The sequence below is a fragment of the Neolamprologus brichardi genome, chromosome 6 (assembly GCF_056152115.1).
Source record: "Neolamprologus brichardi isolate AB-2024 chromosome 6, ASM5615211v1, whole genome shotgun sequence".
Classification (NCBI taxonomy): domain Eukaryota; kingdom Metazoa; phylum Chordata; class Actinopteri; order Cichliformes; family Cichlidae; genus Neolamprologus; species Neolamprologus brichardi.
In genome coordinates, this window is record NC_142109.1 from 22,748,152 (window position 1) to 22,875,510 (window position 127,359).

The following is a 127,359-nucleotide window of genomic DNA, read 5'->3' on the forward strand; positions in this document are numbered from 1 at the left end:
AGTTTGTAATATAATTTCACTTACACTGCCATTTGGAGATTATTTCCTAATTCATTTGTCATTACGACTAGCGTGAAAATCATACATATTTTCAGTATTTACATAATTTGACACAGAGCTTTGTATTAACTCCAAAATAAAATAAAACATCCACAGAACTTTCTGTGGGAAATCTCATATTTACAAAAACAAAAGCATATATTTGCTAACAACTCTAATAGAGTAATTGAGATTTGGTGCCACATTGTCATACATAAGACTGTTGAGTGTTAATTAATTTTATAATCATCCATCAGATTGTTTTGCTCTTTTATCTGTGCTCGTCAGATTCTCTGATTTGTTTTGTATGATTTATTCACATTTAGATAAGACAAGTTGTGAAAGTCATGCTTAGGATAATCCCATTAACTGTGGAATTCCTGAACTATCACATATGACACGATTATCAGTACCAATCTACCACTGCAGACATTCCTCTCTGATTTGAAAAATACCGTACGAGCATGATGCTGCTATATACATTAGGTACACCATGCTAATACCTCCTTGGACTCCATTTCCTTTCAAAACTGCCTTTCTTTCATGTGGCGCAGATTTAAAAAGCTCCTGGAAACATTCCTTTTTTGATCCATAACACAAATGTCTTGTTTCCCCATATCCCAAAGGTGCTTGCTGGATTGAGATCTGAGGCTTCTTGAGTACACTGAATTCTTTGTAATGTTTGGGAAACCAGTTTGTGCTTTTCTGTGTTATCCTACTGGAAACAGCTGTCACTCCAGTCATAAATGCATAGACATGGTCAGCAATAATATTCAGGTAGGCTCAGTTAGGACAGGATAGATATGTGGTTTACACCATTAATACACCAAACTCTGGCTCCACCATCTAAATGTTGCAGTAGAAATTTAGAGTCATTGGACCAGGCAACATTTTTCCGGTCTTCTGTTGTTGTATTTTCTTTAGTCCCTGTTGTTGATAGGAAGGACGCCGGGTGTGCTCTTCTGCTGCTGTAGCCCACCTCCTACATGGCATGATGTGTTCTGCATTCAGAGATACTCATCTGCATAATTTGGTTGTTGGTGGTTATTTGAGTTACTTTTGCCTTCCTATCAACTAAAAACAGTCTGGACATTCTCCTCTGACTCCCACTCACTGGAGATTTTCTCTTCTTTGGATGATGCTCTGTAAACCCTAGAGACGGTTGTGATGGAAAATCCCAGTAGTTTAGCAGTTTCTGAAACACCATGCCAAATTCAAATGAATTAAATCACCTCTCTTTCACTCTCTTTCATGTTCTGATGCTCAGTTTGATCTCCAACAGGTGGTCTCAGATGCCTCTACATGCCTAAATGCGTTGAGTTGCTCTTTGTTTTAAGGACTAGTTGAAAACTCATACCTAGTATAGTGGTCAGTAGACAACAAGGTAGTCGAATCAGCTCAGTGATCATGTTCTGAAGAAGACCAGTAAACAAAATTTTACAGCTCTGCTATATCAGCCAGCATCTATTAAAACATCTTATTGGATCCTTTGTTCAATTGTTGGTGGTGGTTTTAGATTTGAAATGGGTAATGTTTAGAAAAAATATGTTATCTACATCATATATTCCCTTAAACAAGACAATATATTAAAATCCAGTCTGACTAAAATGTTAATCCCTCAACTCTGATGTGCTGAAATGATCTTTTTAGATTATTTTTTTAAACATTTTTGTGTATGCTGTGTATAGTGACCGGTAACAAACACAGACAATGGGAGATTTACAGTGTTATTCTCAAAGTCATTGCTCCCCCTTGCTAAGAGAGTTGGTTGAGGCAGAAATCTGATAACAACTTTGTGGGGAAGATGAAAGATGTTCGTGTGAAACAGCTGAAACAAATGCCCCAGTATGCTCTCCTCTCTTTGTCCCTGTCTGCTGATAGATGGAAAGTGTTCCCCTTCCAGTTTAGTCATCCCTCTCACAAGAAAATGTGTTAAGCATACCATATGTAACAAATGCTCTCTCTTCATCTTTATTTCATGCACTCTGTTCCTGTTTTTGAGTGTGTTTGTGTGTTAGGGTCCTGCAACTCCCTTTAAATTCTGCAAAAGTTATTATTTATATTCAGCTTATGCTATGAAGCACTGTGCAGATTTCTATGTATTCTCACACATGTGTTTCTACTTTAATTACACACTTTTTTTTACATTATTTTTCATTTGTTACAATTTTTATTAGGTGACTTTTGCAGTGATTTAACTAGAGTACGCTGTGCTAATGCACTGGAGCAGACTAAATATAGTTAAGGGTGTTTTTAAATCCCCAATGTCGTCAGTGAGCTGGGTCTAATTCATAAACCATAAACAAGAAAAAGGAAATACAGAAAGAAAGTCCACAGTACCAAGACTGTGTAGAAAACATGGGATAATAAACTCACTAAACATCAGGACTATCTTCTGTTTTCATTACTAATTGCCAGCTTCTTCTGCAGCTACTGTAGCTTTACATCTACACCTGGTTTTATCTGTGTCAGGCGATGTTCTGTTTCAAGGTAGAAAACTCATTAATACTAGTGATAAGTACTACTGGAGGGAGTTAAAGTGCAGCTATTAAATGTTTAATATTTTCTGTGTCATATATTTAAATCAATATTCTGATTTTCTTTTTCTTTCCTTTTTTTACATGAACACTTTTTTGTAATTTTTCTTTATGACACCACCACAATTCGATGTGTATAATCAAGGCTTAACTGCAGTGCAGCTTTAAGCTAACAAACTAACATCATTTTACATACAAGGGTTGTTTTTAATACATGAATGAAAATGCATTGCAGTTAATGAAGTCTAGAATCCATGACCATCACCAAATACTGTTTCTTTCCTTGCGATGCTCTGTCAGGCCTTTACTGCAGCTACCTTCAGTTTCTGCTTCTTTGTTTGATCGTAGTAGAGATTCAAACACTTCAGAGTTCATCCTGATACTTCTATTAGCAGTCACATCATCAGTAAACAAAAATGGCCTGTCCATCTCATAATGCTGCCTCTGATGCGTTATGTTTCATATCATTAGGAGCTTCTTTCCTTCTCCATACTGTTTTCTTCCCAACACGCTGGTTGTAACTTGCTGTAAACACTCTATGCTTACATTCATTGTAGACTTTGACAATGGCGTGCCTACCTCCTCCTGTTGTTGAATTGGATAGATGTTGTGAAGTTGTTTTTCTTAACCACAGAAATACTTCTGTTATTCATGACTTCTCCTGTGTTTCAGGTCTTTTGGTGTCAGTGAATCAATCAATATTCTGACCAGAATGTATCAGATTTGTGTCACTTTCAAAAACGTATGGGTCTCACTGCATACACCTTTAGAAGGTGACGCTAATTTTAAACATAACATTTGAAATAATGAGGTAAGCGTACGTACAAGTAATCCCTGTGAGCCCAAGGTTCAGACTTTAGGCTGCTCTAAACACCAGGTTTCTGACAAGTTTTATAACTCTTAAATCTGCGTTATGTAAAAAAAAAAAAATGTTTTTTTATGACCATGAACAGCCAAAAGGCAGCATGTTTGTTTGTTCAGACCACTTCCCAGGGGACTCTTGTGAATAGAACCTATGTGAAGCTAGATGTTCAACCAACCTAATGCTAAGAGAAAGCTACTTTATAAAGAGAGATGTGGAGAAGTCAGACCCACAAGCTGTAAACATATCACTGAAATACTTTTCTGGTAGGGAAAACTGGACAGCGTGAATTGTGACTGCAGCTTTAGTTAAGACCATGGGCATGATTATAATGTAGCCGAGCTGCTCTTTGTAATTCTTCTATCACTTGCTAGCTTTGTGTATAACAAATGATAGCCCAGAGAGATAATATACAGACACTTAGAATCAGCAGAATAACATTTTGCTACTTAAACTGTGGTATTTCCACAGAGCCAACATTTTCATATGAAAAGGGAGTTAGGGTAATTCCCTCACATCACCTCACCTATTACCAGGGACATGAGTATTTAGACACTGTTTGATACAGCTTGGTACTGAAGAATTAAGTCTACTGTTATATCCCAGGGTGTGCAGGTATTCAGTGTAATATTTCCACTGCTGTAATCTTTGCTCCTGTAAAAGGTGCCACATTTATATTCAAGTTTGGGAAGTACTAGAACTAGCAGTAGAACTAAATGACAGTAGCTGTGTCAAGGCTAAGTACCAGAACATTTGGGGGTACTTTTTTAACCATGCAAAGCTACCCTAGTAGAGTCCAAGAAAAAAAAGACGCTGAAAATTAGCTCCTCTTTAACCAAGTGGTGGAAAATATGAGGGTACTACCAAAAATGCATTATTATAGCTGTGAAAGAGTCTGTGACATTTCTACTAATATAGAATTTGACCTAATACCTCTTTTGTCCTTCCACTGAAACAATTCTGTTTACCGCTGCAGGGGGTAGAGTTTGCCATTTTAAATGCATCTATCTCACTGATGATGCAACATTTTCTGAATGATTCCTTAAAAGTGGGCCAGTGTTAATGTCTACATTTGGTTTGTAAGAGTCTGAATTGAGGCGGTGTGCCATGCCTTTGGGTATTTTTCTGAGTCTCGCAGACTGCTTTTTAAACATCAGTGATTTCTACTGTAGTGTGTGCATGTGCATGATTGTACCTAATTGTGTGTGTGTCTGTATTATGCATTTGTGCAGAATAAAATGAATGTATCCACACCCACAGACACACAAACAAAAGGTGCAAGAATTCCATGTTTTCCCAGTGGATTCCTGTTGATAGAGCAGCACTATTCCCACAACCCACAGAGAGGGACAGCTAATGTGGGTGGTGGGCTGTCAGTCAAATCCTTATGTACAAGCGCAAGTGATCCATGAAGGGAGTTTGAGATTTCACTGTCATCCTCAGACTGGTCCACTGCAGATCCCCCCACCGCACCCCACCTTCTGACTCTGTTTCTGCGCCACCGGCCACCAAGGCTGCATACTTTGTGCATGTGGCTAGAGCTGACTGCAAATCATTGAGGTGAACAAATAAGGTAGCCTCAAGATAGCCAGTGTCCCTCCCTATTTGTTGAAGCTAATTCTGCACAGTGCCATAAGGTGTGTGTTGAGTGGGTGTTACCCGCTTTACTACATTGGGGTGGAGGGTGTTGTTTTATTTGTTATTGTACTGAATCCCAGCACACCGTGTAAATGTGGTAATAGGTAATGTAAAGCATAACATTAGATTACTACCACCTGGTGCTACTGATGCTGCGTCTGCTCCTGCTGCAGTACCGCTACCTGCCGCTGGATGCCACCGATGCATCCTGAGCACATTCAGCGCTCTCCATGGTGCTGAAACAATTACCAGAGCAAATCCTCAAATGCGCAATCTAAAGCTTAATGTGCAAAAAGTGTGCTTAAATAAATTTAACCCAGCCTACATTGTAATTATAACGCGCTGTAATCACGGGCATTAAATCATGTGTCAAAACAGCTGCCGTCGCTCATTTCACCAATGGGTAGAGAAATACTGATGACCCTTTCAAATCCACCTGTGGGCCTGAGTCACAAGAGGGGTTTTGATTAACTGCGTGGGAGAAAGGTGTGCAACAGTTAACTGTACATACTTTGCACAAACTGAAGGAAAAAGACAGTGAAGCACGGAGCGATGTTTCAGTGCTCCTCATGGGAGAGTTGTGGGATGGCGCCATGCAGAGGTGAGCGCGACGCGGAGGGTCTCGACCATCCAGACCTGTCCATCGCTCCAGTGTCGAGGGACCAGCATCAAGTCAGTCACCGGTAGCTACAATGATACAGGAAATAAAATAAATTACCTCACAAATAAAAGAAGTACGTGTGTTTGTTAAAGAGCTTTTCAACTTATATGCTCGACAGAAAATTGGCTAATGAGATTGTCAGAAAAAAAACTTCATCTGGGACACAGCCCGAATTCTCCCGCGTGTATTGTACAGCCAAATGAATAAGGAGCGAAAATTTCAGAGAAGGGAAAAAAAAAACACCTCACGTTTTTCCAAATCCAAAGGAAAATAAATAAATTCTTTTTTTCTTCTATATTTACTTACATTTATACTTCTAGTTAATAGTTTCTTTGTGTTTGTAGACCCTTTCAGAATATAATTAGGCAACATTAGTGTCTGTTTGTGAAGGACTGTGATTGTAAGTAATTTGCAATTTGGATGTTTGACATTCGCGTTTGGATTTTTCTTCTTTTAGTGTTTGTTCCCAGTGTTAGAATCGGTTGCTCGTTAGCGGGGCTATTATTTTGAAAGGATTAGCCGGACGTTCAGCACTTCACCTGAGCCAGCTCGCCTCGTGAGAACTGAACGCTAAGACCGGCTGGCTGGTTGGCCACACTCGCGCTGGGTGCGCTGTGAAGTTAAATCGACTACGAAGCTGTCTCTCCTCTTTTAAAACCAAGAGAGCAAGCGAATATACCGACCGACAAACAAACATCTTCCCTCACATGTTTTATCAAACGCCATTTTTTGTGCGTTTTTTCTTTTCTTTTTTTTCTTTTTCGGTGAAGGACTCCAGAGCTTCGGCGACTTCTCCTTCACCGTGCTCGCCTGGAGACGGAATATAACGCTTTAATGACATTTTCACTCCCGGATAAAGAAGCTCGCTGAATGAAACTTTATACTTTTTCTTCTGGATAGGTGAAGAAGCTCCGCTGTTTATTTTTCTATCTGTAGAAAAGGCGTGTTGACTGACGCTGTGGACCGCTGTATGGGACGCACTTAAAATGGTCGGTCACCTCAAGTTCCAGGTCGGGAGGTTAACAACGATGTCAGGACTCGCTGGTTTTGGAAAATGATTGCTGGCAGCACCGACGCTAAAATAATGGTCAGAAGATGTCTAGTAACGTTCAAACCGTTCAGGTAAGAACAAAGAGCTGACACAGTTTTCTTATAGCCTCCAGCATCGTGTGCATCCCCCCTCGCTGCGTTTATGTTTAGCATGCAGTTTTATTTTTTGCTTGTTTTGTTTTTTGTTTTGTTTTTCTGACTGACCCAACTTCTGGCTGCACAGAGTTGCAAAGCCCTGAAAAATACAGTAATTCGGCAATGTGCACATGGAGGGCAGGGAAGGAGTGCATACATGTGTTGTCACTCATCAAAACACCCACACACCAGATGTCCCTCCTATCAATTTCACCTAAATCCATATGGATAAAGACGCAATACGCGACTGTAAATGTTGATAGAGCGGCTCTAAGTCTGCACTATTTGCAAACCGTGCTCTAACTTGCTGTAGTTTCATATTGCGTGGATCGCTGATCTACACCTGTGTGGCTCTGTTGCATTGGAGAGGATTCCTTACATATGAATAAAAGAGTTTATACTTAACTGAGCCGATCTCTGACAGCCCTTCCTATTAAATCTTCTCTGATAGTGGCAGATTTTAAATCCTTAAGGTAATCTGTCTCCCAAGGACCCCCCCCCTTCCCCACAATTTGCCTTTTACCCAGTTTCCGTTGCTGAAAGTGTTACATGTATGTAGTAGGGTAAGGGAGCAAAGCTGTGCAATCTTTGAGAAAAAAAAAAGGTGGGGGTAGTAGGATGGGGGTGGGGTGATGGTTACACTCATGTTGCATGGAATTACTTCACCTGCCATCTACTCCGTAGATCAAGCATTAACTCAGAAACACATTCAGCTAAGCAGCTTTGTGATAAAGCCACACTAACCTCGACAGCACAGACAATGAGCGCTTGTTGCAGATTTGTGTAGTATCGCATTTGAAATGAAGCCAGATTTTAGACCTTGTATTTCATTATGTTTTTCCCTTAATTGAGGAAAAAAAAGCAGGTTGGTGAGATGAAGGTTCCCAGGCTCAATGCACAGATCCCTGAAAAAGCACAATATGCGGTACATTAACCTTAAGTGATACTCCCAGGCTCAAGCCAAAAAAAGTGCCAAAATGATACATGTGGAAACATAACCTCCAGTGAATTTTTATATGGTTCCGTTTCTGTGTATTAACTCCACAAAATAAGAGTCATTATGAGAATTTAGGCTCATTTAGGTGCCAGGAAAAGTTTCTTGGAAAACGCCACAACTAACACCTACTCCCTACCATGCCTGGTAGAAATTCTCTCCCTTCAAAATCATCTACCTAGAGGCAAAATCTGATAAGTATATTTGTGAGGAAGCCAGTTAACTGATAGCACATCTCTCTCTCTGATCCAATTATAAGGAGCAGAACATTCACTTTAAGCCTGTTAATTAAAGCCTCGTCAGGCAGGACCGGGGCATAATCCTCTCATATCACCCACCTAACGCCACTTCGGAAAAACGGCTAAACGATAAGTGAGGAAACGTTTGCCCTAGGACAGCATTAGACCAGCCTCTGCACTCCCGCACGAGCTGAAAATCTCTTTTTCCCTTTCCATTAGCCTGTTTCTTACAAACATCGCTGCCTTTGCCTCATCCTCTGCACACTCACACACACAAAATATCCCTGCATCTAGGATAAATTATAAAGAAAAGATAAAGTGGATTTAAAAAAAAAACAACCTTTGTGTTTAGCTATAAAAAAAAAAATCTTTCTGTGAGTAACCCCTTTATCTTTTCCAAACTGTCACTGCCCCCCCCTGCCCCCCCTTTTTATAGCAATATTACAAAGCACTGACAAAAACAATGATTTCCAAATAACAGGCCATCTTCAGTAAAGGCCTGTACCAGATCGGGTTGACTTTTCTGCTTTCCTCACTGGTTTTCTGAGCAGATGTTTGTAGAGTAAGTGCATAATCCATGCAGGTGTAAGTATCTTCGGATCACGGCCGCACAGCGATGTCAAATAATCTCTTGATCACAATGACTGTATGGGTTTAAAGTCACATCGCATACTGAAGTGTTGCAGTCTGTTCCTCTGACAGTGATCAAGCTGTTCTAATACATTCCATAATATGCATGGAACAGATGGGGTGGGGGGGGGTTTAGTATTTCTTAATATTGCAGTTTCCTGGGAGAGACAAACAGCTAAATGATAAAGCAGAACAAATGAGAGCGTGCAGCAATGGTTAGATACTGAGACTTTGAAATAGCAACTGTGATTATGTTCTGTAAATCAATAAAGAAATTCTACACGCACAAAAAGTCTGTTAACATGCTGACATTTTATTTATTCAAGCCACTCGCTGTAATCTTGACGGGCACGGTGATAATCACTTTAAAGTCTTGTTGAATAACCTGCTTTTGGCACCAGAAAATAACGCTGAGAAGGAGGATTGGGAAGGCTCACGTCAAAATGTACTTGTGCACAAATTACTGTGTGTGTCCTGCACTGTAAATAATTGAATTCAACCGTATAGCAGCTTGTATTTGGTGCAACCCATTAAATTCAAGCTATGATCAATGTGACTTTTTCAGTTTTAGTGTGTTCTTGTGTTCAAGAAGGATGGAAAAAAAAAAAGTTTCTCAAAGAAGAGAAGCTTTGCTGGATTATACCTGATTGCATTTTCTATGACTCAGGACAGGACACACTGGCTCTATCTTGAAGTCAGAGTCGCTCCAGTGGCTTGCCAAACCGCCAAGCTGTACACTTAACAAATTATTCGACATCATCTCTATCCCACTTGGTTAGATCAGCTCAGCAAATGTTCTTTTAAGTGGTCGTTCCTCCTCAGTGTTGATAGTAATTTGTTTCCTCAATATTAAGAGGTTTAATTCAGAAACTGGTGTGGCAGGAGCTGCTTACCATTTCAAGAAGTGCTGTCAGATTTTATAGTGGGCCAGGCATTCATGTAAACAACTCATGCCTGGCTCTGGAGGAAAGGCAAATATAAATTATTCATATATTTGTTTTCTTAAAATTCATGTGTTCAACTTCTACCACTTTAAGTTGTGTCCAAAAATTTTATTTGTGTGAATTGCCATTGTGATATTACAAAATCATGCTGTTTAAGATGGGTATAATTTGTATGGTTAAAGAATTTACCCCCCAAAATATACATGATTTAGAAATATGGCTTAAGTTGCTGAATTAACTGCTGTTTATTTTACTGCTGTTTATTGTCACTTAACCCAGTTTTTAGGAGGGGGGGGAGGGGGTCCCATTTGTGGATGTTATCAGTGGAGCAACAAACATTTTAAAAGTAGGGCTCGGCTTGTTAGGCACAGAGGCTGACTGTTATTTTGTCCAGTGAATCAAAATCATGACGGCCTTTCCTCGCTTCTTCCCCCAAAGACTCTCAGCATAATGAGATAACCTCTGATCCATATACACTTAAGAGAGTAACTTAACTAGGACAAGAATTATACAGACACCAAAGACCTGATTTTTAAACTCTTTTAAGCCAGCGATTGCATTCTCTCATGGTCGTCTAACCAGGCAGAACCGACACAGACCCTCATTTTCTTTTCCCCTCTGTTTTATGGTGACATTTTAAACATCTGATATTTGCCACAAAACAGGGTAAAAATTCAGTTTGTGCCATGAAGCTAACCTGTCTTTTAGATCAAAATAAAACTAATATAACCAGGAGTTTAAGTGCTACCATTAACGTTTTATGACAGAGGGCTGGCTGATGCCACTTCTTGTTTCAAAGACTTTAGTTAGCATTACACTTTCTTATCCGTTTTTAGCAACGTAATGCTTTTGGCTCCATTCTTCCTTCTTGATGCCTTTTTGCCCTCTTTCCCTGTGCACACCTTTCACATTGCATTAATAATCACTTGCTTTTTTTTTTCTTTTCTTTTTTTGCCCGCACTTAGCAACACATTATTTTGGCAGTTGTTCTTGATGTGTGCCGAGCAGTAATGTCACAACACTAGTTTGTTTCAAGTGCCCTTTGGCTTTGAGAGTCTTCTCTTCTATGTGCGATCACTGCTCCGTTTGTGCTCTGCCTTCTGGAATTTCTTCCTGCTTTTTTTTTTTTGACTCTGTTCATGTCTCTTCTCCACATTTTCTCCCATCCTCTCATCTTTTTATTTTCCCCTCCCTCCTTTTTTTGCTGTCAATCATTTTATTCAACTAAAACGTGTCTTCTGTAATTGTTGGCATTTTCATCTGTGTGCAAGCCTACTTTTTCTTTTCATGCTTTACACCTTTCATCACTTTTCCATTGTGTGGCTTAAAAATCTCCCTCTCTTATTTCTCTTTCTATTATTATATTATTATTATATTATTATAATATTATATTCCACCTACTTTCCCACAATATCAATTTACCTGCCCATCTTGATAAATATGCTTTTCCTGTCTTAACTCCCCTTTTATCCTTTCCTCTCTCCTCTCACTGTGTTGCAGGATATTCGTGGTGGGAATAGGCTTCTTCAGCCTGTGTTTTCTAATGACCTCTCTGGGGGGGCAGTTCTCAGCAAAGAGACTGGGGGACTCCCCCTTTACCATCCGCACAGAAGGTAATGACATGTTTTGTGTGTGACAATGAGAGCCCGCTTGCAAGTATATGTGTGTAAAAGCTCTTCCTCTGAATTAAAATGTTTCATGTTTTAAAATTGGTATACTGCATAGAAATCATGAGGAGAAATTCAAATACCTCTGCACAACCAGTGAAATTGTGAAATCTTACACCAGTGTGACCTTTAGTGGGAAAGCTGCTGCTTTTTTACTTTAAAGACTGCAGTGGTTGGATTAAGATTTTTATTTCAAAAACTAGAAGAACAACCTTGGTGTCTCCACACCTTTGCACACAACAGTACACTTGAAATGAATCCTAATCCAATTAAAACACATATAATATGTACAGTGGCAGAAACAATAGAATAGAATTAGCATCATTTTAATGTCTCCATGGGACATTTTGCTTTACAGGTTATATGCCAATACAGTATATACATGGATCCATGTTTGCACACATGCATATGGTAAAACCCAACACTGGATCTAAATGCACACAAACTGTAAGGGAGAGGATTGAAAAACAACAGCAGGACAAATGACTCTCTGAATCTGTTAAATCAGGAACTATATGTGTAAAGACTGCTGAGTGTCTGAAAGACTGGTTTGTGCCGTTGACAGGACCATCATTTCTACTTTACCGTTTGTTTATATGAAGAATATCAAACCAGCAAAATATAGAAAATTAACTTGAAAAATAATAAAACATCTTCATCAATGCATGCCTGTATTAAAACTTCTTCATATAAACTGGATATTTTACCCCTCTGAGGCCGACCACACCACCCTGTCATCTGTTCCAAGTTCCTGGACACCAGAGCAGCAGCTATTACCCCACACAACACCTCACCTCTACTCTCATCCCATCCTCAGCATGTCTTTCTGCCTACTTCATAAATGCCGCAGTGCAGCCTTTCATCCTTCTCTCCACTGGATGTTTTTCATGTTACTGAGCTGGTTTGTAGAGCTAAGGACTTCATCTGTCTCCTGGACACTATGCCAAAAACCTTGGCCAAGATATCAACAAGTCTTTAGAAATTAGACTGGTACCCTCAGCTCTCAAATAGCTGCTGTTTGCTCCATTGTTAAAAAACCTTGAACCCTGATAACCAAAGTCAAACCTTCCGTTCATGAGTAAAATCCTGGAAAGAGAAGCTGCTTCCCAACTCCACAAACTCTTTGAATCCTTGGAACCTGACACACAGCACTAAGACTGCTCTCGTCAAGATTACAAATCACATCCTCTTTGCTGCAGACCCACATCAGCATCCTAATTCTCCTGGACTTTTCAGCAGCTTTTGGCAGTCTCTTATTCCATCCTCCTTGACTCTGTCCAACTATGTTCACCTCACAGATGTAGCGCTCTCCTGATTTCAGTCATATCTTGCTGATAGGACAGATCATGTCACCTGGATCCTCCTTCTCTAGTACAGTCAGGTAATGTCTCCCAAGAATCTGTGCTGTGACCTCTTCTTTTCATCAGTTACCGCCACCATCCACTATTTTGAGCTGAGGTTCCACTACTATGCTGATGATACACAGTTAAATCTCAGCATTAAACACTCCAGTCAGCACCTTCCTCTGATCCTTATCATCTTCTGGGAAACATCAAAATCTGAATGTCAACCAACTTTGTCAAGTTGAACAACAATAAAATCGAACTGTCGGTTGTTGTTTCTAAGCCATCATCCTGAAAGTGGCTGATCTTTGCCTTAATGTGAATATATTCTTCATTTCACCATCTCCAGATGTTTGCAACCTGGATGTTGTTCTGGACTCCACTCTCTAATTCTCATCACATATCAAATCTGTCTCTAAATCCACCTTCGACCATCTGAAAAACATCTCCAAACTTTGGCCTTGACTCCCAGACACAGCAGCTGAAACCCTAATTTATGCCTTGTTCACTGGAAAATCTGTAGAGTGTTTAGAACTAAGGTCCCAGAGTTTTCATCCAGACTAACTCACTGGCCCAGTCAAGTCCCATATTTTCTTTAAAATCATTCTCATCACCGAAAAATCCCTTCATGTCCATGCTCCACAAAATCTACTGGACCTTCTGTTCCCCTAAACCCCATCTCAGACTCTGTGTTCACATGTTAAAGTCCTTCTCTCCATTCCCTCACACCAGGCTGTGGTCCTTTGGGACAGAGCCTCCAGCACTGTTGCTCCCACTCTCTGCAACATGTTCCTCCCTGAGTTCTGCAACACACTCAAAAAGCATTTGAAATGTCACCTACTGACTAAAGCCTTTGGCTTTTGACTCTTTAAAAAAAAAAATTGGTCTAATGTAACCTTGGATTTCTTGAAATGCGCTATATAAATCTAAGTTATTATCATTATTACTGTTACGAGTTAAATCCTTAAATTTGACTCCACACATCACTTTGGCTGCTTCACTTACACTGCGTAGACACCAAGCTGTTGTCCAGCAAAGCCAAAACTCAACAATGAAATGTCTCAAATAAGCCTGCCAGCAATATCACATGAACAGGAGCGTAGGTTGACCACCACTGGCAAAGCAGAAAAAGAGATTGCCATTGTAATCTCCTGCTGTCCAAGGTGTGAAGATAGAAAGTCAAAGTTCATTTTCTGGAGGCCAGCTACTTCCCACTACTGCTAGAGTTAAAATAAGAAACGCTGTGTCCTGAGGACATTTCCACATGTGTGTAGCATGTGTGTATGCTGTGCAGTAGTCAAAGCTTGCCGTGTGTCAGTTTGCGTGGGTGTGAGAGCAAGTTAAAGACGAAGCAAGAGTGTTCCTGTAAGTGTGAATCACTCAGGTGTCGGTGCGTGTGAGTGTGCAGTCTGCCAGAGAGAAAGATGAAGCAGTGAAAATGGAAACAGAAAATAGTGAGTTTAAATGAATGCAGAGAAACTGAAGCGTATTAAAGCTCAGGAGCACAGTGTGTGAGAGAGATAATGGGACAGAGGGAAAGGGGTCATTTGGGATTACTTTGCTTGTGATAAATTGAGATTACTTTGTTTGTGTGATAAATTGGGATTAATGCGTTTGTGTCAGTGTTTCTTAGCAAAATGTACTTGATTACTCAACCGCTCATGCACTGCAGCCTGCAAAGACATCTGGACCAAGCTCATTAAAAACTTGGTGTCCAGCTGCACTTACCCATAGCAGTTAACATTGTCTGTGTTTGATGGCATGGTTAAATGTATTTGTTTGTACCCACTGTGTACTTTAAATGTCTTTTTGTTTGCCTATGCACAAAAAATGTCCCTATCTCTGTTATCCACTTTGCTCGGCAACATTTGTTTGTGTGTATGCCTTACTGTTTCACCTTCACTTCTGCCTTTTTGTGTGTCTCTGTGGTCTGTTACCTCACACTGTTTTTGCTGATTTTCCGCTTTCTGTGTATTTGTGTGTGTTTGTGATGAGCCGGCAGGAAATTGGCTGTTAAATGGGGCGACAGTAGCAGTGTGGGACAAAATTGAAACCAGAGAGACTGAGAGCCCAATCCATCTGCTCTCTGTGAAATCAACCCCCTTAAAACAACTGGCCCTTTCATTAAGCCTCTACTCACCACCTGCAGAGCAGTAGACACATGCACACACACACACACACACACACACACACACACACACAAACACAGAGTTGCACTCTTCTCCCAGTTCGTACATGTAACAACCTGCAGTGTGACCAAATGAAAAATTATCTTCTTTTGCGGTGGAGGAACACCAAAGCAATTGCTTACAAAGCTTCAACATCTTTAAGAGTTCTGAGCAAATGTTTGTTCTCCTCCAGAACATCTTATGTACGCAAACGCGTGTTCCAACTTCTTATCTGGTGCGCGTCTTTTATTTTGACAGCGAATGCGCACCTGCAGACCACTTATGTGCAGCCCTGCTTATAAGGCTTTGTGTAGACTTCTGCAGGGAATCTTTGTAAAGGCTACAAAGATACCTGTAGAGCCTGATGGCGTTGCCTGGGTTCATGGTTGTGCTGGTGCATTTGGTGTTAATTATTGTGTATTTATCCCTCAAACTTTGCCACTTCTTTGTGCTTTTCCTCACATCCATTCCGGTTTTGGCAATCTTCCTCCAGGAATTTGCTCCTTATATTGAAGCTATGATTATTATTCCTTATTCCATACTGAGACAATGATTGTCATTCTCTCAATGACAAATTCCAAAACTGTGACAACAAAGTAGCTGCAATGTGCAGGAGGAATCGGCACTACTAAGCACTCCCATCACAATAGCTGCGTCGACCTGTAGTTACATTTCTAGGGAGACTCATGTCAGATTATGGAGTAGGGTTTCAAAGAAATTTGTGGTAACGACGCAGCTATGGCACAGATCTCCCAACTGAAGCACAAATCCCCAGTAAACTGTCAACAGATGATTGAGTTGTCATCTAAAAGGACATCTCTCCATAGAAAATTTATTTAGCTGTAGAAAATGAATGCTAGTCCTGTGAGATCACAGAACAGGATATTCGTAGGCCAAATGCTTCTATGCTTCTTGTTTTTTCCTCCATATTAATGTTAAAGTGGCCACTGCACACAGTTAAGGAGGAGAATAATTTTTGGAATAGAAAAGTACATTTTTACAATTAGCATAATATTGCTTTTAAAAGCTTTGAATTGAGCATTCCAAAAACAAAGGTTTGGGCAGTTTGTCCTTTCATTTTGTGAAGCAAATGCTATCATTCGCTTAAGTGCTATTTTGTAGAGTTATAATCAGCAGCAGTAGCCCATAGAAACATAATTAGCTTTGTTTTTTATTTAGATGCTTTTTTATTTTTACTATAGTACTTGATAATAATAAAGCAATTTTACAGCTTGACAATAATACAGCTGAGATACAAGTTATAGGTTTAAAATTTCAGAGAGAAAAAGAGAAACTGGCCACAAAATGAAGTGTGTTTTAGTTTTCTTTATAATTTTTCCTCAATCGAGGGCTCAATTCTCGCAGCAGAAAAGTCACTCTCACCACTCTTTATGAACTTCTCAAAACAGTTAAGGTGTTTTTCATAACACAGACTCACCTGTGCAAAAGGCACTCAAACAATCAAAAACCTTTTTTCACATTTGTCAAAACATGAATAGTCAGTCAGTCCAACTCTGCGATAAATGAAAAGAAACCTTTCACCACCCTTAAAAGACTGAACCATCAAAATGTTTCGTTTTTTAAAAATCCAAAAGAGTTCTTTAAAAAATGTGGGTTTCAGAAGTATTTCAGAAGCAAAATGAAATGTAAAGGAATTTTTTTTAAATATTTAAAGTGGTTAATTTGTGAACGTCTTAATGACCTCTTCTGTCCTGTGCCAGGAATAAGAAAAGGTTTTGGTGATGACCCTTATCCCTGTACTCCAAGCCTACTAAGTTTAAAGTTAAAGTTGTACCTTATTATGTTTTTAAATGCACAAATGCAAAATACTTAATCTAATCTCTTAAATAATTATAACAACAATGGCAATAATAATAATAATAGTAATAATAATAATTAATTTTCTTTTTTATTATTTTATAAATGTTTAATTTTTTTTATAAATTAATCTTCAACATAAGTTTCTTTATTCACAAGTCACAAAGACAGTGGTGGCAGATTATTTAAAATTATATTTTGTTGACATGACAACAGGACACAGATGGCTGCTGGATGGTTGCTGAGTTGCCTACTAACTATCACATGTAGCGTTACTTCCATTATGTTAGCTTTAAGTGTTTATATAACATTAGCAGTTGCAAACATTTTAGCCTTTGGAACGCAGCTGATTTAATAACGGTGATGCACGTCCTGTTTTGCTGTGGTGGCGTCTTTATTAATTTTTCCAGTATATGGTGTACTGGTACACAGAAGGAACAGGGTCAACAGAGGCTGGTTACAGGTGTTGTTACCAGGAAAAACAGTATGTTAAAGGCAAAAGATTTGGAGAATAGTTAGTCTGTCTCAATACTGTTGATCAATGGTATTGCCAGGTGTCTCAAATAAAATTGTAACAGGTATTTCAGGATAACAGAGCAAAGTCCTTCCAGAAGTCTTACTGCAGATACAATAGTCATCCTCTTCTACATGTAGGTTGTTGTTTTTCCTGGCATGTTTAGCTTCTGCTTGTAGGTGAATGTGGCTTCTGTCAGTTCTGGAAAAATTGATAGGGTGTCTATGGTACTAAATAAAAATGATTACTGCTTTGTTTCAGAATTTTTGTTGGTATTGTAAGTATCAGTTCTGCAGATATTCCTATGTCAAACACACACATACACATGTCTGAAAAGAATTACTTTACTTCATCAAGGGCAAGAGGTTTGTTTCTTTTAAAGGTCATGATTGGAACCTCATACGCAGGTGACAGTGTGTGCTAAAAAAGACTAGAATGTGGAAAAAACTAATGTCCTTCAGAGCTCACAGCAATAGTTAAGTTGTTTCTTTTGCCTCAGTATTCATATATTCCACTTTAACTGTCATTGTGTATAAGCCTCTTTTCTTTCAGTGTTTGGGATGTCTGAGTCAGGTGCTGTCATCTCATTTTAATAGTCAACCATGATGTGATGACTACGTTCCATCAGAAGTATACAAGGGGCTTTTCTTCATATAAATCAAATTTATAGGATTTCATATCACACTGTGGCATAGTCATTTTTACAGAGATTTCAGTTTGCTGTTTATACACAATAACAGACAAATTTGTATAAGGCTTTGTCACCTTAGTGGGAGCTACGCTGATAGCTATTGTTTGGGTATTAGCTGCATTTCTTTGCCACCTCTATCTTCTGTGGATTATCGGCTTCCACTGGATGTTCAGAGCACAGGGTTTTCGCTCAAATCCCCATTTCTCCTCAATGACTCATCAAGAGCTGCGAGCCGGATATTTAGAGGTAGGGGGCTCAATAGTGAAAATGCGGAGGATGAGGGAGGTGTCAGAGGAATAGATACTGCACGTGCTTGAGTCTCTGATATGGCAAAAGAATTCGATCTTTCAAGGTTACATTGCTCACCAAAGAGAACGATAAGGAAAAACAGGGTGAAAAGGGTACGTAAACACATGCTTGGTTGCAATCACTAGACACGGGGAACATTTAGCTTTATCATAGTCCCTCCCTGTGGAGTTTGTTCATACAGTACATTACAAAAAGGACCCATGACAGTCTCCTTACCCTGAGTATGTTTTTGGATACAATGTTTCCACACTGTTTAGATGAGACCCTAATGGAACAGATAATATAACGGTAGATTTTCTGCCTTGGTTTTACATTTTGTGGCTTTACCATCTGCCTGTTTGAAACTGTTATCATTCAAATACCAGAAATTATAGGCTGTATGGAATAGAACAGTTATTGACGAGAGCAGAAGGCTCTGTTTGGAAATGATGCTGTGCTTAGACCCAAGCAGCGGCCGAGACTAATGGTTGCTTGAATCGCATTAAATTGTATTTTGTGATGTTCGTCTCAAACTTTCCATGCCATCAGCTATAAGGACTCATGCTAGTGTGACACATGCTCAGAAAATATTTTTATTTGTGCCCTAAAAGAATTGTAGTGTCAAATTTACACTAAAAGCAACTGCAACGTGCATGCATATACACTTTGATGATTATGAAGTGTATTATGTAATGTATACATATATTTCAGTAAATCAGCATGCAGTATAGTAGGTACCAGTTAAGCATATCACCCCCCCCCCCCCCCCCCCACCCCTTCATGTAATTTTTTTTCCCACACTGGATGTTCATCTCTATCAAACGCTCCCTGCAGTTATGTTTCCTTCTCATCGCTTCATGTCGAACAAATCTGGCATGACAATCTTTCGCATGTCGCTGGTGCTAGGTGCAGCGGAGGAGTCACTTGGGGAGTACACTTTATCAGTGCACACATAGCCTGTGGTGTTTGAATGGACTGTGGGAGTGTGTGGGTTTAGGGTTTGTGAATCTGCAGTGTTGGGAAGGTTACTTTTAAAATGTATTCCATTACAGAATACAGAATACATGCCCCAAAATGTATTCTGTAACGTATTCCGTTATGTTACTCAATGAGAGTAACGTATTCTGAACACTTTGGATTACTTAATATATTATCATGCTGTTTACAACTACGTGAAGGTACTATTGCTGTAATTTATTACTGTTACTGAAGGTCCACGGCTCCGAACTGTAGTAAAGGGACCTCTGGCTAATACGTCGGGTTCCATGTCGGGCTCGTAGCCGAAAACTAGCTTTACTTTGTTGTCTGGGTCAACTTTGCTAGCGAGAGACAGAGAGAGGCATCGAAAGGCTGCTCCAGCGGAACTTATTGTTTCGGAGGAAAACACGAACACGGTGTACAGTCGAGTCTTAATAGCTTACTTACAACTGGGCTCGTCAGGCACTCTTCTTGGCTGCAGTGGTTATTATTATATTTACATGCTTCCAGCTCCCGTTTTTGTTCGATGACAACTCGTACTTTTCCTTTTTCTCCGTCCCTCGCTCACAGACACATAACGGGTATGGCAGTCAATTCTCCCTGCAGCACAGACTACACTGCCTATGATGCTACATTCTTTAGAGCTATGCCTGTAGCATTCTGCCTATTAGCTTAGCACAACAACAACAAAAAGCCGCTCTCTCACCCAGGAAACACACAGAGAGAGAGAGAGCGTCACCCTGTAACCATGGCAACCGTAACGCTGCCGCCTGGAACAGCAGAACATAGCTGTCAAACAAAACCCAAACAGGCCTGACCCGCCACAATATGAAACAGGGAAGTACCGCCGTGTAATCCATTTATTTCAACAAAGTAACTGTATTCTAAATACCACATTTTTAAACGGTAACTGTAACGGAATACAGTTACTCATATTTTGTATTTTAAATACGTAACGGCGGTACATGTATTCCGTTACTCCCCAACACTGTGAATCTGTCTCGGTAACACCATCCATGTAGGTACAAAGTCCTAAAAAATAAAATGATCTGGAAGTGAATAAATGTTTAAGGTAATAATAATAATGATAATATAATATATTTAACAATATGTTAATTGTAGTAGCACTTTAAAATAATGTTATACTTTTAAGCATTAGTAAGTGCTTAATTCGTCATTTATATATCATTCGTCCTCCTTAGTTTGTCATTTGTCATACAGATACATTTATTCATCTGTTACTGTTACACCATGTACTGCTATCACTGCTACTACATCACTGCTAGTAATAATAATCATAATCACAGTCATGATATATTTGTATTTATAAATGGCATACTAAGAATGAGTAATGTTATATAAATGATGAATTAGGCACTATGTTACTAACTATTAATAATGCTTAATAGTGTGACATTATTGTAAAGCGCTACCCTAAAGTCCAAAAATAGACAACTTTCCCTTTACCATTGCCTTTGTCCATTAAATTCAAACTCATCATTTATTTATATCAAATACATACAAATACATAAATTATAACTTAAAAACGAATTAATGACAGCCATTGGAGATTTTGGTGTACTTGAGCATTGAAGAGATTTTTTTAACCATCATCTATAAAAGCTAAGAAAAGTTGTTTATTCCTTAAGTCTGTGCCACAGAGGCTGGAAGTGCAAAATTGTTTTTCCCAATATTTATGGGAAACATGCCAAGACATTAATGTAAAGTAATAGTCAAATACATCTTTTCAGCTCGACCTTTAAGTACAGTATGTTGGTAATTGGGCAGCGCTATTTAGATTCTAAATACCATCTGCATTCATAACTGTCCTTACCAACTTTGTTTCCCCTTTCTACAAACTTCAGGTCATTCACAGTGGTAGTTCTTTTTTAGCCCATTCCTAACACCAATACATATTAATGGAAACCCTTATCCAATTTCCAAGTAAAGAGGGCCATTGTTCTGATCTAAGTGCTATTACCCTGCTATAAATGAGAAATTTCTCCAAAGCACATTATATTATGGTTATGTCCCAGGGAAGGTTACTCTGCAGCAATATGCTGGTTCAATTACCCAGGATGCATCAAGCTTTGTCTACAGGCCGCTAGCTCATCATTTCCTCTGCCATAAGCCGGTTATTTTCCCCAGGTCCTGATAGTGTCATACTCAAGTGTGCTCATGCTTTCTTTCCTCAGATACACAGAGATGGTGCAAAGCAACAGGCCCTGTCGCCTGACAGTTTGGGAAAGCTACTGATTGTATTATGTCTGTGTTGACAAAAAGGCAGCTGTGTTTGTCTGGTGTCTTCACTGGTCTTGGCTGATAAAGCTTTGAAAGCATACCAAGCATGACTTGAGATTACTCTTACCTCAAGCCACCCATTTTTTCCATTTCACTTTTCTCACCTCATGTCATATTTTGCCGTCAGACGTGACTATATTAAGCATCCAGTCTGAGACTGAATAATAGCCAGATGTCACTTTTTTTGTTTCTTCAGCTTGCTTCTGCATGTTCCTTTGCCTGCTTTTTCAATAATGGTAGTAAATTAAAATTGACATCTTTCTTTGCAGAGCTTCTCAAAATCTGCTAGAAAAAAATGTGAATGCATAGCCAGTCAGAACACAAGCCCTGCAACATTTTCATCATGTACAGTACCCCCAGCCTCCTCTGTTGTCATTGTACATGTTGAAATCAATTTCCCTGACATGTTGGAAACAGTACCCAAATAAGAACTTTAATAAACTCCCTAAATATTGTCCTTTCTACAAAGCTATGCCCATACATCCAGTTGTTCCTCCAGAGTTTGCTCTAAAATGGGATTACATGCCATACTACAATTGTATTTACAAAAATACAGAAAAATAAAAATGTCCTGGTGAAATTAGATGGAAAGCAAAACTAAACTACTGTGAGAAATGCATGCATAAGCGGCCATAAATAAATTATGTTGCCAACTCTGATTTTAGAATTGTGACACAGTAAATCACGTATACTGTACTGTAGCTAAAGTGCCTTGTTGGATACATTGCTTATGTGGCATTTCAACGCCTATGAGGGCACTGGTGCTATTTCAGGAATAGCTGGAAGGAGGAAGTGACACATCTCTTAGGGCAGCAAAGATGCAGTATAGATAGGCAGATGAGGAGAAAACAAAAGATGAAAGAGGTAGGTCTAGTAACGGTTAACTCTGCTTGGCTCTGCTTGTTTGTTTTACTGTGTGCCATATGCCTGTTTGATTTGCATCATTTGCTGCATTCACAGTGCAGCTTTGTTTCATCTTTGTCTCTCTATCCTTTTCTTCCTAGAACTCCTGTTGTGTTTTTAGTTATTTGTGCTGACACATAGTTTGCCGCATGTATTGTCAGTGTAAGAATTCATTTTTTAAATTCGACATAATGTAATTTCAAACTCAGCATACACAGTATGTATACTGTGGTTTGTTTATGTTCATGTAGTTTCGTTGCTTGTTTCTTAAACCACTTTCACTGACCCATGAAGCATTCAACATTCATCAGCCTCTTTATTAGTTACACCCTTCTAGTACTGGGTTCAGCCACCATTTGTTTTCAGAACGACCTTAATTCTTCGTGGCATACGGTAGATTCATAAAGCTGCTTAAAGATTTGCTGCACATTTATCAACTCATTCATGTTGTGAGGTTCCCATTCCACCTGATGCTTTACCTAATTATTGGATTAAATGGCATCCGGTGTGCTCTTCTGCTGCTATAACAAGTCTCCTTTCATGTTTGACATGTTGTACATTGAAAGATGCTCTTCTGCTGGATGTTAAGAGTGCTTTCCCTTCAGCTATGGTTGTTTTCCTATCAGCTCAAAGCAGTCTGAACATTCTCCTCTGACTTCCAGCATCAACAACGCATTTTGCCCAGAGAGCTGTCACTCACTGGATATTTTCTCTTTTTTGATTATTCTCTGCAAACCCTAAAAATGGTTGTGCTGACAAATCCTAGTAGATCAACTCAAATACTCCGAGCAGCCCATCTAGCACAAACAACAATGGCACACTCAACATCACTTTTATCACTTTTCTTTCCCACAATGTTCGGTTTTGACTTGGTTTGGGTGCGTCATCTTGATCATGTCTACATGCCTAATTGCACTGATATGTTGCCACATAACTCACTGTTCACTTGGTCAGCTGTTTATTATTACATGAATAAACAGCTGACCAAGTCTAACTTACATATTGTAGTTTTATCGTTGTTGTTAAAAAGCACAATAGACAAACCATCACTTTAAATAAATTTCCATCTGTTTCTTAGCTCTAAATGTAAATGAATAAATTATGTTTCCAGTGCATGTGCGTACTAATTCACTCCATATTACTTTGTATGAGATGTATTTAATAAATTTGTTGTGTATTTATTTTTGTTCCTGTATATACTTTATTCATTTAATCCTATAATATAAAGCCAGGAGAGAAAAGTGAATAGGCACTCTGAATTTCATAACAGACCAAACAGGTCAAACTCACCTTATGTGTGTGTTTGTGCGCCTGTATGGCTGTGCCAGTGTGTGCAGGCACTGTCTGCTGCAGTGAGACAGATTAACTGTGTCTGAGCTGAGCTGTAAAGCTGTGCTAAAATAAATGGAGAATCATTGGTGAAAGTCCAAAAGAGGAGGCAAGAAGATGCTTTTATATATAAATATATGCCTGAAAGCTAAAATAAGATGTATTTATACTAAAGAGAAAAACGCATAAATCCTGACTGACTCATCGTACAGTCATTTAAAATTGCAGACAAGCTTTCTGCATTTCACTTTTCTTCTGTGTATAATCATGTGACAGCAATAATGACCTCAGCAGGGTTGATATTAGATGCTGCATTACACATCTGTCAGGACTGTGTCACATAATGTCACCAAGCTGCTGACATTTGCTGCCAGTCTTGTCATGCACACAGACTCAGAAAAAGATCCCTGATTTATGTTTCATCAACATCGGCGTTCATCAGGTTAACTTTTTTGTGCAGAGGTGTACCTGTTTCTTTTCAGGCCGACAGAAAGACGTGATGTTTAATTCTTCTCTTTTAAGGTTTACACTCAAGTTGTGCCTTATTACCGTATTTTTTTAAAGATAAGTAACTGAACTTACCCAGTTTTCTGGATGCATGAAAAGTTATTTGCAAGGAAAACCCTTAGAACAAAATGTTATGTATTATCAGGCATAACGTGGAATATTTGAATTTTTGGCAAAGAAAAGTACTTTTTTTTTTTTTTTTAGAGGCTAACATGTGCCCCTGATTATGATGCAGGTTTTTTGACAGAAAGTATGCATAAAGTTAAACATTTCAGTTATTGTTTGCCATTCACTTAATGGTAACACACAACACTTCAGTGTTTTACCTAAACATGCATGCTTTCTGCTGACAGCTTCTGTTTAGAAGCTTATTGAGCTGATCTGATGGCGCATGTGTTATACTGCCAAGCCTTGGGCTCTTTCTCTCTCCGGAAAAGTTTAAATGGCATTACCTGTCAGCTCGGATGATAGGCCCCATCCGTTTCTCAGTAAATAAAAGATGTGTCAGAGCACAACAGTAAAAGCAATTTCTAAAAGGTTTTCCCAAATCTCTCATTCTTTGTTTCATGTCATGTAACATTCACTAGATCTGTCTGCTGAGAAATGCATCACGTTTGAATGAGAACAGCTTGAACAAGTGCATCCATTTTTTTTCTGTCAGAAATGCTCACCTTACAATCGATGCGGCTGCGTACAGCTGCTTTCCTGGGATTTACAAGTGGAAGCACATGTTTAAGCTTCATTTCAAGCGCAAGTAGAATTTCAGTCACAGAGGCAAAGAATGAATCAAAGGCTACATATAGAGTTTTCACTTATGATGAAACTCACCTATTGTTTGTGTACCGTGGAGCACAACAGAATTAGCTTGAAATAATTTCAGCAATTCCAGCATTGACAAATTACATATAGCATTTTGTCCGTTTTAACTTTTCTTTGACATATTATCCGGACATAAAAACACCATGTATGAATCACTAGTTAAACCTGATAAAAGCTGCTTAACGAGTTGATTTTTTTTCTTTTCCACAAAATAAGGGTAATAAAAGCTTTCTTTGTCACAGGTGCTACTTCACAGCCTTCTTTATTTACCTATTCCAGATTGCTTATTCCAATAGATGAGACAAAATACCATACTAATTCATGTCATGAGGCCAATAAATTTAAAATACATTATGTTGATTATGAAAATAGTAAAAAAGCATGTTTGCCATCTACAGTACAGTTTAAACCTGTCTGCAGGAACAAACTTTGACTATGTATTTCACTGTTGGGTTTATTTTTGGGACAGGACGTACAACATCTTTGACATTGTGGTGTTTTCCACACATTTCTATTTAGTATTCTTTGAGTGCCATATCTGTGCCTTATAATCTTCTGTTAATGTAGCTGCCCTGCCAAAAAGTTATGGAAGGAACTGGCACACCTACTCCTCGGAGAGTGTACATAGATATAAACGGACTATCCAGACAGTTATTAGCTCACAAGGAATACAAATTAGAAGTTTTAAGTGGAACGTCCTGTGCAGAATTGCCCACTGCAAATGCATGGATGATTACACAGGGAGAAAATTTGGCTCTTGATCTCTTCTTGTGCAACATGGAAGATGCTGTCCTCTTTAAACAGAACGATGTTTTTTTACCCCTGTTGTACAGCGTGTATAGATTATGTCTAATTATGCAATGAATTGGATATGTATGGGAGCATGCATGTGGGTATCTTTGTCCAAATTGAAATCTTTTTATTTGCCTTGGAAGATCAGGTTGAATTAATCCATTCTGAATGATCACTCTCATTTATTTAAGTGTTTGTGCCCATAACAAGGCTATGAATTTACTAAGAGTGAAATGTGTGCGAGCATCTGGTGGGTTGGAAATCTGGGAATACGCACATTTTTTTATGATTTTCAATTTCAACCTATATAAAGGACATAGCATATCTATAAGCACCAACTCAGTGCTCTCTTTCTCTGGCTCACACACAGCAAACTATACCCGCAAGCTCAGCTGAGCTCAGACAATTTAACAAATCAATGCAGAAAATTGCCTCCAGCCCCACAGCTTTGTGCAAATAAAATCCATGTTACATTCAGATCTAGAATAAATGTTCACAGCAATTACATGTTTTTTGCATTTACATTTAAATGCACCCGGATGTAGAGCAGTTAGTTCATCTTTCTCTTTAATCCCGTGGACTTGTTTTGCCACTGTAAAGTATTGATCCATTTAAGTGTAACCAACCCCTTGTTCATGTTGTCTGTAGTTTTTTCCCCCTTTAATTTATACATGACTCCCTCTAACTACCTTGTTCATACAGAAGAAAGGTTCCTGTTACATTGTAATTACTGTTGTGTAGTAGTCGCACAAAGTACATTTTTCTGCTGTCTTGTTAGATGATTTTAATATTAAAGTGAGATGTCCAGCTATCATGGGATTCCTCATGCCCATATATTTAGTGTTTCTTCTGCTTAATAAAGGAATAAATGCTTGCAAAAAGTGCCACGGCCTGCACTGGAGCTAAATGTCCACTGTCTACAACTGAGCAGATCAATACATAGTATCCTTTGGACCAATCAGTGTCACTGCTGTCAGTGACAAGACATTATCAGAGATAAAGCAGTACTGTGTGTAAACACATTGTCATTTGTTGGACACAGCCTGGCCACACTAATACATTGACAGTAGTTTTTGTTTAAGCACTTTCTTAAGTGCTAAAGGTTTATAGTTTTTCTAGTTTCACAAAGCAGTGTCTTTAAAATAAAATAAGCAAAGTTGTTATATTGTTTTATGTAAGTCATGCTAAAATTGACTTAAATTTGCCAGCATTCTTTTAAAAAACAAAACAAAACAGAGAGAACAGTTCAATTCAGTTTATACAGTCCCAACAGTCACCTAAGGGTTCTTGTTATTTTAAGGTAACTTTGTCTGCCTCTATCTGGTTCCAGCTTTTTCAGAATTGGGGTAGTTTTTTGAAAAGGCTAAGGTTTACTTTGACTAATTTAAAAGCCACCAGTGTCAAAAATAAAGAAAAGTAAAACTAAACATGAAATGGTCTTGCTCTAACTTTGTCTTTTTGTGCTTTTTGTCACAGTTCAAGTTAAAATTGATTTTATTGGCATTACTAGACATCAGTGTTGTTCCATCAGAGAAAGCAAAAGAAGCAGTATGTGTCCATCGAAGTCTAAAAATACACATCAGTTAAAACCTGATCAGGATCAGTCATAAAGCTTTTTCCTGTTTGCATCTAGCATTTAAAATATTGCCATGTTGTGGCTATAGTTAGTTATTGTCTCTGGAAGCAGTATTAACTCTGCTTGATTCCAATTCCATTAAAGTCTATAAGCCAGTGTTCTCACATGTCTGTGTCCCGTTACCATAAACTGGAGATTGTTCAGGTTTCCAGCAGCTCGTGTTTGCACATTACAGATGAAGCTCTGGTCTTTAATGAGAAATTAATCAGATTCCAGCATGCTAGACAAGTTGTCACTTGCCCTTTAGAAACATGTATGCATACATAATCATATTAAATATACCATACACAAATAATTTGTTTATTGATCTTCATATTTAAACACAAAAAACACAACGAGCATTGTCTAGTCACTGTCATCAATATTTCAGAAGAACGTCATTCCAGCACAGTAGTAGTAATAAATCAATAAATTAGCCATGCTAGTGTGATTTTAATGTGTTTTTACATGCATGGTGTTGTGATTTATATTTTGTGCCTCGACATGGATGTGAATATAGTGTGCATGTCTTTCTACAATGGGGCAACTCGTCTCACTCAGTCCTTTAAGTGGCCAGTAATGTTTGTCAGAACAACATATTGAGTCTCCCTACAGTGCCAGTCGTCTTTGTATCACTATCTGAAGAGTACAATACAGTGTTTTAAGTAAATGAAAGGTAATGCAATTAAGGGGAGACGACAGAGCCACAGCTGCAAACAGAAGCTCACTGAAGCTGACAGGACTGTCAGATTAAGCTGTAAGAGAGACCAATCAGAGCCTGAGCTTTAGTATACGCATGTGTTGATTTGTGAGTATTTGGGTGCATGAGAGACAGAGACAGAGCATGCAGATGCAACAGCATACTACCCATTACACAACACTGTCAACACCGAACAGAGATAAGGCTGGTCTTAGTCGACTTGAACACACACCTATTAGCGCCTCTGTCAGTTGGCCTAGTTTCTTCCATTCATTGGGCACTGTGGGGGTTTTTTAATATGGTTTTTAGTCTCTTCTGTTTCCTAACTACACTCATTAAGTTGGGGTTCATTCTACCATTTAGAGATATAATTTCAATTTTGATTTTAATTCAGTTTATCAAATTGTACATCTGATTCAATAAACTTCTTCTTCTTTTGTGATTTTGTGTACACCTTAGAAGGACTCGACACATTGTTTGCTCTATATAGCTAAGCTGCCATATGATTTTTACAAGAATTAGTATCTAAATACTATAGCACATACAGGAACAAATGGCATTTCAGGAAACTTAATATATTGTATTATATATATATACAATGTTTGTCAGAATGAGGTGGAAAAAGATTTGAGTTCTGTCAGTGATGCATAAAATTGTAATAAAAGTCTTTAATTATTTAATGCAGCTTTTGAGAGTAACAAGCTGCTGTTGGACATGTTTCCTGAAAATTTAAACAGTGCCCTTTGTTTTGTGATTTGAATGTCTTGAGGAAAAAAAGTGTAGTGTTTTAATATTCTGTCGGTGATCAAGTTTACACTTGCAAAAAGCAAATCCAGCAAAAAATGTGCTTTTCAATGCAGAAAAGCTATGTGTTACTTACAAGATATAAGCCAGCAAAAAAGATTTATTTATTTTAAGGTTTTATTATCTACTGTGTGATCTTTATCAGTGTGGTGACTGGAGAGTTGGAGCTGGTTTTTAAGGTCAACTGAAATTTTTTTTTGTCTTGCTAAGCATTGTTTTCCCAAGGTCTTTGCCATTTGAATGTATATTGCATGTATCATACCATCAGAGATGCAGACTTTTGATTCAATAACAAGCCTTCTCCTCTTTAGTCCTTAGGATGCATCTTCCATGTTTTCCCAAATGAATTTCAAATTTCTATTTGTCTAACCAAAGAACCTTTTTAAATGAGCTTTGGCCCAGATAAGGGCAAAAATGCTTCACTTTGAACGATAGGGACTTAACCTGCATTTGTGGACACAGTGAACTGTGTTCATAGATAATGACTTCTGGAAGTGTTCCTGAATGCTAGCAATGATAGAATCTGGCCTGTTTTTAATGCAATGCAACCTGAGGACCCAAAGATCACTGACATCTAATATTGTTTTGTATTTTCTTTCTTTTTGACATTGGCCCTTGTGTACAGACGTTTCTTCAGATTCACAGAATTTTAATTCAAAGTCTTATAGTCTTATACCCAGCAATGATACTGACCCATTGGCAGTTAATCTAATTAGTTGCAAGGCGTTCCTCCAGCTTTTTCTTTTTAGTACTAATTACTTTTCCAACATTGCTGCCCCTGTCGCAATTTTTTTTATTATGTCTTGCTGACATCAAATTCAAAATGAGCTAATATTTTTGATGAAATAATGAAGTTTGAACACAAATGTGAGTTTATGAAATTTGAAAATCATTGTATTCTTTTTTTTATTTTACACAGCATCCCATCTTTTTCGGAATTGAGTTGTATTTCAGTACTGTAGCACAGTCAATGGCTTAGCCTTCAGCTAAAAACTTTTTGCAGTGTACATCTAATCTGCCTCCAGCCCAGCTGTTTAGTTCTACTGTAAACATTTGTATATCCCCAGTTTGCAAGTCATCCTCCCAGTATCACAAGGCCAGATGTCCATTCTGGCTCCAAGCGTGGTCTTGTCGTTCCTCTCTCACACACAGTTTCACCAGTCCCTTGCTTCATTACCTGTGAGTCAGAGTAAATAACAGGATGAGTGAATGTGCCAGGGCTCTGGAGTGTGCCATTATGCAAAAAAGAGAGCAGCTTCTGCCAAAGCTCCCAGCACAGAGCAAAGCCTTGACAGATGCTAATTTATCTGCTGAAGGCTGAATTAGAGGCAAACATTATAGGTCCACAGAGAGACCTGAGGTAGATGCTATTAGATGAGATTCAAGGGGAAGAAGCAGTGTGAAATGCTAGAAGGGAAAGTATGAAAAAGTAATAGTGAGGTGAAAATGAGGAGCAATTGAAAGTGAAGGGGCTGGAGAAAAATTCAGGAAAAAGGATACAAAGATTACTGAGGGGTCACAGGATAAGTTGATCTTAAGAAATTCAGTACTCATTGTTCAGACCAAGTAAATGCACGGAGAGTAGAAGGTAGGGAAACAACTAGGATGAAGCTGAAAATGAATCACTGTCCTCTTAGTCAGGAGAAAGCCTAGTCACCTGCTTGCAACATAGTGTATCTTTAGAAAGTACAAAAAATAGAATAAAAGTTTCCATCAATGTCAGTTTTACAGCTAATTTCTATATCTTTTATATTGATGCTGTCTTTGCTTTGACTGTATGACAACATTAAATCTGCCATTGTCCTCTGGCATATATGATGTTATTTCTCAAATACCAAAGGATGGCCATTAAAATCCCCTTCTCTTAAACCAATTTTCTGCTGCCTTTTTCATTCTCTTTCATCTGTCCCTTATCCTTCCCCCAGGCCTGCAGTGCAACCATGTTTCATTGTGATGTAGATTGATGGGAGGCCTTGAAGTGATGTACTGAAAGATAATGGCAAGACAAAGAGCATACAGTTACTGCCTAGGGCAGGAGATCATCTTGTGCATGTGCAAAATAATATTGCACTAGGTATAACCCAAACATTAGCACCTTTTATGTATTCTGAGAAAACTTATGAAATGTTCATTTTATGGTTACAAAAAGTTGATATATGTTTTCTCTTTTGATGAGCTAGGTTAGCTACCATGCAAGGCAAATAAACTTAAATTTCATGTATAGATTTTTTTTGTCTGCTTTAAACCAGCCAGTTGTCCACATGTACATATGCTGTGAATATTCTTCTCGTTCATACTGTACGGGTTATTAAGAGGCATATAATCTCTTAATAAGTCATAGTGTCATAATGTGGCTAGGGCAAAAGTAATGGGGCACAAAATTAAGTCTGAGTTAATTAAATTAAGTAAGAGCTTCCTTAGTCTTTTAAGTGTGCAAACCCCCATGGTGTCACTACTTCTGTCACTGCTGGCGGGGTGAGCCGTGTGGTGTGGAGGAAAAGGAGGACCCAAAATGCAGACAGCCGACTGATGATATGAGTGAGGGTTTATTTACAGGTGACAGTGGCAGAACAGACAACGAAGCATGAGAAAACAACTGAAGAAACCTAAACTGGGAGAACTAAATGACAAACCTGAGAGCATACAAAAGGGGTGTGGGGCAGAGAGACGCAGAGACAGGAACGGAACACCATAGAACGCAGACGAGCCGACAACGAACACAGACCGACACCCACTACATACACACACACACACAAGGTAATCAGGTAATCACACACAGGAGGGAAGAACAGCTGAACCCAATACACATGAGGACCGGAGGAGACAAGCTGAACACAATGACAACAGACACAGACCTTCAGAACAAAACAGGAAATCTAGAACCCGAACCGGACACAAGGGGGGAGGACACAGAATAACTAGAACAGAGGAAAATAATCATAAAACACAAAACGCTGGGTCAACGACCCAGCACCATGACAACTTCATGCATAGGGAACACAGTAATGGAATTCTTTATGTATGTATATATTTAATTACATATTTTGAGATGCTTATAATTATTTGCCAACTATTTATTTTGCTGGTGACACTTCCAAATTTTCACCAGCTCTTATATTTTATCAGTTGATATGCTTTAATATTGGTACTGTACATTATACAGTACTTAACATATGAACATACAAGATTATAGTCATACATACTTTATATAAGTATCCTGATGTCAGAAGCATGCCACAAGCATCTCACATTATTTGAATGTGCAGGTAGGCAAACAGGCTCATCAGTAAGCAGATATGTATTTTACCTGTTACTTTCTGTTTTCTGCTGCTCTTTTCCAAGAAATCTGCCATTAGGATCTACTGTCACATGCATGGTTGACTATATATGCACACTCAGGCACAAATATGGCAGCTTAGTCACTCACAAAAGCAAAAACGTCATGTCACAGATAATTCGTAGTTCCTGCACACCACCATCTGAAGCTACATACACACCGTTTAAGCTCCAGCACTCCATATCTTCCAGTCACGCTAACATAAATTCTTGTGGCTGTGGTGAGAAGCAACCCCTGCAGCCGTATGCCTGTCTGCTCTGAACAGCAAAGCTGTGCTGAAAATAGTGAAAGTAAACAGGAGAGACCGTGACTTCAGTGAGTGGTGGAAATGGTAATGAGGGTCACGGCTTGTGTCTGTCAAGCTTCTCGGGATAGCACATGAATACGTGCCCGCTTGTACTTTCAAATACAACAAACCGTGGTTTGTTTGTTTTTTTGAGAGTTACACTTTTGTTTCTGAAGGATTAGAACAAGAATGCACGAATACAGACACCAATATGTTCCACATTTCAGAAGCATTCATGTCACCGCTTTTAAAACTTTTGGAGCACAAATTGAAGGTTTATAGCTTGTATCACCAAAGGATGATAAAAGAGGTACATGACTTCCTGAAAAAAATGTACTAATAGTCTTTTTTATGGCCTGTGTCTGTCAGTTTTACTGTGAGCAGTATATTCTGGTATAGTTTGGAAACAAAAATAAAAAAACTACAGTGTGACTGATGAAAACTTTATTATTCAGAAGGGCAACAGCGCTAAACACAGCCAGGGGACCACCTCACCCAATCAGCCGTGAAACCCAATAAAAGTTAAGCACAGAGTTACATCTAGAGAATCTTTTGTTTTTGTCATCATATTTTTGTAGCAAGACTGTTCCTGTAGTTGTTGTTTCCACACAGATGTGGACTTTATCAGGAAAGGAAAAAGATAAAGTTTCAATGCCATTTTCACCCGTTAAGGGTTACATTAAAAAAAAAAAAGCCTATGTGAATCCTTACAGTATACTTGTCTATGAAAGTGATCTCAGCAAGATGTATCCACAAAAAAAGAAAAAAAACACAACACAAAATAACAACAAGAAGATACAGAGTCTGATGGTCTCAGCCTGGTATTCTAATTCCACCGCTGCAGCTATAGAAAGGAAAAAGTTAAAATCTTTGTATATAAAATATGAATATATCTCATCTGGTCGAGTTGACTGCCAGATCTCAATCATCTGAGCTGCATTCCAGTCGCTAAAGACCAAAGTAAAGGCAGAGAAACCTGACAACAAGCAACAGCTGCAAGTGGCTGCAATGAGGAGTCAAGTGAGCATCACAGAAGTAGAGAAGATACTAAGGGTTGCTCGCTGGCTTCACACAAAAAATGAGACATTATGACTCATAAAACTTTTAAAGCACTACAGCTTCACAGAGTTGTGTCTGAACATGTTTCAATACTAAACCTACTCCAATTAAAGCTGAGACTTAGCACTTTAATGTAGCATCAAGTTTAAAATGTAACATTGAAGGAAATGAAGCATACAGCTTTAAGAAGAAACAATAACAGTAGCTCTCCAAATACTCCGTGACTGCCAATATATGATGTTTTCAACCAAAAAGGAGATCATCACTCAACAATGTCACCCTTCAGTGAAACAGACTGACAGTGCATTTCTTATGTGTAATTCCCAAAAGAATAATACTATCTGGTGAAAAAAATAATTTTTTATAACCCATTTGAAATTGTGTTCTGTGGAAATAAATCTTATCAGCCTATTTCATTCCAGTTTTGTAAAGAAACAAATACACCCACATGCACTGAAATACTGCACTTGTCAACAGATTAGCCTTTCATACTGCATCCAAGTTGGTCTCTGTTCAAATACATATATATTTTTCGTCTGTCTCAAGTGCTTTGTTTGGATGTGTGCCTCTTGTGTGTGTATGTCTGAAAGGATCCTCGTTTTTCATCCAATGTCATCATCCTAATATAAACCATGATAAATCAAGATGAGAAAAAGGAAACAGGGAACATTTAGAGCTTAGAGAGAATGAAAATATAGACAAAGAATTCAAAAACATGTTCCAAAGGGGAAATGAACGAAAAATACTAACGTGACAGATAATGTCCAACAAAATGCAAATCAAATAAACCATCAGCTTAGAGGAATTACAAGTGAGAAAGAAATAAGAGAGGAAAGAGGATGAGGGGACAAGTGAAGTTGAACTGCTAAGACAATAATAGCCATTGCAGCTATACAGTCTTTCTTCATCAACTCACTGATTGCTAAAATAGAGAACTACTCAAAAGTGAAGTGACAGAAAGTGTCATTGATAATAGACACTGTAATAGACTTTCCTTCTTTGTAGCTTCTAATATCCTCTCATCTGTCCCATCTAGTTTCATAAAATCCAATTTGCCTTGACATCACTGGATAAATGGTGAGGAAAATGTCAAAACTAAATGAACAATAAATATTTCAAAAGTTCAGTGGAAGAAGAGACGGAATTAAGCTGTAGCAGAATTAGCCGCCAACTGGTTTGCTTCTATTAAATTCTATTCTTTCAGGGTTGTTTTTTACAGTAGGCCACAAAATAGCTTATTGATCATGCCATCATTTCTGGTCTTACATCTTATTAAATTGTCTTTTAGATCATTGGTATTCACTGTGTTTACTCTAGTGCAATATTTCACTTCATTCATGCTTCATTTGGTGCATTTTCATTTGGCTAAGCCCTGCTCTCACCCTTTACTTCATTTGTATGGCTCTTGGGGAAAAAAAAGAAAAACAAAAAAGGGAAACACAAATTCCGCTCATTCCACTCTTTTCACAAAGACCTCATGTTCTTTAGCTAATGAACAGTAGATCTGCTGCACCATAATAATTAAATTGCATGTGATTTGTAGTAATTGAATGCGAGTGTGGAAATGAGGAGAGGAGATGTACTGGAGATTGGAGTGGTAGCGGGATATTAACCGACTGTCTGTCTGGTTTCTGAGGAACGAGAGAGGAGTTTTACTGGAGTTTGTAAAACTGGACATTCGGAATGAAGACTTAATTAAGGAATACGATTAACGGGGAAACAGAAAAGCTGATGGGGAAGATGACGAAGAAGAACAATGTTTAGGGAGAAGTAAGATCAAGTTGGAGGAGTCGGGTGATGGAAGACTATGCAGATGAATATGCATCATACGTGCATTAATATGCATGTGCATTGGATGCATTAGATCTGTATTTGATTAGTACAGTACAAGTCTTTTACTCTTTTCAGCTCTATCGCACAGTGGTGATGATGTCCTCTCAAGACTGATGCTGGACCAGAAAATCAAGACTGAGTTTCGGGTCTACTCCCTTATTCAAGGTCCCTCAACATCTCACAGAGCTATCGCCCTGTCCAGCATGCCGTGCTTAATTTGCATACAATGATATGTTACCAGTCACTCAAGACTCCAGTTTGCACCATAGAGCTTAACTGGAAATAGCTAGCACATTACAACCACCAGTAGCTGTCTTTTAATGAAGACCTCTCATCCAAAATTCAATTTCCATTCAATAACAATTCAATATTTAACTCGATACATTCACAATATTACAGTGAGTGTATCACTGAATTGGCTTTGCTTTTACACTGTGAAGACTGCAAAAACGGTGTATTTTAGTGCAACTTCAGTATTTATTTAGGCTGACGTTAGTAATAACCGAGGTACCCTGGTATTTTTTTTCCTTCTTCGTGTTGTCAAGGCTTGGGCCCTGGTAAGCTTGTGGATTAAAATAGGGATGCTGACAGTGAATAATGGCAAACAACAGGCAGGACACGGTGACATCACCCATGTTGTTACTCGGATGTAACTGCATTTTCTGAATCACAGCTGGAAACCCTGCTTTCAAATTATACTCAGTGGGATGGAATATCTAACACAAAACACTTATGAGCCCACAACGTTATTAAGCACTGAGGAACCATCCCTTTAAATGCTCTGCGTGTCATTATTAATTCAAGTCTTAATGTTCTGAAATGATATGCGTTTTGTTTGAAGGTGGATTTTCATGTGAAGTTTAAAGCCTTAAAGTTCTTGTGTGTGCACTGGTGTGGGCGTGCATGTGGTGTGTGGGTGTGTGTGCGTGCCTGTGACAAAATTACACTGGTCTCCAGTTAATTTAGCTGTGTCAACTCCTATCCAGAAGCCCCTTCTGTGAGCATTCATCAAACCATAAATGGTTTTCTTCTCATGAATATGCAAACACCCCCTCAAGCCAATCAAAACATCATCCTGTTTTGGCACACGTCATAGCTTATGCACACAAATGTATGTTTATGTGTCTGCAGGACGTTTGTGTGCGTGTTGCCTATGTGAACTCACATGGCCAAGTGTGTTAATTTGTGTGTTACGCCCCACCAGCACATCACTAAAATATAGCAGATTGCAGTCAGTTTAATTTTTTGGTACTGAAAATCATACCTCTGGGATTAATAATTACAATATTGTAGAGTCATAATTGCCATTTTGCCTGGGTGAAATGTAATTTTATGTTAGCAACATGAAAAAATTTGATGAAGGAAAATCACTGACACTTTTTTATTATCTGACCCTTTCTATGACTTTAATTACCTTCAAAAAGTCAAAAAAACATATACTATGGCTTTATTTTTATCTCACTTATATTCAATTCAGTATTCTCCTTGGAGTCTCATATTACAGCTCGTCTAGACATTTGATTTCTACTCACCAAAGACAAATGTAAATGTTTACGTACTTCAGTGTTAACCGCAGCCACAAACCCAGCCTCAGGGGGTCACAAGCTAGTCTCAGTACTGGTCCCAATCTCGGGATAATTAGGAGGGCTGTTTCCAGTATAAAATCTTTGCAAAATCAAACATGAAGATCCATCCACTGCAGCCCCTGTGGAAACATGGAGCGACCTAGATACCTTTATCCGAAGGCCACATTACTCATCTTTTATTGTTAAAGTCTTATCATTAAAGTAGCAGCTATGGATAATAGCAAAACAATAACATTTTTGTGGGAGCTAGTCAGGAAACACTCAGTCCTCACAGCGTGTACCCTTATAATAGATAACACACAATACAGGACCCTCACAGAAAACCCAAAATATTGTCTTTTTTGGTTTGCTGGTATTACCTAAGACTGATCTAATCGAATCTTAAAATATTTGTGTTATATACATTATATGTTAATATTTAATTTTTGCACTGTGTCAGTCAACTTAAACATAGTGTTATCACTGATATTGCTTTTTAACAGTTATTTACCTATTTAGTTTATTTTTTTGCCCAATGATATGTAAAATAGTATTTAAGCTAGCCCTAGTTGCTGCTGTGTGGGTTCTGCTGTACAGAAGGTGAAACACCAGCTTTTACAGAGAGCAACATTATGTAAACTTTCATTGATATCAACCCCAGTATAGGTATCTGTATAAAATCAGTAAACTACACATATATAAAACTTTCCCTGACACTTCTGAGTTACCTTCTTTAACAGAACATGGAAGTTAAAAATGGGCAACTATAAGCTGCTGCAAGAAAGAATTTGTTGAAAATGTATCTATTTTTCTTGTTTATTTTATGCTTGTTTAAAAAAGTTGTATAATTTAAGTCCTGGGGCTTCACAGTCCAATTAAAATAACAACCTTACTGAGTAATGCAGTAAGTAAAAACTGTCTGTTGCTCATCTTTTCCTTTTTTAAAATTCCCTTTCTGTAGAGGATACTTTGTCCTGTGGCCTTTTTTTGACACCATTATATTTTAAAACTGACGAAACCCAAAGATCACGACTTACATATAACATGTCATTGTTTGCTATTATATACTGTATTACAGCAGTGAGATTTGTGTACGGTTTCATTTGACGTACATGTTAAATGTGTTGTTTCCCTGTAATAAAGCTACAGGGATAGTGTTGTCATTTAAACGATTAGCCCCCTGACTTGAATTGACATGAACATTAGACAATGGGAACATGTGAAAGATGCAGTCATTAACTTATTGGATCTTTTATACCTTTAGGTTGAAATCACTCCCATTTGCTCACTGCTGAACATCCCAGGAGCTTGTAGCTGTCAAAAAAAATGTATCGTAATATACCCTACTCTTTGCTAAACTCCCCTGTAGTATTTTATTAATTAATTAATAGCATCAAATCCAGATTTTGGCAAGCCAAACTAATAAAAGAGTAGGTGGTTTGGATCTAAATGCACTTTATGAAGCTCTGCCAGTAATCCCATTTTGTGGATTTTTTTTTCAAATTAACAAACACTCATTTGTTTAACCCGTGCCAAGAATTTTCAGTTTACCAGGATAACTATTCCTTCAATTTACACGACTCTTGACATAGCTGTCATCCATTATCAGCCAGTCACAAAGATGTCACCAGAAGGACCAAGCCGCGAACTGTTAAACAGCAATCTATCATAGGCAGAGGACGTGACACTGTCAGTTTCAGATGAATACATCTGTCACTGTGGCAATAACTCATTGAACTTACGATTCCTGCTGTTGGTGGCGGAAAACAAGGCAGACAATGACCTTGTGCTGGAGATGTTAGGCTCTGACACCTATTGGCTGTAATTGCTTGTCAAGCAGCAGACATGGGGTTTGACAGAATGGTCAGGCAGTGTAATCCAGGTGTTAGCAGTGTCAATATAGGCACTATTAAACCCTGATGGAAAGCTAGAGGAATAAACTGTGACCTTTGTGTTCCTGCTGTCCCAAGCTACATGCTCTAAGGTTCTTACCATCAAACCCGTATGGTTACCAAAACTCTGTTGATGATGGTGGACAGGATTTCTTTGAGGGAATATCTTATGGACTCTATTTGTTACAATTCTAACTGATGTGATCAAAATATGGACTGGATCAGTTTACGTTACCAAACCTTTGAAAAAGAAGTTTTAATTTTCAACTAAAGGTATTGTATATGTCACAATCACCGCTTACCTATGTTTGCCTCATATAACCATCAACCTTACATCACATGTTTCCTGTCGACCCCTCCAAAAATGATAAATTGCTACTTTTCGCCGCATCATTGTTGCGTTAATTTGTCATTTATGTTTGTAAGTTTGTTAGCGTTAATCTGTTTTGTATTTCATGTTTTATTTTAGCATCACGTTGGTATCTTTTACTTCTTCACCATTGTTTTTATCTAAACTTGCAAGAAAGCAGATACCCATAATTAAAATAAATAAATAAACTGAAAGGTCGCTGAAGATTTAAGACATAATGTTTTGGTTAAGTATGCAATTTATGTAATATGTAGTTATTAAATGAAACTTTGAAACTTTTGCTTGGAAAACATTATATAAACCCATTCAAGCTCTGTTGGTTGCTTGAAAGGGTAGACAACTGCTTTGTCCCTATCTGATTTAAATGAGGTAATATATCAGTATGAGGTAAAGTATGTGATTTATTTTTATGTCATGATTCAGCTAAACAAAGATAAAGTATTGCCAAGATTTTACATAAATCTTGCTGGAATAATTTCCATTTCCTGGGACACTAGTTTTCACTCTGAATAATTTATCTATTACTTTTTTCTTTAAAAATGATGAGCAGTACATACACTGAATAGAGAAGAGTAATTAAATGAGAAAGTTTTCCATCTGTGTCTCATGCTTTCAGTCACCTTCCTCATTCTGGTCCATTATGACTGAATTCATAGGCACTCTTGACCCTGCCAGAGTCAGTGTAATTATCCTAATGAGGTGTGGTAAACCTTTTTATACCGTCTCTCTTCTCACTGTCTCTGCTACTGTGTATGTGCTCTTTTGTGTTATGAGTCCCTTTTCAACTCTGATGGCCAGTGTATTCATCTTTCCACACACACACACACACAGCCACTCCTTTCGATTTCTCCTCTTGGATTTCACACGGACAGACAGAAGAACATGCAAGAAAAAGAAAGTGACTGAGCGCCCCAGCATAATTAGTTGCTGGCTTTTTATATTCCATATAGCCTTGGTGGACATCTCACCCTCATATCTTTATATCAAAGGGTATCAAAGGATATAAAGATAAGTCTACATTAAGACATCAGACTCCAGAGTGTCTGGTTTTCTGACCCGGGCAAAATCCAGTTTATGAGGAGAGATCAGAATACATCACTGGGTAATGTGCACTGCTGCAGACAGACAGGAAGAGATCAAGCTGGAGATATGCAGGTTAAAGACACATAATCAAAATGTTGGCTTTTAGACTTTAAGATGAAGAATAACACACGGGCTGAATTGAAGAGGAGCTGCTCTCATGAGTCTGAAATGGTATTGTGAGGATGAGCTTTCGGTGCCAGAACATTTTCGATAACTGTGCAAGTCAAACTTATAAAATCACATTGCCTCTCAATAGATTCATAGTATGTGCATGTGTGTGCCAAATTCTGGAACCATTATGCGCGTGCAGTTTTTGAGTAATTTAGCAGTCTTTCACTGGAACAATTTTTGGCAATGTGATAGCATCCCACCTGTGACAAAATTTATCGGCCTGTATTTGAGATCAAAAGGAAGAGAGATTTCAAAGATGGGTCTACTCCAACTCATTTCTCAGTTAAATTAGAGGTACTATTGAGTCCTGCTGGGTTGGAATTAATTTAATAAATGGGTTGGTTTAAAACTGAAACACACACCAAAAATAGGGACACACAACAAAGTTCACAGAGTTTTGACTTCATTTATCTTTGGATAGGAACTTAAATTGTACTTCTTCCTATTGGAGTATTGGCCACAACCAACACCAAATATCATAGCTGGGCTGGCGTTCTGTATTACAGTCTTCCTTCTAAGCAAAATTCATTACTATACAAGTAGTTTTCTTGACAGCCTTGCAAAGAAAAAGTGATATTGAGGCTTGTTAAATGCTTTGAGGTAGCAGAACTCCAACACACAATACAGACGTTAAGTGGAAATCCTTCTCACAAATCTGTTTGAGGACGTTTGCATTGTTTGCCACTTAGCAGAAGGAACTTTTCTTTTGATCTTCATTGTAGTCAAGTGTATCATGACAGTTGTGCAAAACAAGAACACAGCCAAAATCAGCTACAATATGGTGAGCCAGAAGAGCTGGAGGCTGTATGATTAATGTGCGAGCTTCGTATGTACTCACTGTCCAGCTTTCATTCATCTCCTGTCTCACGTCTGTCTTTCCACTCAGTGCTGGGAGGCGTGGAGTCACGTGGTGTGCTGAGGAAGATTAGCGACATGTTGGAGGTGATTCTGAAGAGGATGGACAGTTTGTCCAAACTCGACAACACCTCCACCACTGATGCAAGGCGCCTGGATGAGCTCAGCTCTGCCATAAACAGGTGCAATATGTTTTTTCAGTTCTTTTAGTTCTTCTTACAGTTCTTGTGTGTCAACAGTTTACTCTATTCAGAACAACTCTCCTACGTAATGTCCTTCATAAATGTTTATAGTGATTATATATTAATAAATACAGATTTATGTTATGTTTTTTGTCTTCAAAACTACATCTGCAAATATCAAGAGTGATATTTAGTGGACAGAACAGTAGATTAGAAATTCTCCATGTTGTCAGTTTTATTAATCAACATACAAAATTTTCTTCCTATAGAAACACTGTTACCACTGTTATCAGTCTGAGTTTTATACTTCGTGGCACATATGAAGTTCGGGGAATAGATTAAAAAATATATAGTACAGTACTGTGCAACAGTCTAGAGACGCCCATCATTTCTACAGTGGGGCAAAAAAGTATTTAGTCAGCCACCGATTGTGCAAGTTCCCCCACTTAAAATGATGACAGAGGTCAGTAATTTGCACCAGAGGTACACTTCAACTGTGAGAGACAGAATGTGAAAAAAAATCCATGAATTCACATGGTAGGATTTGTAAAGAATTTATTCGTAAATCAGGGTGGAAAATAAGTATTTGGTCAATAACAAAAATACAACTCAATACTTTGTAACATAACCTTTGTTGGCAATAACAGAGGTCAAACGTTTACTATAGGTCTTTACCAGGTTTGCACACACAGTAGCTGGTATTTTGGCCCATTCCTCCATGCAGATCTTCTCAAGAGCAGTGATGTTTTGGGGCTGTCGCCGAGCAACACGGACTTTCAACTCCCGCCACAGATTTTCTATGGGGTTGAGGTCTGGAGACTGGTTAGGCCACTCCAGGACTTTCAAATGCTTCTTACGGAGCCACTCCTTTGTTGCCCGGGCGGTGTGTTTTGGATCATTGTCATGTTGGAAGACCCAGCCTCGTTTCATCTTCAAAGTTCTCACTGATGGAAGGAGGTTTTGGCTCAAAATCTCACGATACTTGGCCCCATTCATTCTGTCCTTAACACGGATCAGTCGTCCTGTCCCCTTGGCAGAAAAACAGCCCCATAGAATGATGTTTCCACCCCCATGCTTCACAGTAGGTATGGTGTTCTTGGGATGCAACTCAGTATTCTTCTTCCTCCAAACACGACGAGTTGAGTTTATACCAAAAAGTTCTACTTTGGTTTCATCTGACCTCATGACATTCTCCCAATCCTCTGCTGTATCATCCATGTGCTCTCTGGCAAACTTCAGACGGGCCTGGACATGCACTGGCTTCAGCAGCGGAACACGTCTGGCACTGCGGGATTTGATTCCCTGCCGTTGTAGTGTGTTACTGATGGTGACCTTTGTTACTTTGGTCCCAGCTCTCTGCAAGTCATTCACCAGGTCCCCCCATGTGGTTCTGGGATCTTTGCTCACCGTTCTCATGATCATTTTGACCCCACGGGATGAGATCTTGCGTGGAGCCCCAGATCGAGGGAGATTATCAGTGGTCTTGTATGTCTTCCATTTTCTGATGATTGCTCCCACAGTTGATTTTTTCACACCAAGCTGCTTGCCTATTGTAGATTCACTCTTCCCAGTCTGGTGCAGGTCTACAATTCTTTTCCTGGTGTCCTTCGAAAGCTCTTTGGTCTTGGCCATGGCGGAGTTTGGAGTCTGACTGGTTGAGGCTGTGGACAGGTGTCTTTTATACAGATGATGAGGTCAAACAGGTGCCATTCATACAGGTAATGAGTGGGGGACAGAAAAGCTTCTTACAGAAGACGTTACAGGTCTGTGAGAGCCAGGGATTTTCCTTGTTTGAGGTGACCAAATACTTATTTTCCACCCTGATTTACGAATAAATTCTTTACAAATCCTACCATGTGAATTCATGTATTTTTTTTTCACATTCTGTCTCTCACAGTTGAAGTGTACCTCTGGTGCAAATTACTGACCTCTGTCATCATTTTAAGTGGGGGAACTTGCACAATCGGTGGCTGACTAAATACTTTTTTGCCCCACTGTATATGTTTTGCTTCCACGGAGCCAGACTTTGTTGTAACCACTTTTAACACTTTGAAAGGCCTTCGGAGGGCCCTTCAAAGTATTTTTCACTCATCCTCAGTTTAATTCGTATATCTGACCATTTTTAGATGAAGGGTCTTTTTTGTATTTTAGCCACTCACCACCGATCTACAACATTAAACGTCATTAAAGCATAAAAAGCAACTAATACGAAGGATGAGCCAGCGTTGAAAAGAACCAATTTTAAATTGTATTTTTAGGCACCTTATTAGTAGCAGTCTTTCTCAAAAACATGTAATTTGTTCCTATGTTTTTAGTTGAATGTACAAAAAATGCCAAATATTCCACAGTTTGACAGGCACAGATACCAATCAGTTGATTTCCAAAGAGCTATTAGCTAAAAACTACTAGCAATTAACTGAAAATGAATAGTTCTTTGGGCCTATATTGGCATGGTGTGCAGTGTGTCCTTGGAAAATGTCTCAAACTGTACAAATAGAGGATAAAATAGGAAGTGTCAAAATTGATGGAATTATGAATGCAGAAAAGTACAAAATCAGATTGTGATCCACCATGCAATACCATCTAGGAAGCATCTGACTGGCAACGGCCTTTTCAGCATGACAGTCCTCCCAAACACACTGCCAATGCAGAAAAGGCATACCTGTATAGAAAACCACACAATGGAACACTGTCATTCATGGATCAGCCTCTCCATAGTTTGAGCCTCAACATTATTGAAGCTTGTGGGTTCATGTTGACAGAATGGAACAAAGGGAAGCCAGCATCCAAAGAGGAGCTTTGGATGTCCTTCAAGAAACCTGGAGAACTATTCCTGAGGATTACTTAAAGAAATTACAAGAAAGTTTGCCTGAGAGAGTTCAGACTGTGTTGAAGAATAATGCTGGTCATACCATACACTTAATTTCAAGATCGTTAGATTTACACCAACTCTGCTTTTGCCTTATATACTGTATTTCCATTTATATTTTCACTTTAACTATTTCCCATTTTCCTCTTCATTTCTTTATATTTTAGCAATATATAAAGAAACAACAAGTGGCCCCAGACTTTTTCGTGGTACAGTAGATCCTTTTTTGTGATTTAATTTGGCCAATTTCCCCTCCAGTTTCATCTTCCCTTGTATGTCGAGATGGCTTTGCAGTTGCTAGGATGAGTTCCTTATTATCATGTACAGCATCTCCCTGTCACCACTACAGTTGTGACTTCTGTCTTCTCTCTAGGGATGGGTATCGTTTAGGTTTTATCCGATACCGGTGCCAAACCGGTACTTTTGAAATGGTGCCGGTGCTTAAACGGTGCTTGAACCGGTGCTTAAACAATGGAGAACACAAAATTGGTCCAAAAACCTCTCATGTTCAGCTGTTTTTTTGTAAAAAGATAACAATGTTAGCCTTTTCTGCAGCTATGGGGCATATATGGTATCACTCTTGGCTGGAAGCAGTGCTTAAACAATGGAAAAAACACAAACTTTGTCCATAAACCTCTCATGTTTAGCTGTTTTCCACTTTTTCTTTGGTCATTTTAGCCTTTTTGGCCAGGGTGAAGGGAGTATCTGCCATCAAACAAGAAGACAGCCGCATGTAGCTATGATGATGTTTGCTAGTTCACCTTACATGCATTAATTTAATAACGTGGTTAGCCTACTCAACGTAAATTACACATGAACAACATTAAGCTACTCACGCAGAGAAGAACGGCTGCTGCTGCCATCATCATCATCCGTCATCATTTCTGCTACACTGGCAAGGCTACGGGCCAGGACGCTCCTCTTCGGGTTTTTGGGGGATGTTGCAAACTCCCGGTCCGATAACAGGCAACCCACCCGCAGTAGATGTGCTTGGTGTGAGGTCTCGCAGCAAGCTATCAAATACGGCGCATTTCTCGGCTTTTAAAAAAAACGCTATGCGTCGCCAGGTGTTTCATCGGATTTGCACAGTATCACAGTATCAGCTTAAAGCACTTGTTGCAGGCTGCTGAGTTTGCATATTTTGCTGTGAAGTACAGCCAGACTTTTGACCGCTTCGCCTTGGGCATTTTTAATCTGTAGCTCTGCTCTAAAAGAACATACGTACCTGGACCCGCCTACTATCCTCGGAAACGTAAAATGATTGGCTAGAATCTAAAGTGTATCACAGCTCAGGAAAAAAAAAAGCACCGAAATAAAGCACAGAAATGTGCGCTGCTTTTCGGTCTGGTTACTACCGTTTATGACAGAACCGGTGCCATCATGGCACCGGATACCGGTACCCATCCCTACTTCTCTCCTTTTTACTCCTTGCAATATTGTGTTTAGCTCTTAGGTGCTTGCTCTCCCTTTTCCCCCTCCTACAGCCACTTGTGGAAATTGCTGACTGGTAACTTAAAATCACTGCTGGAAATAGACAAGTCTTGCATGACCTTGCTACTCTAGCTTTTATCAGACTGCTCCCCTCTTTGCCCCGTTAGCATTGAAACATCTGATTTGTCTCTTTCTATAACGTTCACTTCATTTACAACTTTCATTTTCAAACAGCCAGACTAAACTCAGCAGGAGTGATGTGATACACACTGACAGAAATCCCTTCACTTCCTCAAACCTTGTTAAATGATCCCAGATAAGCACTCAGGTTCAGGTCTGTGCAGAGGCACTCGAGCGGAAGAATGGAACGATTAATACAGTCTGACGTTGGTGTTAACTGAAATCAATGTTTAGTAATGGGCTGTTTAATGCGGAGGAAGCCGTTCTACTCCTAGGCCATTACTGAGAAGTACCCTGCTGAGAGTGTAACTCTGTATATTGTCAGGGACTCAAAGTAGGATGGTATTCATGTATTACTCTACTGAAGGGCATTGTTTTGAGGGGGTGAATAGATACTTATACTATGGGCAAGATGTAATTGCTTTTAAACATGAGCCGAAATCAATGCTGTGTCACAATCCTCTTTAAACACTTAGTCCAGTTTGCCCTTGAGCACTAGAATTGCTGTCAGCTTACAACATCACAGCTAAATAATGAATAGATGTACTGCAGGGTCTCTCTAAATTAGTTAAAAATGTAGTAACAAGTGATTATGCTTCACAAATACATAATTAGGATAACTGAATCATAAGAACAGGCTATTTGGTCCCTGTACAGTGGTAGTAAGAGCTTGTTTGACAGCGCCAGTAATAAGTTCATGCTGGGGATTTCATTCCAACAAGGCTGCCAGATTCTGTTTAACCTTTATATTGAGAATTTCAAGGTTATAGTTCAATAGTTTTGGATCACATCTTTGTCTTTTGGAGATAATGTGGTCATACTTTATCAAGCGATGGCCTCAGACTACAGTAGTACTAACACAGTCTGTTACTGAGTTAAATAGCATCTCCACGTAGCGTTGGGCAGTATGACCAAAAGTTTACATATGGTATTTTTGTAGGTTTTGGTGGTTTCACTGTATGTCCCAATATTTTTTTTGTATAAGCAAAGCTTTTTTTAATGAATTTATAATGTATTAGTCACAGCTGATGTAGACAAGTGGTATCGACACAATGCTTCAAACTACTTTGTGAAAATTGGAATAAAAGATGGCGTTAGCTAGCATGACAGCAAATAGTTTAAAGTCCCTTTTGCAGCCAGCATTACCCAACAAGCATTGATGATGTAACTTTTTTAACTGTGTAATTATCGGTGTAAGAAACAGATTATGTTTCACAAATAATTGTATTTTATGATGCTGAAGTTAGTTCTTTTGGCTGCTCCGTTTAGGGTCCACACAGTAAATCATGTGCCTCAATCTCAGTGTATCTGTAGTATCATCCTCTGTTACACTAACTCTCTGCATGCCCTTCTCAACCACATCCATGAATTTTCTCTGTGGTCTTTCCTATGGCCTAGCACCTCAACATCTTTTGTCCAATATGTTTACTGTCTCTCCTTTGCACATGTCCAAACCATCTCAGCCATGCTTCTATAACTTTGTTTCCAAACTGCTCAACCTGAGCTGTTCCTCTAATGTACTCATTTCTAAGTCGGTGCATTCTGGTCACTCACAATGAAAATCTATACATCTTTAACTCTTTTTGTCAGCGTCATAGTTTTCCAAACCAGACACCTTTCCCCTATGGTGTTATCCTTCTGTCACAGATCACCCTGGAGATATAATCTCCACCCACTCATCCTTGTCTGGACTCTCTTCTTCATTTTCTTCCTCTTATGTGTCCTGCACCACCCTCACATGCAGTACCACATATCCTGTCTTGGCAACCTATCGTATAGATCCACAGAGACACAGCAGCAACTCTTTCTTCCCTTCTTTATATGTCTCATCAACACTCTCAAAGCAAACATTGTATCTGCAGTCTCATTCTTGGCATGAAGCCACACTGCTGCCCATTAGTTGTCACCTCTCTTCCTAACCTAGCTTAAACAACTCTTCCCCAAAGCTTCATGGTATGGCTCATTAGCTTTACCCCTTTGTACATCTCTGCATGTCACCCTTGTTCTTGAAAACTGGTGCCATTGCACGTCTTCTCCATTCCTCAGGTATCCTCTCACTCTCTTTAATTTTATTCAACAGTCTGGTTAAAAAGTCCACTACCTTAAACATCTCCATACCTCCACAGGTATGTATCTGGGCCCTTTCCACTCATCTTCTTCATAGCTGATTTCACTTCCTCCTTACTAATTCTCTGCACTTACTAATTCATTAACTGTCCTTCATCTGTCCTCCTTTCTCTCTCTCTCTCTCTCTCTCTCTCTCTCTCTCTCTCTCTCTCTCTCTCTCTCTCTCTCTCTCTCTCTCTCTCTCTCTCTCTCTCTCATATTCTGCATTCATGAGCTCCTCAAAGTAATCCTTCAAGCTTCTCAACACACTCTTTTGACTTATTAGTGCACTTCCATCCACATCCTTCATCACCCTAATCTGCTGTACATCCTTTCCATCTTGATCTCTCTGTCTAGCCAGTAAATATACGTCTTTTTTTCCCTTTGTTAGAGTCCAACCTCACATACAACACCAGGTTTTCCCTTTCTCTGCTGCAGGCCTAGCCTCCCAGTATCCCTGTCTTGTCTTCATCTCCCTGACTATTACAAGTTTTCTTTGCTAACCTTTTCCTTTGAATAGTTTCTTTTACTCACTTATACCTAATTTTACCACAAAGTCACCTTGTCCTCATTCCTCTGTCCAGAGAGTACACCAAACCCCTCTGTTGGCACTTTCTCTCAGTACTATAGTTGTACTTTCAGTTATCTGGTCTCAACTCCTCCCTGAACTCTGTGCAACATTTTTTCCTTCCTCAGCTTCCACCATTTAATCCATATCTCTGCCTTGACTCGCTTCCTCTTCTTGATTTTCAAAGTCCTCCTACAGACTACCATCCAAAGCTTCATAGCAGCATTCTCCCCTGATACCACCTTGTAGTATCTCTTTCAGATTTCACCGTCTGCATAAGATTTTGGAGATTTAGTTGTGGATTATTAATTATTAATTTGGTTCTTATGTGACAAGCATACACTGGTAATAATGGTCCCTTCTTGATTTTTTTTCTTGCATTCCTAATAGCAATTGATATAATACATGCATAGAGTATGCATATGACATTACAACTACTGGATTTGTACATCCAGTATATCTTCATATCTTGTTCAAAAGTGGAGTGGGAGATTGACAGACAGATTGGTAAAGCATCTGCGGTAATCATCGATCCTACCCTCAGCTGTGGCTATAATCTGTGGGTAGTAAGTGAAGCAATAAGAACACAGTGGGTACAAACACTCTTCCTCTGAAGGGTTTCTGGGCCCACCCACAGTGAGAGGGTGAGGAGCTCTGTCATTAAGGAGGGGTCAAACCAGACCTGCTGCTCCTCTTTGTCAACAGGAAATAACTGAGGTGGTTTGGCCATCGGATTAGGATGCCTCCTCTCGCCTTATGGTTGAGGTCTTTTGGGCATGTTAAAACAGATGTATATTTAATTAAAAGTGTTTGTCTTGCGGGCATAAAATATGGAGCATATAAGCATTATAAAAGCATTTAGTTATGATATCTGATTGGTAGAGAATAAATCTTAGCAAGGTTTGTCCAGCCACAACGATAAATAGTGTGTGGTCAGTACTATTATTCTTTTGTGAGCTGTTTTAATTTATTGTATTTTTTTAAATAAGTATTCAGAATACACCAAAACAGTAACTGTGTTTTCTTTTTTATAACCACTGAGTAAAAGAAAGTATAAAAACTCCAACAGGGCAACATTTTGCGTGTGATTGCTGCAATCAAGCTAACAAAATGAACCTTGAACACCTACTCAGTTTGATGCGAGTAGGTGTTTACTGTGTTTTCTCCCTAATTTACTCAATTTAGTGCTCAAAGCTACTGCTAAAAAAGGTCACTAAAAATGTTTTTAAAATGCACATTTGTTTTCATCTAATATGATATTAAATCAAATCAAAATGGCATTTAATTGTCAATAGTCTCATTTAACAGAAGTTATTTGAATGGAGTATTTGCATAGTGGTAGGCCTATTTTCAGCAACCATCACACCGGTTTTCTGTTGGAACATTGTGTTACTTATGAAAGTTTATCATTTGATATCCTTTGGAATGCTAATTGATCATTAGGGGAAAAAACAAAATTATGAAAAACTTTGTGTTAATTAAAGCACTGAATTTGGTGAGTTGATGAAGCATCAGCCTCTGTAGGTTCAATTATAGTATTAAAGTGGCCAAAAACACTTTCTTTTCAAATTCTTGTTCTGGATATTTATTCATTTAGGAAATAAAATTGAAACCATATTATGGTGTGCTACTTCCTACTAAGAGAACGACACAAACTGCCTGTGGCCAGGATAGTCAGAAAGGTTGATTAAAAGGTGTGCAACAAGACAACTACATCAAAATGTTCTGTTAAGGAAACAGGCCACCTAACAGGTCCTCAACATGAAGTGACACAAAACCTAAACTTAGATACAAGTGTTATGGACAGAAGAAAGTCTGTGTTTGCTCTATGTCTGTTGTTTAACACATGAGGGATGTGGAACACATGCAAAGATGCTGGCGCCCCACAAACCTGCCAAGGAGGAAATGCAAGGACTTGGGTGTATTTGGGTAAAGTAGGAGATATAATCATGTGAAAACAATTTTCATGTGACTCTGTGAAGTCTTATATCTTACTGACTGTTCGTGTAGCCACTCATTAGAAAAATAAATCCATTACAGTGTCTCCTGGTTTCCAAAGCCCAGTGAGCAGTTTTGTACATACAATATATTTCAACTGTGTTTGATATCAATAAAAGAAATTTACTTTCAATGCAACAATTTTCACAAAGTAGTTTGAGGTATTGGGTCACTGTGTGTAGCATATTTACACCAGTATATTTTAGGTATGCCAAAGTCAGGCAAGGATAGCAGCCAATTTCTATTGGTCATGCTGTAGAGCAAACCCACAAAATAGACAAGGAAAAAAAAATCAAGGTTAGAGATTGACTCATGTTTTTCTACAAGCAGTGCAACTTTCTTCAATTCTCTCATTACAAAGTTTACCTCAGCACTAGTGCTCTGTGAGTAATATAAAATCTAATCCAGAACACATTGTTATCACAAAAAAAAATTTGATTTTTTTTTTAAATCATTATTCTTTTTTGGAAATTTGTTTGTTTCAGATTTAGAAGGAGATCCTTGGAGTGAAGGAGTTTTGATAGCTGGAATGAAAGTTTTGATTCAGCATGCAGAACAAAAGGATGTTAGAAACAAAGGAAAGTGGTGGGCAGATAGAAATGGGCACACATACACAACCATGTATTCGTAATCGTAACTTCTGTGATGGGGAGTAATATGTGTGTGTGTGCACATATTAGTTAATGTGAGGTCATTCCTGCTAAAAAGCAGTTTGATCGTGAGAAAAGTGCACAGATCTGTGCACCTGCAGAAATTATGGCTATACACACGCACACCAGAGTGACTATCACAACACTGATGACTTAACGTTCCTCTTTAGTTCAGTAATTTTCATTCACTCAATAGTTTCCCCTCTCGTACTTCCTCTGTGTTTCTTTTCCGCCCTGTTCTTAATACCTCTGTCTCACTTTTCTTTCTACGTTCCTGTTTTTCTCCCTGTGTGTTCTCTTCCGGCTGCTCTACACAGAATGAGTGAGTGTGTGTCAGCAAGGAAATTGGGAATGAGTGACGTGGTAAAGTGTGATTTTTGCCAGCAGGGAGAGGAACAAATGGGAGGAAAGCACTTTATAAAAACATATCCCAAATCCAGGCCAGACAGGCACACACACACACACACCCATGCACACACTCACACACATATACACTGGGCGGCAGTCCCATCACAATGTGAGCTTCATTGGTGCTGACACACTCCAATGTAGCAGTGAATGGGACTTGATGTCTGAGGCCCCAGCCTATGATTCGCCCACAGGGCAGCCACTCATTAAAGTACAAAAAGGAGCAAAGGGAGGGGAAGGGACAGAGGAAATGGGAGGTGAAGATGAGGATGCAGATTTGATTCACTCTGTTTTACTGTGCAGTGGATAAGCCGCTAGATTGGTAAGTTTGCCCTTAGGCATAGACACTCGGAAGATCACTACTCTGGCATTGCTTCACCAATTTCTCCTCCCTTAAGCAACATCTAGGCTCCATCGGTAGCTACACTTCTTCACTGTTGGGGCCTTCTTTCTACAACAGCTATTGGAAGTAATCAGCAACGAAACACCTATTTAATGAATTTCCTTGATTCACTTGCTTTAAAGATTTTTTTTTTGTAGTCAGTGAACAGAGACAGGTAGCTTCAAAAGTAGCTTCAAAATATTTGATTTGTCTCTTTAGTTACTTTAGCCTTTTAGCCTTTAGCCTACCTACATGAACATTAAATGAGAGGGCATAATGTTTTACTTGACCCAGGTTTCTGGGTCACTTTGGGATCATTTCTGGCTCATTTTGACATTCTTTGGTCCTAATTTGTATTTACTGAGGTGTTAAAAAGTATTGATGTTAAAATGGTGCAAAAGCCCTGATGACTGAGAAAGTTTCACAAACATTAGATCCTTCGCCTTGGGTGAGAGAATCCAATGTGCTGTTAAGGTGCTCTTAAATTGTAAAAGCCCAATACTCTTATATAAATTCCATTCAGTTCAATTCAATTTTATTTATACAGCACCAAATCACAATAGCAGTGGCCTCAAGGCGCTTTATATTGTAAGGCAGACCGTACAATAATACATACAGAGAAACCCAACAATCATATGACCCCCTATGAGCAAGCACTTTGGCGACAGTGGGAATGAAAAACTCCCTTTTAACAGGAAGAAACCTCCGGCAGAACCAGGCTCAAGGAGGGGCGGCCATCTGCTGTGACTGGTTGGGGAGAGAGAAGGAAGACAGGATAAAAGACATGCCATGGAAGAGAGCCAGAGATTAATTACGAGTATGATTTTATGCAGAGGTGTATTAACACATGGTGACTGAAGAAGAAATACTCAATGCATCATGGGAATCCCCTGGCCGTCTACACCTATTGCAGCATAACTAAGGGAGGATTCAGGGTCACCTGATCCAATCCTAACTATATGCTTTATTAAAAAGGAAAGTTTTAAGCCTAATCTTAAAAGTAGAGATAGTGTCTGTCTCCCGAATCAAAACTGGAAGCTGGTTCCACAGAAGAGGGGCCTGAAAACTGAAGGCTCTCCCTCCCATTCTACTTTTAAATACTTTAGGAACAACAAGTAAGCCTGCAGTGTGAGAGCAAAGTGCTCTAATAGGGTGATATGGTACTACAAGGTCATTAAGATAAGATTGGGCCTGATTATTTAAGCCCTTGTGTGTGAGGAGCAGTATTTGTTTTCTATAAGATGCTTATAGATGATCTCAATTAAGAGTATCAGTCTGCCAATATTACGCAATGTTATTGAGCTATCAGGGATACGACAGTGTCTGTAATGTCCAGGTCCTCTGACTTGTTCTCAGTCGTCCAGGTTGTGGTAATCTAAGGAGCTTGTAAAAAAAAAGTGACTGCACTTCTTTACAGAGGGTAGGATATCATATAGAATAACAAATAGAACAACATTTTCATCATTGGTCCTTCCTTGTAGCAGGTTTATAAGAGAAAGCATGAAATCCCAATGCACTTCAAACCCACACCCTCAGACAAAAACTGGTTCGTCCCAAAGACAAAACTCCCAAACACATTTTAAACAACGTAGTGTATGTTGTACAGTGCAGCGAGGAATGCTCAGACCTCTACATTGGAGAAACCAAACAGCCACTCCATAAACGCATGGCACAACATCTGCATCTAAAAGATAAAGGCCAATCTTTCGAGGATGCCAGTGTTCACATTTTGGACAGATGGTTTGAAAGAGGAGTGAAAAAGGCCACCTATTCCCTCTGTGAATGACCATCTTTGAACAGGGGGGTGGCTTACAACACCAACTGTCTTCCACCTACAATGCAGTTTTGAGATCCCTTCACAGGCACCTTAATGCCCACTCACAACTTGTGTCAGGTGATCTCAGTAGGTCACATGGTAGGGCGAGTCAAGGTCTCACAATGGGTTTTCACACCTTGGCTCTTTTGATGAGGCACATGATCAATAGTGGGTCAATGACCCTTTTAAAGGAACAACTCCCACTAGAGTTTAAATACCTGATTTCGTTTTAGTACTGATGAAGCTTTTCAGATGAGAGGTGAAACGCTTTCAAGAAACCTAAAGAAGTCCAGTCGCTTTTCTTTCCAGGCTCCTTAAAATCTCCCATATGTATTCATGTCTGATGACTGCAAAAATCATAGCATACAATTCATATTCTTTTACTTCAAACTCATCAATTGTTTGGTGGTACAAGCACTTTATTTGTGCCTTTATACAGTGGGGCAAAAAAGTATTTAGTCAGCCACCGATTGTGCAAGTTCCCCCACTTAAAATGATGACAGAGGTCAGTAATTTGCACCAGAGGTACACTTCAACTGTGAGAGACAGAATGTGAAAAAAAAATCCATGAATTCACATGGTAGGATTTGTAAAGAATTTATTCGTAAATCAGGGTGGAAAATAAGTATTTGGTCACCTCAAACAAGGAAAATCCCTGGCTCTCACAGACCTGTAACGTCTTCTGTAAGAAGCTTTTCTGTCCCCCACTCGTTACCTGTATGAATGGCACCTGTTTGACCTCATCATCTGTATAAAAGACACCTGTCCACAGCCTCAACCAGTCAGACTCCAAACTCCGCCATGGCCAAGACCAAAGAGCTTTCGAAGGACACCAGGAAAAGAATTGTAGACCTGCACCAGACTGGGAAGAGTGAATCTACAATAGGCAAGCAGCTTGGTGTGAAAAAATCAACTGTGGGAGCAATCATCAGAAAATGGAAGACATACAAGACCACTGATAATCTCCCTCGATCTGGGGCTCCACGCAAGATCTCATCCCGTGGGGTCAAAATGATCATGAGAACGGTGAGCAAAGATCCCAGAACCACACGGGGGGACCTGGTGAATGACCTGCAGAGAGCTGGGACCAAAGTAACAAAGGTCACCATCAGTAACACACTACAACGGCAGGGAATCAAATCCCGCAGTGCCAGACGTGTTCCGCTGCTGAAGCCAGTGCATGTCCAGGCCCGTCTGAAGTTTGCCAGAGAGCACATGGATGATACAGCAGAGGATTGGGAGAATGTCATGTGGTCAGATGAAACCAAAGTAGAACTTTTTGGTATAAACTCAACTCGTCGTGTTTGGAGGAAGAAGAATACTGAGTTGCATCCCAAGAACACCATACCTACTGTGAAGCATGGGGGTGGAAACATCATGCTATGGGGCTGTTTTTCTGCCAAGGGGACAGTACGACTGATCCGTGTTAAGGACAGAATGAATGGGGCCAAGTATCGTGAGATTTTGAGCCAAAACCTCCTTCCATCAGTGAGAACTTTGAAGATGAAACGAGGCTGGGTCTTCCAACATGACAATGATCCAAAACACACCGCCCGGGCAACAAAGGAGTGGCTCCGTAAGAAGCATTTGAAAGTCCTGGAGTGGCCTAGCCAGTCTTCAGACCTCAACCCCATAGAAAATCTGTGGCGGGAGTTGAAAGTCCGTGTTGCTCGGCGACAGCCCCAAAACATCACTGCTCTTGAGAAGATCTGCATGGAGGAATGGGCCAAAATACCAGCTACTGTGTGTGCAAACCTGGTAAAGACCTATAGTAAACGTTTGACCTCTGTTATTGCCAACAAAGGTTATGTTACAAAGTATTGAGTTGTATTTTTGTTATTGACCAAATACTTATTTTCCACCCTGATTTACGAATAAATTCTTTACAAATCCTACCATGTGAATTCATGGATTTTTTTTTCACATTCTGTCTCTCACAGTTGAAGTGTACCTCTGGTGCAAATTACTGACCTCTGTCATCATTTTAAGTGGGGGAACTTGCACAATCGGTGGCTGACTAAATACTTTTTTGCCCCACTGTACATGTGTATAGGCATATATGCCAGTCTGTATTTGTGAAAATTGGTCTATTAACACCATGAAACGGGGTGGCATAAGACAACATGAGCACAAACAAAAAAACACCAGCCAAACCCACAAGCTAACACCTTGTCATGTGGATCTTTTGTTCAGATAGCTTTCATTGATGGGATGCTGCCAGAGCTGTCCTCTTTCCTTAAAAGGATGAAGTCATTAAGCAGAATGGGAGGGAGAGAGAAATAAGTACATGAAAACAGATTTTTATTTGTATCCTTAGAAAGCCTCCCTCTAGTTAACATTGATTTTCTCTTGCTGCCAGTTCATTTTCAGAGTGTTCTACTTCTACTTGGCATCCATCTGTGAATTTCTTCTTGTTTCTTCTCCCCCTATACTTTCTTCCCGTTTTGTTTTCCCTTTGCGCTTCCTCATTTCTGTCTTGTTCGGCTCATTTGTAAAAGAGCCAACTGTCTACATTCATCAAACGGGAGGAAACTTTATTGCGAGTAGCGTGCAACAGTCGACCATCAAATATGTATATCCTTGTACTTCTTTGATCATTATCATCGTTTAATGTTTCAGTCAAGCTGTTTTGTCTGCTTCCTCGTGAAGGCACAGGGGATGTCTTTATTTTATCCTCTTTTTCTTAACATAAAGGTCCCTCTGGCACTCGTGGTCTGTTTGCTGTGGATGGTTGATCTCCTTTCCTTTCATGCCAGTGTTATTCCATTTTATCCTCAACTCTTCCAGTCTATGTATGTCTTCCTCATTGCTTTTGCCCTATCTGGATCACATTGTGCAAGCTGCTTCTATTGCTCTTTCATCCACATCTCTGCCTTAGTTTCTCCCGCTCTGGCTGTCTCCTTTCTCCTTCCCTGTGTGTTCATCTCTCGAGATTAGTTTACACTGTAGCATAAATTAGAGCTGAGATTAGAAGGTCATGTTCCATGAGGCAAACTTGCACAGTTAAGCCCCCCAAAGAGAGCCTTACATAAGATGGGTTACCTATCTTACCAAGCACTGTGTTATCTTCTTCGGCTGGGAACTTTTGTGGAATCCTCTCTAAAATAATATTAATGTTTCAGTCGAGTTTTATAACCTAAAATGATCCTGGTTCTCATTGTAAGACAATGTAAGATAATAAGTTGAACTGATGCAATTTACTAATGTGTATTTGCCTCACTTCAATGAAACAGAGGAGTGAAATCATAATTAGTTCTGTTGTAAGCTCTTATTATTATAACTGCTACAGAGCACATTCATGCTAAGTGTGTTTGGAAAGGTTTGTTAATACAGTGGATATGGTTTTCTCTGTAGTTTGTTAGATGTGCGGAGTATAATTTGTGGCAATAAAAAATACATGCAATAATTGATCTTAATTAAGCTCTAGTTTTAAAATCCTTTTTTACAAAACTGACATGACATGCGGCGCTTAAAAAAAATGATAAAATGCATAAGCATAGCTAAGTAACCAATGTGAGAACTGGAGACGGCTTTTTCTCTGAAACAACAGATAATAATAGCTCTGCTACTGGAAATAGTTACTAATAATTAACTGAAAGTGAACTGCTGTACGCCCACCTTTACTTGACATATTGTGCCTTATCAAATAAAAGTAAAATTTATATACAACAAATAAAAGTCACTTACGTAACTTTCCAGTATCTTTATAATTTCACCAGATAACAGGACATTAACCCTTTTCTTTTTTTTCCCATTTGCCTACATAATTATCCTAGCAACTGCCCATCCTCAAGATACTGACTTGTGGTTAAAATGTCCATGGGTGAAGGTCATTAGGTTTGTTGTTATTAACATTTTTGCAGTGGTTCCCCCATGTTTTATTTTGGCGAACTCTGTGTCATCACTAACACTAATGACATAATCCCTTATGGCTACGCAAGTATTCTCACACCGCTGTGTATGTTTTGCACATGCTTGAAATGAACCTCATTACCGAACCACTAATATGTAAAGCTGATCGACCGGTCACTGATCTGGGCAAAGAATGCTAAAAATAGGTCCTTGCCGGTTGATCGATAGATCTCCAGATATAGACGGATGAATCGATGGATGGAGTTGGGATGGTGGCTCATACTTAGCTCAGTACTGGAAGCAAAACTCACTTTTACTGTCTAATAATGGATGTTTCTTTAAAATCTTTTTAAAGAACAGAATTTTTTGACAAACAGAAATTATGTAAAATGAAAAATATTCCAAACATGTACATACTCTCCAAGAGTTTTATTGAAAAAGAAAAAAGTAATTCCATAGCTGCACTTAATGTGAATTATTCAGACAAACGTACAAGTTGGTGTGCTGTATGCCAAAATTTTACCTCACCTAACCAAACCACTACACATCACTTTACTTTACAACATTTCTAGTTCTAGTTTCTGGTGACAGCTGCTGTCCCTGAAATATACATGCCCCTAAAAATAATGGATTCTCTGTTGCAGTGAACAGAGGGTCAGGGGAGGGTGCAAACATATGCAGTGAAGCTTACAAGTGACACTTACAAAGATGTTAATGGAGCATGGAGACTGCCTTTGACTTTGATGGGTGTCCTGTTCTTTGTTTACACTTTGTAAAGCAACAAAAAATCTTCTTCATATATTCCCTCCGCCCCATCATTTATTATTTATTTAGTTGCTGTTGTTAGCATTTATTTAGTTCAGCAGACATGTGATGATGCTATATAGACACATATACACACATACATGATCAATAATTTGTATTATCTTCCCTGATGATGTGTTATTGTGCTTTATTCAAGCCTCTGGCTTTAATGAGGGTTAATACCATCTGCTGATTAGACAATACAGTCAGACAGGAAGGCACACGCATACACAGACACATGCTGCATGCTGCAAGTGAATCATTTAAATGGACATAATGGGCACAGCAGTGTGGGTGTGCAGGCTTGGCTTTGCACTGTATGAAGTGCAACCATGCAGTCTAATGTTTTGGGAAGGAAAACTGAAACATATACACATAATACGCACAAATTTCCCACACATCTTCTTATGTGAATGGGAAGTGTCACACCCCAGAGAGGAAGTGGTATTAACAGTGAAGGTCTTTTCCTATTTCACGCTCCAACCATGTGTCTACCAATTTGCATCCCCTACTAACACTTCTACATCTATTGAGATGTAAAAAAAAAAAAAAAAAAGGAGAGTTGCAACGGAAAGTAAGAGAGAAAAGGGAGTTGGCAGCAAATTGGACGGAAAAAGGTAGAAACCACAAGTGGAGAAGTGGAATAACAAGAGAGGAGGGTCATTAGCCCATGAATGAATGAATGAATGGAGAAAGAGTATGTAGTAGGGAATGCACTAAATGTCAATGCACAAGATGGGGGTGAATGGCAATGGTTGCTTGAAGATTTTGCTGCCAGGTGTGTAAGTGACACAAGTGCTCTACTTTGCCATCTGTCCATTGTGATCGCCTGCATTTCTTCACTCTAAGTCCAGGTGTTTTGTGTCTACAGATTTCAACCAGCCAGCCTGGTGGAGAGGATCCAAGCTATCGCCCAGAATGTCTCTAACATGGCCATCAGGGTGGAGCAGATATTGCAAAATAGTATGGTGCAAGGCAGAGGTACAGTATCATTATCATCATGGTTTCACCTTCTTGTTTACAATACCTATGAGTAAAATCCAGCTTATCATTGGTTTCTTTGTTCCGTAGATCGGCTACAATTACAGACAACATCATAAATTAATATACAGCACAGGGATATTACAAGAACAATAAATAAGTATACAAGACACACCTCACTCTCATCCAGCCTGCTCCACTCTTATGATTTACAATAAGAAATTGATTGCTTAACGTTGTTACCCCAAAGGGAAACGAGCTTGCATTATGCACAATAAACACACAATTGCGTACAATGTCATTATACACAATAAAAATGTACACATAAAAAAGGAGGGCGCTGGCAGACACTTGGTACCAGTGATGGTATACGTGGTCTCACACAATGTGAAGAGTGCATCGCAAACATTGCACCACTGCATAAGAACAGCCACTGAAATGTAATCAGTAATTTACAACTTGAAGTACAGCTGAACACATGAACAGCTGTCAGCTTGTGATGACAAATATGCAGACCCACACATGCAAAGGAACGAGGAGAAACAGAAGCACACACACATCTGTTATTCGGGTGTTTTTTGGTTTTTTTGATCACTGACACAAATCAGTTTTCATACCGTGTCAGTTAGCAGAGCTGACACCTGACACCTTCTGACACAAAAACATTAAATCATAGTAGAAAGTATTTGGACAATGGGTCGTTATACTAGATTAAAATAGACAGTCAAAAACACCAACATGAAATAAATGAGATGTTTGATTTGAGTCAACATCCAGAATCTTCTGTAGTCAGTGATATCAGATTTTTTTGTTTTGTTTTTTTTCCCCAGTAAATTAAAAATCGAAAGAAATAAACTCAGGCTATGGAATCATCATGGAAGCTCTGAAGAGAAGGCGAGGTCATCTCTGTAAATGTCAGCTCTTATCCAACTGTGTGGTTTTCTGTTGTCTTGTTCACAACAGACTTTTTTTTTTATCAAAACCGCAGTAATACCAAATATCCGCCCTCTTTCCTCTGTTACTTTTTTCTTGAGGCTAATTGCTCAACTCTTTACATGAGAATAAATGAGCATTACTTCTCCTTTTGTTTTCGCCTCTGCATCTGCAGGGACAATGGCACACGGCAAAATGAAAACAGTGCTGCTTTTTCTAATCACAGATGAATTGAAACACTGCTGGCAGACTTTATTATCATACGGCTCAGTGGCGGTTTATTTATCTCGTGGTCAGGCATGTGCGAGAAGAGACAACAGGAGAAATAGAGTTAGAAGACGTGATTAGAATTTCCTTCCCTTCAAACACTGGCAAGGCTTTTATGTTCCATCTAGAAGGGACAGAAGTCAAGTTTTTATCTAGTTAGTTGATCACATTTTCAGTTGTTGCCTTAGTGGTTGCTATTGTAATCACATTTGCAGCCAATCCGTGTATGTTTTCATTTGATGGAGACAAGCCCCAGGGAAGACTTATGTAGAGAAATGTCTCTTTTTCATTAGGCAAATGGAAACAGACAGAATCTAAGAGAAGACAGATGTGATGGTCCGGAGAGAGAACTAGGGAGAGAAGGAGGGGATTTAAAAGAGAGGAGGAAAGAGCGAGAAAATCTAACTGCAATGGTTCTCTTCTCGGACACAGTCTTCCCTTCTTCTCACATCGGCAGCAGAGAGGCAGTTAACTAAGTCATTGGAGCAATTAATGCAGTGTGTGCAGCCTAAGTGAGCAGACGTAGTTGCTAGCGTAACTGAAGGATGGTTGGCGGCAGCGGGAGACAGACTGCTTTGTCAGGCCCAGTGAATATTGTGCACTGCAGTAGATATGTTGCAAGGCTGCAAAGGGAAAACCACGGAGATTTATGAGCACTTCACAGCATGTATGACATAAACAGTAAATGATTGTGTTATGGAAGGAAGTGAATATTGCTATGAAATTTCCATAGGCAAGTGGAGTGAAGCTGTTACTCTGAGTAATGCTGTAACCTCTTGGTTCTCAGAGGGCAGCCTTTGGGTCAGACGAGTTCACGTCTAGTCATTTTGAGTAAATAAATCGATTAGCAGAAACGAGACTGGAATTTTAAAGAGACTTTGACAAGCTCCATATGCTGATAAATGAGCTGATAGATAGTATTACATTGGCTGATTGCTGTTGGAAATGTTATATTCACTGGAGAATAAATATTCTCATTAGAGCCAACTGATTTAAGTGAACTAAGCCTGCAAGCCTGTAGACTAATGAAGCATCAGTGATTGTGGCTAATTTTACTCACAGCAAGCGTAAGTCAATTGATCATTTAACTGGATATTTACAAATGTAAATATCTTCTGTAAAATGTGAAGCTTATAAATCACAAATTGATGTTTTAATCTGGAAGCAAAAGTTCACTCACTGTGTCTTTTCAGTATTGAGAGATGGGTCATCAAGTCAGTGTGAAGTGCCGAGAGACCCTCGCTTCCCAGAGTGTCCTGGAAAAGTAGACGTGAGTATTTAGCTGTTCTCTTCATTTCACTGTGTGAAACTGACTAGTTGATTCGGGCTTAATGAGGGTATAACTACCCAATTAAATAATAAACTTTAAGATACTATATCTAAAAGAAAAAATAACACGATTTCTATCAACACTAATTTGGTTTTGGCAGCATGGCTCTGTAATGTGACCTCTCCACCCTTCCTCACGCATACATGAAGCACACTTCCCAGCTGTTAGATTTCCATTTCTTCTTCTGGCTTTATGAAAAGCCAGAAGAAGAAAGACGCACAGAACATAACAGGCGTCAGTGTCAGTAAATATGACACTAAATAAAGAGTTATGATGGGTTTCAAAGCAGCTTGCACCTGTGGACAGCCTGCTTAAAACCAGCTTTACCAACACATCCTTTAGGAGTTTTACCATCAGCTGATCTTGCACACAGCAGACCAAGCTCCTTTGCCGGTCACACCTAAATCTGGAACTTCCTAATTTTATAAATGTGCAGTTATTAATAGAAAATGATTTAAAAACATTTTGTTACCATTATTTTGTCCTGTTGCAGAAAGACAGTTGTGAGTTATTAATTGTTGTTTCATATATATCAATATCTATATCTATATCTATATATCTATATATTGATATATATAGATATATAGATATAGATATAGATATAGATATATTGGAGTCAGATGATTAAATCTTTGGTAAGTAATTTTTTCTGTTTTTGCGTGTATACATATTTCTCCCTGTGTGTCCTCCAGTGGATGCGTGCACGGTGGACATCAGATCCTTGCTATGCCTTCTATGGTGTTGATGGTTCAGACTGTTCTTTCCTCATCTACCTGAGTGAGGTTGAGTGGTTCTGCCCCCCACTGGCCTGGAGGAACCACAGCAGCCCCCCTACCCAGCATACACAGCCAGCAAAGTCCCCCAAGAGACAAGTAAGGGAGCAGTAGTGCTATTAGAAACACAGGCTGCCAACAGACACCTGATGGATGTACAATAAACCCACAAGTGATGATGCTTGGCTCGCCACCTCAGCAATGTGAAGATGATGTGTTAATAAAAATCACAAAGGGAATCTGTGCCACAGGTGCTTAAAAATTTGTAATTTTGTAAAATTATGTGAAATAAGGGCCAAAAAATCCAGAAGAAAGAAGTAAAAATTAGAAATTGCCTGTACTGCCACTCTGTTCATATATATTGTATTGACTGTATTTTTTTTCCAGTACTTCAGTGGTTGAGAATATTTATAGTGAAACATCAAAGAAACTGATTTTTTTTTTTTTTGTCTCATGACATGAATAAAACATGTTACCAATATGTAGATACTTACTTCTTGTAAGGCTTTTATTGTAACACTTTCCCACGCTGTTGGCACCTAAACAAACATCTGGTCAGCAGATGGAATACTTAAATGTTAATTACTTGCCTCGGTATAAAATGTTCTTGGATGAAACTTTAATTTCTCCCTCAGTCAGTTAGACTTAATAACAAGCATCTCCTGCAGGACAGACAGAGCAGCACTGACTCAAAGATAGCAGCAGGCTCTGCTGATTACTTGTGTACTGGAAGCGTGTAAAGTGCGAGGTGTTGTTGCTGGTAAGTTATTTATTAAGATTTGGAGTGTGTTTGGAGAAGTAGCTTTTGATTCAGTGCAAGCCTAAGATAGCAAATGACTTGTAATCCAGATTTCTGTTTGCTAAGGTTTTTACTTCAAGGGTTGGAAATATCTGCTTTCATTCACCTTTCTTGTGTCCTTGATTCAAGACCTTTTTATTTTTAAACTTTAAAAAATCTAATTTTAAGTTTTGTAGAGGAAAGAAAGTTGAGTCAAGATGGTGGAAAACAGAGTGCCACAGAGGGAAAATGGCTTTAGACAAGCAATATTGTGTTAGTTAACTGCTGGAACTGACAAATTGGACATGTTTGTACTATAATTATAGTGTTTTCAAAAAATTGTTTTTCTCTCTCTGCCATTTCGTCTGAAAGTGCAGCCTTTGTATTATGTTTTCATGCTGCCGTTAATAACAACAGAAATGTAAAAAAACTAGCTTGAGGTCGGTGAGCTGTTAATAAATGTCCAGAGTAGCAGTCAAAAGAATTTAACAGTCCTTTTTTTGAGAAGAAACCTTACAGTTGAGTAAGGTGTCTGACCCTGCTCACGCCCTATTTAAAGCAGACCTCATCCACAGCTGCTAATACTGATTGATTTTTAATGTTAAAAAATTTATACATTTTCTGACAGCAAACCTGTCGGTGCCCTCAGGTGCAAATCTGCGCAGTGGTAATACAGGACTATGGATTTTGAAATTCAAAATAGGGAACAAGGACAGAACTGTGCACTGAATCTGAATATAGTGGCACCTTTCTCAGTCACATTCTTCCAGTCAGACCGCATCACGAGTCTTTGAAATAGTTAAAAATGTGATGCCTGCAAAATGTTTGCAGTTTCACTTTTCCTTTCTTTTAATAACTGTCTTAAGAGCGAGATCTTTAGAAACTAACCGGAATGCTAATACGAATGAAGACCAATCGACTCCCTGACAAAAATAACTGAACTATTTTTGTGTTTCATAAAAACATTGCTGAACCAAAGCTTTTAGAGTAGAAAACTCAAAGCATTAGTTAGAAAGACTGCATTTGCTCATAGCTGCTCCTTGTATATTTCATTGACAGAAGTACTTTAATATTACGTGTGGTACTTAGTACTAGTAACAGTAGTACTGGTACGTAATAGTACGTTATGAGTGTTAAAGCTGACTAAATTTTAGTCCCTCTGTGCTGCAGATGGGAGAAAAACATCGCAAAATTATTTATTGTTTGGCTACCAGCCTGCATTTGCAGGTATTGCTGAATTACCGTGACATACCTTCATAGCTATGGTGTTTACTGGCAGTATAACCAAAGCTTTTAACACCCATGCTGCTGCAGAATACAAAACAGGCACCACAGAGCTCAAAATGTGGGCCCTGTGCTGCCCAAATCTTACACTTTACCTGATTTTGTTACCAGCTTACCTTTTATATTCTCACATTCCCAGGCTGCCTTCCGTACAGACCTCTCTGTGTTACTGGACCAGGTTGGGACAGGTAAGGAGTCCCTCAGCTTTATGAAGCGGCGAATCCGGCGACTTGCACAACAGTGGGCAACAGCTGCCAATCGTCTGGATGCCAAATTGGAGCAACAGTGGAGAGACCAGAAGAAGGTAAGTCTTTTTGCTTTGATTATAACAGCATTTTCTTCTAACCGCAGTATCATTTAGGTTGCATTTGAAGCTGTACAGTAACCATTCATGACAGAGGCTGTGTGTGAGTGAAAGGCAGCCATTTATCCTTGCATACGATAAATGAGGGCGAAGAAGCCAAAGAGAGTAAGGTGATAAAATGATGATGATGAATGATTGGGATTATAGTGATATGTATGCAGTAGTGCTAGAGGACAAAGAGTAAGATGAGAAAGAAAGGGAAGGAGAGGGAGAATGGATTAGCAAAGGACTGTTAAAGATAGGGAAGGTAGTGAGACACGCCTGAGATGAGCGAGACATTAGGCCTGGAAGACTACGCTGCTTGTGGATTAAGGGTACTTCATTAAACTGAAGGTGTAATCTAAAAGCTTACTTTTGCAGCTTAATTTTTTTTTGGCGCCTGTTACCCTTAACACCACAATTTTTGGTTGTTTATACTCCCCTTGATTTTTCCCTTCTCTGAGCACACTCACACTCTTTTACTTACGGTAGTAATGATGAATGAATGCATTAATGTGAGAAGGCAGACTGAGCAAGCATTCTGCGTCCTCTTTCCAAAATATTTCTCTCTGCCCACATCTCTCTCTAAAATAAGTTAACATGGGTGGAAATAGTCCTCCGTCACTGTGATTGATGCTCTTCTTTCTTGTTCTGCACTGAGGGGATTTGTTATCCTCTATCGTGCCTTCGTGGCTGCTTCAACTGTGTATGCCTTACAAAATGCTGCCACTGCTATCTCGACAGCAGATGTCCTGGCGTTTGTAAGAGTTAGCCTTGGCTGTCTAAAGCTGTTTATCACAATAATTAGAAACGGAAGTTAAAAAAAACCAAACATGTGCATCTGTGTATTCCCTGTCAGTCTGTGTGGGTCTGTGTTTATGCTTGACTACTAATTGGATATCATGACAAAAAAACAAAATGCCAAATGCAGCATCTCTTACATTTTATTTAGCATTTAAAGCTCAGTCTTAACCAGAGATGTACACTTTTTTTTTTCACTGTTAACGCTCAAGATTGGTTTCCATGGAAATTTCAAATTAAGGTCACTCAGTAGTCTGTTGAGGGAATCACTGCCTGATTTTAAATGACTCTGACCCTGAAAAAGAAGCACTAACATTTGTCTTTGACATGATCCCTGTTCCCATTAGCAGGACTGTGCCTGATTATACCATCTAGAGATGCACTGATTGCAATTTTCTTGTCCGATTCTGATTTTTCCTTAAGCGTGACCTGCAGATACAGATTTTTACAAATTCAGATTTTCTTTCTAAGCACGTACAAACAAAAATCAAGTTTTATTCAGAGAAAATGTTTATTTTCATAATAAAATAAATGATTAATCTTTAAAAATTTCTCCAGTAAGTTGAAATAGTTTCCTTTACCAAACAAAATTAGGTGAAACTCATTCCCATTACCTTTATTTTTTATTCCAGTATGCTCCAGTGCTCTGGCTCTTGCCACGGCTGCCTGCTTGTGGATTGCTTTAGCTTTAGCCACAGCCACTTTTCCTTCGCTAGCTTTTGTGAAATGATTATGTTCAGCTGGGTGAAAGTGATTTATTGCTAGTTTTTGTGGTGCCCCGCCCCCCTCACAGTTTTCTTTGCTGAACTATGGATCTTCACTCATGATAAGTGTGTTTTAATTGCGCTCCTGTTTATCTGTTGAGCACCGTCTGGTCAGTTCATCTCTAGTCTAGTCTAGTCTTTGCTTTTCCAATGAGGTTTTGTTGATTCAGTTCTGTTTCTTTGTTTGGCTCGGGCTTTGATTGTAACCAGAGTAGATGTTTCCCTAGAAGAAGAATAAATTAGTAGAACACAGAAGCAGGTATGGTAGGCGACAAGATCAAGAAGAAGAGGAAATGAAAGACAAAGCAAGGCAAGCAGGAAGTGTGTGGGCATGTGTGCATTTGTGTGTGTACATATCCCAGCAGCTCTGGACATTTGAGTAATGTAATTATGAAGGGTTTACCTGAAAGTCACAGCAGAATAGATTTTCTACAGTCAAGTGTATTTGCAAGTGAGTGATATTTTGTATCAGAGTGAACAATGACGTAAAAGCCTGCCTTAAGTATTCTAGGAAATCTCTTTGTGAGTGCCAATTTCCTTAGTGAGTCTGAGGTTCAGAAAGAATACAGTCGACCTCTTGGTTCACTTCCCTTTCAAAGCAATGATACATTTAAAATAATTTTTTTCACCATCGTTATGAAACTGAATATAAAGTCAGGGCCGATTTTTTTTTTTTGCCATTAGAATCAATCTGAACAAAAGCCGTTTTCATTTTGTTAGACATCAAAGGAAATATATTTAGCTAAGTTCAGGAATCATTGAAGGGTTTTTGAAAGATGAGGGTACAGATTCAAAGACGCTGACCTTATCCCGTTAACCTACAAAGCAACAGATTCGCTGGCTGTCTGCTAGTAGTTTTAGTATCTCCCCGTGTCACTTTATGTGCATCTGTGCTTCCTTGAGCATGCACATTTAGTGTGTTTGTCAGCAAATGTCAAACTGCTAATTCCCCTTCTCTCTATCTCTGCCCTCTTGAGATTTAATAGATCTCTGACTGATGAAGTGCAGACAGTGTGGAAGGATAAGTGAGGAGTGAGGAACTGGGGTAGGGGTAAAAGAAAAAGCTGTTAGAGGAAAGAGGAAGAGGAGGAAGCAAGTTGAAAGAATATGAAAACAAGCAGGAAAGACATGAGTATAAGTAAAGAGGGGAAAGTTGTTTGTAGGGCCATGAAAGGAGGATGAGGAAGAAGGTGAAATTAAGGGTAGAGTAGTGATCTTTGTCGGTGCCAGCTTGTGTTGCCTCCCATGGCTGGACAGCTGCAACCTTCTTCGGGGGCACGATGAATGAGAGAACCAGGTCACACACACACACACACACACACACACACACACACAAAGTCCTGTTCTAACAGATGCTAAGCCAAGAATTTGCATACTTCTGTCGTTACCCTGTTAGTGATGTCTCGAGCAGAGGATACCACTGGAGTGGTAACACATACTTAACAGTCACTTCTGCGCTCCTGCTCTCAAGTGTATGCACCAAGGTCTTTCCAAGGATTTCACTTTGACTCAGACTCATATTGCATAAACATTTCAAAGACTAGACTTTCTTTACTACAACTCATCTAACGGCATTTAGAACAGAAAGATACTGTGAAAATACTGTGATTCAAATTGGTGGTGCATGAACATACAAGCAAACAGATGGGACAGATGTAAAGGTGAGCAAGGTATTGTACCTCTGTTTGTGTCTCCGTAGGTTTCATGAGGCTTTATTCAGTCCCTATGGGATGTTAACAGGAAAAATTAGCTTCAGTGCTTTTTGAGAGTCCCCAAGCTCACTGCGAGTGAGCATTTATGCTGAACACACACAGGGGATTTTAACTGGAGTTCATTGATGTATGTCAGCGTGAAACAAATACACAAAAAAATCAGCTCTTTCAGACACGCGCACACACAACCACACACACACCCCATCTGGGAGTACCATAAGTCCACTGTATAAAGTACTCAACTCTCTTGTGTGTTATCCAGATTCCTGAGGGAGGCAATTGGCTGTGACACACATAGTTTATGAGGCTTCACAGTTATTCCTTCTGTTGTTTACTTTCCATTGTGTAGCTTTCTACCTGTTCATATTCATTTTGAAGCGAGCAAGTATGTAAAATTGTTATGGTGGCAGGATTGTGTGTTGGTTTGCCTCTTCTCTCTCAAGATTTTGATGCTCTTTTGGTAACACAAACTTTACCTCTCTACATTTTTATAAATTCTGCTGTCATAAGTTCCCATACAGAATGAATTTATCATTATAAATAAAGTAAAATACTTTCTATTAGAAAGGAAGCCCCGTCAGCAGTTTAGATCTCAGCTAGATATATCAGCTGATGTTAGCTATTTGCCAATATATTGGTTTCAGCATGTCTAATGAACATGAAAATGAACAAAGTAAAGAAGAGACGGATAATTTATGCTGCAAATTACGCTCCATTCTTTGAATGCTGCAGACACAACAACAAGTTGTTGTTGCTTTTTAACCCTTGTGTTGTCCTCGGGTCAAAAATGACCCCAGGTGTATGGGAATCCTGAGGACATTATAAGGATTAATTTTATGTATTGTATTTTTAAGCTGCATTGTCATATTATCTTACTCAGGACTCATAACTTAATAGGAAATCTGTTTTTGTTCCCTGTGTCTGAAAGCACATATCCACTACTGGTAGGGCTCTAGTTTAGATCACGAGGGAGTTGCCAGCTTTTACAGTGAACTCTTCCTCTCCCGCTATTAACTTTGCATTTGTGTATGGATGCCAGTTTATAGAATCCACTCTACAGTTATTCAGCGCTGCTGCCACTGTGTGATTTTCCTCATATTTATTTATCAGTTTTATTGTTGTGCCAGTAGTTGAAATTCAGCTCCTTCTGTCTCCATTTCTGCATCGATGCCAGCGTTTCGCTGATACACCCTATAACCAACACCAACACCGAGCCAGGGAATAGTATTGGTGCCATGTATTCTCACTCTTGCCATCTGCCACCCAAACTGTAATTAAATTTCACTTATCTTTTTATGAAGCAGAAGTTAATAGAGCAGGTTTATTCAATCAGGGGATTTTTCACGCCAGCTGGAGTCTCACTGGAGCTTGACTCTGCTGTATACACATCATTGTCCAGAGTTGTATACACGCTTTATTTTCAAGTAAGTACATCAGTGAAATGACTTTATCAAATATGCTGAGTGTGTGAAGTTAAAAACACCACTATATAATAATAAAGCTAAACAAATGTAGTGTACAAACATATTGTTGAGTATTAAGAATATGTGTACGGATATTAGGTCCCGAAAGTGAGACAGCGTGTTAATGAGGCTGTACATTAGTATCGACTATATGAGCATGCACTTTGCAGCATGAGTCACGTGTTTCCCACAGGGTTTTGGTGGACACCAAAATATTAAAAATATTAGTCTGGGACTCCAAAAAAGAGAGCTTATTTCACATCATAACTGCTGAATGTGTAGATAGGCAATAATTTAAGCAGAACTTTGCCATGTGAACCGAAAGTATGATGACATCTCAATGTTACGTTCACAACCTGTTTCTATGGCCAGCTGAAAATATTGTTAAACATTTATTGTGGGTTGAAATCAATAATTAATTTCGTTTAGTACAGTTTTTCTGTTTTTCACATTTTGTTATTCAGATGCAGTCTGTCCCCTGGTCATAAAATGACTCATATTTTGTAGCAGTTTTGTGTGTGTGTATGTATATTGTGTGCAGGTGCACATGTTGGCTCTTCTAACTTCAATATTAGCACGCATAATTAGGAGGGGGAGAGTGAAATGAGTGCCATTGTGGCATGTATCTGAAAAGCTCTTGGATGCTTTTAGACATTATCTTCTACAGCTAACAGATTTAAAAGTGCAGACACAGGAAACAGTAATGCGTCTCACCATTGGTATGCACTTGCACACAAATGGTGAGACAGTAAACAAGGCCTTGGAAAACTTCCTGGCAAACTCCTCGCATTTGGTTTTAAGCTCATTATGTATGTTACATGGTCAAAGTTGCGGGCTCCATTTGCCAGCAAAAGCAGCTGGAGGTGTTCATGCTGTGTTAGTTAATCAGGATTACTGAGCAAAGCAACGTTTGGACATGACTGTGTCTAATCCACTGTGAAAAGTAACGTGTTGCTCATTTCTCGCTGGGCTGCACTAATTATGTAGCAGCTAGGTGAACATGCATGACAGGACTGTAGCCTTTATGTGAAGAATTGTATAACAGTACAAGTCAAAGTGTAAAAGTTATTTTATTATGAAATTTACATGTTTTGCATAGTATATATTTTTAAAAGTTCACATTAGATTTCTAAGAATTTTTTACCACAGTGTGTTTCTGTGTGTATATGAAAAATGTTGTTCCATTGGAGCATGAGGAGTAATTCATTGGGGATTTCCATAATTTCCTTTTCAAACACTTTGAAATTCCAATGATATTAATCCTCAAAGTCATTAAAACATTGTGCAGAGTAGAAACTTAACTTTCCAAGAGCTTAGCAATATCTATTATGCAAATATTTAAAAGTGTTATAATGGACATTAGGTTGGAGTGAATGTACTTCATCGTAAACATCTGTACATTATGTGCACATACAGGACTTAATATATTTTAATATCTGTCATAAAAAGAAGAAAACACAAATATATTTTGGAAATTAGTCAAAAAGGTGTTTTTACTGATGAATTATCTTGTTTATATTGTTATGTATTATGCAAATACCAAACTGATTTCAGCCGGTGAAGTGAACTTCGCAGAGAAGTCAGAAATGAGCATAACAAGCTTTACTTTCAACATGTGAAACTTTTTTTTTTCTTTTCAGGAATGCAAATAAATAACTGTAATTTGGCATTTTACTATTTTTTCAGCTTTTTTGTAAAACGGTAAACTTTTAATAATATATTCAAATTTTAGATTACATTTTAGCATAAAAAATTGCTTTTTCATTAAAGACTGCGCACATATTGGTGGATTAACCATTACAGAAACATGTAAAAATTGGTAATTGCTATTATTCTTAATTTAGGGTGCCTGTGGCATAACTAGACCATCATAAATAAAACATGTTGACTGTAAAATTATGTCAATAAATATGATGTAGAATAGTGAAAATGTTTCAGGCAACAAGAAGGCCTACAACAGATGTGATGGCCCCCTTAGATCTACTGTATTTTCACAATACAATGAAGTTAATCTGGGTTTAAATGAGGAGAAAAGAAACACAAAGAATTAAAACATGATACACTGAATTTTTATACGTTTGACTTCTCATCAGACAGGCCTGTTCAAGATTTATTGTGCTCTTCATAGTTCTGAAACTTTGACAAAAACTGTTATTGTTCATTGTGAAACGTGCTGGTTGCTCTTATATTCAGCTTTCTCTCTCTGTTAGTTTGTATTATTGGGTAACTTTGGTTTTTGAGTACATTGGTTTGGAGCTACAGATAATAACTAAAGCTGTTGGGCTTATTTTTGTATTTTATAACCTTAATGGCATTGAGTTATTAATGTAGTCTAAGCACGATTTGAGACTCTCTATTCATATCTGTTGTTGGTTTTAACTAGTTATTAACAATTTAAAAACTATTCTGGTGATGTATTATTACTATTATCATTATTATTTTAGGTACATTTTCAGAATTTTTTTAGTGATTTGCCTTAAACCATCTCGTGCTTTAATTTAAATACAGCAGAACATTATAAGAAACCACAAAAAACATGATTTTTGTAAAAACCTTTGTTTAAAGATTATTTATTATTAAACAATGTCCTTTCAAGTTTTCTTATGTACCCCATCTACAGACCTTTATTTTAACTCTTCTATAACGCTGTGTTCTCTTTCAGATCCTCGTTCATGTAGGCTTCCTAACTGAGGAGTCTGGAGATGTTTTCAGCCCAAAGGTGTTGAAGGGAGGGCCTCTAGGAGAGATGGTCCAATGGGCTGATATCCTCACTGCACTTCATGTTCTGGGACACAACCTCAAGATCTCCATGTCTGTCAAGGAACTTCAGGGGTAAGTTCTTTGTGCGCGAGATCTAACAAACCGGCGTTGGAGTGATTGGTTAGCAGTGGTTATCTTAATATCTTAATTATATGGAGCTATAGAGCTGTTGTTATGGGATGCTGTGTCGGACAGAGAGTGGACCCAAGTGCAGGACTCTGCAGACAAACATAAACTCAAAACACAGCTTTATTAGCTTGCACCGGCAAACTTAACAAAACATAAGGCAGCGTTAAATGGAGAGAACTGACTGAAACACTGACAGACTGGACCGCACACAGCATGAAGGAATATGATGATGAAATGACGTAGAACAGAAGAAAATTGGGGACTTAAATATACACATAAGGCAATTAGAGAGATGGAACACAGCTGGGGCAAACAAGACACAGGTGAGCTAAGTTTGAGTAACGACAGGGGAAGCAAAACTGAATATAACGCACACATGACAAGAGACTGTCAAACTAAAACAGGAAACTAACGCAGACTGAGACATACAGACTTGACAAAGACAAAGGAAGAATAAAAAGAGACATGACAGACCACAGAGACAGACCACAGAGACAGGCCACAGAGACAGGCCACAGAGGGACCAGGCAGACACAGAGACATGACTGGGGAAACAGACCAGGACGACACAGAGAACAATGACCAAAACCACTCAAGAAACTGTAAGAATTCAAACATAAATCCTTAAAAAAAACAAAAACAAAGGTAAACAAGAATAAACTAAATTAAAAAACAAGAAACTGCAACTCTGCAACACTGAACATGACACTAATGTTTCTTGTGTACAGATTGGGGGGGAAAAGGCATATATATCCATCTATTTCATCCGTTTTCTAGCTGTTAATAGGATGAAAAGTAGAGTAAACTCCGGACAGGGCTAACACAGAGAGACAGAAAACCATTTACACTCACATTCACACTAACAGCCAATTTAGCCAATCAACTGATGCATTGTGTTTTTGTAATTTTGCATTTAAAGTCTGCTCATTTCCACTTAACGCCAGCATTAGCATCGAGGTTTCTAAGGTCCTGTCGCTGAATTGATCTGTTGCCGTATTGATCTCATGTAGGCTCAATCTGCAGCTTGATGTCAGTGCGACTACATTGGTGATTTTTCTTTTCCGTCCCGTGTCAGGATGATTACTCGTTTCTGCTTACTGATAAAGCTGAACTAGAGCCAGCACACACAGACATATGCATGGATGTAAATTTGTCGTGATTGAAAAGATCCTTCAAGCGTTGTCTAGTCTAAGTAATCAGGTTCATAGTCAAGACTGAACAAATCATAGGGGTCGTCATCTTCAATGTCAATGAATGGCTAATGTTTGAAAGAAGAATTATGAACGGGCATATTGTGAGAAGACAGCTGACTCATACTAGGTGACGTCTTTGTTCGGCCTCGATTGAGCCGCTAGTCTTTGTCTTTCTGTCATCGTCGATCAGCGCAGTGACACAGGTACAGAATATACATCAATATAATGGTGCCTACAGAGGCCCGGCTGTTCTCTGCATTTCATACTGTGCTCTGCTCCGGACATCTCTCACAAATCATAGGAGAAGCATTGTATTGATGCCCAGCTTTTGGCAGACATTCTGTAGACATATAACGCAGCTGCAGGGTGGGACAATTTAGAAGAATTTCATATATAAAAAAGTGACTTTTGAGATTGATGACACAATCGTTTTTGCTGCATGCACGTCACTGGAGTTCCTTGAGACCCACATTTTCAGATTTATCTGCCTGACATTGTGGGTCGTGATGTTTTAGGTGACTGCACAGGATATATTACCACACCAGTATGAACAATTTGTGTATTCACTATTCCCAGTTTCTCAGTCTCACTTGTAACTGATGGATTGCTCGTTCTCTCTCGCTGCCTCTCTCACGTTACCCTCAAACCTGTAAATGTTAAAGTAAAGCTTTTAATGCTTTTCACAGTGATCGTTATACTAACATGTGATAAAGGATAATGTAACACTGTTTACTGGGTCCATTCAGTGAACCCAGTAATGACAAGTTCAATTCTCAGAAGAGGATGCATTGTGAGGCACAGCTTTGTGCTGCTATGACGTGCAATTATACTGTATATTTAGCTTCAATATATCCTGCCACACGGCGAAGCTGCACACGAGTACATAGTGATTTGTTATTTAAAAAGCACAAGTATTGATTTTCTGTTTTTAGGCGCTGTGAAATACACGGGGGGCTTTTTTTTGTCAACGAATGAATTAATTAAAGACTTCCCTCAACACTGCTGCATTTCTGTGTTAGGGCTGCATTCTCAGATAGTGGCTTTGTGTACATTCACACCATGCCCTGCGAATGCAATTATCACAGTGTGTTAGTAAACAGGCTGGAAAACAGGGAGCTTTTTGGTTTGATTACCTCGCAATGTAATTATCAGTGGTTCACACAGAAAAAGCCTCAGATGCAAATCAGCAGACACATTCATGAACAATGCAATGCTGTTGTTTTATTTCGTATTAATACTGTATTTTTATTAGTATTTTAAGATGGATGTTGTGTTTGGGGGGTGGGGGTGGGGGGGGGGGGGGGGGGGGGTTGCAGATATTGTTAAGTCCAGATGGACAAAATGACCAAGTCAAATGAAAAAGCAGGCAAACAGACAACAGTTGCCCTAAAGATAAGGCTTGGTTAGATCTGAGACCAAACACAGATTTGGAAACATCTCGCTTTCCTTTGGGCAACATTGAGCAGTGTTAAAATAAAGCTGAGCAAAAAAGTGTCCAGGGTCTATCGTTTTCCACCGTTTCTCATTCCTGCATTGTGGTGTGTGTGTGAGTGAGAGAGCATAGCGGGTACAATATTGCTCTCATGACAACATCTGAAAGTTGTGATTGGCTTAGGAGGAAGCAGGGTAGCTGTAATTGGCCGCTGTGGGAATGATAAGGTGTTGTGTTTTCTTAGTGTATCACTCCCCTTTTTGTAGTTTTCAGTCTGCACTGCAGTCACGTGGCTGGATATTATTTACTAGAGATGAGTGAAAAGAGCATGTCGAGACTTACTAAGGCATTGGAGCTATTGACTAAAATGACTTCTTTTAATAAAACTCACAACAGAATAAACTTTAAGGTATTATTTATTTTTAAATAAATGTCTGTGACAAATCAAAATCATATTTCATCCTGAAGGCTGTCAGTATGCAGATCAGACCGATGAAAAAATGTTTGTTGGAAAGGACAAAAAGAGAGTTCAGCAAAGTGCCGAGGTGGCATCTTTAGAGTTTATATTTGGTATTCAAATATGCAGATATTTTTTGAAGGCTCACTAATGAATGCCATTCTTTTGTTAGGAATCTCACAACATCTGTCATTTATGCACAAAGCAGAAATTTCGCACATTTACCACGTTACCTGGTAACACACTGCAGCACACACATCTCAGTTAATTCAGTACAGGTCTTTGCGTTTCACCATTTCTGCTGAGTATGCACCCCTCACATTGTGGAATACTGAGGAGCTTGATGGAAATAAAGCTGAATTTGATGCCAGTTAGATTGCCAGGGTACCTGAGATGTATTAGTGTTAGAGGGAGAGCAGACACGGCTCTCCTGCTCATTACCAACTGGAGGGTCTGGAACACCGATAGCTGCTCCCAGTCGTTGAAAAGCGAGATGGTCAGCACCTTTTGTGCCTTATCCTGCCACTACTGTTATGTGACATAAAGAAGCTTTAATAATACTGGAAGATGAAAGAAAGTGGCACAGGCTAAAAGCGTATTGGCCTCTTACAGTTGAATGCCCACAGGACACACGATACACAGCGAAGAAGTAAGTACAGTGAAGTAGCCTGGAAAATTGTTCATTTTCTGGTGCATCATCCTGGTGGCTTATGTTCACAGAGCATGTGTTGAGCGTAACATGAAAACTAAAAACGTGGCATTGTGGGGACGGTTCACAGAGATGACATGTGGAAATCAAAAAATGTGCCTGCTAAAAACGGTAAACATATTAAATCTACTATATTTTATTAAAGTCGGTTTGAAAATGTGCCACAAGAAATTTCTTCCCCTTTGCATTTTACTGCTGAAGAAAACTACAATTATATTTGATCTAACTTACCTGGGTAATGGGAAAAGGCAATTTTAATTTTTATTGAGGATTTTTTTAAGCTATTGTTTTAAATAAGAGATCTATAATACATAGTATTGTAATACTATTTGATCATTATAACCTGCATTTTTTTTACTTTGCTTTATTTTCTCCACTTTGAGTTTGTCTTACATGTAATAATTGCTTATTTTAAAAAGACAGTACTCCCCGTCCCACCTCCCTCAAACTCTGTCATGGTTATTTAAGAATCATAGCACGTACTAAAACTGCAACATCTGGTTTGATAGCAGTCGAAGATCTTTATTACAAGTCAAAATCCTTATCTCCCCTTGCTTCCTAGTTTCTCTGCCTCAGTACTGTCAACTCTTAGGCATCAATAAAAATGAAAAAGCCACAAAAAAAAGGAGGAAATTGTTAAAAATATCTTCAGTCACGTCGCAAAGATTCGCTTCCTCCTTCTCATGCATACCCTCTCCATGGATTCCTCAAAATTAAAGTGTCAAGCTACACAGCAGCATCCCTACTGCTGGTAATTTCTCAATTAATGTGAAGTTTCAGATTCAGGCATGGAGCTGAAAAGAGACAGTAGCACTGATTTATCATCGTCTACGCAGAACTGTGTGTTCTGTATATTTTACTGCTAAGTTAGTTCCATGTAGAGGTACCACATTCTCATTTTTACCTTTACCTGCAGTCCTACAACTAGCTGCTATTATTTACCAGCATTTTCAACAATTAGTGTTATTAGGGCTATTGCCTCGAGGCATTTCTACTATCGTTGCTTATTTTAATCATTATTAACACCGAGATCTGAGTAACTGCATCTCGTTCTGTAAGGTTTTCTTCATGGTGAATGACAACAGAATACTTGATCCTTGATCCTTGTAATGCTGCTGTTATAAGGAAATTTTCATCTTCATAATTCCAGTCAGTTTGTCTTTTTAATCTTCACAAAAGCTGATGTTTCCAGGAGACATGACAACTGTCAGTTTTACACCTCTCTAACAGTTAACCGGTTCTTTTAAGGCCCATCTGTTCACAAATCTTTTGCACTTTAGTTTTCATCCTTACTATAAAAGCACTTTCAATTTTTATCTCTCTCTTCCCCATTGCCAGCCATATTTCTTTCTCTATTTAAGTAAGTTTTACTTACACTGTGGTATTTTTATATTTTCACTATGCCTTCCCCTTTGACAGTCAAACTACAAAAGTCAACAAATCACATTGTTATTGCTTTGCCCTCATTTTCTTTTAGCTCTGTTCAAACAGTTTGACCAGGCCTTTGTTTTATCTCATACAATGATATCGTGCCATATGATGATATGTGAAGACTGTGGTGCCACACCCCTTGCGCTATTGGAGCACCTTGGGGTTTTTGGTTTTTTTTTTGGTCTATTTAATTTTTTTAATTCTTCAGTCTGAATGTTTTCTGGTGTATAAATACGTCTGTCTTGTGTGAGAGAGGCCACATTTTACTTGAAGAGAGATTCACTACACTACCACAGTGGCAGCATGCTGCGAAAGAACTAATGCTAGTTTGCATCATAAGCTCATTGCTATAAATCTGCTCTAGTCCAGAGATAGCTTACATAACCCGAGAGATTAATGCAAAAAGACCTATCCGCTGATGTTACGTAATGCCTTGTAAAATTGAATTGGTCTTCAGATTCTTTCTGCTGCACACTTGTTTTTCTCAACATATTCTGTCTGCCTTCTGTGTTTCACTCATTTTTTGTAGAGGCTTTATCTTGTTATAATTTTTTTTCCACTTCTCTTTTCACTTTCACTTTGTCCAGTTGCTCTCATATATATGATTGTGTAGCTGAAAGTGTCAGAGTTTTTTTGTGTTTTTTTTTTTGTAGTAAGAGGGTTTTTGAAAGTCAATAGTAATGTGTTTTACCCCTCCTCTGAGCATTTATTTTCTCAAAGTTTCAGTACTGTGCACTCCCCATTTATTTATATTTTGCTTTTAAGGAACAAGACTTTCTTTTAATTTTTTAAGTGATCATGATCAAGAGCTATCCAGGAATCCCAAATGTCCATCCAAGTTTTTCTTTTTATTAGCTTTTCCTTTTTTTTCCCTTTTCTTCTTTTTTTTTTAGTTTTTTAGTTTTAGTATTTTTTGTTAAAATAATTTAAACTTATCTATGAATCATTCAATTCAAACATAATTAAGGCACCTAACTCAAGTGATCAATTGGTGTTACTATTACACAACTGGGAACAGATCATTTGTTCCCATTTGTGTAGTTAAATGTATGAAAGATTCCTAAGATAACACAGTTTGACAGGAATAAAACAGAATTTTTTGCACCAACGAGGTTACTTCCAAAGAACTAGCTTAGCTGAAAAGTGTTATATCTTGGCGTGGTGTGCAGAGTGTTCATAAAAAAGTTAAGGAAACTAGAGAAATGGAGAACAAAACAAAAAGTAACAAAAACAATCTGCAGCTGGTGAGCGGTGTCAGAAAGTCAACCAAAATCAAGCAAAGACCTAACACATCACCCGGGAGGTGCTGACAGATGAGCTGAGCTGATCTCTCAGGTGCATCTGACCTTTCAGATGTCTGGGGTGGCTGTAACTCAGGTAGCAAAAAATGTCACCTGCTATTTGGAAGGTTAGTTGTTTGATCCTTGTCTACTCCAGTCTGCACGCCAAATATTCTTGTTCAAGATATGAACATCCACCCATCAGAGTATAAATGTGTGCAAAAGTTACATAAAATGCACTTATGTAGTAAGAACATAGCAAAAAAAAGTGCTCAGTTAGAGTAAAAAACATTGTATAAGAACCAGTCTGTTTACCATTTATATCAAACGTGATATCAGTAGAAAAGGGACTGTAAAGAAGCCAGTGTTAAGGAAGGGAAACTGTAAAAAATGCTGCCCTATGGAGTGGCATATCCATATTAGATATTTTTGGTTCAAATTGTGGTTGATTTCAGTCTCATCTGAAAAGCATCTGATTAACAACGGTGTAATTTTTCTGTGTGACAAACTAACTAAACACACTATCAGTGAAATACCAGGAAAACCCATCATGGACTAACCCTCCCACCCCCCAGAGCTCCATTAATATTGAAGCCATCCATTCGCTTCCGCTTATCCTATTCAGGGTTGCGGGGCACGCTGGAGCCTATCCCAGCTGTCATAGGGCGAGAGGCAGGGTACACCCTGGACAGGTCGCCAGTCTGTCGCAGGGCCAACACACAGGAACAGACAACCATTTGCACTCACATTCACTCGCACATTCATACCTAGTGGCAATTTGGATTATCCAATTAACCTGTCCCCACAAGCTGTATGTCTTTGGATGGTGGGAGGAAGCCGGAGTACCCGGAGGGAACCCACGCAAACACGGGGAGAAGATGCAAACTCCACACAGAAAGACCCCGGCCTGATGGTGGAAGTGAACTCAGGACCTTCTTGCTGTGAGGCAACAGTGCTAACCACCGTGCTGCCATAATATTGAAGCATGAGGCATAAAAGTGTGGGTCTAAATGTGTAATAGGTTTTATTTGTTCTGAGCTTTTTCTGTTTATTTATGAGAAGGCAATCAAAAATAAAATTATTGTTGTGTATTTTTGTGCCTTATAAATTTTTCTTCCCTATTTCTCTTTCCCTTTCCTCCCGAGAATACACACACACATGAACACCACCCAGTGTCTCCCCAAGTCTTCCACCTCCTCGTCACCCCCAGTCAAACAACTCCTTCACCTTGCGCCATCATTAAAGTGAAGCCTGTAGAGAGAGTGGAGTCAGTGACCTCAGTTCAACTCCTTTTATTCCTTAGGCTGGCTATGAGCTGTTTTCCTGTGCCAAGCAGATAAGAGCACATGCATGCACATATATTTCAAACTCCACCCTTGCTTTTCTTGCATGTCTCACAATTGGGTTATCACGTTCAGTTATTGCTTTCCTTAGGTCGCTGATTCTCATTTTTTCAGAAGTTTAGTGCTTTTTTTCTTTCTTTTTTTTTTCTGACTTTGTTGTGCAAGCCAGCAACTATATAGGTAGCAAACTTTTAAAGCAGCTGACTCAAAACATTATTATACAATTGGGTTTAAATGAGGGTAAGACACATTTCCTATTAAAAATATCCAAACTTTTAGGTATGAAGGGATGGTGTTTGTGATCTTTTGAATCCAAAGAACCTGCTGATCTGTGTGAAACGCCTAAAAAGACTTCTGAGTTAGCTCCTTCTTTAAGGCAAACTAGTACATTAACATTAATCATTTGTGGGATGTTAGTGTATATTTGTGCTTGGGGTATGTGAGACAGAGTGTCAGCTTGTCTCTTTGTTATAAACTGGAGCATACAAATGAGTCGTATGCTCACGCTGCACCATTTTAAACGCTTTAAGTGTCTGAGTTTGCAGAAAGCCACCAACACTTCCCTCGCTCCTTCCTGCATCCATGTTTTGTGTCTCCTAACCTTTTTTCACTTTCTGTGACTATTACTCTAGTCCCTACTTTCAGTGTGTCTCTGTTTCTTTCTCTTGCCCCCTACAGCTGTTCTCTTCAAGGCTCAAATCAATGAGCTTGTTAGCAGATTCCCAGATTTGTAGAGCATTTCATCACCCCTTACTCTTCTAACCCCTGACAGACTTAAACGCACACTGCAGTGGAACGCACACTTTGGTAAAGGGTTCCCAAAACCTTTGTTTCAAATCTGGAGAGCTGAGAGAAAGAATGGTTGTTGCCCGTGGGTGACTTCTTTCATTAGCCGTGTTGCAAATACAAACAGGACAAACTGCTGGCTCTGCTTTTTTTGCTGCTTTAGCAAAATCCTATTTACTTCTGTGATCATGTGTGTGCTGGTATAGTTATGCTTGTAAATGTTTCATTTTTTATTTCTAGACCTTTAAAATGAAAAAATAAATCTTTTTCTCCTTCAGTTTCTTCTTGGTGTGCTCCCTTTCGGGGACCTGCAACAGGTCACCTGCCTCCATCTCACTGAGTCCCTGGCATCCTCCTCTGTCACACCAACCCTCTGCATTTCCTCTTTCACTGTGTCCATAAACCTTTTCTCAGGTCTTCCTCTTTATCTCCTGCCTGGTAGCTGCATAGTCAACATCCTTTGTTCAGGTCTATCCACTGTCCCTTCACTGCTCATGTCCAAACCTTCTCATCCTTACTTCTCTAACTCTAACGTGAGCTGTCCCTCTGATGCACTCATTACTACTCTTGTCTATCCTGTTCGCTCCCCGTGAAAACATTAGCACAGTACCACAGTTCCTCTTTTGCTACCCGATCATAGGCTTTCTCTAGATACACAAAGACACAGTGAAGCTCCTTCTGACCTTTTCTATACAAACATCTCATCTGTCGTGATCCTTCTGGGCATGAAGCCATACTGCTGCTCGCTAATCATCACCTCTCTTCTTAACCCAGGGCTGAAAGCTCTAAATAGTTTTAAAACATGAATAAAGCTGTAACATTATATTAACAGCAATAACTTTAAATTGACATTTTGATGTTTAAATCCCTGTCGAAAATAATAAATACAGAGCAACAAGAAAAAGGTAGAGTGATACCATTTGCAGTGTGAGGTATAATGGCAGTTTCCATCTTGGAGTGTAAAAGATCTCAGTTGTCTGACATGAACAAAGGCTAAAGGAGGTCAGTCTCTGTTGGCTGCAGGGCCAAAACAGTTAGCTCTGTCTTAATAAAGGGAGGAAAATGAAAAGCATGGCAGACAGGTACAGCAAGGAGGTGTGGGTGAGAACAGGCGTGTGTGTGTGTGTGTGTGTGTGTGTGTGTGGGTGTGTGCAAGTAAACCTGTTTACACAGCTACTTTATGAGAATGTCTTCCTTTTAGGGACAAAGAGCAGGTCTCCCTGAAGCAAGTGATTAAATTTGAAGGTGAATGCGTGTTTTATGGTTAGGTTTAGCTTAAGGCTAGGTTTACGCCAGTTTGGTGTGTTTCGAGAAAGTCTCCAGGAAATGAACGACAGTCAGTGTAATGCCCCAGACGCAGGCTTTGAGGACTGTTACATCTATTCTTTTTTTAATTGTCATTTTAAGTCATTTTCACATATAAACTTCCAGCAGTTCAGAGAATAAGGGTAGCACATTACCCGAAGTTAACCATTCTCATATTCAACATAAACAGGCAACAGGCCTGTTTTCACATAACTGCCAATGCTAAAGCAGAGCACATGACACAATTTGCACAATTTGCAGGGCTACTTTCTTTATTTTGCTTTGTTGATACTTTTTTTTAACTATATATACTATATGTACTCTACTGTTACATGCCTATGTTACAGTCCCTAAACGTGACCTCATAAGTTATTCTGTCAAATGATTTAATGTAATGTCATATTTATACTGTAAACATCAGAAATTGAATATATTAGTATAGTGAATATTTGTTAAATTAGATGTTAATATCATCATATTAAAAAGGATACACTGCTTTTTTACACTGCCATAGAGGTTGGCTAAAATTGGTCATTGGTTGCTAGAAAAAATGATGACATCATGCATAATTAAAGTTTTGTGTTATTTGTGCATGAATGCTACAAATGGGTCATTTTAGCCTGTTGGTAGGCGGTTGCTAGGTGACATGACTACATCATAGTATCGGCTATAGGGGGACCTGATACATACCGTTGCACCAATTTTGGTTGCCCGACTCCTGTAGGAAGAGTTAGCTGACCAACAAAGAAAGCCGACAGAGGCTTCATTTGTTATGGTAAGATTAGTCCTATGTTAGTTTTAGATTTGTGGTTATTATGTTGTTTTCTGGGAAGTGCTGCTCTTGAATTGAAGGTAGACTGGATGCTATTAAGTATCAATCTGTATTCCTAGTGGTTACAGGTCAGCGCTAGCTAGTTAACACTGGTAGATGTCTGTGCAAAACAATACATACTGATTATTAAACAACTGAGTTAGAGCATAAAAGGTGGAGTACCAAAGTGAAAGATCTAGCACAATGTCATGGAGGCTGTAGGGTGGTGGCTGAAATAAACTGAATCCAGTCTTGGCTTAAAAGAAATAATGAACCCTGCCTTGAAAGATTATGAACCACATAATGGGTTTTAATTGGCTCTTAGTGCAATGGTGCATGACCACTACTGATAAATGAGTATGAAGCACCTGCAGTGCCAGCCCATAGTCATCAATTTTTATGTTGAGAAGGTATACAGTCATCCATTTGAAGAAAATATCAATAGTTACATCATCAGTTATGGGTATCAAAAAGGAAAAAATCACTTCGTTCTCATTCTTACAGCTTACATTTTTCAGTAATTAATTACATAATAGGGGTTTTTTTTGTATTCAAGGTCAGTGTCAACTCTTTACTGTTCATCAGTTCATTCAGATGTTTGATATTATCTTCAAACCTTCCAGTTAGTTAAATGGCATTAAAACCAGAGACACAGACTTATCACGTCTGTGCCAAGCACTGCTGAAATGGGGTCAGAAACATCTTATTATTCACATTTTATTTTAACAAGCTTCCCAGTGCCTTCCGAGTTATATTAAAGCCCTGATTTTTCTGCTTTTGTCGAAAAGAGAGAGCAGAAGGTGTGAGCAAAGTTGAGCATAATTACATTTGGTGCCTACATACCCTACTTCATGAGGTGTCCTTGGAGTTGTTAAGAGCTGACATGAGACCCTAAAACATTTTGCTCAACGATGCTGTCAGTATCTCCTCTTCCTAATGGCTTTAAAAGGAATGGGCTGTCAAAGCTTGCCTCAAACTGATGTCAGTACACCTGATATTTCTGTGCCCTCTGCAAAAGAGAATTGGGCCATTTTAAGGCAGCCAGCCTTGAAATTAGGCTGTGCGAGGAATGGTGTTGATTTCACTAAATCTAAATAGATGGCAGTCTATTCTCTCACCTTTACTTTATCATTGATTTCACACTTTGTCTCACTTTAGCCTCCTTCTCTTACTCTAGTTTTTGCAGCACTTTCTGTGTAATAACTGAACACAAGGGCAGAAAGTCCGTTATAAAACAGGCTGGCAGTTCCTTTTGTGTTTGCTGACAGCATCAGCAGACAAACGCTGCTTCAACAGCTTCTTTTCAGCACCAAACTGACACTATGTTTTTGCCCAAGTTGTCTGATGGAGAAATGCGAGTCCATAATATCTCTGTGCTACAGAAGCTGCATTCAAGCTCTTTTTTCTCAGGATGTTTTTATTCTATTGTTAAAATCCTGAAAACGGTAGATTGGAATCAACTTGTAACCTAGGCGGCTCTCCTTTTCACCGCTATTCTACTGTCATTTTGTCCTGAAAAATCATTTTCTTTTTTGGGAAAATTTCAACAATGGCTTTTTCTTTTACTCTGATTCATAAGCATTTTCTCTCACCCAGCATTTCACCCCATACAATGTAAAGAGATTAGATTAAATAGAGAGAAAATTTCCATTTACCTTACTGTGGACAGTTTCAGGCAGAGACAGCTAATTTTTCTTAATTATCTATTCAGCTCTATTGTATTGTTCACTGGTTCTCAAAGTGATGCAAGAATGTTTTTTTTTAAATGCTGACTCGGGTGCTTGTGTAGGTCAGTAGGTTTAGCAGACAACCCATATGCTGCAGGCTATTACAGAGGCCCAGGTTTGATTCCAATCCAGGAAGATATTGGTAAGTTATAATTAAACCCTCTACAAAGTTTATAGATGAACTTTGTAGAGTGTAGTGCAGAGAATTGAGAGAATGATGTTTGCCCTGTTCCGCATACTATTATCATCATCTTTTTTATGTCATAGAGGTTCTTTTTAATTAATGGGATGCCATAAAATCCTATGAGCAGGTCTCACCTGCATGTAATTGAGCCAGCAGTTGCTATTGCTAAGAACTGGGCCAATACAGGTAAGCTATATAAGCTGGTAATGTTAAAATTTCAGCTCTTGCTCAACTACTGTCTGCGTGCATTGTGTTATATTTTTGAAGCATGTCATACTGAAAGAAAAGAATCTGAGAGAAATACTGTAAAGAGCCTTAGAACCGGTGTCTCATACATTAACATAATGCTAATGCTGGGATGTTACATTCATGGTTTACGTGCTTATTAGCATGCAGATCAGAGCCACGTTGATTGAAATGTAATCAAGTGTGCAGGCAATTGATCATAAACGATGTTATTAGGTTCTTTAAACTTTGACTTGATCAAATGTTTTAAACATTCAGTATTTGTTGCATATATGATGCCAGTCTTTTATACAGACCGTAATTGTGCAACAGGAAAGTCAGCAGAGGAAAGTGTCTTTTCTTTCTTTTGGTCTAACTAATAAACAACAGCCCTAGAATTGTTGCAAGACTGAGAAATGCATATCACAATGAAGCAGACTCTCTGTTGTCATTTTTAAGCTTTGTAACTACAGAGGAGTATTTCTGCTTGTAAAATACCAAATTTACTTGAAAGTAAACAAAAATTTGTAGGCATTTTTTTTATAGTTATACTGAAAAACTCCTTCATGTTTTTCAGTATAACTGAGTGCTACTGCTTCCTGTTAATTAACACTTTAACACGCTCGACACCAGGTACTAAATAAGAAAAATGTCATTGAAAGCTGAAACCTTTTGTCTGTAGCTCCAGTGTGGGTTACAAAGTCTAATTTCAGACGTGAGCTGGAACTCAATTCAGGCAGTTGAGTGCAGCTTAAGAAGGCCGGCGATCTACAACACACTTCAGTAAAAATTAGTTCTCAGCTAGTGCTCTGTCCTGTCGCTGGGATAATACTAATCAGTTCACTTATATGCTGTGTGGGTATGGTAGGACGGGTGATGGCACTTGAATCCACACATCTACTTGACTCCGGATGATTTGCAATTGGGAGTGTTTGCCCCTACATATTCATCCATATGTGTGTGTTCACTTCACACTTGAGCGAGTAGCATCTGCCTGCTGCATCACTTGACTGGCACTCTGCTTGTGTTTTATTCCTTCCAGAGTGCCGGTGGCAGGTTGCAAAGTGGATTTATCTGATCTGCACCATGTGTGAGAATATAATGATATGTACACCTGCCAAAATATCTATTTACACGCCCAGCACCCATACGCGTTTTCATACAGTTGTGTGTGTGTGCGCGCGTGTGTTATTTGGTCTCATATCGGTGGGTGCGTGTGCATTTTCAACTCCCTCGACTTCCCCCGTCACAACCAATGCCGACTCTTATTCTTCTTGATTTAGTGGGATTAGATCAAAACTTGCTGACGAAGGGAAAAAAGCAGGCAGCCTGACGTCTTAGGAGACAAAGCATGAGCAGACTTTATTAGCAGCGTGTGCGTAAGCAATAGATGTGTTTATGTGTGTGCGTGTGTGAGAGAGAGAAAGACTAGTTTAGGATTTATTGTATCAATGACAATACTTTTTTTCCCCCAAAACAAAAGCTATGTGATGGTAAAGACTTGTTTGGGGGTTACAGTTAGAAGAAACAGCATTTGCTTTTGTTTTTTGGTTGGGGGTGGGCAGTTTTGGGAATAAACCTACATAGGTTTTCATCTTCTCTGTGCTCTGTACACAGTGTAACATCAGTAGAAAAAGCCCATCATGTGACTCAGGTATGCAAACGCTCTCTGTCATTTCTTTTTAGTGTGCAACTGTCAGAAAAAGCATTCCATTCATAGTTACCTGCTGTGGTCTGAGTGTTACAAGCATAGACCGCCTGAAAAGGGAGACAGCTTCATATCTTCAAAGTTGAACTGCCTGCAATCGATTGCAGGTAGCTGGTATAGTTATCTGATTGCAAAAAAAAGTTTGGTTATACGAACATCTGTAGAGCGTCTCCTTTTTATGCCTTGTTTATAAGCTGTTTATGACTCCTTGGGAGATTTTATGGTCTAAATTGCTACATTCAAGTCATCACATCACTTTTCCAGAAACCCAAAGTAGTGTCAGTCAGTACCTGAGTTGTCAAGTTCACTAACCAACTGGTGACATCATGGTGGCTACATCCATCTTTTGTGTACAGTCTGTTGAGCATTTTTCATTTAATCACACCATTATTATCCATCTTGTACAGACAAGTGTATTGGGTCGATCTGTTTGTAGGTGGTGGTCATAATGTTGTGCCTGATCGCTGTATTGGAATAAAATGAATGATGTAAATAAAAGTACTGATAAGTTACTTTTATTATAATGTATTATTATCAAACTTATTTGTTATTTAAATATTAAATAATTTGTGTGTATGCGTGTATCTTATATTCTTGTAAGATGCCTCTAACTTTTATACTCACTCTCTCAGGCCCTGATGTCCCCTGGATAAATCCTTTTCAGTTTTCTTTTCTTTTTCCTTTTTAATCTCACCGTCCGGCTCATCCAGCCTCTTCCTCACTCCCACTTGTTTTTTCCTGTCTTTCTTTCCCTGACTGCCCGACCCTTGTGACTAACATGTCACTTTCTTCTTTCACCTTGCTGCCCCATCTTTCCCTCTTGCACACTTCCCAAGCGTCTCTAATTCTCTCTCTTCCCGCTGTAGCTCTTTATCTGAGAATTTTATTATCTATGACAGGAGTGTTGAATTTTTCCTCTTCCTTCTTTCATCTCTGATTTATCCCTCCATCCCTACATTATTCTGTCTCTCTCGCTCACTCTCTCTCTGTATTGGTGTTTATGACGCCCTGAGGCTCCCTTATCTAGTGCACCCTGCCTTGGCTGATAACTGGGGCCTGTCAGCTGCTTCTAGCATGGCTGTATACACATGGTGTTTGGGTGCAGATGAGTGCTTGTGTATAAAGATTGTGCTGCACGGTATGCACGTATCTGTGTGTGTTTGTGTGTGTGTGTGTGTGTGTGCGCGTGTACATGAGAAACTTTGCCCACATGCAGACAGATTGGCTCCCCCTGGGTGTAATCAGAGGCAAATGTGGAAACAGATGATTACATGGATGTTTGACTGTTTGATTATGCTATACGTGTGTGTATGTGTGTGTGTAGGTGCACAGCTATCATTTGCTTGAGCTGAGAATTAAGAACATGCTGATTTATCACAGTATTTACTTTATCTGGCATTTTCTTTCTTTTTTTTTTTCAATATTTCATCTACATTTCATACTGTGGTAAACACACAGTATACAGTTATAAGGTATATACATACAAACCTACACCGACACCCTCATAGCACTGAGGTAACATGTGAAGCTGGCTTGTCTTCCTAAAATGGGAGCATTACACCGCTCGCAGCTGCCTCCAGGGTCCACGCATAAGAGGATCAAGCTGGTGTTGCACAATTTTGTCATCATGTCACGGTGATAAACTTAACCAAATTCCACTCCAAGACTTTTAAGGATGAAACTTTTTGATGTTTCGTTATGCAACACCGTGGCAACATTTTTGTGACACTTAGGACTTTTTTTTTCCACCTCTTTATTTTTTCATGGCCCACCTCTGAAAGTGTTTATAGTCAGTCACAGTTATAAATGTCTGAACAGTTCACCGTATGAGTTTTCATTTGAGTTGTGTGCACAGATCACAGCTTAATCATGATAAACGGCTTGGACACAAGGGTCTCCTACAGCTGCCAGAGCAGATTTCACGTAAGAAACTAAAGAAAATGTATAACATATAACTTTGAGCCTTATGGTAATAGCCTGCATTTAGCAGTACACTGTGGACTAGCCATTGTACATTTGGACAAAATGCCAAACAATACAACCACCAGTCTGTTTTTCTTTTCTTTTTTTCTTTTTCTTTTTTTTGATGGTACACACACAAAAACACACGCACATGCACAGTGTGTAGTGTTTTTCGCAGTTTGAGCTGCTAACATTCCCATCTCGCTGCTGACCCTGTCCAACCCTTGGTCAGCTGATGTCATCTACACTGTCCTGTGTAGATGACATCAGCTGTCAGCACTGACCGGGATGCCCTTGAACTTCAGTGTCATTCATACAAATACACATACACAGACACACACAGATGCACAGACACAAAAATTAAATGTCACTGAAATCATAGACAAATGCATTTCTACAAACTGTGTACATGCATCCAATCAGTCACACATCCGTTTGCAAACTGAGATGATTCTTTGCCTCATGAAACAGGTTTTATCAAACACCTTTGTGTGGTTTTAATAAGACAAATTAAATGAAATATTGCAAACATATTTTTATGCTTGGCTGAGGTGGAAAAGTTGGTGTATGAATTAAAGCAAAATGTAGCAATGTTCAGTCGAATCAGATATAACAATTAAATGTGTATCTTCTTTAAACTTGCACTGAAGCTTTCAATCTGTGCAAGAAATTAAAGATCATGGGAGGAAAAAACAAATGGGTCTGCATGAAGACAACACCAAGATTTTTTTCATTTGAACTATAAGACAAATCAATGTAGATTATTGAATGAAAAATATTTCATAGGTTTTTCTACCTTGTGTTCATTGCAGCTCTATGAAGAATTAACCATTTGACTGCCTGACTTTTTAATTATTGTCATCTTGTCGCATCATCTTACAGCCTTCTTTTGCAACACTACACTGGGATCGAAACCTGACTATAGCTCAGCGTTCAGTACCGACACGCACTTACACATGCTATTCACAGAACTGAACAGAAAGACAGACAATAAGCTTTGTGTCAGTTTCTGCAGTTACCACAAACCATTGAGTAGGATTGGCAGACTGCATCTCCTTACAAAGACACACAAACACATACAGTACAGAATGCAGTAATAGACCTATGGGCAAAGATTTCAGCTCTTCACAAGCAATACACTGTGTGTTATTGCTCATTGTGTGCTTTTTGTGCTCTAATAACACCCTACCAAAATGCTCCTTAGGAAATCAATACAGGCTTTTGGTACTGAATGAAGTAACTACAGTATATAACCCCATACACAGGAAAACATAACTAGTAATACACACACAAGCATAAAAATTGCTAAAACATGTGTACAGAAATATAAGGTTGTGTACTTACAATTTAATTTACAGTAAACATTCATGAGCGTATTCAGGAAGAGATTGTTTTCAGTTATAATGTTCTGCCATTACTTTGGACGTCACAGTTTTAGAAAAAAGAAAGTATAGACCAATGCCTAATAAGTAGGGATGGGTATTGTTTAGGTTTTATCCGATACCAGTACCAAACTGGTACTTTTGAAACGGTGCCGGTGCTTAAACGGTGCTCGAACCGGTGCTTAAAGAATGGAGAACACAAAATTGGTCCAAAAACCTCTCATGTTCAGCTGTTTTTTTGTAAAAAGATAACAATGTAGGCCTTTTCTGCAGCTATAGGGGATTTATGGTATCACTCTTGGCTGAAAGAAGTGCTTAATCAATGGAAAAAACACAAACTTTGTCCAAAAACCTCTCATGTTTAGCTGTTTCTCACTTTTTCTTTGGTCATTTTAGCCTTTTTGGCCAGGGTGAAGGGAGTATCTGCCATCAAACAAGAAGACAGCCGCATGTAACTACGACGGTGTTTGCTAGTTTACCTTACGTGCATTAATGTAATAACGTGGTTAGCCTACTCAACGTAAATTACACACGAACAACATTAAGCTACTCACGCAGAGAAGAACGGCTGCTGCTGCCATCATCATCCGTCATCATTTCTGCTACACTGGCAGGGCTAGGGGCCAGGACTCTACTCTTTGGGTTTTTGCGGGATGTTGCTAACTCCGGGTCCGATAACAGGCAACCCACCCACAGTAGATGTGCTTGGTGTGAGGTCTCGCAGCAAGCTATCAAATAAGGCGCATTTCTCGGCTTTTAACAAAATGCTATACGTCGCCAGGTGTTTCATCAGATGCGAGGTGTTACCTCCTTTGCACAGTATCACCTTAAAGCACTTGTTGCAAGCTGCTGAGTTTGCATCTTTTGCTGTGAAGTACAGCCAGAATTTGACTGCTTCGCCTTGGGCACTTTTAATCTGTAGCTCTGCTCTAAAAGAACGTACGTACCTGGGTACGGTAAAATGATTGGCTAGAATCCAAAGTGTATGACATCTCAGGAAAAAAAAGCACCGAAATGTGCGCTGCTTTTCGGTCTGGTTACTACCGTTTATGTCAGAACCGGTGACATCATGGCACCGGATACCGGTACCCATCCCTAATAATAAGTGTCAACAGTAACATGCGAGAGTCACTCAGCTTTGATGAAAACATTTTATTTGAAGGTATTAAAAAAAAGCTTCATCACAGGTAGATCTTCACAGGAGATGATAGACCCTCTGAGCTCCCCTGACGTAAGAATCACTTCAGTGCAGATGTATTTCCATTTTTTCAATTGCTTTGACATGTCAGACAATTTTTCATTAGGATGCCTTTATTTTATTTTATTAATTTAAAAAAAACTGTACAGAGTCACAAACAGATATTACTATGGAAACGTTCTTAGTTAAATATCCTCTCGCAGTCATTTCAGTGCATGTGTGTGTGCGCATGTGTTTGTGTGTGTGTATATATCTTCATTCAAAGAGCTTGTTGACTTGATGCCAGCCAGGAGACAAGAGGACCCTGGGTAATTGGACTCCAGTGAAGCCCTGTATGGCACTGGAATAGTGTCTGGGATCGCTGCCATCCTCTCTGTGTGTCCGTGTGTGGAGGCTCCCATGTGTGTGCATGCAGTTTTACAGCTTTAACACTATAGTCCAGTGTAAGAGAGAAGTTAAGTACGAATAGTTGGACTAGTTGTTTAATTACATTTGCAGTAACTTGCTGGTCTTTCTTTTAAAAAAATGTGTCTTTAATAACTGAATTCCCTTTGGGCATCCTGATGTGTGTGAAGGTCCGGACAATGCATATGCTTGACCTTTGAGTAGTGTACATGTAAAAGAGCAGGAGTTGTCATCCCTGTGTGAGCACTTTACATCATGAATACATCTCCTCAATCTCAGCCTGAGGAAGAATCACCACAGTTATAAGAATCTGAATGATGCATTGTAGTTTAGTATTAAATTTGAAAAAATTCAATACTAAACTACAATGCACAGCATTTAGTTTAACACAACTACACATACAACAACGCGCTGTGGTATTTTAGTTTACTGAACTAATGGCCCAACGTGTATTGCTATTTCACCCCTGAATATTTTTGTCACAAGCCTCACATTCTCTGCATTAAACACTGTTGCTCCATAAAAAAGCAGTACATTCACATGTACTTGAGTGATATTGAGTTGCACCATACAGTTTATGGTGTTCATAGCGGTTCTGAAAGGGCAAATGTAACGGACATCTGATTCATCTGAGTTTCAGAAAAATATAGCAACCATTCAGTCAGGTATTCATTGTGGTATCACCAGTGGAAATGTCCTTCAGTGTTTCCTAACAAAAGATATATTTAAAAAATACCATTTCAAGAACAGCTAAATCATTTTCTCTCTTGGCCAATATGCTATGGTTGAACAGCTGCCAAAGGAGAGGGATTAGAGGGAAAGAATAAAAGAAACAGGCTGCTGGGAAATGAGGAGCCAAGGAGCTGATTGTATTCTACCATACTGCTGTTTTCTCAGCTGGTGGATTACAATCCACCCCCCACTGCCCCACCCAACCCCACGTCACCTTATTTTCTGTCTCTTTCCTTTTGCTTGAATTTTATTCATATGAATTTCAGTTGTGTTACTACGGTAATGTACACCCTTTCTCTCCTCCCTCATTATGCACTTTCTCACATATATTATGATATATATAATGTAATAAATGGATGTAAGCTGTTAAACCAAAGTAAGTGGTAATTTTAAAATACAGTTTTTGAAAGTTTGACCTTGTTTGACCTTAAAGAAGAGGTCAGTGGTATGCCTTTATGCCTTTATGGTGTCAATGCAAACAATGGAAGTAAGAAACATAGTTTGAAAACAGCTCTGTATTAAGGTTATTATCACTTTGACCTTTAGATCAAGAGATCATAGAAATCTTTATACAGTACTTTGCATATGTTGACAATTCAAAGCACACTTAAGAATTATATTTTATGGGTTATAAGGCTTTTTTGTTTGTATTCAACCATTAATCATTAAATTGACCCTGAAGATCTTTGTGGATGCAAGTCAAATCCTAATGGATAGTAAACATGACCCCCACTCTACACCCCCTATAAAGCGTACATGCACACACAAATGATACCAAAAATGTAATCTCCCTGGTGGAGCTAATAAGTGGACAAGTTCAACAACAGCAAAAACAATGTTGGAAAAAAAGAAAAGAAAAGACAATGAGTATTGAATATTTTGGTACTCAATTAAACAGGAGGGAAAAATATCAAAAGCAAAATATCACAACGAATCCCAGTTAAATAGATCGGAGTTAAACATTGTTCATTGAAGACCATTTTGAAAACTTTAATCACATTCTTTGATCATCAAATCATAACATCGCATGACACTGTATGCACACAGTGTGAAATTAATTTGCAGAATATGGCCAATGTAAGCAGCGCCGGCACCACCGGCCTTCATTCCTTTCAAGTTAATATCCGCACACCTGTGCTGAATATGGTTACATTCAGGTGGTGTTCTGGCGCAGAATACCTGAAAATACTGCAGAATGGTGCCACTTCAGCTTTTATCTCTGTGCCCGATTTACAGATGGACAGGCTTATTGGCTCTTTATTCACATATTGGAAATGTGAATAAAAAGCCCATTGACGTTTTAGGATATCCTTTGGAAAGAGGTTTGCTCTTTATTGATAACTATTTTGGGATTGATAAGTGCCAGGCACGCCAGTTGTATTGCTCATGTGCACCCAGAACACGGTGGCTTTGTAAGGAAGTCGCCATATATTGTTACGTTGTGGTTATTATGGTGTTATTATCATCACTTTTCAGTGGTGAGGTCTATTCTTCTAAAAGAAACTGAATTTCAGTTACAAGAATTTAAATATTTCTCTTTTTTTAATATGAACTTCTTTTCGACATTATTTGACTTTTAAATATCTCCCTACCCCACCTCTATCCTTCTGTAAGTCCCCCAAGCCCCACTTAGACTGCTGCCCCTGTGAATCAGACCCCAGTAAGCAGTGGATGAATCAATGGATGGATGAATAATGTGATTCTCATTTGCAAAATGATAGAGTAAACACTTCCAACCCTTTCCAATACTGTATGAAACAGCCACATGCTGCATTCTCTGCTTTACTGTCCTTTAATTCAGTCACTGCATCAAGCTTCTTTATCTGTATGTTTTCACCCTCCTCTGATTTTAGTTAGCAGCTGCCAGCAAAGCTCCTGTAAGCCATGCTTTGCAACAGTATAAAATTACCCTTTGGATAAGTACTGTAGCCAGAGAGACTCCGATGTAAAACTAGCACAGCAAGATGAAATTCACTGGGGGTACAAATTGTATTACAGCCTCCATTAGCCTTCGGCCTCATCTGTCACAGAAGTAAGACCTAAGTAAGAGCAAGCAGACCATTCACAGGTCAAATATCCAATAGTAGGTCTGTTGGCACAGTAGCAGAGAGGTTCTAAGTCAATCAATGAGTTGAAACAGAGTCAAACAAGGATGGAAAACAAGTCACACTACAGTGAACAGCAAAAAAAATATATTTTCTCCTTTGGTTTGTGCTGTGTGTGCTCCTGCGTGTGCCTGTGCTTGTGCCTTGAAGGTCTTGTAATTGAAATAGACTTTTTGGAACTAGTAGGAGTGTGTGTATCAACAGACAGACATGCTGACGTTTGGATTTCTCCACAGCAATCATTGTTCATGCACAAATTAGCGCTTATTGTATAGCATAACCTGGCATTCTCAACACATCATCATCATTGACCACGTGTTGTTATTGCTGATGGTGCTTCTGTGGACAGTTCAGCCAGGTCATTACAGATTCAGCGCTTTTCATCCTATTTGTTTTGAATTATGTTTTGCCAAAAAAAACAAAAAACATCCCAGTGCCCACTTGCATAATTTTGATTGAACTCAGCATCACCTGTAATGTACTATCTGATCAATAAACACACCTTTAAATTCAGCTTTCACAGAACATTTGTTTTTGCGTTACTTCGGGGAATTACATTTTGAACTCTGATAAGAGAATGTCTTTCCCGGACAAGCATAGACATGGTTCTGCAGTCATCATTGTAGTCACCCAGCTTTTGTCCAAGGACATTTTAAAACTATCTTCGCCTTACACTTTTTATTGTATAACAAAAGCAAAGTGAAATGGTTTTGTGTGAGTTAATAATGAATGCATGAATCCAAGCTTAAGTTCAACCCCTGCACTCTTGGGGAAGTTTTTTAGTGTAAATCTCATGTCTTGGCTGTCTGTCATTTTTTTCTGCTTGTATAAAGTGAGTACTTTGTGTGTTTGTGTTGCAGGTTCCTCGGCGTGCCCCCAGGCAGAGGCAGTTGCCCACTCACTGGTCCATTGCCCTTTGACCTCATCTACACAGACTACCATGGCCTGCAGCAGATGAAGCAACACATGGGGCTCTCACTCAAGAAACACAAGTTAGTCGATCTGCATTGTTGTGTGTGTGTGCGTGTGCCTTTGAGATCGAGTATCTTCACTTTTCGTTGGTTTATATATGTGTTGCTTTATCTGTGTGTAGTGGGGTGTGTGCGTGCGTGCCTGTCTGTGAGTTTATTGCCTGTGTTTTTAGATTAATCATTGCTGGTAATAAGGTATACGTGTCTTACTGTAAGTCATTTGGCTTGTTAAAATCACACTGTTACGCAAACACACAGGGACGCACACTAACACCCACATACACACTTAAAACACTCTTGCTGTCCCTGTAATCACGCATCCCCTTCCAGGTAGAACAGGCTCAAAGTGCACAAAATGTCAAACACATTAGAGTTTGTATGTTGCTGTGCAGTCGAATGTACAACATGCATACTCACAAGCCGGCACCAGCATCACCTGTCATGCTCCATTACCCTGCACATCAGCAATAATGAAAAGCACATGTAGTACAGTAGTAGAGGTGCATGTAAAATTGAAAGCTTGTCATTGGCATACGTGTACTAATTACCCCACAGGAACATGAAAATCTGTTCATCCGAGCACCGATTTCCAGTCAAAGCCTGTTTCAGCAGCTTATTATTGCTGTTTGAATGCACTCAGAGACTTGCTGAGTGGTTAAGAGGTGATTAAACATGAAACGAAGAAGAGAGAGGAAGAGGGGTTATTTTTGAGCTGTTAAAGAATTGTGCTAATGGCTTTTGGCATTGTTACAAACATTCAACAACTTGGAAAACTAGGCCATGACAGTTATGAGACTGTGGCAACAAAACATAAAGAAATACCCAAAACAGGAATTTAAAGTACCACAGTGCATTTGAAAAAAAAAACAAAAGAAGAAGGAGAAGAAGAAAAGAAACTTAGCTACACATTCCTGCAGAGCACAGCAATATGAAGCCACATTATCTTCAGAGGACTTTCATGTTGTTGCCTCAGAAACAAGCAAGACTGAAAGTCGAACTTTTGCCTTGTCCTCTCCAGCTCCTTAAAAACAGCTTGCAGTCACTACCCTCTGTCCCACTATCATTTTTTTCTGGTCCACTAAACTGGCATTTGTCTGACCCCTGCATGTGATAACGGCAATTGACATTTTGCTTTCCTTGTTTTGGCTTCCAGCATAAAGAAGCAGCAAAGAAAGATAAAAGATGGAGAGGGCATGTGTGAGTAGGAGGCCAACTGAAAGTGAAACAGTAGGAGACGAGAGTAAGGACGAGATAAAACAGCGATGGTGCGCGCAGATGGAGCACGGAACGGAGAGAGAAAGATACCACAAAACGGAGGAGTAGAAGTTACCTGCAGTCAACCTGGCACCACATATAAAGGGCCGCTCCATGTATTTTTAAAATCCAATTATGGGTGAGAGAAATGGATTAGTGGTGGGCCGGGGAGCCATTTTCCCAGCACACAACCTTTTTTCATCTCTCTCCCGCTCTCTCACCATTTGTCTCCCTTCTCGTGAGTTGTCCCCTACACACAAAACCCTGCATTTCCACCCGACAGACAGTCAGCACCTAATTGCTTGCTGAGGTCAGCAGTTCTTCACTCCGTCATTCCTGTGTGGAGTCTTGATTTCTGCCTCCACTAACAGGATGTGGCTTTTAGTGTTTGTAGGAGACAGTCTTTTGTGTGCCCAGGAGGCTGCGGTGAAAGAATTATCCGAATGTTCCAGCAATACAGGCACAGAAGCAGGAACATCTATCTTCACTTTCACGAAAGGATACACTTTAGTGATTTAAAATGTATGAAGAGGAGTGAACAGAGGATATTAAGTCCCATGTGGATCCATAGTAACACGCAGCTCTCAAAAATGCAATCAAATTTGCATTCAGGTAAATGATATCTAGCATATGCCATTAATTAATACTGCTGTAAAGCCAGAGAGCTGAGCTTAGTGGATCAGTGCTTAATATTAACCCAGCAGTCCCCAGAGGTGCAGGATAGGTCAATAACACCTACCTCCCACCCCCTTTTCTAACTCCGTCCTGATCTCTCCGCCCCGCTCTCGCTCTCTCCCACTCTCTATCTCGTTCTATCTCTCTCACCTTGTCTGGTCTAGTTGAGTCTCTTGCACTGAAAGGAATCATTAATCAAGTGCTCTGTGCTTTGGGACCCTTCAACTCCCTTTAATTACTTTTGTTATATGTTCCCACCAACATCCACGGTCATTAATTATGCCCGAACAAGACGGTGCTGTCCAGTCCGGCGTGCTGTTTGGAATCACGCGTACTCCTGTGTGCGAACTCGCGCACATTCGAGGGTATATCAGTGCACGTGTGCCGTTAAAGATGGTGAAAGTTGATAAAGGTAATATCCAAACCATCTCATCTGATAATAGGACCAGCATTATTGATTTCCTCTGCATGATGAATTCACTGCTTTGACGGAGCAAGATCGGAGCAGATATCAAGGGTGAGGCCTGCAACAAAACACAAATAACAAAGTATTGTTGCTAAAACTGAATGAAACCACCAGTACGTGTGCGTGTTATACAGCGCAGTTAGCATATCAATGAGGAGGTATTGCTAAAATCCCTGCACTTTTTAGAGAGACATTTTGTTAATGCTAATACAGGCAGAAAGAGCAATTAGGTAGCACATAATCAGTAGGATTACTATCTTTGCTGAGGTGCAAGAAAATTTCTATCACTATTCATTTATACAAATCTCCTTAAAAGGCAGTGATGCGCAACTGTCAGTGCTGTAGTTTCAGTTATAATAGGGGTGGGCAGTATTTGTGCCATATGCATACATACATAATACTGTAGATGAAGTCAAGAGTTGTGAATTTTTGTGTAGTAGATTAACCAAGTAAATGAATGTTCAAAGATTTCATCAAATTTCAGAATTGTTGTAATCACAACAAGAAAAAACATAGCAATTATATCTAAAAATCAATAAGTTGTATTTTAGACACGTCATTCTGTTTTATTAAGATTTTATCTCGACAGCTCAACAAACAAAGGAAACGACTACGATGGAGAAAGTGGGCAGAGGCTTCTGGGCTGATTGCAGTAAATGGGTGGAATTAGTGAATAACTCTGCAGCTCACTGCTTTCAGAGAGATGCATTTAAGCAATATTTTGTAGTTTGTATTTCTCACTGTTGATTGTTGGTGTACTGAGGTTGATCAGTGAGCGACCAACTGTTTGCTGGTCGCCAGCTGGGTAACAAATCTCTGCTTCTCTGTTTGAAAAATGTGTGGACGAGTGTAACTGAGCCCAATCTTAACGTAAGAAGTGCAACGATTATCGCAGGGTTACACAGGACACAGAAACTGTTTCTTAGGTACTTTGCGATGAGTAGTTCATCTTGGGTAACGGCTGACCTCCAACAACTAGTTACATTCACAGAGCTGTGGAGAGCCCTGGTTGCAGTCTGACGCTTTTTCACTATTACATCTTGCATGAGCAGGAGGCATGTGGTGAGCAGCATGTGAGGTCTAAGCTTTAGCAGGGAAAATGGCATTGTAATTACACAAACAAAGCACAGATGTATTCATCATTTTAGTAAAAAAAAAAAAAAAAGACAGAGCATCTTGAGGTAGCTCATTACATCTGCGACACAGCAACATATCTTCGGAGCAACTCGGAGAACATGTTGTTTTCCTAATTACTATTGTATCGCATTAGTCTGGTGATTTCCAACAACAGATTATTATGGGTTTGAGTATATCCATATTTCAAACATAAAAATGAGTCACTCAGAATAGAACGTGTTGCTCTTGAATTAATGCTTGCACTATTCATTATTAAATGTTGGTGGTGTTGTCCACTGATGCCCAGTTTCTTATAATCCCACATCACATTTACATCACAAGACTACAGGTGAAAATGAACCATGCTGCCATATTCGCCTCACCCCAGATGACTGGCGAGTCTCGCTGAGCAACCGTTTAACCCAGATTAGCCCGGTGCTCTGATCTCCCAATAGATATTCAGCTCAGCTACTCCTACGCTTATCCCCTCTTCTCCCACTTTTTCCCTCCCTTTGGGACTTCTTATCTGGTGGCAGAAACATTTTCACCATTTCAGAGTGGTCGATATGTGATGCCGCAGGTTGGAGTGAGGGATGCAAGAAGACGGGGTAGAGACGAGTGAAAGTAACATTCGTTATTAATAATTCATCATCAGCTTTCGGATATACTTACAAATAGAAGCACAACAGTTTCTGCAAAATTCCATCCTCAGAACTTTGAATGAACAATGTGCCGCTGCTTGTCGTTTCTTGTTTATTTATTTGTTTTCTTGCTGATACGTTACTCTCCAGGTTATAACTTTGTCACTTTATTGGCTGGCCTCTTGGATGCTGCAGTAGCTGGCAGAAATATCTGAGAATTGTCAAACACGATTGGGGTGTCACCTTGTCTGTAAAAAGAATAAAATGCCCAGAGGGGAATATTTTTCATGCTGTCAATACTGAAGCTTCTGAAATTGTGTAAATGCAAAAAAAAGAAAAAGAAAAGAAAAGAGCGAAAGAGACATCTAGGTATTCTACCAAAACACAGTTGCAGGAAGTCAGATTCTAAGCTTTAAAGCCTGCATTTCTAACTTATTTGTTTAATGCATTTATGTAAGTGCATTGCACAAAAAAAATATTAACAATAGGCAATAATCTAAACGAATGTAGAAAACGTGAGATTTCATCCAGTTGGTGTTCAAAACCTATCAGGCTATGGTGAAGGCTTTCCAGACAGCAAATAAGTGTTTTTTTAACACACTATTTACACCAATGTTCAACACATATCCATCATGGGAGAGCCAGAGAAACCAATTTCTGCACTGTAAACAGCTTAAGTAGAAAAAAAAAAAAAAACCTAACCTCTAACATAAAATGTGAACAGTTTGCTTCACTGCTGCGTCGGAGAGCATCTGCCTGTCAAGGGGCTGCTAAGATGTGAAAGGCAATGGCCAAATGAAAGGAGCTGGCAGGCTGGGTTTTACTGCAGACACAAACTTGTTGCAGTTTCTGAAAAGCAAATAAGATCACAAAGCTAAACCGAAGCTGAAATAAAATCGTAATGCACAAATGCTGGCATCTGAAAATCGTTACATGTGTACCGCAAGAAGAGTCACGTGCCTGGAAATAGTTTAGCTTTTTTTTTTTTTTACTGATGTAATATTTGCCTTCTAATTGCTCTCCAGATGCAGAATGTTTTTATTACCCCATATCTGTCTCTTTTACACACTCAGACACGCGGTTATCTGCCAGGAAAGACTCAGAGCTGAGGAAGTGGACTCTGCTCCTTTAGCTCTCTCTAATCCCCCCTGAGTCCACATACTGGCCAGATTTAACACAGTCGCAAACAAGGGCACAGTGAGCTCTGCGTCTGCATGCGCATCTGTCTGTGGTGAATGATTCTGTTATGAACCTCAGTTATGCTTCACTGCTTTGCCACGAAGCATCCACCTGGAAACTCTATCAGCAGCTCATCGCACCTCCGACCTCTAAAAATTGTTTTTTTGTCATTTTTATGTCAAACTTGCCACACTGCTGGTTGCTTATGTTATTTTGGTTATTTATCTGCTTCCCCAGTGACAGCGGCTTGTTTTTCTCCTTTCACTTTTGAGAAACCTGATGGCCTTGTACTCTAATGTGGCATTCCACCTGAATGACCTGCTGCACAAATGCATTTAAATATATAATTGTACATGTATTGAACATGAAGTATGGTCTATAGAACCATAAAGAATTGGGTTAATATATTTTATATATTTTTAGTTAGACACTGCAATTAGTGCCTCCAGTGGTGTAACTGTTACCACATTTACTTGGCAAGTGAAAGGTTGCTGGTTTGATTCCAGCTGGAGATGCAAATCCCCTTTTGGGTTGCATCACAAAGGGCATCTGGTGTAAAAACTACTAAATCAAACATGCGACACTACCCACTCTGCTGACCCCTTGTGGCAAGCGAGCAGACGAAAGTAGCTTTAGCTAGGCAATCCAGGTGATTTCAAGTGTAAACTTTTGATTGCTCATCTATGGCTGTCAGCTAGTGCCAGTAAGATTTTTGTCAAAGATGGAAAACCAGAAAGACTTGTGACGTATTCACCAACAAACTTCAGTCTGGATACTACAAATGATCCAGAGCTCATACTTATCAGACATCACCAAGATCAGACAAGAAATCCTCCTGCTATCCTGCTTCACATTAGAAAATGTTATGTTACAAATTAAATAATGGTTAAAGCAAATTCAGAAATTTACTGACTTGAAATGACAAAGAGGCACATTTTAACAGCCGCCAACAACTAATGGACCATTTGAAGTAAAATATACTGACATTTTAATTATTTTTTGTGGGTTTTTTTTAATAATGTAGTAAAGGATTACACATGAACTGAGTCTGTCATTTTCTTTGTAGGTGTCATATTCGAGTGATTGACACCTTTGGCACGGAGCCTGCTTATAATCACGAGGAGTATGCAACTCTGCATGGCTACCGGACCAACTGGGGCTACTGGAACCTCAATGCAAGGCAGTACATGACTATGTTCCGTATGTACTATATTATTTTTATTATTATTATCATTATTATTATTATTATTATTAACTTTTATATCATATGTAGAATACACCATCAGCTTGAGAATTGGTGTTTTTGTACCTCCAGCTTGCATGCATACGTGCACAGACACACATTCAAAGGCCTGTCATTAGTTGACATTCATTCTAAATATAATAAAATGACTCCATTTCAGTGTTTTCACTTTTCTGACAGGTCTGACTGCTTGTTCATTTTAATTTGGAGCAATGTGTTTAACACGGCTATTTTCAGCAACAGCAGCTTCTAGCATCCCTTCAAGTTGTTTCGGAGCGTTATCTCCAGTTTTTCCGGTTCTCTTATATGCTACACAATATGTCTGATCTGCTTTTTCAAAGCTCTCCTTGCCGCCTGTCTCGTCACTTTCTGACTGAAACACTGAGAATCAGCTCTGTTCTGCTTCCACAGTTCAACTCTCTGCAGTGTCGTACCTGTTTAGCTACAGCTGGCACTCAGCTGTAACATCATTGTCATTATATCATCAATATGTGGCCCACTGTGGACGGCCACGTTTCACACTGTCCAAAGCTATAATGACAGATTCAACCTCTAGCAACGCTTGTGAGAGAGCAGCATTACTGGCCAATTATTAGAGTTCTTCAGTGCATAAAAATGTGCTGTGCTAAAAAAAATGATTTTATAAGAGCTCGTAGCTTTGGAACGGTGGATTGAACGTGGGTGGTTGTGATCATCAGAAATACCTGAACTCACAGCGAGTACTTAAAAAAATATTACATATATTCCCATACTAAACAGCTCAGACAATTACCATTAACAGCAGCTGGCTTTATGACAATCGCTATTAATAATGCTTAGAGAGTCCACACACATGCTGACTAAACCCTTCAAAAATAAAGTACTTTTTCCTGTCTCGTTCACTTACTTACTCACTAACTTTCTTCCTATCTCTCTTTTTCTCTTTGTCTTTTGTTTTCTCTCCATCTACTAATATCCTACCTTTCTGTGCTGCTCACACATACTCACACACACAAATACATTCAGCTCACACACCAGACAACTCATTTATGGGCTTTGTTTCGGAGGAGCTGAATGAGACGGAGAAGAGGAGCATCCAACAGAACAAAGTCAACAACATGGCTGTAGTGTATGGGAAAGAAGCCAGCATGTGGAAGGTACAGACAACAATTTACACACACAGATGGCAGTCAGTCAGTGTAACTCTGTTTTAGTGAATTTTGTGTGTAGTGGTAACCGCTAATGACTCCATGGAAGAAGTAATTATTTGGAGGCCTAGTTTTTAATAATAAAATAACATGTAATACTGTTAGAATTATCAGTAGATATAATATAATGTATCCAAGCATATTCTCGTAGGTACATACATACATGTTTACACCTGTACAATACACTTAATAAGCTCATAAACATCTCATATTGTATACACTAAGAGTAAAATGAGGATCATTCATTTTTTATAGATTAACTCCATACATTGTGCACTAAAGAGAAAAAAACAAAATGAAATCATGTGTAAGTAACCTTTAACTTTACAGCACTACTTCTCTTATACAGTAGCTGTGGTTTCTACAAATTTTCCGTGGTACTTTTAAAGGAGATGGGTTGTTCTCAGCATCTTGGAGAACTGTTTTTGTGGAGTAAGGCTGCCTCCGTTGATTGTATGTCTCTTTGCAGTCTCAGACTGCGTGCTTTTGTTAGTTTGTTTTTTAAATCATTGCTCAAAGGATGCATAACATCTGTTGGAGACTTCTGTTAGCCACTCAAGCTTGTTCTTCATGGTTGTAGTTGTGTATTTTGGGGTCATACTCACATTGCAGAAACAAAATGTGAGGCTGCCAGAGATACTGCAGTGCACAATAGTTGCATTGTATATGCAGAAAGATTGTCACTACAGCCCAGTTGTCTTTCAGCCTGCATGTATGCAGACACAATCTTTAAACCAAATACTCTAAACCATCGACTGAAATGTTAACAGAAGAAAGGCACCAAGCTGCTTGCACCATTAGTTTGCTTCATAGGGCTCTTTATACACAACTGTATAGCTTCAATTTACAGGCAATTTTCCTCTCCAAAACTATCTGCTTGTTCATATGCTCAATGTAGCTGAGAAAAAGTTGTCTGCATTTTTAAAAGGATTTGTAAAACATTGTTTGCTGCCATTTCTTTCTACTGTCTGCCCACACAAGTCCCCAGATTAGTTTATGGTTGTTGGCTGTGAGAGAGATGGGCTTAAAGGCAGTTATGAATGCACAGTCTGCAACAGTTTGATGAGGAAGGAAGTAAATGTAACACATAGCTGTTTCTACCAATTATTGCAGCCTTGTTTGGCTACAATTCTGCCTCAATTTACTTTACTCTCTTTGTGTCACTCTTTTTTTTCCCTTGTGGGGGACCTTGTCACCGGATGGGTGTTCATTAGCTTCAGGTAAGAAGGTGTTACTTTTACCAATTTATATTCATCTCACATCCTACACTTGTGCAGGAGAGTTAAGAAAAAAGGAGAGTAATGTTGCATCGTTTCCATGTCTAGGAATAGACAAACTTTGTTAGGATGCATACAACATGAGAGACAGGTGCGACTCCTGGCCGGTCATGCTGCTGCATGTCATTTCTCTGCTGGTTAGCTTGGTGCATCCATTATTCACTGTGGTACTGGAGAGGGAGGGGATGCTAATTTAGGCTCTCGAAGAATTGGTTTAAAACATATTGTACTTGTACGGCGCAGCTTCCCACCCCATGGAGAACAACAGAATGCTGAACAAGGCAAAACAGTCTTGCTGCAACTTTAAACCTCAATACAATTAAAGCTAATGAGTTTGAAAATTCACCCCCTGTATAGTTGTCATGAAGTTTGGAAACTACAGTTAAGGTTATGTAAGATAACATTAAAGAGCTCTAAAAATTTGGCTTAGTTTTACATGAAGAGATTGAAGATACTATGGAAATATTTAATTTAAGGAACCAAAAGAGTTGAATAATAAAACACTGGCTTTACAATTCCATCAGCATACAGCTAACTGTTTAAATACATGGTGCTGTATATGAAAGAAAATGTGTATGAAAGTACTATAAACAAAAAAAATATCTTTCTGTGCACACAGAAATCAACATTATATATACATACACTCTTCTTTTTTTAAATCTTTATAAAACCAAATTAGGTAAGGGACAAAAAACCAGCACAACAGATATTTATTAGCATTCCTAATCCATTCCCTGCTGAGACGGTTAGCTTGTACATACATAGTCACAAAGCGAGAGTGCAGGTTATGGAATCTGCACTCTTTCACAGCTGTGTTTCTCCTGCTAATTCATTGCCGTTGTCTGGTGCACTTAGCGCTTGAGCTAATCTTCTAATTGGCTGGGAAAATCCTCACAGAGGAAGCTATCGATTACTACAGCCTCCAATTATGGCTCTGTGTGCGCGGGAGGGGGGCCACAGCAGAGGGATAACGTAAGCTGCTTAACGCCAGGCGGTCAATACTCTAGTCGGGGTTATGCACCGTTCACATGATTAAATTTTGGTTGTTAACTGATGCTAGCTGTTTTTTCTCCCAGTCGTTCTGCTGAACCTTGACTGCCCTTCTGGCTGTCTCACCCTCAGCATGTAATGTATATATTATTAGATTAAAAAAGGAGAGAAGTATGTACAAGTAAGTGTAAGTAAGTGAATAAGGACAATCAATGCTTTATCCTGCTTAAAACCAAGCCTCAGCACAGCAAAATAAATACCTGCCTGCCAGATGTTTCTCCACAGAGTTTACTGACATTTTATTTTATTTTTATTAAGGATTGTTCATTTCTTTTCTTTTTTTTTTCTTTTTTTTCTTTGTTTTGTTTTGTTTTGCACATCAAAATTCAACCATCTTTCTCACGTCAAGGTCGGTATTAATTAAAGGTGAAGAAAACTTCACAGCAGGTAATAGGATGAGTGGAGTGCAGAACTCAAAAATTATTGCTGGTTAAACAGAAGGCAGTTTTCATCTACATGTTAATATTCGGTGTGTATATTGGTGCATTTTTCATGGGTGTAAGTAAGAATTCAACCAAATGAAACTAACGGCCCTGTGTTTGTTTCACTGAGTAAAAAAGGACTAGACTGCTTCTTTTAACCCCTGTAGAAAAAGTAGGAAATCAAAGAGCCCATAAGAGCTACTGGGACACGCCCACCAGGCGGGCAAAAACAGTACTGTGGTCTTTGTCCTTCATCCATCCTTTGAACGTTTTTCAGTTTAATTTAGCCAAAATGGTGCATAGTTGTTGTGCTATCGGATGGCTCATTTAAACTGTAGAAATGATTTACCTGACATTGGAAAAATATTCGCACAGCTTTACACTTATGATACAATATTAGTGTGACAGACAGACGTTTTCTAGCCCTAAAATGTAAAAGTCACCAAAACGCACTATATAGCACTTACTTTTGCTTTAACAATGAACTATTTCTTGTTCTTCAGCTTTCACACAGTGGCATTATTCACCCATGCAGATCGAAAATATATGTAGCTGTTTGTACAAGCGTTCATCCTGACATCAGTGTAATGTGAAGGATTCTGTACAAGATATACGTAGATGTCACCGAGCTGCCTGAGCAAAATATGGATCACAAATTTTACCTCCTATCTTCTTTTTCCTCCATTGATGGATGATCCAAGCAGTCTTGGCTCAAGACAGGTGGAAAAAAAGCAACACTTTCCAACACTGTCCTGCACTACTACCGATTGTCCACTATTGTCCGTAATGTTTTGCCCACCAGAGTAGTGAGTTGGTCAGGTGACTGAAAAGCACGGATAGTGATTAGAAGAACCAATAATGTGAGCATAATCTGCTTTATAAAATGACATATGCATAAGCTTCCCGTAGCTCACGCAAATTCACACAGATAAGTTAGAAGACATGAAAATATTCAGCACACTGTAGTGGAGCAAGTTCTTTAAAGAGGACCTATAATGCTCATTTCTACCCTCATATTTGTACTCTTGGATTCTTGGCCTTGGTGCAGCCCCTTTATCCACTGTGTGAAACAAGCCTTTTTGGGATGGGGGTACATTTTTGCTTTCATTGGATAGTTAAGCACTGTAGATTTGACAGAAAGGTTTGGAGCTGGGAAAGACTCGCACCAAAGGCCTGTAGGTTTGACTGAAACCCGGGCTGCTGCATTTCACTTATGTGGCATATGGTCACCTGCTGAACCTGAAAGCCTTTTTATCTCCCTTTGCAGTCCCTCCTTCAATCCAGCTTTCTTCTGGGGCTTCTGTGTTTACAGCCAGAGCTATGCGCCTTAGTTATTTGGAACAGATGCACTGACCGACATCATACAGAGCCAAGATTAGAGAAAAAACTGCCTGAAATGGAGCATTTAAAGAAGTCTGAAGCCTGAGCTTTTGTCTTTGAAAGATTACTAGTACGGATTTTGACCTCATTATATCAAACTTCAGCTAAATTTAATATGACTGTCCCACACTCTAACTATATATTTATTATTATAAGAAAAAAGATCGGTCACCATTTTTTAAAAATCTATTTATGGTGTTCTTCCTATTACACACTCTTTCTTCTATACGACCCATCTAAATGTCATCGCAGTTCACCAGTCTCACCAAACCATCTTCTTCCAGCAGGGTAAAGAGAGTTTCCTCCAGATTCTCCATAGATACATGGAAGTCCACGGCACAGTCTACTATGAGACCCAGAGACCTCCAGAGGTCCCAGCCTTTGTGAAGAACCACGGCCTGCTGCCCCAGCACGAGCTGCAGCAATTATTGCGGAAGGCCAAGGCATGAACTTTGTGGTCATTGTCACCACTGTTTAATGGACAGAGTGTTTACAAACTTTTCTTCTGCTTTTCTAACTTCTAAACTAAATTCTTCTGCTTTTAAATTACACAATCACTAAATTACATCCCTGAATTATCTTTTTTTTTTTCTCCTAGCTCTTCATTGGTTTTGGTTTCCCATACGAGGGCCCGGCCCCTCTTGAAGCTATAGCCAACGGTTGCATTTTCCTCCAGCCCAAGTTCAACCCACCCCACAGCTCACTAAATCACGAGTTTTTCCGAGGCAAGCCCACATCTAGAGAGGTAGGTTCATTATTTGTATATCTTCCCACAATCAGTCATGCTGCCAACAGATTCATTAAAGCAGTGGCTCAAACATTAGATCCAGACTGCATTCTTGCCACACTAATGGACACAGTATAACTATTTTTATGTGTCTTTGTACAAAATAATGATTGACAGTATTCATTTGATAAAGACAAATTGACTTTTCTGCAGCTAAAAGTGTTGTCTTTGTGGAGAGATGTTATTTATTTGCAAAACATTTATTTATAGAGCTGTCACTGTGTACATTGCATTTGTTTTCTATAGGTATTCTCCCAGCACCCGTACGCAGAGCAGTACATTGGCCGACCTCACGTCATGACAGTGGACTACAACAACTCTGTGGAGTTTGACTCTGCTATCAAGGAAATCATGAGGACCAAGGTGCTCACATATATCAGTGCTTTAAAAAATAATTCATAAAGACAAAAGACATAGCCATTTATCCTGTTATGTCCACTAATTAGTTACACTGAGTTAAATTATGCATTGCTGTGTATAAATGAGGTTAACCGTGACTGGGTGCTCTTTCACTCGTATAAGCTGTCTTCATGCTGAAAGAGGGACATCTCTGTTTTAACAAACATGTTTTCATAGACATGCCAAGAATAGCTACATGTACTTATCCACCTATTGCTTTTGTGCCTTTGTGGCCAGGAAAATTGCAGTTGGTTTGTGCCTTGTAATATAACGTTTCAGTTTTGTATAGCGTTCAATGATAAATAACTCTTACAGATAGCACGGTTTGTTCTATTCTGTTTTCCCTTGAAGCTGTGATAAAATACAAGTACTGGACCTGCTCTTGTTGCTGTGAGCCTAATAACAGTTTTTTAAACTTTGATGAAACAGCACAATAATTTTGCTGTGGTCAAGTCCTCCAGAGGGAGCTTGCCGTTTGTAGGTAGCAGAGTTATATTGCAGAGTGCTGAACTTTTCAATTCGGTGAATGTGATATAGATTAAGGACGCTAGCTTCCGAGAGAGGGAGCAGGGTTAATTAAAGAGTCAGCCAGGTACACTGAATCTTTTTAGAAAGCATTGAAATTGGGTGCAATGTTGAAAAAAATGAATTATATGAGCAGAAAAATTGAAAGATGGAGAGTACACTGACCAAGCATCTGCACAGTCACAAAATCTTTATAAAACAGAAATCCAATATGCCAAGCAGGCATATTTTCTACTCTAAAATATAGGGGTAGACCTTTCATATCTGAAACTAAATAATGTTTATTGAAGTTCAAAACTGCATTTTACACTCGGAGAGGTGAAGCTGTGAATCACTAGTTTTCACGCCGAGTCGAATTTCTAGAGAATTGACCATCCTAACCATTTTGGCATCACAAAAACTGGCTTCTTGAATTTATAAATGGTAATTTTGTTCTGCATACACTAAGGTATATTTAAATTTATTGTCAAATCTGATGGATCTGGATACATTTATGGCTGAGGTATAACGCTTTTGGCATTTAACTCTATGAACACACATCATCCCACAAGACATGCAACATATTTTACATATGGAATACGAGTCACAGTAACACTCGAACAAGGCATCGGTCTATAGGGAAGCAGGAAACATGGAGACAGCTGTCTGCATGATCCTTTAAACATGCTGTAGCAGTCTGCCCTTTGCAGATTAGAGATGGTATGTAGGGAGATTAGGCAAAAGCTGATATATGTAGTGTTAGCTCTGTGTGTGTGTGTTTGTCAGTGTGTGTGAGTGTGAGAGAGGCTGTTCTCATCTTTTCGTCTGCGTAGTCAGACAAGCTACAGTTCAGCAACACTGGCTTAGTGTGCCTTCTCCATCTGCACTGACAGACCACGGAGAAAGAGCTGATGGACCACTTCACCCTTCACTGGAGGCACAATGCCCCGAGCAAACTCACACATACCCATACAACATATACACGCACCACCCCCAGCACCCAAACAAACACATAAACACAACTCATGCACTGAAATTGTAAAGATGAGACGTATCAGTACACACAGCCTCACCTGCACATTACATCCATTAAATTCAAGGCACACGCAAGCATACACAAACCGTGTGTGAGGCAGAGGCTCAGGTTCAGTCATGCAAGACAAAGCAATCTCTGGCCAACAAGTCCTCATGTTCAAATAAAACCCTTTTCCATCTCTTTCTTTCTTTCTTTCTTTTCTTATTCCCTGTTCCATGTCTTATGGGAATTGGCGTTTTAAATGTGGTTTTTTAACATTCACATGAAGTAGTCTTAATAGGGTGAGCAAAAGTCAAGGTCACTCTGACCATAATAAACAAAATTTTGGCCATACTTATTATGATAAAATGATGATATGATGCCTGATCATTATTCAATGCCAAACTCAGAAACAGAAGTAGGTTGATTGTGACAGGTCTGCGTAGGTTCTTAGGCATCTAGTTCATGGTAGTCTTAATGGCTTGAAATAAAGGCAACTGGATTTATTTTGGGGTCATGAAGGTGTTGGATGATACTACCCCAGGGTGGGTCAACTATTATTGGGATGTGTTGTTTCCAAGGGGACAGCCCCACTACAGGTTAAATATCTGGCACTCCCCATTAGTTTTCAGAGCTGAAAAAATCCTCTTGGACGAGAAGTGAAATGCCTTCATAAACCAAAAAGAAGACCCAGTTCCCTTCATTTCAAGTGATTACTTCCATTGTCACGATATTTCACATTTGTCCAAATCTGAATAAATGATCCAACGTCTCCAACTTTACTGATTGGTGGAGGTATACAGCCACAAAGTGGTGATTGTCAAAACTGCTAAAAAAAAAAAAAAAAACAGCTTTCTGGACTCTAGTCGGTTAGAAGGTTTTGTTAAGCACATATTTTAAAAGAGTTTGAAGATAGGATGATTTATGAGACCAACAACAACACCCAAGAAAATCATATAGATCTTCTCAGTTAGCGAACCATGCAAATGGGATTTTCATTCTATTTGATTTTTGAGTGAAGTCTACATCAGAAAGGACTTAAAGAAGAGAAGGTCACAAGTCTAAACTACACAAATGTGATAAAAATAAAAAATAGAGCAAAACAGTGCTAAATGCCTTCATACACCCAAAACCTGAAACCTTTGCTTCCACCCGCTGCCAGTGTTGCCAGCCCCTTTTCAAAAAGCTCCACTCAAAGCCGCACCTGTAAATGCGAACGTGGCCTGGGTCACTATGCCTGGTTAAGCAAAGGCGAATGAGAACGCTGTTAGAAAAAGGACACGTCCATTGATTGTTTTTGCAGGACGCTTGTGTGCCTGTCCTTGTTCAAATGTTTGCTTTCTGCTCCTGCTTATAAAGTAGATTAGCATAAGGCTTTGATCAGATTGCAGTGTGTAGCTTTTTAAATTGCACCATCCCTGCATGTTTTCTTCTCAGTGGTTTTCACTTGAAATGGGCCAAGTCTGATTTCACAGATGGTTGAACATTAGACTGCTTTGATTTCACATAGGAAATGCAATTTAGTGAGTCATGTATCATTTACAAAGGCAGGTCTTTGCATTAGGTCATAAAAACAATCCACTTCGATCTCTCCAAAGCTTGGTGTTTGCAGTTAGAAATACAAAAAATGTGTTTTCATTTGGTTGGAGTGTGTAACAGGATCATTTTAGTTCATATAAAACTTGAACGTGTGTCTTTGTACAGTGTGGCTGTTGAATATCAGCAGTCTAGCACTTTATGAAATCTGCTAAATTCATTTTTTTATTAATCCCAGCACTGCAGTTGCAACTATTTCGTATTCATCGGCTTTTGTGTCAGACAGTCTGTTAACAAGTATTGAACATGTTGGTATTAGCAAGAGACACAAAAGATATATGGTGTTTCCAGCTCATCTCTAATTAGAGCAATCAAAAGTGTGCTTTAGTTATAAAACCAGCACATCAAAGGAGGAGATGATCTATTGGTATGCAAATAAAGCCTAATGATTTTCCAAGCAGTGACATACTGTGATTAGGCCTCGCAGAAACCTGACAATAGAAACATTCGTCAGCTCAAATTACCAAGGAGAAGAGACAATTCATTGCAATTACTGAGAACAATGATGCGGAAGGAAAACGAAAAGTACACTTTACTGCGGGTAAAATGTGGCAATAATAACGTGGTGATGATTGTGTGTTTTCACGTGTGATTCTCAGGTCGAGCCTTATCTGCCTTATGAATACACCTGCGAGGGCATGCTCGAGAGAGTGCATGCATACATACAGCATCAGGTGAGTGTCGCTGCAAATGTCTACAGTTCAATGTCTGCACATATGCGCTTTGCCTTTGCCTTCAGTCAGCTCTTGCTCTCATTTATATACCTTCTTTTTTTGAAGCTTTCAGAACCCTTACACTGCTTAATATTTCACGCCTGTGTGCATTCAGCACCTAGGACGTCGTGTATCTAGGCCTGTGTGCGTGTGAGATTATGTACCCCATGTATGTGGGCATGCGATTAATCGACATGCTAACGCTCATTAGGAGCCACATATCTTATCTATAAAGCAGAAGGTCTCCTGACACTAATGAGGAGGGATGAGTAAGGAAAAGGAACACAAGTGTGGGAATAATGATGATGAAGGACTAGGATAAAAGCACTTTTTTATAGCCCCCCCACAAGATGTTAGACAAACCACAGAAGCTCTCTCAATGACTTTTATTCACTCCTGACTTGCAGCTTGTTTTGGACCCGGAAAGCTGTTGAAAGACTAACAGGACAACATTAAATTACATTTCTGTTCAAATTGGATTTTCTAAAGGAACGGCTTCCTGCAGCTAGTTTGCAGTAGCATAGCATAGCCTTCGCCTTGTGATTCGAGTCTCCCTGTGTGTTTCTGAATGTCACCGTGGCCAGATGTGATCCTGGAGAGATCTGCTTTAACAGGAACTACCAAATGTTTTTATTTTTGCTCGGCAGGTGGGTCTGTCTTCCTGTCGGGACAGATTTTGTCAGGGTGATAGTTTGAACGCTGAGCTGCAGTCACACAAATTTAAATGTGTGTAGCTGAGCTGCAAATGAAGGCAGAGTTCAAAGATGGATGGGGTCTGAGTACTTCATGAATACTCATTTGTCAGAAAATCACCTTGTTACAGGCTTCAGTAACACTTTCAGCTGGCGTTATCCCACCCTTGACACTCTCTAATGGTTCACTTAGTATAATGTAGAAAACAAAGCCTTTGGAAATAGTAATACTCTGATCTGGAGCAGCGTCATGATTTTGTCGCATTTTCCACATGTTACAGGTTTTATCATATTTTTATATTTATGATTTTTTTCAAAACACTTTTTTTAAATGTAAAATTGCCATTTGCATTTAACTATAACTCTATATGCTTGGATCACTGTGCTTATTGTTGTTAAACTTACGTTAATCAGAAACAACCATATTTTGATTTGGAGCAACTTCCCAAGCCACAACTGCACATGTGCTTTAAAATTAGAAATAACATTTGAGTGAATATCTTTTAACATCTTTCTCTCCATCGGTCTAAATTATTAATGTGTCTTCTGAGAAGCAGAACTCTGCATTAGCATGTGCTCTGTGCATGTTCTACCTCAAGTCTGTTTGCTTTCATTTTACCAGCGTAACTGCAGATAACTTCAGTGAGTGTGTGTTGCACTTGACAAATGCACACGCTTGGATGCCTTAAGGCACAGAATTGAGTGACCTACACTCAGTGCTGAAGGCATCTTGTGTAGGACTGAAGCTGTTGGTGCTGTTCTCCTGAGAAGCAGCTGGTTCTATGCTCTTGTTGTCGACACATTTTTGAGTACAGCCGTTAGGTAAAAGCAGCTTGTATGAAAGTTTCTTACATTATTGGATATAGCCTGTAACTGTGATAGTGGAGCAGCGCCTTATAAAGGATTGCTCAAACGACAGGAGGCCTAACTTACCTGGTGCCACTTTACTGTAAAGGCAATAACTGACTCAGGTTTATTTAGTCTGGTAATATTTTACAGTTCTACAATTATTTGATTTTAAAAATTATTGTATTTATTTCACCTCCAGGATTTCTGTGCCCCAGAGCCTCCGTTCATTCCAGCCAACCTCTCCAGAAAGGGGTCCGCTGGTGGCAGCAGGATGATGGGACCTCTGTTTGTGCCCCTGCCCAACACTACAGCTCTTGGCTGGGCATCCAATGTGACAGCTCCCCTTGCCTGGCCTCCTCTCAGCTCCCTCAGGCTGCTTGTATCTCAAGAGGGCCAGTCTTGTGTGGACGCCTGCCAGTCAGCTGGTTTCATCTGTGAACCCGCTCACTTTCGCTTCATCAACAACAAGGAGGCTCTGCGCTGGTAGGTCAGCCGAGAGTACAAACTGCCTGCTAGCGAGGCTTTAATTAAGTGTTTAGTCCCAACTATCGAGCTTTCCTCATCAAACACTCCACTCCTACAACTTACCAAGCAACACCTCATCACATGTTGTCAGCGTTACCTGAGGAGTACCATCTGTGGTAGAAACACTGTCTGTCATGTCTAAATTAAATTAAAAGGAGAATTTGAAACAACCAAGCAATCTTTGTGTACATCACACAAATTTAAACAAAGACGAGTGATCTAAAAGACTCCATGCAATAATATCTGTAGCTGTGGTTTTGAAGGATGGTGGTTCTGATTGCAGGCTGTGAAGCCACTGAACCGGCCGAAATGAAAAAACGTTCTATTGTACAAGTTTTAACATAACAAATTGGATTTTGGAGATGATTAAGAGTTCAAAACGTTCTATTTAAACTGAAGATTGACACTAAGTACAGTTTAGGCCGTCTCTGACCTTAGCATGACTCTGATATTTATTTAGTTTACTGTACCAGCCCATGGCTGCTGATCCAGAAACTTCACTTTCAGACATCTCCTTTTCTCAAGCTCCAAGACAGAAATCCTGTCAGCAGTTGAGTCTCTCCTTCGAGCATTTCCCACCTGACTGCTTTCAGCCTTAACTCCTTTTCTCTGCTCTTACTTCATCCTTTGAGTATTTTTCTGTTTCTGTTATCTGTCTTGGTTTACAGTGCCTCTCCTCTTTGTTTCTGTTTGTCTTTTCATGCTGATGTCTCATACCTGCTCCATAGTTTTTTCCATCTTCCCCGAAGCTTTTTCACTTCCTTGAGTTCCTCCCGTTGGTTCGTCTGTGATTAAAGTGGTGAACTCATTTCCATTCCTTGTTTCTGCTTCCTGTTTATTTTCAGGTTAATGCCAGTTCCACTTTCTTGTTACATGTCTGAGATGAAACCGTGAATTTTATTATTCGTCTTTTCTTCTTGATAAATCTCAGTGATCTCTTTTTTTAGATTTCTGCTGCTCTTTTCACTCCTCAGGTTGGACGTACAGTGTGAAGTTGTAGACTCTGAGATTAACCACATCTTGCCAGCCTTCTCGGTGGTGCGGCAGGAGTGTGGCCTTCAGAGGGAACCGCTACTCTTCAGCTGTGCAGGACACTCCCCTAAATACAGACGTCTTTGCCCCTGCAGGGACTTCCGCCATGGGCAGGTGGCGCTGTGCAGAGACTGGCTATAATGACAGAACACGTGAAGGACAGACAGAAAAGACATGGACTAAGAGAAAGAGAAGAAAGTGTAGAGCTGTGACATATCACCTGGTGTTGCAGAGAGCCAGCCTCTCTCGAAAAGTAAATGTAGGCTCGTGACGAAGAAGCATGCATGGATTTAAAGAGTTTACACTGGAACTGAGCCTGGGTTGTATCAGAGGATATTTGATGACTGTAGTTGTTATAACAGATGTTATACTGCAACAGACTGGAGACACTTTGGCTACACTGAACACATAACATGTGGACCGTTCAAGAAGCAGATGTGCCATGAAATGCATCTTTTACTGGCTACACCTGCAGCTCACCTGCCGCAGAGTGACTCACAGGCAAAGCAAGCAAAACACTGAGCTTTCATTCTTGGGATTGTGTTGCCTTCATTGTTTTTAACCTAGCACAGTGCTGTGAAACTTCACAGTTTCTGTGATATGAGTAATTAACATCCACAGACTACACGCGCCCCTTTTAAGGTATAAGTAAACAAACGCCAGCTGGTCCTGGCAAAATAAGTTATAACCAGTAGTTTCATTTAAATTAAAAAAACAGTTTATGACTGTCTTCTGTGCTAAAGGCCCGCACGAATCAACCTTAATAATTATAAATAGAGCACTTGCCTATTTTTGCAAATTCAGAGCAGATCTCTGCAGAGCACACGCAGCACTTAAATGTTGTTCCAACACCTCGGGAGGCAATTTACATTAATTAGAAAGGTTTAAGTGGCACAGGAGGTGCTCTGCGAATGGTTCACATATGTTACATGTTCAAAGTACCCACAACCTTTTTAAAATAGCATTCGAGTGGTTCCAAGTGTCCAGAGACTGGGTTAATGCTCACAAAGCTGAAAGACTTTCACAAAAACAGGATACAGGATAATAGTTTCTGCAAGATGCTGACTGATGATATTATACACAACATTTCATTTTTTTGGAATTGTATCCCACCAAAATAAGGGGTTCCAGTTGAAAAATATACCCTTTAAAAGCATGTGACTGCAGAGTATTGGGACTACACTGTCATTCCATGACAAAGTCTTCAAATATCTTGGCTTGGAGAAGGCAACCTCAGGTCAATATCCAATCTCCTCTCTGCACATGGACAAAGGATGATGGACAACCAGGTTATCTCCCCAGCTTTTTCTCCCCTCCTCCTGTGATGGACAGAATAATTTATCAGACTGAAACCCAAGTCTGAGGTAACATCACTCAATGCAATCATCTCTGGTCAGAAAACGAAAGAGGAGAAGAGAGGACAAAGATAAAGGGCACAAGATTATTTTTCAATAAATAAGCTTTTAGAGCCTTCAGTTGGATTTTTAAAAAGTCCTCCGGGCTTTTGTGATGGAAAAATCAGAAAATAAAAAAAAGAATGGATCAAAATGCTAATGTGGGTTTTGTATTGTGTCTGGTCTTTACTTAGGTTCTTTCTACCTTTATTATGCTCCAGGGTTGCTCCTCATCCCATCTGTTAAAATCATCCCAGCGTTCACATTCATCCAGATTTCCATCTATTCATCCACCTCCAGGGAGGACGTGATCTTTTTCACATAAAGCTGACAGCCAAAACAGTTCGGAGCAGTCTATAAGAAGTGAGGTAGCACACTACAGAGGGAGGAGCAGGAAGTCGCATTAAAGAATCAAACTTCAGTGTGGACATTTGACTGGAGGATCTGATTCTGTCAATCTGATTTTTTACTGTGTACTGTGAATTGCAAAGATTTGAATTCTGACTAATATGGTATCTACGTAGACCACAAAGACAGACTTATTAACAAATGTCAGTAAATAAACTTTCTGCTGATTCTGTGAAGCTTAATGCTACAGATGACGTTAGAATTTTTCAGTATGGTAGGTGGTTATCTTAGAAAAGTGTGCATCCTTAAATGCACCCTCTGCATAACCACTCCTGTTTAGTAATTTTAATTTGCAACATTTTAAAAGGACATGCAAAAAAAAATATCCTGCTTTGTAGTTTTTGTATCCTACATTCTCAGACGTCTGACTAAAGGTGTGTGTGTGTGTGTGTGGGGGGGGGGTGTCTCTTGTAGCCCAACCTATTATCCTGTCATATACCTAGACACCTCTAACACTCACCTCAATTGTGCTTCATTGATTGGACCTCAGTGCTGTCATGACTTTAGTTAGCATTTCATAATCTAAAAATAAGGTGACAAGGTAAAAATGTATTGCTTTGTGTATCATCCTTAAATTTAGTGTCTGGTTATAAAGTCAAACTCAAAACCTACACGCAATCCAATTGGCCATTGTGGACAGGGATTTCTGACCAGTACAGATTACATGAGCTCACTGCTCAGCTGGTACCATCCAGTCAGCAAATATCATGTAATGTGCACTTTAAAGTAACTTTAGCCTACAAATAGTCAGAGTGGATCTGCAAGCTAACCACAGCCACCCTATCTCCTTTAGTTCATGCGGTCTTTGACTTAATCAGTGTTTGCTCTGTTGTTACTAATGCCTACTCAACTCCGTACAGGGCTGTATGTTAGCCATGAAACCACAGGTGTGCTTTGTCCACCTGGTGCTTTTCAGGTAGTACAGGTATTTAAAAACTTATATACATATATATATATATATATATATATATATATATATATATATAGAAATCTGTCAAAAATGTAAACCTTACTCTGGGTTGTCAAGCACTATACATATACTATATACTGATTAAAAAAACAACAACAACTCACGTAATAACTATTAATTAATGAAATATTCATATATTCATGGCTAACATATAAATATGTGTGTGTGCGTATGTATATATGTTACTGTTGGTATCATTGACTATATAGCTGCACTCGTTGAGGTTTGAGCTGAATGCCTTAAATGTGTAGCAGCAGTAAAGATGTTTGTATTCTGATGTCATTGAGATAAAATTCAAAAGTTACAATAGATTACAAGAATGCACAAATTCCACTGAGTCATTCCAGGAATGACTCCACTTTCAATAGTGAAAACTAATGTAACATTACTAAATTACTAAACCCTAAACAGTTTCAGGTTTTATTGTCATGTACAGATAAAGAGTGTAGCCACATTTACCCATAATGAAATTCTTTTGCTCATGCTCCTCAGCTTTACATGAGCATATAGAAAATGTGCAGTTATATTAAGAAGAAAATAACAAGAAAATAGCAGTAATAATAATAATAATAATACTAAAAGAGAGGAAAAAAGAGAAAAGTATTAATATTTCGAGAATTTAAGACAAGTTGGTATTTACAGTTTGTGTAAAACTTGTGCAATGAGCATTAAGTGGCATAGCTAATGAAATTAAATAAATCAATAGTAATTTGAATTTTTCAGTTTGGTACGTCTTTAACTTGGTAATAATAGGAACTAATTCGTGCTAGACCTGAGTAGTAGATACACACTTTAACTATCGGATTATGACAGTGTGTCATATGTATGGGTTGTGTGTGTGATTAGAGGTACAGCAGTGCTGTTGGTCTGAATCCCAATGACTAATGAAAAATTCAATGAATAATAAATCAAAAGTGTGAATGTTAAAGAAGATTCATCAAATCCTCATTGACCTGTACTGGCATGGGAAAAAATGTCACCCCATTCACCAGCTCACCGTGATTTCAATTTAACACCAGAGCCAATTCCAATTACAATGAATACATTTCATCTCAGCAATTCATCCATCTTCTTGAGTGAAATATTTACAATCATCATAAAAAAGCACTTAGGCCCTGTGCAGAAAATCACTTCTTTCTCTCTGTGGACACAGAGCTGGGGTTGGCTGCGGCCAATGGAAAGGTTCCAGTAACATCTATGAGCATAATGTCTGAAGATGTCACCTCATAAATTCATTCATTCGCATGAAGTAAAAGCTGAGCACTAGAGCTAAGCACATTTGCGTAGCTAAAAGGTTTTGAAGAAAACACAACGCTGCCTGGACTATGTGTTTGATTTCTTTTTGTTGCTCTATTCTCACCTTCATTGATCCACTTCAAGGGAGGTCAGTATTTTTGGACATATTCTTAGATGGAAAAAAAATATTGCCACTCCCACTACAAACCATTCAATATGAAGCTGTATAATGAAGGTAAATTTCATAGCAGATACACTGGAAAACCAAAAAATGGCTAAGCTGGCTCCATTAATCCTGAACAAATCTGCTTACAGTATCAGTGTAAATTCATACATTACAGCTTGTTTGTTTAATCTTTACAGAAAAAAACATTTTTAAAAAGCCTGGTTTCACATGGATATTATGATGAACGTCAGGTGATGTCACTTCCTGGACATCACCTGGGGCATGACTCCAGGAAAACACAGAGCCTACAGAGAGATTCTGGCCATGACATCCAAAAAAAATGATAAGTGATAGTCAGAAAATTACAATTCCCTCCACACCTACAGCAGCTGCATCAACCTTACAATACTTTCACCTTCACAGAGGCTTTAAAGCCTGTAATGATGTAAATTATGTAAAAAAAAAAAAAAGGACATTGGTTATGAATATGATTCCTATTTACCTAATTGAGGTAAATTTAGCTCCATTAATGTGAGACGTGGTTACTGTCTTAATTTGATATCTTCTAATAGTCTCAGTGTCACGGACCAGGTGTACAGAGGCATGTGAAACCACACCACTGAAGACTCTGCATAGTTTTATTACAGCCATCAGATATTAATCTGAGCCAATAAACTCAGAGCTTTCATCTATCTCTCTAATAGTGTTTCTCTGCTCTCAGGGTGACATTCAAATTTAACACATGGCTGCCTGGTAACTATATGGGGACTTTGTTCAACAGCTGCAACTCCTGTTCTTTGGAGGACCCCCATCAAAAAACCTTGACTTGGGTCTGAAGGACAAGTGTGTCAAGTGTGTGTGTGTGTGTGTGTGTGTGTGTGTGTGTGTGTGTGTGCATGCATGTGTGTGTGTGCATGCATGCGTGTGTGTGTGAATGCATGTGTGTGTGTGTGTGAGAGAGAAAGAGAACGTGTCATACAGAGCATGAGCATATACAGTAAACAGGATTCCTCTAAATACCCTCAGGATACATTTTCAGCAGAATGTTTTTAGTATCCACAATGATTCTTTTTTTTTTTTTTTTTTGCCTGTCCCATTTGGTTCTTTAGCCGTCAGAATTGTTGTCTGAAGACCAACAAGGATACCCAATGGATTTATTTTGCCAAATGGATCATCATGGCATTGCCGTATTGGTCCATTTGATCGACCTTTGTTTTTATTATTTATTTTATTTTATTTTCAGTTGTTACAGACGGGACAGACATGAGTGAGGGATAGGAAAGGGAGAAAGAAAGAGGAAGGAAAAGAAAAACAGAAGGGGAGAGGGACAGTGAGAAAGGGGGGAAAAAAAATATCTCCGGGATCACCTGTTGAGAGAAAAAGAATAGAAAACAAGCAAAAAAAACAAAACAAAGCAACATACTATACACAACACCATCGCATTAATCTACCTAAGTGTAAACAGCAGTAAATACTAAATATTGAATGTTGTTGTGCAGCACGCAGGACAGACAGCGCACAATGTGCTTTGAAGTAGCAGCCAAGAAAGGTGTGATTTAAGTCTACAAACAGTGAACACCTGTGTGCACACCTGTGTGGGTCGGCGCGCTTGTATTCAAATGGTTTCCCCATGTAATGGTCTGCAAGAGGATGTAGAGAGCCATAGCCCTGTCCCTCAGGGCATGAAGCAGGCATGGAGGAGATCCAGGCCCCAGACATCCAGAGGTCCCAGAGTGCAAGAGCCCAAGGAGGACCACCGGAGGGGCATCCGTGCCACCTTCATGGGAAGGGCTGAGGATACCCAGACGAGGGGTCACCCAGTAGCCACCGGGCAGAAACTAGAGGGGGCCGCACCGGCGTGCCCGCCGGCTCCGCCGGCAGCCAGCTGTGCCAGAGTGAACCGAGCCGCAGGCACAGAGGCCGGAGGCCCGAGGGCCCTCCGCGCCCCGGAAGACGCCTGACTGAGCAGCAGGCGCCAGGCCCCGCCAAGTAGCCACCGGGAGTGAGCTGGCACATGACCTGAGCGCCCAGCCCCGGACACCAAGAACCAACAATGCACCGACCCCTGAGGGCATCAGTCACCGGCAGGGAGTGTGGTGAGGGGAGATAGGCCTCCACACTTGGAGGGCCTGGGAGTTCCCAGAGAGGTGGAGTCTAAGACCCGACCTGACATATAGACACAGACAAACAGGCACACACAGACACAGACATGCATTCCCACCCTCATGCACACATATACAAACACTCAGCACTCTCCCAACGTAGGAGTTGGGTGAGTGCTCCACAATGATTCTTAGCTGAAGGAGCCGCCCAGACTGACTTACACGAAATAAACATTTCGAACGGCGTGTTTATTTTGAAATAAAATGACAAAAAAGGAATTTCTTTGCCTCTCCACTAAGAAGCTGTTACTGTTCTATGGTGATTTTAAAGGCTAAAGATCTGATAGTAGTGGAAGTCGGGATCTTTTTTTCTCTTTAACATGATAAGAAAAAAACCAAACAAACTTTACCTGAGATGCAAATCCACAGTGGGAAACCTTTGCACAGACAATGGCTGATCACCGATGATGATGCCTAATCAAGGCTCCTTCAGTGAAAACAGCTCACCTGCCTTCCTGCTTAAAGGAGCCTCACAGGTAACTAAATTTCTCAGTAAAAATATTTCTGATTTTGCTTTTTGTTCAATAGGCAGGTGCACGTGTGATTATTTTTATTATTATTATTTATTTATTTTCCAAATTTCAGTGGGTTAGTACTGTTGCCTCACAGTGAGAAGGTCCTGGGATCAAATCCACCATCTGGCTGGCCACTTTTTTGTGCGTGGATTTTGCATGTTCCCTGTGTCTCTGTGGATTATCTCCTCCCACAGTCTAGGAACAAACTGCTCATAGGTGTGATTGGTCGTCTGTCTGTCTCTCTTTTGGCCCCGCAACAGAGTGGGGAGCTGTCCAGAGTGTACAACCCCCGCCCCACTCGCCCTCTGGCAGCTCTTGTCTGGTGTCATATGCAACATCAGAGCAAGCTTTAACGCCCATGATTTATGTTTTTTAAGCCTCTAAGCAGCCAAACGAATTGGAACTGATGAGGCCATCAATTTATCAATCAAATGTAAGAAAATTATTGTTAATTCTTTAAATAGCCACAGTTCATTTTTATGAGATTTTGCATTCTTTTTTTTTTTCTTTTTTTCACACCGAATCTCAACTGGGACTGAAAGTGTTTCAGCAATAAAAGACCAACGACATTAAAAAGGTCTATTTGAAGAAAAGGAGCAAAACATGCTGAAAGTGAAATCTAAAAGAGTATAAATACTCAGATTCAGATGGGTTACAATTTTTTATTGCAATAGATTAATATTTATCTGTATATAAGGTGTTTTTTTATTCTCTGTGGCTTATATTACATTCAGATTAGATGGAGGTTCCACAAGTAGGTGACTCACTTTAGGATGGCATATTAAGGCATATAGGAGGATAAAACTTTTGTTAAAAAGAAATAAAATTAATAAAGTTGACCATAAGAATCTTTATTTCTTAAGAAAGACAACAATGTTTGACCTTACTTTGAAAACTTCCTTCCTCTTCACCTGCTACACAGAAGGTAAAGTATGCATGAGTTACCATGGCAATGTACCCCAGCAGCCTTGGTCAGCCCTCAGTGGTAACCCTGAAGATGCCTGAAAAGGTCTAAATCGTGTTCTGTGATACCGACCTCAGGTTCTGCCTTTTTTAATTATGAGTTACACTTTTGCTTTTCTTTCTCATAAGCTACGTACTGGATCTGGGAAGTATCGTGACCTCGTTTAATTTTTTATCATTTCAGAAACTGATTTTTGTTTTGTTTTTTTCAAGTTGTTTTTAGTAAAAGTTACATGTTTTGCATTTAACCTTGGCAAATGTTCTTATATATTATGAAAAAAAAAAATCCAGTATAGGATATTGTTTGGCATTTATCAACAACTTTGAGTGGAAAAAAAATTCACTTCCAGAATCTTTATCCATTTTACATCAGCAGTGGTTAGTCAAGATGTTGTTTTGCAAATTTCAGAGATTTTATACTTGTGCTGATTCCCAATTTGCACAAAGTAGCCTTCATGCAAATAGGCAACCTTGAACAGCCGGTGGAGTAAAATGTCTGAACAGAAAGTTTGGAAATGGTAGATCACTTCGATGTATAGCAAAAATGTGACATTGAAGCTTGCATTTTACAGACACTGGCTCTCAACAGACTTTTATGCTTTTTTTTGGAGATTTTATCCAATAAATAGCTAAAATGATAACTGGATAACTTCGATCCCCGGGCTCTCTGTCCTGGTCGTTGTGTCCTTGGGCAAGACACTTCACCTACCGCCTACTGGTGTTGGCCAGAGGGCGCGATATGGCAGCCTCGCTTCTGTCAGACTGCCCCAGGGCAGCTGTGGCTACAACCGTAGCTTGCTTCCACCAGTGTGTGAATGTGAGAGTGAATGAATAATGGCATTGTAAAGCACTTTGGGTGCCTTGAAAAGCACTATATAAATCCAATCCATTATTATAACTGAAGAAGCTTCTTGGATGAGAGGTGAAATGTCTTCAAGAAACCTAAAGAACTCCAGATGCTTTTCTTTAGAAGGACCTTAGACTCCCAAGGATACTTAACAATAGAGTAAAACACATAGTAGAACATGACAAAATGAAGAACAATAACAAAAACAAGATAAACAAATATTAAGTTCACAGTCAATATGCAGACTTGAACAGGTTTTGAGTTGAGATTTAAACTGGTGGAGAGAATGTATCTTATATCCTGGAGTAGAGAGTTCCACAGCCTGGGAGCAGAGCACTTTCCTTGGTGCTGAGGCAGAAAGAAAGCACAGCAAGTTGAATAGAAGAAGAAGGTCGAAGTGAGTGCGCAGAAGAGGTAGTGCTTAACAGGTCAGAAAGGTAAGGAGGAGCAAGGGCCTTGAAGCTGAACGGAAGAAGCTTGAATACTATTTTCACAGGGAGCCAGTGAAGTTCCTGAAGGACAAGGGTGATGTGCTGGTAGGAGGGGGTTCTGGTAATAAATAGAGTTTTGAACCGGTTGAAGCTTATGGAGGGATTTTGGGGGGAGACCATATAAGAAAGAAAGCAAGCAGCACGGTGGCACGGTGGTTAGCACTGTTGCCGCACAGCAAGAAGGTCCTGAGATCAATTCCAACATCAGGCCGGGGTCTTTCTGTGTGGAGTTTGCATGTTCTCCCCGTGTTTGCGTGTGTTCCCTCCGGGCACTCCGGCTTCCTCCCACCGTCCAAAGACATGCAGCTTGTGGGGATAGGTTAATTGGATAATCCAAATTGTCACTAGGTGTGAATGTGCAAATGAATGTGAGTGCGAATGGCCGTCTGTCCCTGTGTGTTGGCCCTGCGACAGACTGGCGACCTGTCCAGGGTGTACCCCGCCTCTCGCCCTATGACAGCTGGGATAGGCTCCAGCGCCCCCCGCGACCCTGAAAAGGATAAGCGGAAGCGAATGGATGGATGGAATGACACTAAAGTTCAAAACTGGAAGAAATATACTTTGTGTGTGTGTGTGTGTGTTCTGTCCACATCAGCGTCTCATTCTTATTTATGTTAGTGTCTTGTTTTCAGTGTTTCCAGGCTGTGTGGGCGACTGTATCTACAAAGCAGCATTAATGAGCTTGTTATCAGTCCTATTTGGTCTGTCAGCTGTTAAGAAATTTGAATTAGAGCCACATCCAAGCATATTATTTATTCAGTTTAAACAATAATTAATCAGTACAGGAACAGATTGATGTACACAGCCGAATAATTATGGCGCTAACAAAGATAATAAATATATAAATTTATGGGAAACATGTTTGTCAGAACCTGCCATTATTCAGCTTCAGTTTGACATGAGTTTGACAGTCACAGCAGCCTGCGCACACAAATACATGCGCTCTTTACATCTCTGTAGGAATTTATGAAAAGATTGTAAAAATTCACTATATACCACACACACACTTTCTGTATTGTCTAAACCAGGGGTGGGCAATCTCAGTCCACGAGGGCCGGTGTCCCTGCAGGTTTTAGATCTCATCTTGGGTCAACACACCTGAATCACATGATTAGTTTGTTACCAGGCATCTGGAGAACTTCAGGACATGTTGAGGAGCTAATTTAGCCATTTAAATCAGCTGTGTTGGTTCGAGGACACATCTAAAACCTGCAGGGACACCGGCCCTCGTGGACTGAGATTGCCCACCCCTGGTCTAAACTCATAAAGACAAGTCAGCTTTCAACCTAAATCCAAATTTTGATTTCTTACCCTTTTCTTCCCTTGCTCTCTTGTCCTCTCTATTGTGCGGTTTTTGTGTGTCATTTCTCTTGGAGTTCTCTGAGGTCCAATTTGCCCACCAAACCTGTGTGCATGTGTGTGTGGGAGTCTGACACGCTGCAGACTGATTTTAATTGCCCCTCTGATTTTCACCTCAGCACACTTCTTTGTCCATTTAAAGCCACTGATTATAAAAACCACATTTCTGTATGGTTTACTTCATATATGTGAATGAGGCTAGCTGTGTCAATGTGTGAAAGTAAGAGGAAGTGTGAGCCCAATGTAAAGACAAACACTCATCTCTTTGTAGTACTTCTCCGGTGTTTTTCTCGCACAGCACTTTAATGAAGCCGACTGCCTTTTGAAGTAGAGGAGAAGGATGTATCCGGAGCCTTTAGTCATGTGGTCCGATCCCCGCTGGGCTTTTCATATCAAGGTGGAGCGCGTCAATTTCCCGTTCGCCTCTCATGCGCTCTTATCCAACTCTTTCCTTCTGTAAAGAAACTTCCCCTGCTGTGTCAACACAGATAATTCACACTCGAGATCGCTTGGTTTCTG

The 127,359-nt window shown here is 39.3% G+C and overlaps 1 protein-coding gene across 1 annotated transcript; it reads left to right on the forward strand.

The window, feature by feature from the left end:
• Window positions 1–6,319: 6,319 nt before the first annotated feature.
• On the forward strand, window positions 6,320–117,869 carry LOC102794880 (alpha-1,6-mannosylglycoprotein 6-beta-N-acetylglucosaminyltransferase B-like). The gene is made up of 18 exons (XM_006787474.2): window positions 6,320–6,859; window positions 11,230–11,342; window positions 41,449–41,599; window positions 59,535–59,644; window positions 62,038–62,114; window positions 62,867–63,046; window positions 65,149–65,313; window positions 72,755–72,924; window positions 96,217–96,348; window positions 102,725–102,858; window positions 103,907–104,037; window positions 105,303–105,308; window positions 108,502–108,660; window positions 108,816–108,962; window positions 109,251–109,367; window positions 113,118–113,192; window positions 114,972–115,255; window positions 116,272–117,869. The coding sequence occupies exons 1-18, from the start codon at window positions 6,792–6,794 to the stop codon at window positions 116,468–116,470; spliced, it is 2,418 nt and encodes an 805-aa protein (XP_006787537.1). The 5' UTR covers window positions 6,320–6,791; the 3' UTR covers window positions 116,471–117,869.
• The last annotated feature ends 9,490 nt before the right edge of the window (window positions 117,870–127,359 follow it).

Excerpts from the sequence above, each read along its gene's own strand:
- LOC102794880 (XM_006787474.2), top strand. The coding sequence starts at position 6,792 with ATGATTGCTGGCAGCACCGACGCTAAAATAATGGTCAGAAGATGTCTA. Across the intron at positions 108,963-109,250 it reads GCAAGCCCACATCTAGAGAG|GTATTCTCCCAGCACCCGTA; the intron begins GTAGGTTCATTA and ends TGTTTTCTATAG. Across the intron at positions 113,193-114,971 it reads ATGCATACATACAGCATCAG|GATTTCTGTGCCCCAGAGCC; the intron begins GTGAGTGTCGCT and ends TTTCACCTCCAG.